Source organism: Dermacentor andersoni, chromosome 2, assembly GCF_023375885.2.
Source record: "Dermacentor andersoni chromosome 2, qqDerAnde1_hic_scaffold, whole genome shotgun sequence".
NCBI lineage: Eukaryota > Metazoa > Arthropoda > Arachnida > Ixodida > Ixodidae > Dermacentor > Dermacentor andersoni.
This window is the reverse complement of record NC_092815.1, coordinates 83,864,829-84,008,696: the sequence shown is the minus strand read 5'-3', so window position 1 is coordinate 84,008,696 and position 143,868 is coordinate 83,864,829. Positions and strand designations below refer to the sequence as shown.

At 46.8% G+C, this 143,868-nt stretch overlaps 4 protein-coding genes across 7 annotated transcripts; 3 read left to right on the top strand and 1 right to left on the bottom strand.

Annotated features, from left to right (window-relative positions):
- Positions 1 to 7,442: 7,442 nt before the first annotated feature.
- On the bottom strand, positions 7,443 to 13,827 carry LOC126541742 (perilipin-2-like). The gene is made up of 6 exons (XM_050188654.2): positions 13,743 to 13,827; positions 13,149 to 13,566; positions 11,841 to 11,978; positions 9,626 to 9,958; positions 8,152 to 8,427; positions 7,443 to 7,765 (listed from the first exon to the last, which is right to left on the bottom strand). The coding sequence occupies exons 2-6, from the start codon at positions 13,533 to 13,535 to the stop codon at positions 7,643 to 7,645; spliced, it is 1,257 nt and encodes a 418-aa protein (XP_050044611.1). The 5' UTR covers positions 13,536 to 13,566; positions 13,743 to 13,827; the 3' UTR covers positions 7,443 to 7,642.
- A 100-nt stretch (positions 13,828 to 13,927) lies between these two features.
- Positions 13,928 to 20,842, top strand: LOC126541748 (uncharacterized). 3 transcript variants are annotated; one of them, XM_050188671.3, is made up of 6 exons: positions 13,928 to 14,298; positions 14,393 to 14,491; positions 17,349 to 17,409; positions 18,659 to 18,747; positions 19,488 to 19,746; positions 20,510 to 20,842. In XM_050188671.3, exons 1-6 carry the CDS (start codon positions 14,264 to 14,266, stop codon positions 20,660 to 20,662), a joined length of 696 nt encoding a protein of 231 aa, XP_050044628.2. In that variant the 5' UTR covers positions 13,928 to 14,263; the 3' UTR covers positions 20,663 to 20,842. The 3 variants fall into 3 exon arrangements, with proteins under 3 accessions (XP_050044628.2, XP_054932860.2, XP_050044627.2); XM_055076885.2 differs by having other exon boundaries at positions 13,928 to 14,491; positions 19,488 to 19,623; XM_050188670.3 differs by having other exon boundaries at positions 13,928 to 14,491.
- A 1,185-nt stretch (positions 20,843 to 22,027) lies between these two features.
- Positions 22,028 to 46,716, top strand: Ctr9 (RNA polymerase-associated protein Ctr9). The gene is made up of 19 exons (XM_050188640.3): positions 22,028 to 22,179; positions 22,295 to 22,393; positions 22,993 to 23,232; positions 24,265 to 24,354; positions 24,460 to 24,582; positions 26,561 to 26,956; positions 27,715 to 27,930; positions 29,218 to 29,340; positions 30,268 to 30,532; positions 31,050 to 31,138; positions 34,380 to 34,647; positions 35,077 to 35,225; positions 37,136 to 37,398; positions 37,791 to 37,862; positions 38,373 to 38,640; positions 42,012 to 42,160; positions 43,751 to 43,939; positions 45,467 to 45,616; positions 45,986 to 46,716. The coding sequence occupies exons 1-19, from the start codon at positions 22,138 to 22,140 to the stop codon at positions 46,584 to 46,586; spliced, it is 3,792 nt and encodes a 1,263-aa protein (XP_050044597.1). The 5' UTR covers positions 22,028 to 22,137; the 3' UTR covers positions 46,587 to 46,716.
- A 4,303-nt stretch (positions 46,717 to 51,019) lies between these two features.
- LOC126541743 (aquaporin-9-like) lies at positions 51,020 to 138,092 on the top strand. 2 transcript variants are annotated; one of them, XM_050188655.3, is made up of 7 exons: positions 51,020 to 51,368; positions 109,146 to 109,266; positions 122,907 to 123,044; positions 125,404 to 125,522; positions 127,829 to 128,046; positions 131,282 to 131,439; positions 132,262 to 132,497. In XM_050188655.3, exons 1-7 carry the CDS (start codon positions 51,261 to 51,263, stop codon positions 132,444 to 132,446), a joined length of 1,047 nt encoding a protein of 348 aa, XP_050044612.1. In that variant the 5' UTR covers positions 51,020 to 51,260; the 3' UTR covers positions 132,447 to 132,497. The 2 variants fall into 2 exon arrangements, with proteins under 2 accessions (XP_050044612.1, XP_050044613.1); XM_050188656.3 differs by lacking the exon at positions 132,262 to 132,497 and adding an exon at positions 136,251 to 138,092 and having other exon boundaries at positions 51,027 to 51,368.
- The last annotated feature ends 5,776 nt before the right edge of the window (positions 138,093 to 143,868 follow it).

Below are 143,868 nucleotides of genomic sequence, written 5' to 3'. Positions count from 1 at the left end.
CTTGTTCTGCCTCAGTATTTGCGTAGCACTGAATTATACAGCCAGTCATGTTTCCATGTGCACAGCGCGCAAAATCGTGCGCTGCACAAACGAGACAACAGCTCGCACGCGGCACTGTTGGCGGAAGTGCGTAGAGCTGAAAAAAAAAAGCGAGAAGCAAAAAAAAAACATAAAGGCGGGGCCTGTGACATATACGTCACGTGATCCTCGAGGTCCAGTATGGGAGAACGCAGGAAAGGAATTTCGCTTGCATAGGCAAGGCGGGGCGAGTGGAGAGTGTCTTTCTTGGCAATGGAGCCCGCCTGCTAAAATTATGGGTTTGCGGCTCTGAGATATTTCTATCTCAGCTATTAAGGAGCCCATTTGACAAATTTTTGCAGCAGAATGCTCTCTAGAGGACACGTAACAACTTCCAGCATATAACCAAAATTTGCTATGGGTCCTGGTGAGGGGCCCTTTAAAGGCGAAGCTTAAACGCCCTTTAAATTTTATTTATTTATTTATTTATGATACCCTCAGGGTCAACAGACTGTTTTTATGCAATCCTTATCTGTTCATTCCCATTTTTTTTACATCTTTCTTTACATATCTATATTTCATCATTTTGTGCCAATATTTGAATCCCTTTATGCATCAATATCTTTTTACCGATTGTGTCTTGTGATAAACTGTGTCATATGCCCCCTTCACGCTATGCCTCTTCGTAGGCCTGTGAGGTGTTTCTAAATAAATGAATAAATAAATAAATAAATATATATATATATATATATATATATATATATATATATATATATATATATATATATATATATATATATATATATATATATATATATATATATATTACAACTGGATGTCTAGCTCCCAGTGGTGCAATACATTGTGTCCCCATCCTTAAGATTGGGCTCCTTATGCTTAGATGAGGTTCGAGGTCAGACAGACAGGAGGAGGAGGAGGAGAAACATTTATTTTTAAAAAAAAGAAAGGACAAGCAGGTGTCTTTCTGCTTGTGCGGGAGGCGCCCTTAGTCCAGGGCTCCTGCGGCTCTTGCTGTCTCCCGGGCCCGCCGCACCAGTTGCTGCTGGTTACGAGGGTCCGAACTAGTCAGCACGGCCTCCCACTGCTCGGGTGTGGGGTTGGGTACTTGCGGGGCCGCCTTCACGTTGGGGCACGCCCATGTGGTGTGATACAGGGAGGCGTAATCATTACAAAGGGGACATCTGTATGAATATAGTGTAGGGTGGATTGCGTGTAGTCTGCTTAAATGGGGGTATGTATTGGTTTGTAGTTGTCTCCATGTTACGGCGTCTTCACGTGAGAAGGTCTTGTGTGGAGGTGGGTATTGTCGTCTATTCAATCTGTGGTGTTGTAGTATGGCGTTGTATTGTAAAGGTACGGGCTCCATGGATGCGTCCGTATCCCTCTCTTGTGGCGCCCGGGAGGCATGAGCTTGGGCTACAGCGTGCGCACGCTGATTTCCACGGAGGGACTCGTGTCCTGGAGTCCACACTATTTCAACGTCCGGGAATGCGGAGGCCTGTTTGAGGAGTCGGTGGGCGATTGAAGATATTCGACCTCTTGCATAGCTACGGCAAGTTGCCTGGGAGTCGGTAATAATTGTGATGTACTCGTTGGTCAGACTAGAGGTGATGGCCAAGGCGATGGCTGTCTCCTCCGCTACGAGGGCGCTGGCAGTGCGGACAGTCATCGAGACCACCTCTTGTAGGTTATAGTCGACAACGCTGGCCGTCATGGCTGCTTTTTGGGGGTACTGCGCGGCATATGTGTATAGTGTGGTGGGGAGACTGCCATATCTTGTCTGTAGAGCTTTTGCGCGAGCTTGGCGACGATCGGCATGATGTTCCGGGTGCATGCTTCTGGGGATAGGGTCTACCTTGATGTGCTCTCGGAAGTTGGGGGCCAGATGGATTGCTTGTTCATGGCCTTTGCTGTGTGTGGGGTAGCCTAGGCGCGCTAGGACTGTTCTTCCTGTTGGTGTGAGGGCTAGTCGTTCTCGTTGGCTTGTGAGGTGGGCGTCTATAATTTCTCTTATAGTATTATGGACTCCTAGGGCTTCAAGCTTGAGTGTCGCTGTTCCCGGGGGTAGGCCGAGCGCTTGCTTGTAGGCTTTCCGAAGAAGTACGTCTAATTAATCTATCTCCTTGGGAGTGAGGGGCAAGTACGGGGCAGCGTAGGCAATTCGGCTGATTATCAGGGCCTGGACGAGCTGTATTATGTCGTCTTCTTTCAGTCCGTATTGTTTGGTTGTGATACGGCTGACCATTCGCATGATCTGGAAGGTGGTCTGCTTGAGACGTTGGATGGTGTATGCGCCTCCGCCGTCCTGTTGTATGTGGAGTCCGAGAATGCGGACGCGGTTTACTGTGGGTATTTCTTTGTCGTCGAGGGTGAGTGTGATGTTTGGTAGTTCATTGAGTTTTTTTCGGGATTTCTGTCGAACGACTAATAGTTCTGACTTCTCGGGGGAGCACCGGAGACCACTTGTTTTTGCATATTGCTGGACGACGTCGGTCGCTTGTTGAAGGGCATCTTGTTTCTCTCCTTCGGAACCAGCGGTGGTCCAGATAGTGATATCATCGGCGTATATTGCATGCCTGATTCCTGGTATTGCGTTGAGTTTGTCAGGTAATTTCATCATAGCAATATTGAAAAGGGTGGGTGATAGAACAGCACCTTGTGGGGTTCCTGTGTTGCGGGTAGGTAACGTCGGGGTTCTGAGTGAGCCAATGCCTATTGTGGCCGTGCGGTTGCTTAGAAAGGTGCGTATATAATTGTAAGTATTACGACCACAGTTTGTGAGGCTTAGGTTTGTAAGGATGGTATGGTGAGCCACATTGTCGAAAGCGCCTTTGAGATCGAGTGCTAAAATCGCTCCGGTGTTGTGCGGTGAGATGTGTTCAAGGACTTGTTCCTTCAGCTGAAGAAGGATGTCGTGGGTAGAAAGGTGGGGCCGGACTCCGAACATTGTTTCGGGAAAGAGGTCGCTGGATTCTAGGTAAGGTTGAAGCCGGTTCAGAATGACATGTTCCAGAAGCTTGCCTAGGCATGAAGTCAGTGAAATTGGTCTCATATATTCTAAGCTGGAGAGCTTGCCAGACAAGATCGTCCCAGTATACAAAGGATCTGTGCTTCAGTTTGAAAGAGGAGTAGCACAGTTGAAGATACTTTCTGAATCAGCATTGCATTCCTGGCCTCCAATAATTTTGTTGGACTGTTGAATTTGGCTGATTTCATAATCAGATTGTGGTTTTGGCAAATAAAACCCCAGAATTTAATTAATGAAATTTAATTTGGCTGATTGCTCGCTGACAATGTACCCAGTAACCCATCCAACGTACCATGTATTTTCGAGTAATTAGCACCACAGCTTTGGGACTAGTTTTGTTGGCACTAATACTTGCGACATTATCCTACGCTTGTTTTATTCTATGAAATGCTTAATAGCCTTATGTGTCAGTAGTCTCAGTCACTGGCTAGCTGTCTTCATTCTGACAACCTTATGGCTGCCGCTTGCCGACATAGCTACAGAGCAAATCATACTGGCAGCTACTGTACCATTGGGTGAGGGAGGCTCCAACTACCCACCCAATGCCTTAAGACAAGAGAGTGTCTGCTTTATGCCCTCATTCTTGCTCATTAGAAGCTGTAGAAATCAATGCCTCCTGAGTTATTTGGAACCTCTTCTGGGTCTACAGTTATGTTGATTCATTTTCTGAGGTGCTGGCAATTTGAGCCCCCCCCCCCCCCACTGCCACATCAATCGACACTCGCAAGCACATCAAGATCAGCCACTTTCCTCCACTCAGGTCTGAGCAGCAAGTGCATTGTGGGTGGTAGGGGTAGAACATCTGCAAGCTTTCTGTTCAGTTCAGAGTGACTTACAGTTATTGTCTCTGCCTCTTAGTTCACAACAGCGACTATTTCGTGGTTGCTGTATGCCGTCTTCTTTATTTCAGGACAGAGAAAGTTCATATCCACTATTGACACATTAGCATGGCAAATCAGTTCTGTGAAACTCCGCAAGGTAAAGGGTAAATTGTAATACACCTGCCTATAGCACCAATTTGCAGAGAAAACACATACGGGTTTCCCTGAAAGAAAGCTTTCAGTTGACGAAAAATTTGTCCTGGTCTAGGGGACCAAACCTGGGACCAAGGCCTTTACGAGGCAGGTCACTCTGCTATCTGAGCTACAGGAGGCTAGCAGATCGCAGTGCGAGGGTGAATTAATCGACAACTCGAAGCACAGGGACACTCAATATGGCAAATGTTCTGCAGAAGCCTGCAAGGTACAAGAAGGTTTATAAAGGAGAAAACTGTCATCCGCCTGACTGTAGCACAAAGCTACAAAGGAAGCTTTGTAGCTTCATGCTACAGTCAGGTGGATGACAATTTTCTCTTTCATTAGCTCCAGTGTCAACACATGCTCTAAGTACCTTGCCTTCTGGCATGTATTCTATCACAATGGCCAGCGTGTCGTCATGAGTTTGGAAGAGGCATTGGACATTTCGTGTACATCTTCCCTGCTGTTGCACCTTCAGCTTGGAGCTGTATCATCTATCGTCTCAGGCGGTCGCCAAACAATGTCCATGTGTTGAACAGTTGATGCACTTGTGATCCCCTGAGTAGGCATTTTGTTGTGGACTTCAAGACAGGATGGTCCTTTGCATGCCAAATTATTTCAGTTGATGCTGCCCACAAAATGTGTCCACATTTGCATGTGCTTGGTCACCTTGTTGCATGTCATGTTTCTGGCTATCTGTGTTTGAGGCTTTGTCAGTAAGCCGGTGTATAAACTTGAGTTGTGAAAAGCTGTGACCAGACATTTGTGCGGTAATGTTACGCAATCTGCCTAGTAAGTGCTGCCTGTTGCAACCACCAGCGTTTTTGTGCATCTGCACTTTGCCCAGCTAAGAAGCTTTACTCTTTCAATACTTCCAATTTATGCACTAATTTTATCGGCCATTAAATGGAAGCCATTACTTTTCCATCAGCAGAATGGCTGGCTCTTGTAGTCTGAGAACATATGTGGAATGGGTCGGCATCACGAAGTAAGGATACAAAGCCAAAACCAATAGAAATACCTGGAGAATAACCAAAATGCAAATCTGTCTTCCAGCACCATATGACCACATTTGCTACAGTTTCCAGATTTGTTCTTTACACATAAGGCAAGCACGGGCCTTGCACATTCAGATGGATACAGTTTACGTTTGCACAGCCAATAAAACTAGACGACAGTGCCACACGGGGGCGCTGCGGCTGCAGTTGTGGACGCCACTTACAGCAAGCAATTTACAACAGCCGGGTGTACAGTGCACAGTCTTCCTTCCTTTCCCTGCACTGTGGAAGCACGAATTGCTGCACGTGCCAGACTGCGTGTGTAAACATTACATTGATGGTTTGCCACAATTGCTTCGTGTCAAAGGACACCACCATCTGATGTGGATCAAGCTCAAACAATTATTTTTACCATTGGGACATCGCAGAAGCACAGCTAGCCCTACATCGTTATGTCTACGGCGTGGAACAAGTCATCAAAAAGAAAAAGTTCTTGTGCAAAAGAAATACGCGTCGAAGAACACTTTAAATTTCTGGAGGGCGAAATATGTTCTCATACAGTAATTTTCCAGCTAAATAATTAATTGTTAGATCAGGTCGGTTATATTTTTTTTGCAGGTGACGGAATTTTTTATTTATTTACTTATTTATTTATTTATTTAAACATACTGTTAATCCTCATGTGAGGGTCATTACAGGGAGGGAATACATCACAAATACAAAACTGATATGGAAGGAACTTCGACCTATCATAAAGCTTCCACAAAAGATCATCGAAAAATATAAAGATCATTGAACAAGTGGCATAGAACGATTGACAGGAATGCAGAACATCAAGAAATGGTTACAATTGTGGCATAAATGAAGGCGAGCGTGGACGCTCATGCTAATTTCATGCTCCTTAATAAAATTCAAGTCAGTGGGATGTTATTTTCACTCTCGGGAGTCTGCAGAAACTGTGGGTATTTAGCGATCCCTTGTGCATTCTGTTTTACATTCTGCACTTTCAGAGTGGGAAGGCCATGATTGATTGCTGTCATTCTGCATACTGCATTTCTTTTGCAATATGTATATCTAAATAGATTATTCACACTATTTTTCTGTTATCCCGCATGTGATAAGTATGCATAATTCTGTGTTGTTCTTACAGCACACATCAGTGCGAGAAGTGTTAGGTTATGTTGAATTGCGGTGTTGAACATTCAGTAGCTGAGAAGCTGACTATGAGGGCCATCGTAGTGGAAGCCTCCATGTTTATGTCCACCATCCGATGTTTTTGAGTGTACACCCCAAGCGCAATACATGAACATTTTTTGCATCAGATCTCTTAGAATGCAGCCGACGTGGCTGGGAATTAACTCTATGGCCTTGTGCTAAGCAGCGCAATGCTATATAGCCACCAAGCATATTGAAGTAGGGCAAATGTGAAACGAAAGTTTGAATATGTGTTTGTTGATACAATTGACCTTCTGTTAACCTTTTTCTTACATGTCTTATTGCTCGTTTTTTAATTTTCCAATACAGTATATATCTACTCCCTTTTTTCATGAAAATTTAGGCCCCTGGGATTGGCAAGGTCAGCTTACATGTGAAGACCCTTGTACATTTCGTATTCTTACTACCACTTGAAAGAATCAGCTGTACCTCTCCACTTCACCCTCCTCTGCCCCCTTCCGAGGCTAACAGGTGCATTTCTATACATTTCGACTTACTGTCATCATACTCTACAAGTCTACTTAGCAATTTCGCAGCTGCGCGTTTCCCTCGAGCATCCGTGGCAATTGTTGCCTCGACGAATACAAGACCCATTGTTAAAAGGCTGGCTTGAGATACGTCACTTCTACCAATGTGGAATCTTTTCATGCGAATTGAATAAAGAAGCGGCCGCATGCAATGAGAGTAGGGTGAAGTCAACGAAGCAATCAGCAGAGGCGACGGGTGCGACCACCCATGAAAGTTCGCCTTGCTCCAGCAGGGGAATGACAAGTGCTGGCGTTGGTGGAAAAAAACTTGACATGGGCTGCTCTATAGGCATGCTAAAAATTCTGCACCATACACAAGTTATGATTAAATGATCTTACGACTGCATTTTCCAATTATGTGTGGTCACCAGACAAAGGCATTAACCTGCAATCATGGAAGGTGAAGCACACTTGCACCCACATCCCAAACTGTTCTGGCTTTGGCAGACAGAGTGCCAATCGAATAAGATATGCTTTTCCTACCTTGCTGTCTTTTCCACAACCTTGCAAAGATCTTACCTTAAATACGCGACTCGTAGAGTTTCTCAAAAGCCTGTTCTGGTAAGAGCTGCACTGAAATGCATGAATTAAGAAATCACCCAGACAAATAAACAAGCTCTTGCCATGTAAAAAACCTTTATTTATGTGGCAGTATACATGTGGGATGTCTCCGAGCTTGAATGCAGCTCGCTGACGAAATTCTGTCTCTTATGTGGTTACATATTAACTAAAATGTGCATCTAGCTCCTTCAATGCCAGAGGTGCATCCCAGTGTACAAGCTTTGCTCAATACATATATAGAACCAAATAAAAGTGGGGCTACAAGGATTCATCAGCAGAGGAGTCTTCTTCAGACGATCCAACTGTTCTCGTCGAGTCCGAGCCAAACGTTGTCATCTCTGTAGGCGTCGGCAGGAGGCGTTCCACTACAGGAAGTGTAATCTGTAAACAAGGAAGAAAAAATAACTTTGGCTTAGAACTACATTTACGCAACGAAATATTTTATATGCTGTTCTTGGAGCCTTGTAAAAAGACAAAATCTGGACAATTCTATGAATGTAGCTAAATAAAACCAGCAGACCCAAAAATGCAGTCCGCATGGCACCTTTGTAATATTCAATCTTGTATGCATTTGAGCCACTATGCGAAGACAAAGCAGGTCCCGTGAACTTTGGAGCGCGTTTCGAACCCGCAACAGCAACTGGCTTTGCAGATCTTTGTTAGAAGCATATATAAAAGTGATTAGTGCTATTGTATGTGCTTGCACCAGGCACTGTAAGGCACATACAGGCTGTTAACGGGGACAACCTTCAGGCAAGAAGCCTCACCAGCCACTCCAGTGCCTGCTGGGTGAACAGGCGAACCGAATACTCGAGCCGGATGGACTGCAGGTAAAGGTTGTTGAGAGTGGCTGTAGTCAGCTCGCTGATGTTGGCAACGCCCGTCAGGGTCTGCAGCATGTCTGACATCGAGCTGAGCAGCCGACTGTAGGACTCCTGCAACTGGGAGGACATGCCGCGAACCAGGACTGCAGGGTGCTCCAGGGCACGGCTGGTGGCACCCAGTGCACCTCGAGCAACAGCAAGCACCATGGCTTGTACATTCTGCAACCAGAAAAGCAGATTCTGCTTAGGTACACACATGCACAAACAAGGCAACACAGAAGTGCATTTCATTTTGCTTCAAATCCTACCCCACTCCACACATTCTGCTAAGAACTATTACAAAAGCTAGGCAGAGCTAGATTACCAAGTCATCATCTGCCCCTTTCCCTGCTAGTAGTGCTCTTTAAGCAAGCAAATCGCATTAAAGGGACGGTAGCAGCACATTGTCATGATAAAGCAATAGATCTGTGCTCCAAACTATTCAAAGCATCACTTTTACAAAGAACTGAGCTCAAGAGAAAGTGACAAATGTGGAACCAAATTGACACCACTACTGGTATTGTAATTTACCAACTACATCTGTAATTGTTACATTGCAGCCTACGACTCCCAATAAAAATGGCTGAACATGTTGCCCTTGGCAATTTTATTGGTAATTTTTTTCGGATCTTCACTAATCAGTGATGCTGTACCTTGACACTGCTCTTTTCGACTCATCGACAGGAGTGTGTCGCACTCTCTGCAATGACCTCCAACCCAAATTGAGCAGTAGCCCTCCCCATAGCATGACCTCCAAAACTGCCAAGTGCGGCTTACAACACCATGTAATAGACCCTGCTTGAATCAGGCAATATGAATTGTAGAAAAATTGGGCATTCCCTTCAGTCTAAAATTCCCCCTGCAACTAAGTTATCCTTTGGTGCGAAACAAATGTTGCTGCGTTTCTAGAAGGGTAATCTCCTGGACTGATTCAGCATTTGCTTTTTAGGATGTTTTCAACAGATTATAGGTCCTAATCTCAAAACCATTTTTTATAACAAAGGGTAATGCAATGCAGAATAGCATGTGGGCTGCGAAAGCCAATCTACAGTATTTCTGCTGTTGCTCCTTGCCTGTTTGGCTCATTCTGAATAAACAGCACGAGTACTATGCAGAGGGCAAAAGCAGACAACCAGTAGCAGATGCCCTGTGCGTCTCGTATTGCTGTTTCTTCAGAATGGGCCATGTATCAACCAGCAGCCCATGTGAACATAAACCTCACCACTTTGGCTCCAGTTTCACCCTTAATTAGAATTTTCAATTCATGAAGCTCATTATGGTTAGCATCCCCACCACTGCACTGGCTTCACTATGATGCAATGTGGCCTTCTCTTGCACAGCATGCTGAACCAGCAGCTCTCCTTTGTGCCACACCCACCTTCACCTGGGCCTCATCGGTAGGCTCGCTCAGGAGTCCCTGTAGCCAGGCTGAATGGAGGCTCATGCGTGCCAGGGTCTCCTGGAACGACTGGTTGGTGCTGGCAGCCAGATTCTGCTTCATGCTCTGGATTAGCTGCAGAGCCACCTGGAACCGAGAGAGGGAGTCGCCAGCATACCGCTGCAGCACACTGAGCTGCAGGGCAGCATGGCGCGAGGCGCATGTCGTTGCCTTGCGCGAGATGCTGTCCAGCCGGGCCAGAAGAGCCACATCTTCTGGAGGCATGGTCTCGTTCCCTTCTTTCTTCATGTCAATCCCAAGGGATGCAATGTGCTGAAGAGAAGATTGGGCAGTTCTTATCACACTGCTGCACTCATAACTATGGTTCAAGGTATTTTTGTGAACCTACTAAATGGAATTGTATAGGTCAGCTCTTTCAGATATAGAAGGAATATATCTAGGCCAGTTGGTGCACATTGGAGAACTAAGGGCAAGAACAGTGCAGACTGGACAGAAAGGAGCAGACAGTAAAGAGCACATTCCGATTGTGCGAGCAGTACCGCCTGTTTTGTGCACCGTAATGACTGCCCTGTCGTAGGAAAAGAATGTAGTGCTGTCCAGAGTGTTCATTCTACTTTATCAAAGTGCAAAACAAAAGAAAAAAAAACACTACAGGACATATCTCAAACTACAAAAAGATAGAGTATGAACCCTCTCTGGCAATCCATTTCCTCCACAAGCACGGCCATTACACTTTCGAATTAAGCCTACAGCACTGTAAAAACGAACATTAAGAGGATACCAATTTCACACACGATAAGGTGTTCAGCTGATAGCCCAATAACTGTCAAGAGTAACAAGTGCCATATTTAGGAATTCATCTGTATAATCAAGGAACTTGCATGTCTCAAGCGATTCACAAAAAAATAGCAGAAATCATTCTCTAAGTGCCAGCTAAAGATTGTCTGAAGTTCAACTAAACCTAAAGCAGAGAATAAGAGGAACAGCATTATGCAAGAATATAACTAAATGATTTTTTGCAGCCATCTAACCCAGATAATCATTTACATTGCCATATTTTCCAACTATGATTACCAACAAGCCATCCAACTACTGAAGTACACTTGCCACAGAGTAATGATGTGGCACCAATTAGGAAATTGTCAATCCTACAGCGAGGCCCTAGCGGTGAAAGTTGATCACATTGTTTTTTTAAACAAGTTGCCGTAATACCCCAACTATACATGCACTTATCTAAATATGCAACATGCTGGCGTGTCTATTACTGAGAAAATGCTACAAATTACTTAAATGAAAATGAAAAAGTACAACATACTGTATAATCAGCTATCCCAGAAAGCTGCTTTGCAACCAAAAACTCCCGTGTATAGTCCAACATTTACAGTTACTTTAGGAGCAAGAAAGGAATGGCATCTGGCCCGAATAAGCAAATTCCCCTTTCCACTGGCTGTAGCTATTACCAAAGAGATATTGGAGCAGGTGTTTGGGCAGGGTAAGGCTACAGTGGGAGCTTAGAGGTGATGTTCTAAAAGGCAAAAATTTGCATAACTGTGAAGAGCAGGTGCAAGAAATAATGACATCAATTTCGGGATCTTTTTCTGGGACACAGTAAAAAAAAATACAAAAGAAAGTAAGGCACAATCTAGCGCTGCCACACCCCAGTACATTTCTGTTCCATATTTTCCCCTTAGGGCTAAGCGGCTATATTTATGGTGAAAGTTTAGTCAGTGTATAACAGTTTCCTGTAGGAAAGAAAGTAGCAGGACAGCCAAATTCCAGAATTGTGCAAATTGTCTATTAGATCAGCTGCGACAAGGATGGAGTGGGCAAATCATTTTCTGGTGTCCTGGCCTATCCACACTGTGAAACATCTGCCTCGCTGAGGTTTGGATCTCTGTTATTTAAATGACTGGAACCTTCTCTTGCCGACCAGAAAGCCATGTTTGACAACTTGCCATTATACCTGCTAAGGAGCAAAGCAACAGAATTCATTTAAGCACTCCATAGGCAGCCCCATAGCCTTTCAATTATTCATTTATTTTTCTGTCTCTCCGATTAAACAAGACAAGCAACTCTAACAGAGCACAGTACAAATGCATTTTGCTCAGTTTCCTCATGCGAAATAACATTCACTATGCAGCACAGGAAATACCATGAGTGGCCTTTTCTATAGACATGCAAACATCCAGCATACCTGGTCCAATGTAGCTTCAGTAGCAACAAGAGCTTGCTTGGCATAGCCCAAGATTTGGCTCTGGCACTGCGAGATAGTCTCCACAGGATGTGCCACCATGTGAACCGTACCAGCAGACACATTTTTGATGTTGTTGATCTGCAATCGCAGAAACAATGAACTCATCAGTGCAGCAGGCATAAAGTTCAACGGTCAAGTGGTGATAACTGCGTCATTTCATCATCCTGTCTCAGCTGCACACTATCGGGTAACAACCAGGATGTGCCGAAATGATAAAAATGGCACTCCCTTGGCAACCGCTTGACGTCACGCCTTCAGTTTAACTCCATCCTATGCAGGTTTCACAGAGCTTGCTACAAAGGAATATGCACTTTTCAAATGCTGTTTCAATCCAACTTCACCACTATACGTTGCTATGATGTATCGATTGAAACATGTGCCTAATCTATGAAAAGCTCCCACTGCACAGAGCCTTGCAGAGGCTATAAAATACCACAGCTTGGCCTCCGAAACTTTTGATAACTACTTAGCAGCTTCACAAGTGCATTAAGAAATATCGAAATAGCCACTATAGCCCCTTTTACTTCAAACATATATATAGGCAATGCTGGATGACACACGTAGTATGTTTTTTGTCCACTTTCATTTTCCGTTAGCTTGTCATCTCTACACTTCAATTAAAACTACTGATAATTTCTGCTATGCTTTGCATGCCTTTATTATATGTTGGCTCATGTGGCTGCGAATAACAAAAATCGGGCTCCTCAGTTCCCCTTATCCTCGTTCACATAATACATTGTGAAACAGGAGGAAATTTGCGCCCCTTTAAGGCAAAGTTGCATGCTATCGTGGGCAGCCAATCTTGGCCGCTGCCTCGCACGAAAATAACTGGTTTGCTATGTGAGTGAGCTTGGAAAGTTATTTAGCAATAGCGCGTGACCTTTAGCACAACCGCCCTAATTTTATTTTATTTTACTAAGAAAATCTTCTACGCCTGTTCTAGTTGGCGCTGCTTTCCAATAAGCGCTTGTGGACACGGACATTTTGTAACGTTAGCAGCTTAATTGTCAGAAAATATAATGACCTCAACATGAAAACATGTGGTTGTTTACATAAATGCCATTTATAAGAAAGTTACTTTGATCCATACAGCAAACGTCACTTTAAAGGCGTCCTTAAACGACAAGGAAATAGCACCGAAGCGAGATCTCCGCCCGATTACACATCGTAATTGCGTGACGCAGAAACACGATAGCCGCGAGTCCTGGCACACGCAAGGTGACCCGCCTCTTGCCGACAAACACTTACCCGAGACATGCCGTAATCCTTGACATCGTCATACTTCTTGCGCCCGTACTCGACGGCGTCAGTCACTATCTGATCGGGTGCCTTCTTTTTGACGTCAGGGTAGACCTCTTCGAGCTTGTCGAGCCCCTTGCAGGCCAAACAGTCGACGATGCTGATCGGTGTAGCCAACTTGTCCACAACGGGCTTGCTTGTGGCGAAGGCTACTGCCGCCGATTTCTCGGCGGTGCCGATCGCATACGCCAACAGGCCCGGGTTGGCTTTCGCCCGAGCGTACGACTGTGCTGCGGTTTCCCACAGACTTGTGACGGCGGGCAGTTCGCTTATGCGAGTTACAAAGTTGGACTGCACGCCTTGAAGGGGCGGTACCTCGGCAATGGCCTCCGGCATGTTAGTTTCCTGATGCGTACGACAAGGAAAACTGCAACAGATAGAAAGCACTTATGTGAAGCCAGCCGAAACTACTATCAGATCGTGCCGTTTGTCTTAAACCGCCTAAAGTAGCAACATAGCAACACCCCGAACAGGAGAGATGATCAACTGTGAGTTGACAACAGTAGGCAAAACAAGAGAAGAGGAAATGGAAAAGTTTCTTACAAGAGAGTCGACTAGCAGCACTTCGTGCCACGCGCTGATGTAATCTGCGCGAAAGCGCGCTGAGCGGACGCTTATATGTCATACCAACGGAACTGTCGTAGGTGAGAGAACGCGCGCTTGCTACACGCAAACTTCCGGAAGAGAAACCGAAACTGACTTGTTGCTTGCTTGTACTGTCGCATAATGTCCTGCGCTTAATTTGTGCTGCCTATGCGCGAGACAAAACAATATTAGTTTTGTTATTGGTTTTTATATTTAAAACGTAGAGTTACAGGCATCTTTTGTTTAAACACTCAACATTATACATTTACTACTACTCTCAGTTTGTTTTTGTATGATTAGGAAGAATCGTCTGCCCGTTTCCCCCCCCCCCTCCCCCCGTGCATACGACTCGGTAGAAAGTTTCAAATATCATCAGAGTCTGCCGCACATTCCCAGAAAGCAATATTTGAAACTGCTGTGACTTCTTCTGCTTATATCCTGCCCTAATCGAATTAGGAGCAAATAGAGGGAATATAAACATGTATAACGGTATTGTCTCTTCCACACACGTGAGGTAAGCGAGAATTTTTCATGCCAGTGGGAATATTCGCAGCTACCAGCTGCTGCTTCCTCACAGTACTTTCTTTCTTTCTTTTTTTTTTTCAAAGGGCTTCGAACGTTATTAGTAGAGAACCGTACGACCTGTTCGCGGAGTCAGAAACAGAGCTTGATCAAACGCCGTCGGTTGCGGTATCAAGTAGCACCAGGTAAGCACTAATCAATTCATATATGTCTTATGTCAAGTAGACACGTCATTTAAAACTTTCAACCTTCTTGAATTGGCTTAATGCAGCCAAAAAAAATTAACAGAATTGTCTAGCTATGCATATGTGTGCTGTTTCGCAATTAATTTGACATAATGGTCGACGAGTTTGTCTAAATTCGGCGGCGATCGCAATTAGGCATTCGTCACGTTTATAGCCACGAACGTTAATTATTTATATACATAAATGTAAGCACACGAGTGTTTTTTGCCCCTAGAAATGCAGCCGTCGCTGACGGGAGTTGGACCCACGTCCTCGCGCTCAGCAGCACGTCATGGCGGGTCTTCACTTCTCCCGTTTGTCTTACGTATAGGACACTGGAGTGGCAGGACATATATGAATCGGCTTTAATCTTTATCATTGTTATCTCTTTTGCAGTGAAGGCAGTCTTCGATAATCATACTCATAGTAAACCCAAATATTCGACCATATATAATCCATAATATTTGGGTAAATCGAACATTCATTTTCCTTTTCTCAATTGAAACAATGGTTCGCGCTATCAAACCTCGATATAACGAAGTCACATTCGACGCAAAATCTTGTTTGCTATATCTTATATTTCTATAAAACAATCTACCTAAATCGGCGTCAGCGATCGAGTTCTCAGTCGAAGCCGTGCAGCAGAATTGCGAGCGCGAGCTACGCGACGCTTCTTAAAAAAAAAAAATACAAGAAAAATGATGATAGGAAATGGTGGCACCAACGGCCAAAATGTGAATTTTTTTTACGTCTAATATAACTTGATTAAACGCGCAGAGGAACGCACCTAAGGTTACTGCTTAGAACCGTGCTGCTGGTTTGCATAGTATCTCGAGCCACGTGAAAACAGAAATTTACTTCGCTGTAAGCGATACTGCGTTGTATCTTGCATTTTCGTTATACAAAGGTAGAATTTAATACTTACAGAAACAAATGAATGTGGTGGTGGTGGTGGTGGCGATAAACTTTATTGAAAGGGGGGGAAGGGGGGGGGTGGCTGAGGGATCGGGCTCAAGTAAAGCCCTGGGCCTGCTTGACCTTCTCCACCCAGTCCACCAGTACAAGCTGTCGATCGACGTCCCCGGACCTTAGCCAGGCGGCCCAGTCAGTCTCGCTGCTGAACGGGGGATGAATGCACAATCAAAATTTTGAATTGCTTTGGTATATCCCACAATTTGTAATGTATATTCGTGTTTGTTATATCGAGGTTCGAATGTACTCGGAAGTTCGCGTATTCGCACATCCTCTGTTGTTATTTTTGTCTTACGTGGCGCCGATCGAGCAACTATTCCTTGTGGTTATAAAAGTTAATGAGCGTGAAATAAAGACGAGGACAGGGGTAGAAAAAAAGTGTGCAGGACAACTATTGTAAGCTTATGGCGTTTTTCACTGGTCGATCTGGAGCGGCCGCCGAAATCCTCGAGCGAGCGCTCGGGTTTCACAAATCCGAATCGGCCAGCGGAGCGCAATAACGCTCCGCGGTGGATCACACACACTCTTAGAAACATTTACACCCTTTGGGGCGTATCTTGTCCCACAACAATAATCGTCATCTGTCTTGCCCGCGTTTCCTTTCTTTAACGCTGCGAGCCCGGTACTTCCCAGTCACGAACGGCATGCGCGTTATCAGTGTGACGCAGCATTCTCGACAGGAAAGTAGCGAGCGCCGAGTTTCAAGAAAGGAAACGCAAGCAAGGCAGATGACGATTATTGTTGTGGGACAAATATACACCCCAAAGGGTAAGTAAGTAAGTAAGTAAGTAAGTAAATTTATTTTCCAGGTTCAACTGGAGGGTTTTCTGGCAAAAAGCTGCATGAGCAGCTTGACTATGTCCAGAAAACCCCTACAAGCAGTAGCACACGAGTGGTACAGAAATCTGACACACATACAATAGTTACAGTCAATAAAGAGAAAGCATTCACCAGTTATACATACAGAGTGTAACAATCCATTGCAAAAAAAAAATAAAATTAAACAATAAAATCGAAAATAGAGACGCTCAAATGGTCATACAAATGTTCAGAGTAAAACAGGAATAATCAAGCAAAACATAAATGACATAAAATCACATTTCAACAAAATATTTCCGTAGTTCAGCTTTAGTATATCCTATTGTGTGTTTATATGTGTTTAGAACATGGGGCAAGTTGTAAGACAACATTTGTAATTTATAGTTAGTACGAAAACGTGGTATATTCCAAGTATTAATAGTTCTTGTGCAACCGTGCAACCGTTTTAAGAGTGCAAGAAGTCTGCATACGCGTGACACAAACCGGTTCCGGAAATCATGCCAGACTTCCGCTCTGTACGTTTCCACGACAACCAAACTCGCCGTCCCGCGTGTGTAATTTGACCGCGGCAGCCGCAGAGTCCGTCATTTCCATGTCGCGCCAGCGACGATTGTGCGTGGACAACGTGCATAGAAGGCTTCGTATAGTACCTGCGTCACCTCGTAATCGCTGTCGTCCGAGCTCTCATCGCTAAACGCGAGCTCTGCAGCAGCACCGAACGCGGCCATTTTGCGAAGCTACACAATGTTGTGCGTGCCAAAAGTACCGATTTCGCTCGAAGACGGAAGTGACGCGAGCTATTTCCACCCGAATCCGCGCCTCGGCAGCGGAGCAACCGAGAGCGATCCGGCGCTACAGTGGCTAGCCACTGTACCGGCGCGGAGCGAGTTGATCCGAAACGACCAGTGGAACGCGCGAACCCGCTCCAGATCGACCAGTGAAATTCGGATTCGTTGCCGCGGAGCAAGAAATCCTGCTCCGAATCGACCAGTGAGAAACGCCATTAGACAATCGTTTTTTTTTTCAGTTCGACACGCAACGAGAGCTCAAATGAAATCGACGATATACTTCACAACGTCATGCAACAGGTGGGCATTCCTCGTCACCTTATCCCCCTTCTTTGTATCGTATTGTCACGTGGCTGTGACAGGCATTGGCCGGCAAGCATGCAGGCGGGCGAAAACGATGATCTTGAAAGGGAAGCGAGGAAGCGGTTATTGGCCAACGCGACATGCAGCGGTGAAAGTGAAAAGCGCAGTCGGCGTTCGAGTGACGCGGCTGTCGCCTATACATAACTTGAGCCAAGAATTTAAAAATGAAAGGCGCGTCGGAAGCGAATTGAACCGAACGCATTCTATTCGCAATAGCCTATAATGACTCAGAAAATTGTTTCCCCCATAACTCACAAATAATTAAGTTTAATTACCCAACTTTTTAATTATTGGCTGAGAACGTAAGTATGATACGCAGATTTGTGAACCTTCAGAAACCACCGATCGAGTTAGTTCCTTTACGATACGTCTCACGTAGTCCACGTAGTGCGTAGTCCAGCAGCATGCATTTTTGCCGTCATCCGACGACAGCCGACCTTGTTCACCGAACGCACGCTTGTCAATGAGAGCAGCACGATACCACTGCGCAAGCGCTCCGTCACTTGGCTTTATTCATATTTCGCGGGCTTTCTTTGCAATCTGGAAAAAAGGACTACGTGAGACGTATCGTAAAGGAAACAGTTCGATCGGTGGTTTCTGAACGTGCTCTAGAAATCCGCGTATCCTACTAGGGGTAAAGTTGGGTAATTAAACTTATTTAATTAGTGAGTTATGGGGAAACAATAAAAACTGTCTGAGTTACTATAGGCTGTTGCGAATAGTATGCGTTCGGTACAATTCGCTTCCGATGCGCCTTTCATTTTTATATTCTTGGCTCAAGTTATGTGGGACACCCTGTATATGGGCATCATCGTATGTATCCTATAGATTACATCAGGATAACAGCGAAAGCTCGAGCACGCCCTACAGCAGTCGGTTCTCGCGCTTCTCACACTCTGATATAGGACGGGGCCGTCTTTCCTACACGTGGCTACAACATTCGAGATGCACACACTCTGAGATCGCAAGCACATTAATGCGTATTACGCCTAATCTGACATAACGTAGGCGGTGTCACGTTACCCGGTACGAATTTGTTTGCATGTTCCATTTTGTGGCATCCGATACCATAGTCGGTGATTTGCGAGAAATCTCGATCGATTGCCGAACGACGAGTAACACGAAATACACTTTATTTTCAAAGAAATCGTCTCGCTGCCGCGATTTCTCCTGTTATGTGTTGCAGGTGGACACTGAGATCCGGCAGTGCGTGGATCAAGGGAAGCCCCTGACAAGCATCCTCTGTTCGCCCCCCGGGCGCGCCTGGAGGCACAGGTTCGCTGCAGCTTCTACGGGTTACTGTTACATCGCACTTAACTATATGACTATTCGTGCGTATACAACCGGGCAAGCTGGGAGTTGTTGGCAGCTGTACATACGTGGCGCGGTCGCTAGGACTTTTGTGTGCGCCGTGCATGTGTGAACCAACTTCTGCGGGGCGCTGGCGTACACTTTTACTCCCTTTACAATGCGGCCCTTTTGGAGTACGTACTCTTTATAATGATTGCGCCCTTTAGGGCTTATCTTGTCGCGCAACAACAATCGTCGTCTGCCTTGAGTGCTTTTCCTTCCCACGGCGTAAGTTCCCGCTATTTCCAGGTCGGGAACGGAATGCGCAGGATCAGCCTGACATAGCATCCTTGCCAGGAAAAGATAGCGAGCGCAGAGTTTTCAAGAAAGGAAGCACAACCCAGACAGAGGAGTAGGAAGATCGACAGCGAGTTTAGGTTAGGCTAGAGTTACTGCATATGCTGCCATATACAGTAACTCTAGATTAGGCGACGCAAGGCTCACCCAAGCGTTGGGGGACGCAAGCAGCCTGGTGTACTAAAGAACCCAAAGCGAGCACACAAGAGCGCGAAGGGCACAAAACCTCTATGTCTGGGGTTACGTAACACCCTAAAGTGTGCAAACCTTTTTCTTTTCTCTCGCTCTCTCTCTATTTCTTCTTCTTTTTTTTAACGGTGCACGCCCACTGCTGCAGAGTGTACCACTTGTGCACATGCTGCATGCAGGCAGTCCTCCTCCGCCGAGCACGCAGGGTCGGCGGCCGGCGTTGGCAGGCAGCGACCGCGTCAGCTTCCTCGGGGCTGCTCCTCGCGCTGTCCTCCACCGGCGAGCGGCCTGCGCTGGCTGGACACGCCGCACGCGGTGAGCGTGACTCGGGGCATGCGCGGCACCCAGCAGCTGACGCCCTTCGACGATGCCCGCGTGCGCCAGGCCTACCACCGGGCGCGCTGGATGAACCGGGCGCTGCAGTTCCGCATTGCGCTGGTCCGCTCTGTTTCGTGCCATTTACTGCGTTGCCACACACATATGCGCATGTCTTGCGGTGATTACGAGCTTTCGTTATACTTGAGAGATGTCCGTGCGCAGGGTTATCTGCTAAAGATACACGTACGTACCACGGTCAGTCGAGAACTGGAGTGACTGACTCTATAGTGAGAACATGACACGTGGGGTACAGGGCGGTCTCTAACCCACGCGACCAAAATGAAATCGAAATGATCGCAGTAATCAATACATCCATCCGTCCATTCATGTTGATTTGACTTCCCGTGTAGTTGCATGCACAGTAAATAACCCCAGGGGGTCAAAATTAACAGAGGGGGTTCAAGATTAATCTGGAACCCTCCACCGTGGTGTCCCCCATAAATCACACACTGTGCAGCTTTGTCGCGTTAAACCGCACAATTTATTTGAAGGCTTGCCATATCACATATTGTTTTATATTCTGCGAGGTTCGTTTTATTCCGCGACATATTGCTAGCTGCGAGGCACTTGACTGAAATTGTTTTATTTCAATACCGGTTGTTTGTGACCATCACTCACGGCCTCCTCACGTTGACCTAGCTGATGACTGGCGGTTACAACTCTGTCTCTGCCTTCCCACCTGTCTTTCGTGTGCATGGCTAAGCTCGAGGGTTTGGGACGAAATCTCGGAGTCTGCCACTATATATACGCGTACCTCACAATCAGGTTGTAGTTTTGGCACGTAAAACCACGGCATATAATTTTTCGTTTGATTTCATTTCAGGACGTGAACGATCCCGAAGTGCAACAGTCTCTGCAGGCAGTACAGCCTTTTGACTTCCAGATGGGCGGCAGAGCACCTCCGGTTCACATCGCCGGCGTAGATCCCGACATCGACGAGGAAGCTGAGCTGCCTGACTTTCCTGATATGCAGTAATGAGCGACGAGCTGTCGCTTGCATCGTAAGCTAAAATATGCGCTGCTAGGTGCACGCACCGAAGAATGGCACAGTGTTTGCTAGTTATGCAGTTTGCGTTCCTCTTTTCCTGGTGTGCACCTTTTCCCCCCTCTCTTGTTGTCCTCAAAGTTAATAAAATGTGTGTTGAAGAAAACCGAACATACGCGGACCGTGTGTACTCTTTTATCCGTTTCCAAGCACAAGTAAACAGAAAAAGTTGTAATCACCGTTTACATATTGCGTTCAATTTGTTCTAATCTGATCGAATCATGAACAAGGTAGACACTCTACACTCAGAAAAATTTTCACCCTTTTGGGGCTTATCTTGTCCCACAACGATAATCGTAATTTGTCTTGCCCGCGTTTCCTTTCTTTAACGCTGCGAGCCCGGTACTTTCCAGTCACGAAGGGGATCCGCGTTATCAGTGTGACGCAGCATTCTCGACAGGAGAGTAGCGAGCGCAGACTTTTTAAGGAAACGCAAGCAAGGCAGATGACGATTATCGTTGTGGGACAAATATACACCCCAAAGGGTGCAACCGTTTTAAGAGTGTAAAAAACTTTACACGCTTTGGGTTGTATACACTCTTAGAATTATTTACACCCTTTGGGGCTTATCTTGTCCCACAACGATAATCGTCATCTGTCTTGCCCGAGTTTCCTTTCTTTACCGCTGCGAGCCCGGTACTTTCCAGTCACGAAGGGCATGCGCGTTATCAGTGGGACGCAGCATTCTCGACAGGAAAGTAGCGAGCGCTGATTCTTCAAGAAAGGAAACGCAAGCAAGGCAGATGACGATTATTGTTGTCGGACAAATATACACCCCAAAGGGTGCAACCGTTTTATGAGTGTATTTGCCCCACAGCTACACAGAGTGTATAATCGTCATTTGTATTGCTTGTGTTTCCTTTCTTGAATATGCTGCGCTCGCTACTTTCCTGTCGAGAATGCTCTGTCATGCTGTTAACTCGCATGCCGTTCGTGACTTGGTAGTGCCGGGCTCGCAGCTATAAGGAAAAGAAATGCGGGCAAGACAGACGACGATTATCGTTGTGTGGCAAGATACGACCCAAAGGGTGTAATTTTGTTTGAGTCATGAATCCATAAAGAGGAGCACTAGCGCCGGTATACAAATTGCATCAGTAAAATGTGACCACGAATATAATTTTGCGCTTTCTAACAGTTAGCAATAAAGGCATACACTGCGAATGAAATGTTTGATGGCTGTTTCTTGCATTCCGCAATTGGTTGATTAGATCAACTGCATCACTTACCCACTTGCCTGGGGCTAAATCGAAACTAAAACTCTTATGCGTGCCCCGGTAGTGCCATCGCTATCGCCAACCAAAACAACGCAGAAGTAAAGATGGAAGAACGGCGAACAGGCGGCTGAGTGTCACATGCACCGATTTCTTGCTTAACTCTCTGCTTTAATTGACTTAAGGGCTTTCGAGATGCCGGGTTCCATAGAGATCCCCCTACGTGACACCGATGAGGTGAGCTCGTTCCCATCCGTAGCTTTCCTTGCGGTCCCGGCCGCTCGGCCGCACCAACCTCGCTGCCCATTTCCGTGTCATGGTAGTAAGCTTGACCGCTACTTACGTGTTACAGGTGATCGAGCTTGATATCGATCAACTACCAGAAGGAGAAGAGGTCCTCGGCATTCTTCGGCAAGAGCAGGCTCAATTGCATCTATGGGTCAACCTTGCGGTAGGTGCCAGCTATCAGCGGTTTTCGTGTTCCACAGCTCACGCAAGCGTGCCACGCGAAGGATGTATGCGGAGCAAGCGTTTTAATCGCCGCTTCCCGATGTGCAGTTTAGAAAAAAGGAAAATCCCGTTGCCTTACTGCTGGTTCTCATGTGGCTGTGAATCTCGTCGACGAATCTGTAATTGAAATAACGTCTGAAGGAATAAAAACTAATATTTATAACGTTAGATAAAGAAGTATCGGAAGCTGTGGAGGTTGAGCGCTGTTTACACACTGTAGAGCGTTCGGTAATACACTTCACTTACCTCAGGAGTGTGTTCTGCACGGCTGCACCACATCACGATCTTGTCAGTAATTGAACAGCCCGCTAACATACGTCTTTGCTTAAAACAAATCGCCGCCTTACTGTCGTTTCACACTTTGTCAGTTCAAGGAAAAATCTCGAGCTTTTGTGCAACACCGTACGCTTTAATTTACTTTTACGCATCTACCGTATCGCATAGGAGCCATGCATGACGTATTCACACTGTGGAATCTGGTGTTGCAGTGTCCACTGGTCATTGACATAAACTTTTGGCACCTCTTGCACTCTCCCACAGCTGGAGTACTACCGGCAGGGCAAGGTGGATGACTTTGTGCGGCTATTGGAGGCCGGCCGCACAGAGGCCCGGCTTGATTACCGGGACTTTGAGCAGGACCAGATGACGTGCCTGGATACACTGGCTGCTTATTACGTGCAGAAGGCCAGTAAGGAGAAAAACAAGGACCGCAAGCATGAACTCTTCACCAAGGCCACCCTGCTCTACACCACTGCTGACAAGATTATTATGTACACACAGGTAAGCAAAGTAGCAGTGGTGGCTAAGGCATTTTTCTGCTGTCTCCGGTCTTCTAAGGTTGCCATTGCACGAACCGCCGAAGAACACTAAAGGTATGAGTTACAGGTTCCAAACAGCAATTTCCAAGGTAATGGGATGTCATCTGCAAGGCTTTAGGCCACAAATTGAGCTAGTGATATTCGTATACTATCAAGAATTGGTTCTGTGCTGCAATGAATTTACCTGCCAGGTGCGAAACAATGCACCAGCTTTGCTCTCCCTTCGTTTTGCTTAGATGTAACCTGCTGTTTCAGACTCTGCCCCCCCCCCCCCCCTCTCCATAGATTGCTGTAGTAATACAATTTTGTCTGTGGTTACTGAGCTAGCTTATATGAGCAAGAACTGTGAGCATAGATAAAGTATTTGTCCAAGTAGCACCATGAAACATTTTCTGTTTTCTGAAACATTTCTGTTTTCTGTAATATCTGTTGGCGGTAGCACGTCACCATGTTCTCTATATATGATCACATTAAACATGTGATCTGTAACCATGTCTTGGTAGCGCAACAGAGGCATCTTTGCGCCTTGCCCCTAAAAAACACATCTTATTATCTTTTTGCCCTGCATTACTTAACCCTGTAAACAAGTACTACAGGTATCACAATCTAACTAGGTGTAAAGAGAGCTTTGGTCACATGTCAGGGCAAAAGCTGCTCCATATCACTTTAGTACTTGCAATTGGCAAAAAAAATCCACCTAAAATTGTAATCTTCAATAATTCTCATTGTGCAAGCTAAATTCATTCAGTACCGGAATTTTCTTTTTCTTCCTGATCTTTTCGAAGTGTGTTTTGGAAAAATATAGACTTTTTTGTGTCCTTGAAAACGAAATGTTAATCTTCTGCTTACAGCACTACATTCTCAGCATCCCTGTTATAATACTGCTTGAGTGTTTTTCTGAATAATATTTTACATCACACTCACAGAGCAAAGTTTTACTTCTTATCAACTTGTGCATCTCATTTGTGTGTTCCTCGCATCCCATTCTCTTTAGAACCATCTGCTCGGAAGAGCCTACTTCTGTCTCCTGGAAGGTGACAAAATGGACCAGGCTGATGCGCAGTTCAACTTCGTGCTTAATCAGGTTAGCAAGCTTGTGTCTTACCTCTTTTCATGATATGCTACCTCTGGTTTAACAAACGGAAAACCGGCAGTCTCATTACACATTCTTCTAATGTTTTCTTGCTAGTCGCCAAACAACATTCCTTCACTGCTGGGCAAAGCCTGCATTGCATTCAACAAGAAGGACTACAGAGGTGCCCTGGCCTTCTACAAGAAAGCTCTTCGCACCAACCCAAACTGTCCAGCTGAGGTAGGTGCGATCAAACATAGCTGTTGCAGTTCGGCATGTGTGCACATTGCTGTTTCTCTGAGACTGCTGCCTGTGCCTGAGCTCAAAGGTGCACAGCATAGCATGGCATGAATGAGCCGAGACAGAGAGAGAGAGCATTTTTATGCACCTAGTCAGGCACATTAGAGCTCCAGTGTAGTCCTGATATGGGACACCAAGGCATTGTGGATGGTTACAAGAGGAGGCAGAACAGGGAGTGTGCCAGATTCGGGGCGATACGGTGTGAAGGCAGTGAGGTGTTCTCGACAGGGATACTATGAGCGACACTAGTGAGTGGGGTCAGTACATTTCTTCTGTACCAATGAGCCATCATTACTAGCACTTGTAGCTTTTGCTGTTTTGGATTATGATAGCTGAAAGCAATTTTATAACCTTTCATTGCAGCGTTAGTCTTCTCATCTGATATGACTTTTAACCCTCTTTCCTCATATTTAGTTTCTGCTTAGTCAGTGACCTGTCTGGCCTCGTACAAATTACAGCCCTGCAACTGCACTGTACTACATGTCGTCTTTTACCTGAGATCAGAAAAATTTCAATGTGCCGACATCAAGATTACAATTATTGCTGTATATCAATTATGGAAAGCATACTAAATAACCTTACCCTGTTCTATTTAATATCATCTGGTAATGTGTGACAGAGGTTGTGAACCAGTGAGGTGCATCGATTCATCGACAAGCTGAATATGCTGCAGGCCACCAATGCTTTGAGAGAATGTCTTGTGCCTATGTGCGGCTGATTCTGTTCTTTTCGAGTGTTGTGCTGTACTTCTAAAATGGAAGCTTTACATACACAGTTATGCACTGCCCTGGAGTTTGATTGTCTGTGTTTTCAGGTACTGTAAGCACTGAAGTTGGCACAGTTGTACTCGCAGTTTTCTCCTGTGCAGCACTATTATTCACACTGCCTGAGAATTATGTCTTCTTCGAGCTTGCTTGAGATTAAGTACTTCTTAAGACGCCGCAAAGCCATTTTATTTGGGGATGCTACAGGCCACCATAAGGTCCACACAGCCCTTCCGACCGGCCTCGGATTTAAAGAAAGCCTCCCGTTTGTTTTGCCATCCGTGAATTGGTGTTTCCCACCCTCTCGGCCATCAAAATTGCTTGTCTCTCGAAGTGGGCGTCATAGCGAATGCGCTACGTTGACGTAATGTCATGAATAAACTCAATCGAAGCGCGAAAGGCCACAGGATGCTGCAGCACCGTAACCGTAACACCAGTCACAGGCGCAGAAAAATGGTGTTGATTCCTACAAAAACCTAGTTTTTATTTCTATCAACTTGCTTATAAATTGGATCGAAACGTACAGGTTGCTAACATAACACTAAGAACCGTAAGATTTGGGATATTTCTTTTAAAAGGGTCAATTTTGCTTTTATTCAAATGTAATGCGAGGGTTGAGTTCAAGCAACAAAAATCATGAAAAAAAATAACATTGCAATCCAGTAAATACGTTATGTTACATTGAAAAAGACAAGTCCACTTGTTGAAATGTTGGCTCCCAATTTTACCTTGTTCTCGCTTGCTCATCGTTTTAATTGACTGTGGATGTGTACTGCAGGGCCACAAATTTGTGCTGTTTAGAGGCCAAGGTTTCACAAACTTTGTTTGGTCACATGCAAGGTACAAAAGAAAAAAACAGTATAGTTCCCTGTTTATAAGAACAAAGAACCTATAACCATTACGCTTATTTTCGCTAAAATCCTGCAATAGCTTTAGTGCCCTATTCTTCCAGGCTTTTTCGATGACTACAATTTGTGGCAGCCCGTTGTTTTGCAGTTTATAGTGAACATTCCTTGGGAGCAAAACTACGAGGTGTTCCTCTCACATTTTGAAAGTCTGTGTAGTTTCCCGGAGGCTGCAAAAGTTCAAAACGTGGGCTTTGTGTTTCGAGGGTTTCATTCCTCAGTATATGCACAATGTCTCTCACGATGTAGGTACGGCTGGGCATGGGCCACTGCCTTTACCGTCTGGGCAAGCAAGAGAAAGCTCGTGCAGCCTTTGAACGGGCGCTGGTCCTCGACCCACAGTGTGTTGGTGCCCTGTCAGGGCTGGCTGTGCTACAGCTGAATCAGAAGGGTACCGAGGCGACTCGCGCGGGCGTCCAGATGCTGTCGCGCGCTTACGCCGTGGACCCATCCTGCCCTGTCGTGCTGAACCAACTTGCAAACCACTTCTTCTTCAAGAAAGACTATGGGAAAGTGCAGCACCTGGCACTACATGCCTTCCACAACACCGAAAATGAGGCCATGCGTGCCGAAAGCTGCTACCAGCTGGCCCGCTCCTTTCACGTCCAAGAGGACTACGACCAGGCTTTCCAGTATTACTACCAGGTACTGCTGCTCACTGTGTTACTGGCTTCAGAACTGTTTACAGCAATTCACTTGATAGAAACAACACATCTACCCATTGTTGACAGAGCCGACACCAGTTGGCTACTTTCTCGCACGTTACAGATACACTGTTCATTCAATGCCTGTTCAGTGCTATCTACATTTATTGTTCCATATCACTGACTTTTACCGAGTGTCTATGACACTTGTTGCAGTGAAGTCAGATTAACCCAGGGTCTTTTTGTTCCCCTTTGAATTTTGAAAATTGGATATTGACTCCACTGGACATTTTGCATTATCTCCAGAAAGGGGACAACACTACTTTTGCTTGGCTACAGTGGTCACTGTACCCCAGTAGGGTAGGGTCATCAGTGAATATGCAAGCCGACTTTCATAACCAGGCACTCCTGGCATGCACCTGACTGAAATGTGGGGTTATGTCTGCCAAGCTGGTCCTCGTTACAGGAGTCTCTGAGGAAGCATTACTGGATAGCACTGACCACTGTGGCCAAGAAGATGTGCTGCTCTGCGGACTAAGAGAAGAGCTTTGAGTCGAGGTTCGTTTATGAATGCTATGGCAAATACTATGTACTTACTGTTACTGCCTCAATGTGGTAATGGTAATGCTTTCATTAACTAGTGTCAGCACATAGGCCCTACTATCAGTATAAATCTGCCTTTGCCACTTCTATTGCTGTTCATAAAGTATTTATGACAGTGGTGCCATTTGGCTGTGCAATGTCTTTCTGTGCTAACAGGCTACCCAGTTTGCACCATCGTCCTTTGTGCTGCCGCATTTTGGCCTTGGCCAAATGTACATCTTCCGTGGGGACGTTGACAACGCAGCACAGTGCTTTGAAAAAGTACTCAAAGCACAGCCAGGCAACTATGAGACTATGAAGATCCTTGGATCGTTGTATGCCAATTCGTCGAGCCAGTCTAAGCGAGACCAGGCAAAGACACACCTCAAAAAGGCAAGTCCTTTGATCTGTGCAGTCTGGTGGCAGCGTTGAGATGTCTGGCAGTTTTAGCTTGTACATCTGCTGTGAATGTTTTCTTAAATATACATGCTTTTTAATTACATAAAATTCAATAATTGTGTTGTGAGTCTCATGTCTTAAAGAAATACACTAAGCAATTGTGTAACCTCATGTTTTGTAGCTGCAGGCCTCAGAGGGAGGGCAGTGCATTGTTCCATAAAACACTTGATGTGGAAGTACACCAAATAGTGCCCCTGTATTGTTTCTTGGAGTCTCTCTATAAAGCATCTTAGGTGTCGCTGGGTTCGGTGTTACACAGTTCGTTTACAGAAAGGGCTCCAAAATTTCGGTTCACAGGCATACATTTGTGCACCTCTGCCATCGTAACACAGCTAGCATGACTAGAACTCTCTTTGTACCTGTGTGCTGTGTGTCTAGTGTACCGAACCTGTGTTCGAGGAAGCTCTAGTGGTAGAATTTTTTTTGTTAATTTCATGAGGATCCAGATCTATGCTTGAGCTGCTCAGAGTTACATGAGCACCCCTTTCCCCCACGTGTTGGTGGTGTAGTGAACATGCACGGTATATGCCTATGACTAGGCATTGGACAGTGTAAAAAGTTAAAGAACAGAAAAGCTGGAAGTAGCAGTTGACCTGAGACCTTCATTTCTGCTGATTGACTTACGGGCACATTATAATGTAAAGAAAAGCATTTGCAGCTTCGGGAATTTTGAATTTCATTGCACACTTTGTGTGCACTGTTACTATACCTACATGTTTGTCAACCTTGAATTTCTTTATTATATCTGGGTGTTTATTCAGAGAGCATGTACATCAACCCGCAGCATGTGAAGCCTAGGTTTGAAGGGCAGAATACTAATCGTCAAGATGAAGTCACTCTGTTATAAATATGTAGATAGTTCTCCTTTACTCTGTCCTTTCTGCTATCCTCTCTCCCTAATCTTTTTACTCACCTTCCCCCTCCCTTTCCACTTCTGGCCGCTGTTCAGGTGTCAGCTGACTGCACTAGACAGTTACTGTAGTCAGTAGTAACTTCCTTCTCTTTCTTTTCCTTTATTTATCTATCTATTTATATTAATAAACAACCTATTACTATAGCATAGCGAAACACAAAGGATGACCAACCTGCCCAATTATCAGCTTTGCCACCAAGTATTCTTAACTTATTGAAAGCTTGTTTTCTTTTTTGTGGAAGCCAGCATGTTTGAAAAACCTTATTTTAAGCAGTGAATTTGTGTGTGGCGCATCTTGTGGCATTCAGGTGACAGATCAGTTTCCCGAGGATGTGGAGGCCTGGATAGAATTGGCTCAGATCTTGGAGCAGAGTGATGTCCAGGGGGCGCTGTCAGCATATGGAACAGCAACCCGCCTGCTTCAGGATAAGGTGAGGTGCTCTCCTTTCTTCTCTTGTCCAAAGCACAAAGCTCTTCTTTATAAAGTTAACTTGACATAATTTAGCCGTGACCTCAGCATGTAAATTAACAACATTTCTTGTGCTAACAAACCTCCATAACAGATCAAGTTAATAATATGGTTTGTTTAATACTTGTTCTGGTTCTAGCTCTAGCTCATGATGCAGTTCCTGCTGGATAACAAACAAGAAGTGTGTGAAATATTTAATAAACAGTGTACTTCTCTTGAGAAGCACACTCGTTAATATAAAATTTGCGGCTTTTAATAAATTTCAGCTAATCAATGTTGTGGTTTCACCTATTGCAGATTTGGCTGTAAAATGTGAACTTGCACACTTCCTGTAGGGCAGGTGTTCAGTGCTTGAGGCTGCTGCTTGCAGATGCCATTATTAGCACCGTAATGTCGTGCATACTTCTCCAAGCAAAGGCATTTGGGTTGTACTGCTGCTGTTGAAGATAGGAGGGTTTGAGCTAGAAGCACAGAGAAATAAGCCGATTTGACAGTGGGAAGCAGAGGCTCAACAGGATTGAGAGTAAATGTGGCAAAGATAGGAAAAATTAGTGCAACCAAGCTTGGCCATAAGAAATGGCACTATCCAAAAGATTTGTTGGCCACAGTTCCATTCAGTTCCATGCAAATGCTATAATGCTACTGCATAGACACTTGGCATGAGAAAGAAGACTGTAAAATATTCTAGGGTGGAAGTACAGTCTAATAGTGTTAACACAAGATAGACAGCAATGTAATCGCTGTAGCACTTGTAGTGTGCGGCTTAGTTTAGTTTTGTCCGTGTATGTGTGCTGATCCAGAGGGTCAGGCAGTGTTGTGTTGCTGACGTGTTCTGCTGCTCATTTGAAATGTATTGCTGTGGCACTGATGTGCTTCATTCAAAATGCAGGTGAAAGCAGATGTGCCTCCAGAGATTCTAAACAATGTGGGTGCACTGCACTTTCGGATGGGTAACCTGAAGGAAGCACGACGTTTTTACGAGGCCTCCCTGGAGCGCAGTCGCACGGAGGCCAATAACGATGAGCACTATTACAGCTCCATCTCGGTGACCACTACATACAACCTAGCTCGACTGTATGAAGCCCTCAGTCTCTTTGACAGGGCTGAGCAGGCGTACAAGAACATTCTTCGGGAGCATCCCAACTATGTTGACTGTGAGTGGAGGTGCCTTTTGCAGACTTTCTTGATTGTTTCTTGTATATTATCTACAGCTGGGCGGTGCATATCTGTCTTAAATCAAATCGTCAATGCCTGCAGATGAATGAATCTACCTAATCTAACCTGCCCTAACCACTTTATCCAAGACATGTTTGAAGGTAATCTTTGCTTCTAGCACTGAAATTACCTGTAGATGGCTTTCAGTAAGATTTTTCACTAAAGGTATGGTCATATTTGTCTCAATTGTAGAACTGTACTGAATAACATGGTGAATTTATGGTTGACTTGCTCTGCTGTGTCAAACTCCTGCTTGTGGTAGGTTGTTTGTTATAGCAAAATACTGGGTGATAATACCTTCATCACCTTTTTACTAAGATTTACTGCAGATTTACTGCAGCATTTGTTGCATTGTTGTGCATGTTTTCAAGAATAAATAGGTTAACGCTTTCTTACAAGTGGTAATATGCTAATGTGACTGGTTGCAAGACATTATGTGTACTGTTTTCTGCTCAGGTTATCTTCGCCTTGGCTGCATGGCAAGAGACCGAGGACAAATCTATGAAGCTTCTGATTGGTTCAAGGAAGCTCTTCAAGTGAACCAGGTGAGAAGTTAGAACTCCCAGATGTTGCAATGTCTTAGTACACCAACTGCCTAAAATACAATTTTAGCTTGTACATTTTTCTTCCCCCATGCTTGTCACCATCATAGGCGGCTATGATGTTCAGCTAACCAAAGGTCATGAGTTCGATTCCCGGCTGTGATGGCAGCATTTCGATGGGTGCGAAATGCGACAGCATTAAGGGCATCGTATTGCAGAAGATCCGGCATCGGCGTCCTGTGTTGGACGTCGCTTCGGCAAAAAGAATTTGAAACCATATTCCGAACCACGCATACTCAACCACTCTTTTACCACAAAAGTTGCTCATACATAGTCTTTCATTCTTTACAAAGTTATTCCTCAGAATTTTGAGAACGGCAGCCCACAAACAAATGTAAAAAAAGAAAAAGAAACCACCGACAACACATATTTTTTGTTATCTCTTCTCAGACTGAAATATTAAAAAAAAATGCGACACAATAACAGGAGATTGACCCACGCAAGAGGCTGCATTTCTACCAGAAAGTTTGCCTTCGTCCATAGCATTCGCTGCCAGTGTTTCCTGCCAGTGTTTCCTGGTTAACGTTATGGTTACATAAGCTGCAGTTGCCGGAAAACGTGAAAAGCAGTCAAGGGTCTTTGAATGCTCTCGTGTTCCACTCTTAAAGGCGAAGCTTAAGCGTCCTCCAAATTTTTGAACTTGGATTTAGTCTTATTGTAAGGAACCCCACGCAGTTAAAGTTAATCTGGAGCCCTCCCCTAAGGCATCCTTCTTACCCATTATGGAGTTTCAGGAAGTTAATTGCACAACTTTTTTCTTTAACTGGTGCACTTAACAAGTTAACAGGTTTCCCCTTGTTGATCATATACAATCGAACCTTGTTAATACATTGTCGGCCGGGAACGTCGTTTAGGTATGCACTAAACAATGTACAAATTAACCGCCAGTGCCAGTTTAGAAGCTGCTTACTGGCTGGAAAAGAACTTCGTCACGATGCTCTTAAAGGGACACTAAAGGCAAATACTAAATAAAGCTAAACTGATAGATTAGTGCTCGAGGATCTCTAATTCTTTAATGTTATTGCGAACAGAGCCTTGATACTAATAGAGAAATCAAGGTAAATGCCGGACATGATTAAAGAGACTCCCCCGAGACATTCAAGCACTTGCCCGATGACGAAAGCACTCCTCAGTTAAATTCTGTCACTAGTACTCAACTATCCGTTGCAAAAAACATCCTCGTATTGTATTATAAGATCAAATAAAATGCTACTTGTCCGGTTTCATTTCATGTTTAGAAAAAGAAAACTAATTGAAATTACTGTTAAGAACGACGTGGGCGGTCGAAGGGTCTCATTTTCACTCGACTCGGTGCCGCCTGCGCTTTTGCGTTTCAGTGCGTTCCTGATCGCGTAGTGCTGCAGTGGTTTTGCTGGCTTGCAAAACTTGCACAAATTGCAAGTAGCAGGGAATTCAACTTCCATGTCATGTCGCGTGATGCCTGAACGGTCTACACCACTTGACCAAAAAGCAGCTGCAGTGGTGAATCCGCCGCTCTCTCTTAGCTCGGTGCCACCGTCTGTTGGGCGCCGTTTTACTCACCGACAGCAGCAAAGGGCGGTGATGGCGTATGCAACGTCGCCACTCCTGGGGTTGGGTGGTGGGAGATTTGAATTTCGGAAAAGATATTCAGTCAGCTTAGTATTTGCCTTTAGTGTCCCTTTAAACACACAGACTGAGACAGGCTTTATTTGTGGTTATGCAGCAAAAAATCGGCAATCTCCACTTGCCGCCGTGGTGGCTTTGCCATGACATCTTCGAACTCGTTAAGGCCGCGAGCAAGTTTGTCCACGAGGCCCTGCTTCTCTGCGAAAGCTCACATGACACTCAAAGCACATGCCGCGTCAGATAATGAAGGGCCGTCGTCCACTTCCACATCATCTGTGTCGGCATCACTTTCGCTTGAAGATGGGCGAGGTGCGACGATGGCAACAATGTCGCTATCCGAGAACTCCGTGGATGTAACAATGTCAACTTCTCGATAACAGAAACACGACACACCGCAGCAAAGACCGTTGAACACCATGACAAAACCACGACTGCAAACACACTGGCTGAATAAAGAAAAAAATTCACGCAGGAACTTCTCAGGGAGTTGTCTAAGTATGCGTAGGCATTGTGCCATTTGCTTATTTCCACGCAGCCCGTGTCATTATCAATGTTATGAAACTTGATCTAGCCAGTACAAACAAACGACAGCACTATGGCGACACGAACTAGTGCGCACAGTGGCGCAAGGTGCATTGATAATGCAAGCAAAGTACGGCAGGTGGCGGCGCCCGGTGCACTGATGCCAATCATTATAAGCCGTTATCACTCATTAGCACCTTATCCATCTGCATTGCACTATTATGAACCGTGATCAAACGTACACCAGCGGTGCCTGCGTATATGGCATGGCTGCGTGGACTGTATCTTGAAAACAATATGCGATGCTGACTGCTAATAGCTCCGCGCGCTGCGTTTTTGCCGCTGCATGCTGAGGAGAGAGGTGCAGGCCCACATTTTGAAAGCGATCTCCGAAAGGGGCAGGGCTTGGGCAGGGCTTGTGCAGAGAACTTCGTGAGCTCTGTGTTCTCCCCGCCTCATTCGCGTTGAAGCGACAGGCAGCGTGAAGGTGCAGTCGCTCGCTGCTGTGGGTTTTATCTTGAAAGCGGTAGTCTTACGGGACGGATGGACATTTTTCTCTTTGGGTAGGCATAGAAATGCCTATGCATTAAAAAAAAAATTTGCTTTTGCACGGTTACTACTTGAGTTGGATCGGATTGAGTTCAACGGCAACAGCGAGTTCGCACTCCTACCAGCAGCTTCTTCGCGTTACCGGAAGTGAATCTCGGAGGCCATGCTTTTGTGCGCTGCAACTGGCAACAGCTGTATGCGCAGGATCTACGTCATGATGGCCATTTTTAAACTTCACTATCGCTGGCAGCTGTCGTCTGGTTGTCGCAACTCGAGAATCGAACGTCTGCGCTCATGAGATTTTGCCAATATTGTGCCTGTGCATGTAGAAGAAGAAAAAAAATAGTACGCACTAACCATTTGGTGGGCACTAAGCGACTATGGCTTAAGCGGTAAATGGAGGCTAGGGGGGGGGGGGAAATGTTCGTGACTACGTTTAAACCGCAATTACACCTTAAGCGGGTACATATTAATGAGGCTTGACTGCATTCGATGTCCTATGCAGGAGCACCCTGACTCTTGGTCCCTGATTGGGAACCTCCATCTGGCCAAGCAGGAGTGGGGTCCTGGTCAGAAGAAGTTTGAGCGTATTCTCAAGGGTGCGCAAGGGGATGCCTACTCCCTTGTAGCACTGGGCAATGTGTGGCTGCAGACACTGCACCAGCCTATTCGTGACCGGGACAAAGAGCGCCGGCACCAGGACCGGGCACTTGCCATGTACAAGCAGGTGCTGCGACTTGACCCGCGCAACATCTGGGCCGCCAACGGCGTGGGTGAGTGTGCCCGCCCTCCTCCCGGCTAATGGTGACAAGTTTCTGCGGACGTGGACAAACACTTAGCCCATGGTCAAGTGGTCTCCTTAAAGCAAAGCCTTTTTTGGCTCTTCATCTTGCTTTGTGTGGACAGTTGTTTGTGCCTAGTAGACAGGGCTGATCCCAGAGACAGTGTCATCAAAGGTGGTGACTTAGTGGGTAGGACCTGATACCCACACACAATGGATGTTGTCGCAAGGGTTTTAATGTTGTGTTTAATGCCTGCTTATCTGAACAATGCCACAGCCCTTACACGCCTTTTCGAAATAACCAGTAAGTGTCCCCAATGGCATATCTCAGCAGGTCTAACAGGAAGCTATCACTTGATCATCCATCGAGGGTTTCTGCCCAGTTTTTTCATTATGGTACTTTCTTCTTGTTTTTTGACAGGTGCTGTACTCGCCCACAAAGGCTACATCTCGGAGTCACGTGACATTTTTGCACAAGTGCGCGAGGCCACTGCGGACTTTTGTGATGTGTGGCTCAACATCGCACACATTTATGTTGAACAGAAGCAGTATGTTGCTGCAATCCAGATGGTATGCACAAGCTCTTACATTAACAATTTTCCGTTTTCCTTTCATTTTATGAATTCCAAGCCTAGGTTACTGCACTTTGTGGTTACTAAGCACCTGTCGTACAGGAAATAAGGGTGAAGACTCATGTACAGCAAGTAGATTATTAATGCATGCCATCATGGAGGGGCTATTAGTATTAGTACGTACTTCGTCTTATTGCACAAGCTTTGACTATGTCCAATGCTGATATGACTTTGTTTGTGAATGTTTTGCTGCCAGATCTCTCTTCAATTTATTGTTTCCTTGTAAGTTACTGGAACTGTCTCCTTCTGTAAAGTTCTATGCTTGAACTGCAAAGAGCTTTTTCTTTAAGGAGGTTGTTTGTTAGCCGGCTGGGTATCGGTATCTGTGAGCACCATGTTGAAATTTTGTTGCTAGAACTTACTCTTTGTGTAGTTTGCAGCAGATGGCACCACCTCAGTTTGCCAGCTTCTTTTAATCCATCTAAATAAAAAGATGCAGTCGAACCTCGTTACATTGAAGTCGCGTCCGACATGATAATATCTTCGTTATACCCAATCTTCATTATACTAAGTTCATAGTACATTTGTTACAGGCTGATATCAGCCAGAAAAATGTTTATGTTTATTTTGTTATCTCTAATATAATTGAAACCTGCGATCACGAAGTGTGCGAATACGAAATTCTTGCGACAATGAAATATTTTCGTATTCCTGGTGAATGCCCGCAGGATTCAATGCATTTCGTCCCTCTCGAAAACGAAATGTCGCTGTGCTACAATCCCGCATCAGCGAAATTTGCCGGAATGTAACCAGCAAATTTGGAGCCTGCTAGACTTGCTGGCGCAAGTCTAGCAGGCTCCAAAATGTGCTCAAATGCGATTGCTTTGCACTAAAATTGCGTAAAATACGACCGCATTACACTTCCGTGGATGCCGCCACATTTGTTTACAAAAATAACCAAGCGCTGGAAACACGTCATGGCCACCATCTTGTTTGTTAATCACCCGTTTGAAGCAGCAGCATTTTGCTACCGACCTGTGACGAGGGTTTGCGCACACCTAGTGCAGTGCATAATGTGCGCCTTGGCAAGAAAAATGCTGCAAAAACATGGAATTCCACTTCCATGTGGAATTGGAACTGACGTGGAATTGTTTATGGCGATTGAGATGGCGGTCGCAGCATGGAGTGCTACGCATCGGGCCGTGATTGAACGATCGTCCGGGAATACGCATTCCTTGCTTCAAGAACGCTGGTTTTGGTGCCATCCGACAGGTGTCCTGTGTGTATTCGGCGCCGGACGTAGATTTGTGCGAAGGGGCTGTAATCTCGATCGACTGCCTTCATTTATGCGAGATACGATCACTTTTGTGCTTAGCACCGGTCATGTCGGTGCCTATGGGCGACAGCGTGTGCTGGAGAAATGCTGCTGCATGCGTGGAGCGCTGTTGCCCTGCATCCGGTGCCGAGTTATGCAAAATCTCGCAAAAGTGATCGTACCTCTGAAAGTAATTGACCGAGAATACTGCTTCACGGCAGTGCTGCAACTGCTGATTGACGCATGCGGCACACATTGTAAAGTCGGCAATGTGGTTCTGTATCGCCGCAAAATTGCCAAGGTAGGCTAACAGAATTTCGACAGTAAAGTTTCATTCTGCAACGCATTACCTATCTGTGCTGGCTAAATTCTTGCGAAAGCAAATTTTTTCACCTTCCCCAACGATTTCGTTATTGCGAGGTTCAGCTGTAGTTTATACTGAGGTTCGACTACTTATATTGTGTCGGCGATTTCGTAAGTGACCTTCAGTCAATTGTACTTGCAAATGATCAGCCTTTGCAGCTTTAACTTGCCTCCTCACACAAAAGAGAAACCAGACTTTTTTTTTTTCTGTGCTTTGCCGTTGCTTGCAGTACGAGAACTGCCTGCGTAAGTTCTACCGCCACCACCACGTAGACATCCTGGTGTACCTGGCTCGAGCATTGTTTCGCTGCAACCGACTACGCGAGTGCAAGCGTGTCCTACTCAGGGCACGGCGTGTGGCACCCCAGGACACCCTGCTGCTCTACAACATTGCCCTGGTGCTGCAGAAGCTGGCTGCTCAGTGCCTGCGCGATGATAAGTCCTCCCTGGCCATTGTGCTTTCAGCCGTCCACGAACTCGGCCTGGCGCACAGGTATGTGCAGTTGTGAATGCAGCTAGTATTCCCAGGTGCATAATAAAGTGATAGCCTTCTTCAGCTACTTCCCAGATTTTTTATGGTTGGCTGACTGCAGTCTAACACGGTGGGGGTAACAACAGTGATAAGAACGAAAGTAAAGAATGGAGAGGGAAGTTCATGGGAAGGGTAGGCACATGATTGGTTGGCATGGACGATGGTGTCATGCACGTAAGAGCAGGAGAGAGATAAGGAGGGCGAGCGTCAAGCCGCATGCTGTCCACATGAGTGAGGCAGCATGAGGAAGCGAACAGGGTAACCAGAAAGCTATTGCTGACTTGATGATTGTCTTCAATGGTTACTGCTGGAGTGTTCTAACTGGAGCTCTTGCTGTATCTGCCTTTGCCTAGGTATTTTCAGTACCTCAGTGTCCACGGGGATCGAATGAAATATGACCTTGCCCAGGCTGCTGCTGAGTCCAGGTGAGAACACTTGTCAGTTACTAGTATAAGTGTGGGTGCTGCTAACCGTCAAGAAGTCCTTGCGTACATGTACCATATTTTCACAAACATAACACAGCCAGAAGCGTAATGCTGCATGGAAAAATAGTTATCTGAGGATGCTGCACAGTCTGCTACAGGGACGCATGCCTGTATGGTGCCTTTTTCACATGTGCCAATACCCATGTGGGCTGCGTATTGTGGTGACAGATTGCCCGTCGTGTTGGTCTGAAATGTTCTAAGTGTTTCCTTAGTGAGGATGTTCCACTAAAAGCCACATGCGTATGTGCAGATGTGTGTTTCAAATCTGACATAGGTCCAGCTTACGTATGACCAGACATCAGATTGTTTGATCAGATCAGATGACTGCGTTTGCTCTATTTTAATATTTTAGCTCTTTGGTCTAAGTTTTTCTCCATGGAATATGCGTAGGGAAGTTTAATTTAGTCATTGTGTCAGATTGTCCACTACACGCTTTCTTCGTGCATGCAGGCAGTGCCAAGACTTGCTGAGTCAGGCACAGTACCATGTGGCACGCGCCCGTCGCATGGACGAGGAAGAGAGGGAGATCCGCCGCAAGCAGGAAGAGGAACGCGAGGCCCTCCGGCGCAAGATTTCTGAGGAGCAGAGGCTTCTTGAGGAACAGAAGCTAGAGCAGGAGAGGGCCATGATCATGAAGCGGCAGGAGTTTGTCGAGAAAAGCAAGAGCAAGATGCAGTTTGTCGACACAGGTGACGACAAGCCATCCAAAAAATCGAAGGTATGTCCATTCCTAAGATATCATCATTTCCTTGTAGGCAATAACTGATGGGGTGCGTTAGTAGGCTGTGCCATTATATAGGGGTGTGTGATTAGCAATTTTCAAGATTGAATACACAATACTTTTCGAATAGTTTTTGAATTATGTGCAGCTGTTTTTGCATACTAAAACGACCTTCACATACTAGTATATTCATGTTAGCAAGTTTCTGCCATTAGTGGGCACATTGTGAAGTGCTGTTTAATAAAAACGCAAATGGAGCATTAGGAGTAAATAAGTTTATTCATTTACTCGAGACTCTTTGGTGTGCGCATAATGCCAGTTTAGCCACGAAAGTCTAACTCTGTGAGCAATGTAGATATATCATGCTCCACTACATACCGTAAGTCTTGTTTTATGTCTACTGTGGCTGTCAGGATTAAATTGGTTGCACTTTTGCTCCAAATTTATGCTTGATGACACGTATTTGCCGATTTTACTTATTTGAAAAATATTGGTACTTATGAATTGACTGAATCGAATAGAGCTACATTTGATTTTTTATTCAAAATGTTTTAATACAGTCGCCGACCGATAAATCATACACTGATATTCTGGACATGCTTGGTAATTCTGACAGCTTCATGGCACGCACCGCTAGACTTGAAGCGCCCCTCACCAGGCCCCATAGTAAATTTTGGCTATAGGCTGGAAGTTGTTACGTGTCCTCTAGGGAGTGTTCTGTTGTAAAATGTTTTCAAATCGGTTCATTAATAGCCAAGATCGAAATATTTCAGTGCCGTGAACCCATGATTTCAGGAGGCGAGTTCCACTGCCAAGCGAGACACTCTCGCCACTTGCCCGTCTAGCCTCCGCAAGCGAAATTCCTTCCCTGTATTCTCCCATACCAGACCTCGAGGATCTCATGACGCATACGCCATGGGCCCCGCCTCCATTTTCTTTTTCTCCTCGCCTTTTTGTGCCGCGGTGCACTTCCGCTGGCGCCGTCACGCGCAAGCGGTTGTAATTGTCTTGTTTTGCACGGCGCATGACTTTGTGCGCTGTGCACGAGGACACCTGACTAGCGGTATAAGTCAGTGCTACATGAATACAGAGGCAGACACAAGCGGATCACAGAGCATCATCCTGTGCTGGAACACGGTAGAAAATGACATAGTTTTGGTGTCTGCGAGCGTGACTGCACGACGTGGGAACAAGCAGACGAAACAGAAATACATCTCTCTTGCTGCGGTGTGAAGTAAAACAAGAACACGCAGACATCCGGTTTGTGCGTTTCATTATTTCTCTAAGCTTTAATCCGTCTATTCAAGCAACATATTACACAAATAACATACATTGCCTTGAATAATTCTCGAAGTCACTTGTCACCACGAGCGACGTCACAGCACAAACATATGTATGTCATCATCCGGCTTGGAGCGGAACGGCCACTAGGAGAAGGGAAAACGGTGTTCAGTTTGAAATTTCAGATCTTCCCGCGGCTCGTAGCGATGTAATACTTTGCAGACACTATAATTAGTATCGTGCATTGTATGCTCTGCGCTTGTCAGCTCAAAATGGTTAGACCTGATGAGGGGCCCTTTAATATGTAAGGACAACCGATATTTTGGACAGCCGCCAGCTCTAAATTCAATTATCCGCACTCCATCCATGGCTGTAGCGTACCCTGACTCTGCCGCCATTATCTCCTCTGGCAAACTCGACGAGACATCAAGTATGGCCTCAGACATGCGAGACATCAAGTATGGTATTACAGATTACATGCTAGGTGGTAATCCCTGAGGCCTTGTCATGGTCGCAGCACTGCACCTTAAAGATTTAACTGCAAATACCAATTTTGGAGGCTTTGCATGAATTGTGAGGCCGCATCGACATTGCAATCATCGCATCATATTCCTGCACCACTGTGGATGGTTCGCTCTTGTTTCTTGAATTTGCCTTCTAGACAGCATTCTGCTATTCTGTGTTTGTTTGTATAGTTTGTGTTCCAGACAGCGCTCTTCTGAATCCAAGAAATCTTTCTCGTGAAGTTATCGACAGTCCGCGTCAAACGGCACTAACTGTGCCCTTGCAGTCCGAATGAGCCTGACTCCGCTACAGAAGAGCCGGAACTGTCGCCTACCGCAACAAGCTTAAATGCAGACATCATTAATGACCTGCTAGGCTGCGGTGTGCCGATTCCTTCCGCCATTAAATTTGGAGATATTGCAGATGTCGACAGCGTGGTGTCCTCGTGTGCTGAACTGAACAATGACGAAACAATGGAGCAAGTTCTCCCACCGTCAAATAGCAACTCTAACATGGATGATGATGATGTGCCGTGGGCACTGCAGCGTTCACATGTGGATCTGACTTGAGCCTTTGTAGTCCTTGCACCGGCGTACAGAGACAGCACAAAACTGCAGAAATACAGGTGGACTTGATTGCACGTAAGCGGAAGTGCGTGCAGTAGTGAACCAACTGCTTTTTTTTTTTTGGATACATTTGTTTTTTCGCACATTCAATAGCTCAGACTTATTTACGTTCCCTGTGGAGTACGAATTATCCGTCGCCGACTATATTTGAACACTCGAAAAAATTTGAATAGTCGAAAGCTGTGGGCTGTGAAGGGCACTACGGTGGGTGGATGCATCTTGGTCAATTTTGACCAACTGTGTTTTTAACCTCTTTTGCAAACCTAAATTTGCCTAAGTGCAAGAATGTTTTGCATTCTTCTACCATCGGAATGTGGCCACCATGGCTAGGAATCCAACCTGTAAGTTGATGGGAGCAGTGAAGTGGTGAAATGTCATTTCATGCGATAAGCTTCCCATGAATGAAGGTGGCAGCTTCAAACAAGTTGATGCAACTGCACATAAAAAATTTACATTGTCTGGCAAATGCAAAAGTTCAGGTCACAAGACAAATCGCAGAAGGCTATGTGCCTGCAAGAAAGAGAGAGAGAAAGAAAGAAGAAATCTGTGTTTGTCCACAAACCTCGTAAATGTTGAAAAAGTGCAGAGTTCTAAAAGTAGTTGAGGCAACATGCTGTGAGAGAATATAACATATCTGTGGTATGTGCTCGTCAGTAATTGAAGGACGTTACCCGAGCTGAGGCATTAGGTTGGTGCATTTGTCCCTCCAGTTACTCCTCCCAACGAGATGGCCTTTGTCAAACTTTCGTTTTTAAACAGCAGGTTGTCTATTGTATGACAGTGTGCAAAAGCTTTTTGTTTTTCAATTGTGGTGTGATGGGTGATGCTGACAACAACATCTAGCAACATAGTCTACTTTGACCAGAATGACACGCATGCGTTTTAAGGTTGACAAACTTGTTGGTTGACATGTTATGCTTTCGCGAATGATAACCTTCTGGTGTGGCCATCTTGCAGGGACGTAAGACACAGGACTATGTCAGTGACAGCAGTGACGAAGGAGGTGAGGTTGAAAATGGTGAGGTCAAGGAGAAGAAGAAGCGCAAGAAGCATCCTGCTGGCTCTGACGGAGAGGACAAGCCTGCTCGCAAGAAGAAGAAGAAGGAGTAAGTATCTCCATGCCTTTTTTCCCTAAAAGTATTTGCCAGACCTTAGTTTGAATGAACAAATAACAGGAATCTGGTTGTACCAATTGAAGCCATATTCTAACGTAAACGGTCAGGGTACTTAACAGTGCAGCTACTGTTACCACTTAGCACTAATGGTCTGTAGTCATCTGCACAATTATCTGCATATATCACAAATGTGAAACTGCCATTCAAGAAAGTTAAAAATGCTTGGAGATGCTACTCTTTAAAAACAGCACCTTACTGTGCTACTGTTTATAGCTACCCACATCACCATTTGCAAAACTGAATTGAAATTAATTGTTTTTCTTGGCACCTGTCTCTCTTGCATGCAAATGTTGCGACTCCAAAATATTGTTACTACACTCACTTCTTCCTCATTTTTTGATGCTCTACAGTATAATTGGGTATGGGAGCTTTTCAGCTCAGCCAGCGGTAGTAGTAGTTCTGAATATTTTAGTACCTGGCGGGCTCTCTAAAATTGGAATTTCCTATCAAATGGGTTTAGTCCAATCTTGGGAAAAAAATCACTCTCAAGCCTTAGATTTTATGCGTAAATGCTTGCAAATGCTTGCAAAAAAAGCAGCGGAAAGCACGCATGGCGGCATCCTTCCTATGCGCACTCCTGTGAGCACTAAATGAGCGAGAAACAAGCGGTTGCCCTTTGAGTGATTAGTAATGAGATAGCCATCAGTTGTGCAAGCGCAAGAAGCCGAAACCGCCCGCAGAACAAAACCCAAACCGCCGCACGCCTGCGCTAATGCCAATGCGCGAGCGGTAGTATATAGACATGTAGGAGCAAACTAGCTCTGAAACAAACCATGCAACAAAAACCGAGAGAGGGAGGCGCGCAAAAAAAATTCCCTATATGTTCCCATATCGTGGCAGCACATGACAGAAAAGAAAAAGTTAAGAAATTGGCGCGCTTTTTAAATGTACAGAGGGCGCCATAATTATACGGCATTGACCATATTGAACTTGTTCGCAGCGCTGTATATTTACGTCATTGACCCTGAAAGGGTTAAAACAACACATAATAGGAAAACAAAACGCATCTCGAGCCGCTGGAGCACCACCAGCTCGACGCGCATCGGCATCTCGTGCCACAATGATCCGCGCGAGCCTTCACATTACGTAGATATAAACAATATAGTTGAGTCTGTCAATTTTTTTAGTTCGGATCGTACGTTTTCCTGGTTAGTACGTTCTTCTCACGTTTTTTTCCAAAACGCGTGAACGATGTTCTACTGTGTATGGCACCACTATGCTGCAGGGCAATCAAAATCCTTTTTAGTGCTATTGCTCACATGATGCGCACTTCAAATTTATTGCAGACAAAACAGGCTAGTACAGTAGTCCCCACAAATGTGGTAATAAACTAAATGTACTGCAAGATGTTAGCTCTGTGTGAAATTAGCGTGAACAGGCCAGCTCTTTAACAGAAACAATGATGTACACGACAGGTCAAGGGACCAAAGACCAGGTGGTGTGAAGCTTCACAAGCACCAACCTTTAGTTTGTCGCAGTGATCCTAATTGATGGTAACTGTGCAAGCATTGGTCTACACAGGCGCATGAGTCGCAGAGATGGTGGGGAGAAGGAGAACCGTGGCCGCAAGGGAGGCAAGGCAAGCAAGAAGTCCTCCGCATCTGTGGTCAAGGATTCGGGCATGTCAGCAAAGCAGCGACTGCGCATCGTCTCCAAGGAAACCATCTCCTCCAGTGAGGATTCGGACTCTGACAAAGGTGACAAATCTAGGTGAGGATCTTTCACTGGGCTGCACGTATACAGCATGAACCGCTCATAACTAAGTCACTGGAGCCGCAAATTTCTGCTCTGCACGCAGTACTGTGCTATAACCAAAACAACATTTTTCAAAGGCTGCGCACGTGCGAAACACGTAGACCAAGCAGTCGCATGTGTCTGGGAATACGACAAGGATGTGCCTTCAGTGTTAATGAGGTAGTTCCTCCGCTTTCCAAATGCTGTACAGCCACTGCGAAGCATTTTGTTGACTCTGCACCACAGCGCAACTTTGGCTGCCAACTTCTGACGAGACGGCGCCGGTCAGGCCTAGCAGAAGGGGACGGGGGGGGGGCATGCCGTCACGGGAAGCTCTCCCTTGATATCTGTTCGTACCCATAGAGGAATACACGGTGATCTGGTATGGCATCGCGTGCACAAGCCAAACTGACGGTAGCGTGTGTGAAGTGGGGCTCACGGTTAATCAGCCGGCAACTACAGGAAACATGCATAGCAAAAGTATTTATGCATGCGCACTGGTTGGAATGGTGAAAGCTCGCGTGTGTAGAACGTTCTGAACTGATGAACACACTTTGAACTGATAGCGTCATGGAGTCGAGGTTGCATGCATGATATCTGCACTTCATGAAGAAGCACATTAGGGAGGGCGGATGCGAAACGCATTTGTGTCCTGCCCGATGATTCAGACATTCTTGAGACCCTTCCCATGTCCGAAAATATCAGTCAGTGACTGCATTTAGTTTCCGTGCAAACTGAAGAGCCAAAGATTTATAATGTGCACGTGTTTGGTGCGCATTGTGCGCCGTTAACAAGCTGTTGGAGCGAAAGGCTTCTCCATCGCCTAAGCAATGCCTGTGCACCTGCTTGACGAGCACGTTGCTGCCACTTTTTTTGTTGTTGTTGTCTACCGTTCCTCGTTTGTTTGCTTGCTCTGCGTCTCCTCCGCCACATTGCCCTTGTCGCTCACCACTCAGCCGGTGCACCTTATTGAGAAGTGCGCCCGCTGCCTCACTTGTCTGCAGGATTTTCCAGCAACTGAATTTTAACCGGTATTTTGTCTTGCGCGGCATCACTATAAGCAGTATGCACATATATTGAGTTCTATGGGAAGATAAATGGGAGTCAGGCAAAACTGCATTATATCCGGTCCTGCACTATGTGCAGTTAAGTAATAAGTGGTCTGAACTCTGCTACCACCTAAATGCTATTTTGTTTAAGTTTCAGCTGCTTTCGTTCCTTCGTTTTTTGTCAAGCGGCTGTTGACTCGTTTGCACTTGATTACACTTAAAGATGTGTCAACTGAGCCATCATCTGTGATGTGTGAAATGTTTGTCTCGTACTTGTCGGACAAGTGTGCATATTTAGGTCTATCTATGTTGCAGTCTTTTGATGCCCTGGATTCTCATCATAAGTCGAAGCATAATATAGTGCACTCACAGTCATCAACATCAGTGGCATCGACACTTGTTGTGGCACAATCAGGTGTGCATAGGTTGGACTGTGCTTCCTTCTGCTGTGCAGTGACAGTGAGGATGGTGGTTCCAAAAGCAAGAAGCGCAAACGCATCTCATCTGGCAGTGAGGCTGGAGACTCTGACGTTGGCAAAGGGAAGAAGCGCCAGATTCTCTCGTCGGATTCAGAGAATGAGAAGGAGGAACCTTCAAACAAAGGGTGAGAGAACTTGCTTTTTTTTAAGGAAAAGTAATAAATGTTACCAGAGCTGCATCGCTTTGGTGTCAACCAGCATACTCGAGAATCATACAGTAAAACATCACACACACGGCTGTTTAGTTGAGTTAGCAGTGATCCGTGCTGTTGTAAACAATAGCAAGAAGCAGATGCAGACATAGAAAAAGATATGTAGTACACATACACAGTGCTACTTGCGGCTGCTTTGTTTGGGACATTGTTACTATTGTGTGGCCACATGCATAGTGAACAAACTGAACATTGCATGAATGACAGGTTAAGGTAATGGTAAAATATTGCATACAAAAACTGTTTGGAGTTTATGTACATAATTTTTTTCTATCCTTACAGGTCTCCTGCAAGCAGTACAAGGCGTTCAAGGTCCAGGTCGGCATCTGGATCCCGATCTGGGTCCAATAAGTCACGATCTGCATCAAGATCGAAGTCACGTTCTCGTTCACGGTCAAAGTCTGGATCTCCTGCCAACTCCCGGTCTCGTTCTCGTTCAAAGTCCCGTTCCAGGTCCAAATCGGGCTCACGGTCCAAATCAGGTTCAAGGTCCAAGTCCCGGTCAAGGTCTAGGTCAGCTTCAAGGTCACGCTCACGGTCCAAGTCTGCATCTAGGTCTCGTTCTGGTTCAAGGTCTCGATCAGGCTCGAGATCAAAATCAGGTTCACGGTCAAGATCAGGATCCAGGTCAAAATCGGGGTCCCCAGCTCGCTCGGCATCCAAGTCACCATCACGTTCACGGTCCAGGTCAAAGTCTGGATCAAGATCGCGGTCCAGGTCAAAGTCTGGTTCAAGGTCACCATCAAGATCACGTTCCAGGTCACGTTCGAAATCTGGTTCCAGGTCTCGGTCTGGTTCGCGTTCACAATCTGGAAGCCCTGCTGGGTCAAAGCAGGGCAGTCCACCTGGCTCCCCTGCTCAGTCCGGCTCAGAAAGTGAGTGAGCAGTCTGGCAAAAGAAAAGACCAGCTGGCATCTGGCTTTTGTTTTATTTTATTTTCACCACTGGACATCATATCTGTCACATCGTCAGCCGTCTCAGTGATAATAAAATATTGTCAGTTGGATTTGCTATATTTTTGTGTATTATTTTTCTTCTCACAGGAACTCACAAGAAGTTGTTTGTTTACAGGAAAGCATTACGTTATTCTCAAGTTACACATTTTCACAAGAGCAAAACATGGAGGTCCATGTTTTATGTTGTCCATGGCCATATTTTTCATCAGCATATGAGAATATCTCGGCTTGAAAATGTTCTTTTTTAAAACATGTAAAAAGAATTTAATTCTGTGGTTTTACATGTTGAAATCACAATCTGATTATATTGCCGTGGCAACTTGGTCACATTCAAGTAGCGTGCCCATCGCCCTTCTTATTAGGCACTGTGTGCGCCGTACTGTGGTGCAGTTTAGTGACAACAGGCAGCGATCATCGTGGCACGAGTAGCCGATTGGGCTCGGCTCCCATCCGTCTATTATCAACCGCGAATGTGACGTAATCTTCTTTGTTACAGCACCTGTTTACTGGAATTATTTTGTCATTGCACTGGAACCGTGTTGGAAGATCTTTGTAACTGTGGTTATCACTGGCCTCACCTCGACAGGTCGTTTGCTTCAGTTTTCCTAATGTGGGCTTGGTGAACGACTCCCAGGCGATCTTGGAGATGTGTGTGGGCTGGGTGATCGCATGGGCGACGGTGACCATGGTTGATGTTGGCGAGGAGTAATGGAGCTTTGAGGTGCTGGCAACTATTCTTAATCTCTGTTGGTCGTTCACCTTTTCGGGGGCTTGGTGCACTTAAGGGAAAACCCCTTAACCCAGCTTGACGGTACGGGCAGAGCTTTTACAGGTGACCCGCTTCTCCGCAGTGAAAGCACAGAGGCCTGCGCTCATGGTCACACCAGATGTCACTTTTCCGGGGCCTTTGCTCCACAAAACCAAGGTGCACAGTATGCCGGAGGCAGATAGGCAGCCATTGGTCCCATCAGACGAGGTGCGCTGTGTGCTGTTGGCAGGTAGGGAATGGTCGTCTCAACTGCTACACTACTGTGCACCGCGGGTGGCCTGAGCACATCGGCGTACGTTAGGATGCGCTGCATTGGCTGTGGCTCACGCTCTGGAGCCTGTATGACCTGCCTCAGTTCGTCCCGGACCTCAGTTCGTCCCGGAGTTCTAGTGTCTTTTCGATGCTCATTGCTTCGAATCTGAACCCGGCGACCGTGCGCAATGGGTTGCAGACAAGAACTGTGAAGAACTCTTGCTTTACTCCACGCGTGAGATGGCGCACGTTCTTATCTTCACTCATGTTGGGATCAGCACGCTTGAACAAACAGGGCATGTCCTCGATGTGCATTGCCATGTTCTCGTTTGTGAGCTGGTCCCTTGAAGTGCAACTTCTGCTTTTTCTTTACGATCCGTGCTGGCATATGTAACTAGCAGTTGTCGAAATTCCTCCCAAAAGGTCAAAGAGGGTTCGTGGTTTTCATACCATGTTCTTGCGAAGTCCTCCAAAGCAAAATATACATTGCGGAGCTTCTGTCTCTCGTCCCATTTATTAAAGCTCGCCACCCTCTCGAACAGTTCCAACCAGTCTTCGACATCTTCGAACGAGTCGCCATGGAATGTTGGTGGCTTGCGAGGTTGGCTTACGACCATTTGTGCCGGTGTTACCTGGATAGTCATACTCATAGAGGGCCGAATTCAGGCGAGTCACCTCGAGGACGGTGGCTGACCCACTGGTGCACAGGTGTCAGTTCCACGGGATCGACTCACTGGTGGTCGAAGCTATGCTAACTTGCGTTCGTGGTGCTTCGACTCATACCCCACACCTCTGCCAGAAATATAGCGATGTTGAGGAGCGCAGGGTAATAAAATAACAATATTTATTAAGGCCGAACCTGCGCCCAAAACTTGAAGTCCCTACTGTCGTGAAAACGCCCGTCAGTCACGTTCCAAACTGGCCTTGAACTGCCTTCTACTTTCTCCTTGCATGATCCCTTGTGTGCGTGGTGCATGCGAGCCGAGCCCAACCGGCTACTCGTGCCACGATGACTGCTGCCTGTTGTCACTGAACTACATCACAGTATGGCGCGCACAGTGTCCAATATGAAGCTAATGGGTGCACTACTTGAATGTGGCCAAGTTGTCGCAGCAGTCTCGGACATTGTAGTAGGAGCCTCTGAAATAATTTTTACCACCTGGGGTTCTTTAATGTGCAATCCGAGTACACAAGCGATATTGCATTTCAGCCTCATTGAAACGCGGCCACCACAACTGAGATCCTAACCGCGACCTTGAGCTCAGCAGTGCAATGCCATACCCGCTAAGGCACTGCATGCAAGCAATAACATTCTGTAAACTTGGCACTGCTTTTTGAATCTCTGGTGGTCTGGTTTCCTGGTAATGCAATACTTTGTAATCATTCATGCTAGCCTACACAAAGGAGTGGCACAAATCACCTTAGACACAAAAATAACTAATGCTTAAGTCAAGGACAGCTGTCATTTGCTTCTACGTTGTTCAAGCAACCTCGTCTTAATTATTTCGAAAATAGGCATTGGCAGCCTAACTGGAGTTTCTTGTCACAGTTTGGAAAGTTCGGAATGCAGGCATACAGCCCGGTAAATAAATGGATCTGTATCCGCCAATTGTGTACACTGCACCCATTATGCTGGCAATTTTTTTCAGGTCATCGGTCTTGCCAATTTACTTCGCAACCATTAACAAACTTGCATGCTGAAGTCCACATGAAAGCTTCAAAACTGTCTTTGAAAAGGACCCCTATATCATTCTATTCACCAATAGCCTTGTTGGCTTGTAAATTGTCATGTTACACATTATGACACAGCATGAAGCTTTATTTAAAGGAATGATGACTGGGTCACGGTACCATTATGCTGCAGCGGCAGTTAATTACATCGTCAATCCTTGTTCCTCTCTTGCGCTTTCTTTCACTTATGTGTAACGTTACCGAGTCCCTCTGAAGATGCAGTTTCTCATTGCTCGTGCATGTTGTATAGGCAGTGCACAGTTGGCGTTGAAAGTTCCAGAGTGAGGGACCTAAGGAAACATGCAATTTCTGAGCAGTCTGTGACTCTAGCCAGTAAAACACTACAATGTTATGCTGTTGCCATATGTTAGGAGAGGTTGGAAATGCAAATACCAGACTGCGTGGTCAAGTTGCAAAGAATTGAGCTTTTCCTTGGTCTCCCTGTGTGTGAACTTTTCTGACGCCAAATTATTTTAACCCGCCGTGGTTGCTCAGTGGCTATGATGTTAGGAGGTTGCGGGATCGAATCCCGGCCACGGCGGCCGCATTTCGATGGGGGCGAAATGCGAAAACACCCGTGTACTTAGATTTAGGTGCACGTTAAAGAACCCCAGGTGGTCAAAATTTCCGGAATCCCCCACTACGGCGTGCCTCATAATCAGAAAGGGGTTTTGGCACGTAAAACCCCATAATTTAATTTCTTTAAATTTATTTTATGTTTCCTGATTAGGGGGGCCTCACAAAAATGTTTTCTTTACTTCTAATCTACAAAATGCACTTAAAAGAAAAGTGACACATTCATTTGTCTGAACCATTTTGCATTAAGGTTTTGGGGCAGTGTCAAAACTTGATCGTAGCAACTTCTTGATCTGAGATACAAATTACAATTCCCCCTCTTGACATTCTTGGGGCTCAGTGCTTCTATAATTTCTAATGGACAAAATATACGCAATTTTCGTCTGGTTCGCAGTTAGCTTATTTGAAAATATTGGGGAAGAATTAAAATGCCCACTTACTGCAAGCAACCCAACTCAACTAGGCAAGTGACGCTGTCAAAAAGAAGAAAAAAAAAGAAAGGCTAGCTCCTAGAGTATTTCTGTAATACTAGTTGTGGTCACTCGCAATGATGTCGAACTACGTACGAGCCATGGATGGTACTGTCGTCTGTCTTTAGCGCTCGTCTATACCAACGGTTTCCGAGCTTGGAATTTCGCGCCACTTCGCTGGTCGAAGCTTCTGCTTATCAGTTAGAGGTGTCGCCACAATCGAAATACGAACTGTTCGCGGCCGCTTCTGGATACAGAGCGTGCGCGGCGGTGTTGCACGCGTTAGTCGTGAACGATATGACCACCGTGAATATGGCACAAAGGATCAAAATCGGGTCACTCTTTGTAACATGCTTTGTGCCGACAACAAAAAATAAAGTGCTAGCAGTAACATGTCAAGTGCTTTAATTACTTTTGTTATTTGTTTATAGGTGGCGCGGCAATCTCTATACCGCAAATAATGAAGTTAATATGTGGTCATTTTCTGAGCACGCTGCGCGTGGGGGAGTGCAACCTGTGCGACGAAACCGCTCTCATGCAGACGACGCTGGTTGCGGTTGCGGCCTTCTTTCCTATCGCAAGAACCCATCGCCTGCTCCAGGCGATCGCGAAGAAAAACGCTTCTCAGTTACGCTGCTGGCGTCGGTGCAGCTCGCCCGAGCTCACGTGCTGTGATCGTGTCGTCTGCACCCGCGCGTCTGTGTGTGTATGTGTGCGTGTCTGACTCTTTGCTGGTGTGCTCCGTCTAGTCGATTCGTAGTATTTATAAATTGTAGGTTTTAAAGAACGGAAAGAAGAGGACCATGGCAAGCGCTGGAAATCCACCTTTCCCTTTCCTGAGGAAATTTGTGACCAAGAATGAAGCCGTCAAGGAGTTCCTCGCCGAGTTTTTCGGCACGTTCATCCTATATGTAAGTGTGCAAATTTTCCGTTACAATTCGTTTCTCCCAGCAATTTCGTCTCGTAATATTTTTTCTCATCAACCACGAAGATTATAAACATGTTGCACGTGATGATGAGCTAAGAAATATCAGCTCCGTGGAAAAGCCGCAAAATAAAAAAGTATTTGAATATAAAATTCACAAGTGGCTAAAACGGAGGAAATAAATTATGCCGAGCGCCCGGTAATTTATATCCGTAACGGTTAGATCTTTATTTGCGTTACAAAATATTTCTGATGTTCTATGTTTCATACTGTTATGTCCACAAAAATAGAAATGAAAATGATGTATAAAAGAAAACACTGATAATTGATATCTTATTGTTACATGTACGGGAATTTAACAGTAATAGTGCTACTATTCTTCGAAGTAGGGAATACGAAGGCATAGCAATAAGTTTCGTTTATACCCGCAATAAGAAACGCAAATGTTATTCCCCAACAGTATGTAATATATACAGACGTTTGGAAGGTGATCTTTTTCTTTTTGCAAAATTATGAGCTTATGTCACTTGCGAAGGCTTGCACTTTGGCACTAACTTGCTACCAGTGCCACATATGCGCCTGTGTGTATATGTCTTTTTTCCAATGTGCGTGAACGTGTCTGTTCTAAGTGCGCTGCTTCGTCGATGCCACATATGAACTTTGGCTCTTTGATCGATCTTGTTTTGAAATGGTTGGAACTATCTCACCTGTAGGTGTGCGACCTCGGCTACCGCATTAAAACATCGCGATTTCCTAGATATTTATTGTTAAACAAGTTTCGCTGCAGCAGTGCTGCGGCAAATTCTGACTTCGTTCAACTTCTCTAGAAACGATTGTTCGCTCTGTACAAGTTGCCGGTCTCGTATTTTCCCCAGTTCCATTTTTATCCATACAGATATTACCCGTCACATTTTCGTTTTTCTGTAGCTTTCTGTATGATCCCACCAGAGTGGTGCATCTAACATATCAGTCCAGCACACACTTTCCCTGATTGCTCATGTTTATTATTTATTTTTTCGGCGGTGTGCGTCGGCGTCCCTGTTCGGGGATCGGTTTTGATCAAAAGCCGTTACGTTTATGCGAACCATGAGATTATCTCATTTGGGGCGTTGGTCTCCAACATTCCACCAAATAATATTTGCCTGTACATTTCTCTGGTACATTTCGTTGAAAAGTCTAAGCATCTGAATTAATGCCGTCTACTTCAAAACAACTTGTAATTAACAAAGTAAAAAAAAAAAGAAAGAAAGAGAAAAAAAAAGAAACTGCTTCATCGGTCGTTGTGTGCATGCGTCGTTTTATTGGGAAAAAAGAAACAGAGGAATATTTCATTTATTTTTTGTTGGTAAATATTTCTGTCAGGACGTTCGAATACAGTCGCTGACTACAGGGCCCGGCCCCTTCTGCGTATTCTACCTAAATAGTCATTTAATATTGAACTAATATTAAAAACTCGTCATGATTTTTTTTTAGGAGAAAGGAGAAGGAAGTCCGAGGACTACTGCCACATTACCACATATAGAAATTACCGCGGCAGCCATATAGTGTCAAGCGTAAACCGAGCAATTTAGTTGACATTACCACTATACTACATATGCGACGAAGGTATATTAAATTGTACTTTAGGTGATACGAAATGCAAAGTGATTCAACGAACGTGCTAGCCGGCAAGGGTGACTCGTGAGTGAGCTCGTGTGTGATATATCGAAAAAAAAAAGAAAGAATACGTTCCTGGGTTGGTCAAACCAAGGAACGCAGTGTGCTCGGTATCGACATGTGAACGTTACCGAGTTGATGAAACCAAGCAACGCTGTGTTCAGTAGAAATGTGTGAAACGTTGCTCACGGCAGTATGTGTGCTATGGGGCTGCGATCAAATGCACCGTACTTACCGTTCGAGTTGAACGGCCATACGCGCCGCTATCGACGTTTGAAGCGTCGTTGTCCTCGAGGTTTCGTCATGACAATGCGTCACGAATGCCAGAAAGCGGAGCTTCACTCGCACAGTTTGATTTATGGGACGCGACGCGGTGACCTTACCGGACATCACATTTACGGTTAATTAAGATTATACCGCGATAATACACCTTAACTACCAATACCTCACAGCGAAGACTTACGCGCATTAATAAAAATCATATTAATTTGAGTTTCAGCAGTTGGATAATCTGTGGTAGCATTTGCCGATGTTGTTGTATTTGTCGGAATTTCAGGATATAAGCGTTTCCATTGCACCTGGACACGGAGGCCAATTCTCCCTGAAGAACTTGAGCTGTACACTACTACCACCACCACCACCACCACCACCACCACTACTACTACTACTACTACTACTACTACTACTACTACTACTACTACTACTACTACTACTACTACTACTACTACTAATAATAATAATAATAATAATAATAATAATAACAACACCAACAAGTAGTAGAAGTAAGAAAAAAGAAAGGAATCAGCAAACACGTACGCGATATAGTGCACATGGCGTAAGCGACGCAGTTATCAGCGGAGTATATCTGAGCTGAAACTAAAAACGCGAGTGCTGATTTCCTGAGATTGTGGTCGTCTTGCGTTTCTGAGCATCTCGAAATGTGAAAGCAAAAAAGAGATGCGTACAGGCGGCTTTGAATTGTGCGCTCAAAAAAGAACAAAACGTTAGCAGGAACTTCTGAAAGGCATATTAACGTGACAGCGTTAAGGGCCCCGTGTCGCCGAAAGTCTGGTGCCGGCGTTGCGCGTCCAGCGTCGTCCGTCGTTTCGGCAAAAATCATTACGAACCATGCAAACCCAACCACGCAGACCCTCTGTGTAGCGCAAAAATGTTGCTGAACTATTTGAATTTCTCAAAACAAAATACGTCAGGAAAATCGTAAAGTACGGCTTACACACAACCTACAGACATGGTAGCGTCGGATTGTAATTTGAATATACGAGAAAACATAATTCTGTTACGCGGAAACTCAAACACAAACCCCTTTTCCAGCGTTTCTACTATTCATAGATCGGCCACGGCGTGCGAGTTTTGCGCGCGCATATCTCGGAGGCCACGGTGCGGCGCGCCTGGTTTCTTGCAACACCTCCAAATGGCGTTCACCGCCGCATCGTGGCCCACGCAAGCGGCCGCGTTTCTACCAGAAAGTACGCCTTCGTGCAAAGCGTTCGCCGCCTGCGTTTCCCGGTAAACATTACGGTTACATAAGCTGCAGATGCCGGGAAGCGTGAGAAGCAGTCAGGGATCTTTTTTTATTAGGATGAATTTTTATTACGCTTCTTCTTTCGAAAGAAAACTCCGACAGCAAATACTAGGGTAGCAAAAGATAATATTTATTGAAGGAACACATGATTTCTTTAAATCCTTAGGCAGAAACGTAGGGGTGTGTGAAAATTCCGAACTTTCAAATAACGCATCGAATAGTGTCATATTCATTCAGTCTTCGAATCAAATAGTCACTATTCATATGTGCGTTTGTCTTTCGATTACTTTTCGAATATTTCAAAACGTCAGCTGCACCCAAATAAACATACAGTTGGAGCAAAAGAATATGGTAAATTTTCACGCCCATGGGCATAAAACATGAGAACTTGCGTAGTGGATTAGGCTGCCTCACTTAGGTAGCCGTACTTCACACGCTGTACAGCGATCATTCGCACACTCTGAAGAGCCATATGCATGCGAAGAAACTGCTTGTTTGCTGCTAATGCTCCATTTGTGTTTCTTAATAAACAACGCTTCGTAACGTACTGTCTAATGACAGAAACTTGCTAACTTTAAGAATACTGGGATGTGAACATTGTTTTATATTAACTGTGACAACTGCTATTTATTACTCGATAACTATTCGAAAATATGCGACATTCGACTCGATTCGTATTCGGCCTCAAAAATCACTATTCGCACACCCCTACGGAAAGGTGCACAGGCACTGTGTATACAAAATATCCTCCTCCTCCTCCTCCTCCTCCTCCTCATCATCATCATCATCATAATAATAATAATAATCATCATCATCATCCGTAGCAGCGCATGGGGCTATGAGAGACGCCGTATAGCTGAGAGCTTTTGATTTATCTTGGCCATCTATATGGGGGATCTGTAACGGGCATTTAAATCTAATGACGAATTCGGCAAGTTCGGCGCCCCAGTGCGCCGTTTCGTCCATTCATCGTCGCCTCAGGGTTGCCCCGGTGCGCGCCGGTGCGACTTGCCGAATTCACCACAAGTACGCACGCGTTTTCGCATTCAGCCCCCCACTGAACGCCGCTGCAACGGCACGGAGATAAGCACGCGACCTGAACGCAGCAAGGTCTGAAGAAAGACCGCAGTCAAATGTAGCACCTAAAAAATCGGCAGTATATTTCGTGCTGGGCAAGGAAGGAAGGAAGGAAAAAGAGAAGGAAGGCAGGGAGGTTAAACAGTTTAGCCTCACCGGTTTGCTACCCTACACATGGGAGCGGGATGGGGGGGATGAAAGATGGGGAGAAGAGATAGAGAGCACATAACACGGCACACACATCGTTGCTGGGCAAAGAAATGCTTCGGGTAACCGATCTACTGAGACAGGATTGACAGGGTGACTCTGTCGTACTGCTTACTCCCAAGCTGCGCCGGCGCAATTATTGCGAATGTTTCCGAACGATCATTATTTCTTTCCGTTGGCGGGTACTTTTTTAGGCGTAGGCTCTGTGGATTGAAATATAGCAGATACGCAAGCATCTTGCGCTCTGACAGATTTTTAGGTGGTTGACTGACATTCTATAGGGTATTTTTTTTAGATGGACCACTGCTTTAAAAATTGACTATGGCAAATATCGCAATTCTAACACTTGAGCTAGATTCTATGATGACGCGGCCATTACTTTTACGAGAGATCGAATGCTTAATTGAATAATTAACATAATTACACGAATTAATTTTATATTAAATTACTTTACGGAACGAGTTCTGAGGATGGCACCAGTTTCGAGATGTGCGCCGTCAAAATTGCTGTAAAAAACGGTGTTCCACTAATTTTCTTTAAGAAAACACCGTTTTATGCATAAAAGTAACTGGAACGCCAATGCATATGGTCAGACGCTTCGAGAATTAATATATGGAAACTGGTGCAGTCCTGAGAATTTGTTCCAAGTGGATACGTCTTGCGAGCTCACCGTCTACAATTCGTAAATTGCAGTGTTTGCCGTAAAATAAAAGTTAATTTTTGTGATTACGTTAATTATTCAGTTAAGCCTTCTGGTTTCTCGTAGACGTAATGGCCGCCTCATCGAGTAATTTAGCTCAAGAGTCAGAACTGTGCTATCTCCCACAGGCAATTTTCAAAACTTGGGTGTAGCTAAAAAAAAAAAAAAGTAGAGATTCCTGCTATAATGAATGTCTTTTTATGCGTTTAGAGAGTGTGAATACGTGCGCAGACAGTCTATATACTCATCATCAAGGCAAATATTAGGAGGAAGCTTTCTGTATACTGTGCATTGAAGATGCTGAATAGAATGGAGGCAAAAGGGCACGCAAACGTCGTTAAGCCTCCACCCGTCGGTAATGCGTCACTGTCTTCGTATAGAACAAGGACAGCGCAAGCTAACCTTACGAAACACGGAAAACTGCAGGCATATACATTCATTAACAGCCTGCTACAGGAAGGCGGGTGGCGCCACGCCAAATGGGACTTTCTTCCTCCTGCGCTCCTCTTGGTCCTCGGAAAGCGCTGATCCTAAAAGCGAGGCAAAAGATTACGAATTATAGATAAGCGGTGCGCGCCGACAGCCACACATGCGCGTGCACGCACGAAAAGATAAAAAAAAATAATAATAAGAGAGGTGGTTTGGGAAGAGAAGCCCCGTTTGTGATGCAATGTTAAACAGTTGGATGGCAGTACAGAGTAGTCTCAAGAAAGAATGCCCTCTTTCATTTTTGTTTTGTTTCGTTTTTGGTTAACCATTTTTTATCGCCTAATCTATGGACAACTGTACGCACTCGTGAGTTCCCCGAAAGAAATTTCCACCAACCTTGAGCACAGAGAAGAAAAACATAAGTTTCTGGGGTCACGTGCGCAGAATCCACTGTTGGCATCAACGAGCTTCAGTTGTTCCTTAAGCGTCTGCAACATTAATAATCTCCCACTAAATAAAGGAACTTTACAAAGAAGAGCGCTTGCAACTTTACGAATATCCTAGGAAACAGATTAAAATCATGGTTTGCTGTTTAGTTCGTTATGAACGCGCGCATTGCCCTGGAACTAAAGCGCGAATTGTCAGTTTCGCCCTAAAGCGAAACACTGAAAGTGATAAGATTGTGCGTTGCTCTGAAAGCGGCTCGGAAGGCTGGCGTGATGAGTAGCTTGCCAGCCGCGTCGCGTGTCGATGGTGCACGAGATGAGACCGAAGGAAAGCCGTCGGAGTTGGTCAGCGTCGAAAGAAAGGATCACATAAGTTCCGCTTGGCGTTCACCACCCCATGTACGGTGTAATGTGGCCACAACCATAGAGTTTCTCACTATAGCAGAGGGAAATCTGGCGCCACCGTATATGGGAGTTTCTTAAGGGGCGCTGTAACGTCATGGAAATGACGGTAAATGTGTCTGTGAGGCTTGTGTTGGCTGGTGTTGTAAGAGGCTTGGGTCTAAAATGTGCATATGGCTACAAAATAATGCGTTCTTAAGGTAAAATCTTATAAAAGGTATTTTTTTCGCCCGTATTAGATTTTCCCGTTTTCTCACAATGAATGACCAAGCGAAGAAAAGCAAGAACAGACGACAAACTGTTCCAGAGCGAGCGCGAATCTTGTCTGTCCTCCAACTTTAGCAGCCCGCTCATACTTTTTACGTTTCATATAATTGTACATCCCATAACAAGTCCCAATAATAAAACAAAACATGTTGGGTAATAATAAAGCCAAAACAGCTTTTTACGTGCTTTTTCACTTGGAAATTAATCACTGTGACAGACGGAACGGTGCTTGCCAGGTGCGTCTTCAAAGTGTCCTGGCCCTCTGAGAACGATGCCAATCCGAAGTCACACTATATCAGCATTCTCATGCTGATGCATTCCCGTGCAGCGCAGCAGCGCCAGATTTCTCTCTAGGTAATATAGTGAGAAATTCTATGCTCACAGCCGATGCTCAGCAGGAACGCTGATGTGCGCGCGCGCAAAGGTTGTTACTATACCCTCCGATGACTGCTGCAAAGTATTAAACAATGTATCTGTGTCATTCTTTCCTGTCGTATCACCCCATGCTTATCCTGACATCCAGTTTGCTGATTACATTTCTTGGAACCCAGTTTCTTTTGATGCTCTTAGCATTGTTAGTGTGATTACAAAGCTAAAAAATATCTTCTTGTGCAGGAATTGATCGTATCAATTGCAAATTTCTTAAAAAAGCATGATGACGTATTCGTCTTTAATACTGTCACACATTTTTGCTCAGTCACTAGAATCATCCATCTTGCCTAATGATTGGAAAGGAGGGAAAGTGGTTCCACTGCATAAATCAGGTCCCACTGACTCTCCATTTAATTATAGGTCCATATTATCAACCGGCGTACCCTCTAAGCTCATGGACCATGTAATTTACTCGCATCTTATTACTTTTCTGGAATCAAACTCGTTTTTCACTAGCTGTCAGCATGGTTTTAAGAATGTTTTTTCATGTGGCACTCTGATCTTCTTAATGACTTATATATAATGACTTATGAGTATGACTTATCAGTATGACTTATGAGTATAATGACTTATTTGGTGCTACAGACAAAGGACTAACAATAGACTGTATATTCTTGGATTTCGCAAAGGCTTTCGGCTCTGTGTCTCACGGGTTGCTTTTCCTTAAGTTGCGTAAACTTAATATCGATTCTAATATCTTGCGCTGTGGACTGAATGCTTTCTTTCTAACCGCTTCCAATATGTATACCTGCTCACGGACATGACTCTTCGATCGCTTTCGTGCAGTCTGGTGTATCTCAGGGGCCTGTTTTGGGTCCACTGCTCTTTCTAATTTTTATTAATGACCTCCCCGAGTTCATTACTTCTTATATAAAACTTTTCGCCGATGACTGCATAGTTTACTGCGTCGTCACTAACACCTCTGATCATGCTGCCCTGAAATCCGACCTTGCCGCCATATATTCTTGGTGCTGCGATTCTTAAATGACCCTTAATATTTATAAATGTAAAAGCATGCCTGTCTCACGGACTTCCTCTTGTCCTGTTTCTTTCAACTACACCCTCAATAACACACCATTAGCCTCTCGCAGCATCTTGCAAATATATTGGTACGTATATCGCTAGTAATCTCTCGTGGAACGTATACATCTCCAATACATATTTATAACGCCCACCGCACGCTCGGCTTCATACGTCGCAATTTTTCCATTGCGAATGTTCACGTTGAGTCACAACTTTATAAAACATCGGTACGTCCAAAGCTCGAATATGCCTGCTCTATTTGGGACCCTAGTCAAGCTAATCTAACAAATCTTCTAGAAACACTCAAGAAAAGGGCCGCCCGTTTCATTTTATCAAATTATGCACGTCACGCAAGCGAATCATCAATGAAACTGACGATCGGTTTGCCAGAACTTGCAGCACGTCGTAAGTTCAGGCGCTTGTGCCTCTTTCATAAGATTTACTACACTAATCCCTTTCCTAAAGATGAGTTCTTTCTTCGCCCACTCTACATTTCACCTCGCATCGATCACCAAATGATAGTACAGGTACCACCATGCAACTCCAACTCTTACTTTCAATCATTTATACCACGCACTGTCGACGACTGGAACCACCTTCCCGCCTCCATTGCTGCCATCTGTGCCGCCACTAACTTCAAGAGGATTGCCAACGACTGCATATTTACTCGCCACTCCTCTCTGCCATGCTCCCGGGCCTTGAGAGTATGTTAATAAATAAATAAATAAGTAAGTAAATAAATAAATAAATAAATAAATAAATAAATATGTATATTCCACGTCTTGTTATATGACACATGCGGTATATGCGGGTTATATTGCCACACCATTCTATCAATAAAGTTGCTCCTACCTTCTTTCACATTCTTGGAAAAGTTATTCCTCGGAATATTGAGAATGAGGGCCTACAAACAAATGTCATGAAACAAAACACCACAGCGTATGCGTTTTATCTTAAATCGTCTCAGACTTAAATATTGTAAGTGCGAAAAATAACAGACACCTGAAAATTATATTCTCTTTTTCTTTCTTGGCGCGGTTGCGCACTGCCTCCGGGATCGGCCCACGCAAGAGGCCGCGTTTCTACCAGAAAGCTCGCCTTCGTGCATAACGCTCGCCGCCAGCGTTTCCCGGCCAACATTACGGTTACATAGGCTTCAGTTGCCGGGAACTGTGAGAAGCAGTCGAGCACTGCGCACGCCCGCACGCGCGTCACCGAACATGCTGGAATTCAAAGAGATTCGTATTCAGGAGAAGCTGTCCAATTGCTCCAGGATGGCCAATTCGTGTTCTGGCGAGCGGGTGTCTTCGCTTCGGGGGTCTTTCCCATCGTGTGCTTGCTCGGAGACTACACCGTCAGTGACAGGTCACTGACATGCCGAATGCAGAGGCAAATGCTCCCGCCGAGTTGAAATATTGTGCACACGTGCAGGAGAATTGCTTCAATTGATTCTCTCTCTCATTCCGCGTCCTTTCCTTTGCTCTCGCGCTATGTCGTGTCGTGAACCTTTTCACCACGGCGCAAAAGAAGCGAGTGGGAAGAGGGGGGGGGGGGAGGCGGTATAGGTGTAGGGATGTATCACATGCAATTGCGATATAGCTCACCTCTGTGGGAGGAAATAGCTCATGTCACTCGCTGTTTTCTGAACTGCGTCTTCTCGGCTGACTGGCTGCGGTGGCTTAGCGGGCTTATAGTCGTCGTCTTTATCGTGCGCGCCCGCTTTTTCTTCTCGTTTTTTTTTTCGCGCTGCGACCTCTTTCATAATGAAGCCTTCGGGGTTCGTTGTCCTAAACTGCAATGAACGCGGATGCCCGTCCGAGGTGAGCTCTGTGAAATCCTCGGTTGTTCCATGAGCACGTGTACGTGGGCGTTGGCTCTCGTCTATCAGTGAGCAGCAGCGGCAGCATCGGTGCCGTCAGCAAGCGTTCTTCTACTGTGCCCTCTAACGCCTTCGGGAATGAGTCTCGCACCGAAGTCTCATGAATAATTCTGCGTGACGTCCGAGGTGCTGCGGCATGCGCGACTATAGAAGATCGGCATGATGAAATGGGTAGTTCCAACGCTCCGCGGAGCACACACGCTTGCGACATTATGACACTGGCAAAAAAAAAAAAAAAAAAAAAAAAAACCGGCTATAGCTTCCGAGCAACGAGTTGCTAGATGCCGGTTAGCGCGCGCTTGTGTGTATTTAGCGACCGCGGTTCCGCGAGCGTATAGCAACGTGAAACATTATCACCGCGGTGCTGCCGGATGCTTCGCGAAGCTTCATGCTTTGCGAAGCTGCTCCGCACGCAATGACGAGTCGAACAGTCGAGGAGAGTGAAAGAAGGAAAGGTGCAAAATTAATTGCCACTGTAGAACATTAGTAGAATGAACTAACACAGGGCCCCTTAACAATATCCTGCGACATTCTTCTCCGACGCAGCAATTTTAACTCGGCCTAAACGAGGGGAAGCTTCATTACTCACAGCGGTGACGTCACGCTCGGGATTGAGACTCGTGCAGTGGAGCCGGGGCCACGTCGGCGAGCCCAACAACGGCTCCTTTCGCGTTTGCTCTGCTGTTGTGTTCGTCGTGTAAATGTCGGCCTAAAAACCTATCTTCATTGGTATAGGAGCACACCTGCCTTCTTTGCATTCATTTACGTTCCCTCGGCATGTTCTCATCGCAAGTTCATCAAATAAAGTACCGTCAACGCCGTGCGAACGGGACTCAGTTCGCACTTAGCGCTCAGTGCAGTGAAGTCACGCTTTCGGGTCGACATTTCAGTAGCGAGTAACGTGATAAACTATGGAACGTGCTAACTGTTGCGCCGATTTGTAGCAACGATTCATAGAATACCGAGCCGCGCCTTGAAGGTGTTACTTCCAGGCGACCCCTAGGTATTAATTGTCAGGGCGCGTTTTGGGCTCTCGGCCTCCTACTCGGGGATCTAAAGCCCTGCATCGTGAATGGGTTGTTGGGGGCATCCGCGAAACTGGAAATGTGTGAAAGGGTCCGGTGTTCTTATTATTTATTTATTTGTTTATTTATTTATTTTTTGTTTATTCTTTGTTTTATTTATTTATTTGTTTGTTAGTACGCCGGCGAACGTGTTCTGTTCTCCCGCGCTTACCAGAACCTAGTGTTGGTGATCTCGAGTTACGCAATTCCGGGAGTTTTGGCGTAAATGTATGTGCAAGTGCTTCCGAAGGCCTGAGTCACGAGTTTTCTGCAGAAATAACTTGAAGGAAGCTCTGGTGCTATAGTGCATGCCGAAGCTGGGACAGTTCGGTCGGCATGAGAATTGTATGGGTATGGCAAAATGGTCTGTACTTCGTCCTTCTGTCTTCAAGCGGCCTTGCGACTTTGCAAATTGACCATTTGCAACGAAATGTTCCGCCATATAATTGCGGCAATCCGCAGTGCTTACGCGTGGGCGCAGAGTCTATTTGCGCTGCTGTGTGTACAAAATTGGGTGGTTGGAAATTTAAAAAAGATAAAGCGTGGCCAAAAAAAAAAAAAAGGAACGCCACAAGAGCATTTGAAGCCACAAGCACGAAGATTAAACAAATCCATGTGTACTAACGATCTTTCCCAATTGCAGCTAAACGTTCACAGTGCCAGAGTAGTCTGTAGTACAATGTTTTGCAGGGACGGCCACGGCGGCCGCATTTCGAAGGGGGCGAAATGCGAAAACACCCGTGTATACTTAGATTTAGGTGCACGTTAAAGAAGCCCAGGTGGTCCAAATTTCCGGAGTCCCCCACTACGGCGGGCCTCATAATCAGGTCGTGGTTTTGGCACGTAAAACCCCATATATATATTTTTGATATAGTTGTAGGGAACTCTATGCGTTGCAGGGCCCTTTCAGAAGCGGCTTTGCACAAACCGCGGTGAAAGAACGCGTAACGCGGGAGAATGCGTGAGAGAGGTTAAACGCGCAACTTCTCGTGCAGCAGCTGGCCGCTCTGTTCACGCAAAGTCTTCACAACGAAACGAACGCGTGCGCTCGTATATATAATAGTACTCGCCACACAGCTGGGTGCGAGTTAGCTGAAGTCCGCCGTATGCATTCGATCTACTGCGGACAGTTTTATGCACTGCCGTAGCGTTTACGGCCATGCACAAAGGGCTGCAGAAAAAAAAAAAGAAGAAAGAAAACGAACGCATAGCTGTCGCCGTCAGCTACACGTATGTTATCTCTGAGGCTGTGTACAGCATGCATTGAGCAATGCAGCCAGAGTTGGTCTGTCTCTTTCTCGCGGCCAGTGCAAGAGATTTATTGAAGTTGTGGGAGCTGGAGGCGCATTCTAAGGGAGAATGTTGAACTGGTATAATAACTGGGATTGTCGCGCGGTCCCGTGACCGTGACCATTCTTACCGAGCGAAACATAGGTTGTGTACCTATAGCGCGGACTCGTGGGCGATTCGATTTGCCGGTACTGCATTAGCTGTAACCGTATGAGCGAGAACACAGAACGACAATTTCACGCAACGGAACCCACCGCGGTGCATTATGGTGTCCCGCTCTGTCAGTTTGCCGTTGCGAGTTTGCGCTTTACCGTTATAGCCAATGCAACTATTATATACTGCTCCACTCATCGACGTGCTATGCCGCTAACTCGAACGCGGCAAAACGCTTGTTGTACTAGGCGAGCAGTTTGCGCGATGCGTCTTCGTCTGCCACCCGAGAGCCAAGGTGTCACGTGACGTCGTCGCCTCGCGCGATTACGAGCGGGCACGGCGAGCCTCGAACAATGACCACTCGAGGAGGGGGACGGGCGCCGCGTATCGCGAAATGTTCCTCAGCGCGGCCGCCGCTCGATTACGCCGACGATGCGGCGACAATTCGCGGCCGAGAAGTAGCGTGCAGCCAAGTTTTTATTACGTGAGAGGTTTTACAACATTCTCCCACATCGAGAGCGTACACGGGCAGAATGATAATTACAGCGAAGATGTCAGCCTCTCACTCGGTAGTCGGCATTTTTCGCGTCCGTCCGTTATCATCATCGATTATCATCATTAGCAACGCTCTTACCCCTCTAAGCAAGCAAAAAATCGGATGGCTCATGCACCTCGTGATGCAGAGGCCACAAGCACTCCGGCAAACTGAAGTGAACCGTACGTACGTTCGTTGGAATAACGCATCCAACGCGCAGAACAACGTACGTTTCAATGAAGGGAAACCTCAAAACAAGCAACTGTCATCATCAGCAATGGCTCATACCCATGCATGTAAGAAAGACTGTGAGCATGATCACCGCGTGCTCACCGTCATTCATGGTGCGGACGGTGATGCGACGTCCACTGCGAAGCTCCGTTTCCAGCCGTGGTACCCCGCACCTCCCACCAATATGTTACGGGGATGTTACGAGTATAGAAAGACTATAGCTACAATATATATAGAGGGTGAGTCAGAGTGGTTAAGATGGCTGACCACCAACAACAGGCAGCAGCCAGCGTCTCCGATCTTCTTCGTCCTCTCTCTTCTTTCATCCTTCCGTAACAAAATCATAATCATCACCGAGCATCTGGAGTAGTATGTCAGGCGAACAGCCAGGCTATCTCCAGTATATCATTAAAGCTTGTTCATGCATTAATTGAAATCACCCTAGAACAATACACAGAACAGCACACGTTTCAATATAGAACAAACTAAAACCAAACATCCGAACCATCAATATAGCATTGCATAACCCCTCCAGCAATTGTGGTGAAGCTTTTGTAACAGCTACTTTGGGCATCAACTTTCGCGAGACAGAAATGACGAGTGCCTTTTTTTTTCAACGTGGTCTCGGATCTGTGACAGTTTTATGGGCGTCGCTTATATAGAAGAGGCCGGACATTTTTGCTCTAACATGCTGAAGTTTCTTATACGTTCCTGTAGATGTGTTCCTTACGGTTTCGTTATAAATTGCTTGCTATGGAGAGATTGTCGTGCTGCATACCTGGGCTGCTTCGTCTTTTATTAAAGATATTTCGTAAACACTTCTCACCGAAGTGTGCAAGCTTCGAGAGGTGATCAAGATGAGATGAGTGTACGCAATTGAATTTTTCACCACACGGTGTTATTGATTGAGCACTGAGTGTTCAAGGTGGAGCTTGTGTTCTGTACGCGTGCGTTAAATTTCGATTTTCTGTTTTAACACGAATAAAATGCTGTCAATTTGGAATCGGAGTAGACCAGATTCTAGCTTTCAATCGTAGAATGTCTCCGATGTACGAATTCATGGGCGACTACGGGTTTTCTGCGTATTTTTTGACAACGCGCTCAACAGGCTCGCGTGGCGGCTGTCTGTACCAATGGCTTCAAACGTCCTTCGTTGTTAAAGTAGTGTCTGTTCCTGATAAAAGATTATTTACTGCTACAGAAGGCGGCGTTGTTGTGTGGAGAAGGTAAATGCGCAAACTTGTAATAAAAACGCACACTATGCAGTCTATAATGAAAGTGAGCCCCCGACGTACGCAAGTGATCAGTCGATTCTCTGAACGCATTACTCTGGACCTATATCTTGTTCACATGACGTGCAACTAGAAATGGCCACAATATCATCTTTGATTGGATAACTGCACACTGTGGCGTGATAGGGAATGAACAGGCAGACGCTAAAACGAAAACTGCTTTAAATAATGCTTCTGGAGTACGCATTGCGTTCTGACGAACAGACACAAATGGCCTAATCTGTTGTGTAATACGCAACTCTACGTCGGAGAACTGGACTCTACCAGATCCACGACACAAGCGAGCGCATAAATGGGAACCAGAAATGAAATTACGTATGCCTCACAAGCTCAAAAGAAGGCAAACAAGCATGGAGCACCGGATTCGCTTAGGTGTCGCATTCACCAAGACAAGTGCCAGAAACACTTGATCGCATATGTGGCGTTTGTCCCGCGTACGCACAAGAACGACAGCAACTGGTGTCTTCTATCGCAAGCGTCGATAAGAGGCCACTATCAGACGAGTTTCTTTTGGCTCCTTGGCCTGATGCAAACATTGCAGTCTTGATTACAAGCGCCGCTATAGTCTTTCTACAAGCCACTGGGCTAGACGCATCGCTTTAGAGATGCCACAACGTTGTGAACATGTATATACGCACCTCCTACTTATAGCGATCATCATCATCATCATTCATCAGCCCTTTTTCTCCCCGTCGCTTTTCCCAAGTGTAGAGCAGCAGGCCAGAGCAAGCTATATATAGCTCAGGCCGACCTCTCTGCCTTTCTGTAAATAAATTGCTAGCTCTTTATATCTATCTTGTTCACATGGTGTACTATACATTCTTCCATCCCTCATCCTCATCCCTTTCCATCATCTTAACTCACCTGAATTAATTCAAACTCATATTATTAGTATTTCCTAACTAACATTGCTCTTTCGTGCTATATTGTCTCATTTCCTGAATTTCATATTTTTGCAGTTCTGCCTTTTATACGTGTACTTTTATTTGTTACCATGCCGCTGCTGCTTGGGCCACACGTCCTGCAGTATGATGTAAATAAAATAAAAAATCTCGCGGCACTGGCTTGGGCAGAGCAAGTTTCGGCCCTCGGACACGAGGAACATGACTGCTCCCCGCTGTGTCAGACTGCACAGCGCATCCCCATGCGGAGATTGCACGTTTCGCTCTGGGAACAAGCGCGCGGGCGCATGTCGTGCACACAGGAACACCCGCAGTCCCGAATGAACATAGGCACGGAAACGCTTGCGCCACTTAGAACACTGACGTTGCGTAACCGATCGGCGGGAGGCATTCTGTCCCTTTGATTGTTCTCTTTCTTCTTCTTTCTTTTCTTTGAAGGAGGGGGAACACCGGGCAGAAAACAATAGGTTAAGTCGTTGAGCGAGGCTTCGCAGCATATACGAAGCATGGGGCAAAAAAAAAATGCGCGCTCGCGGCTTGAGTTGCACATGGGACAATGCACGCATAAGTGTCGCAGATGCGAAGCCTGTTGCGTGGCCGTTGCAAGCATGGAATACTTGTATACACCGTATACCCAGCGGCACTTCCGTCCTGCGGGGCGCCGTGCGGGCGTCAATGCGTGCATCACATATCTGCGACCACCGCCCGCGCGAGGTTCCCTCTATCGCAGACGGTGTTGCGCGACGTGCGAACGGCGAACGCCTGTGCGTTATTGGCAAGCATCACCTGAGAGGCGCCCGCTGCCGGTCGCCGTTGCGCTGAGAATTCGTGCTGGCACCCCGTCCTCGCCTCTCTGCGTACTTGCTCGTCGCAATGAATAACTCGTATATCGCTCAATAGGCGGAGTGTGTATATATAGATGTATATATACATAACCCGCCGTGGTTGCTCGGTGGCTATGGTGTTGGGCTGCTGAGCACGAGGTCGCGGGATCGAATCCCGGCCACGGCGGCCGCATTTCGATGGGGGCGAAATGCGAAAACACCCGTGTACTTAGATTTAGGTGCACGTTAAAGAACCCCAGGTGGTCAACATTCCCCGAGTCCTCCACAACGGCGTGCCTCATAAACAGAAAGTGGTTTTGGCACGTAAAACCCCATAATTAATTATATATATATATATATATATATATACGCCCGTACGCATACAGCGCTGACTGACAACTGTACCTTTATTCGAAGAAGCCCCTTGTATGCAACAAGTAATCGACTATCCCGGTATCATGAACCAAATAAACCGACCTTTTCCTTGTGACCTTTTTTTTTTTTTGTTCAGGGCCGGCTTGTTATGTAACGTTTAGTATACTTGTTGTATGAGAAAAAGAATAGGTGTCTACGCCTTAAACCGTCAAAATTTCCTAAATATCACGTATCAAAAAAAAAAAGAAAAAAGAAGAAAGCTCGACAATCCATTTTTTGGGAACTGCATATCACATATGGGTCATTCCACGCCAAATCAGCCGACGTTTTTTCGACAGTCACAAACATAGTTGAAAAGAATTTCCAAATGCTTGTTAAGTTGGAAACGCATTCCTAACGTTTATATCTCTTATCAAACATTTTATAGCATTTTGGACAATATTTATTGTTCTTGCCCAGCTAAGCTACAAGGCACCAATCAAATTTTTTTTTCAGAGGCATGTTGTATGATAAAGACATTCAGATTGTGCGTATGGCAAGGAAATGAAATGGTGTGACTGCCAAAACTGTCAATTTTTCAAATATTTGAATACTTCGAGTGCTTTCGACATAGGAAAATTCGAGTAAAATTGCAAAGTTTAAATTTTTCGCTGGGAACGCAGAAAAATTCAGAAGGCACAAATCAAATACGGAATGGCAGCCCGGTTGACACATAGTGTAGCGGTAAAATATTTGAAGGTTTTAAGGTTTGGTGTCTCCTGAAATATAATTGTAAAAGATTTTTTGAAATGGTTCGTACGTGGATCGCGCAGACAGCACATATATATGAAGCCCTGCTATCTAGCAAGAAGAAAATGTTGATAAATTAAGCCAGAGAAGCTATTCAACAATGGTCTTTTTCTTTTATCGATACGAAGACAAGTGACATCAACCGTCGCAGCCTCGACTCATTCTTTTTTTTTTCCATGAATGCGAAAACGGGAAGTCAACCACATCTGAGTACATCGGCCTGAACAGGGCACATATGAATTTTGTAGCCAAGCATATTTTTTCACGCTCGTGCAGGCTTTCAGTTGTAATTATGAAGGCAATCGGCTAAACCTTCAAAGCTTCAGACATATTTGGGTTGTACTATATCAACCGGACTACCATGCTGTATTTCTTTTGTGCCTCCTGGTTCTTTCTGCGTTCTGATCAAAAAGGAAAGAAAATCTAAGATTTGCAATTTTTCTTGCTTTTGCTGCTGCCAAAAGCACTCGAAGTATTCAAATATTTGAAACATTTACTGTTTCGGCAGCCACACCAGTTCATTGCCTTGCCGTATACACACCACCAGAACGACTGGATCATACAATGTACATTTGAAAAAAAAATTGTTGATTGATATCTTATAGCTCAGCTGGGAAGAAAAATAAATTGTCGCCAAAATGCTGGAATTGTCTTTTATTTTTTGGCAAGAAGAATTTGGCATTTGGAATTTTTTTTGGCAGGAAGAAGAGAACGAGTTTCTAACTTAAAAATATATGTGGAAATATTTTTCAGCTATATCTGCGATGTTCAAAAAAAAAACTCTTGTTAATTTAGCAGTAAGGTAGAAAGATGTGCAGGTGGGAAAGGATGCATACTTATTAATCAGCGCGAAAACAACGGAAGACACATAGTTACAAGGACTGGTTGATTTAGCGTGGAGTGACCACTATGCCTTGTTATGGAAACAACGTGAACGTCGATCTCTCTCTCTCTCCCCTTATTAACCGTACTTAAGTGGATCCTAGTACACATATGTGGCGCCAGCTGTTCGTCTTCTCTGGCATAATAGTTGTGCTCAGAATGGTACTCACCGAAACAATAAAAAAATAGAGCGGGGGGGGGGGGGGGGCAAATCACTTGTAAAGTTCACGTACACGGAACATTAATGTTCGCAAAAGATAAACGTTCTTGCACAGTTGAAAATGAGGTCTAGCGTACACGGGCAAGAGTCACAAAAACACCGAGAGCACAAGGAAATACGTCGGAACCAGCCGAACGAATAAGAATGGGATTTCGAGCGTGCCAGGAATTCCGCCAAAAGATAGCGAAAGTAGACATCTGCGCTTTCTTTTCTGTTAATTTCTTAAACTTGCGTGGGCACGCATTCAATTAACGAAGCATCCATATTAAGTACACGCGTACGCCAGGGTTGGATTTAGGTAGAGATGCTGTAGATGGCTTCCGAAGTTATGATACATACAGTAACTCTATAGCTTTGGTGGGCAGCGAGCGCCACCTTTGAACACCAGTCCGTGGTTTACGGCGACGCTTCGTTACGTGGTAACGATCGCAGCGCCAGGCATGTCGACAAGGAGTCGACAGCACACAACACGCGCGAAGGGAGGTTCCGAAGCGCGTTCAGCCTGTGCGTATGCGAGCGAGGCGTTGACGCATGTGCCGTGTATGTGTGAGGGCATTGACAAGCGATGAGCATAGCTTCGGGGCTGGCTGAAACTCGAAAGGAACAGCTTGCTGACGCCCGCTGAGCGGTGGGCGTGCGTTTTTTCACCTGCAGCGCGAAAGGACGAACGTTCTCCTTCCCGCCGTTTTTGCATGATCCCAGAACGTCAGACGCTCTGTGGGTGTGCCGCTTATGACGTATGTTGGAATGCCTGTAACTTAACGCCGAGCTCGTTAGCATTCGTTAGCGCGAGACCAGTCTGTGCAGCTACATGCGGTGCAAATGCTTGCAAAAATTGGCAGTGGCTTAGCTCGGCTATGCCAGGATATACGTAGCGAAAGCTAAGGCATAGCATGGTTAGCCTTGGTTAATCTTGATTGCAAGTCCAGGTTAGTCTGGTTGTCTAGCTATGTTGCGGCGTTTAGCCAGTCGTTCGGCGCGCTGTTCGTCTGTTTCCTGGGCGATTCGTTTCCCCTTCATCTCGTTCCGATGTCGATTCCAGGCCTCCTCCTGCTTATCAGAATTGTCGCCGTCCATACTGTCGCCTCAACTGTGGTTGCGGCGCACGCGAGCTCTACTTTTCAGTCCTCCGACATGTTATCAGGCATGCGACGCAGCTGGCGAAGCGAGCGGAGGCGAACGCAACGACGAGGAACGCGGTGTGACGAGGAACGCGGTGTGCCGTCATGTGCCTCCTCGGAGCACGGCAACGGCGAAATGGCAAGTTCGCGGCCAGTAAAGCTTGCGCAAAAAAAAAAAAAAAATAAAAGCGGAAACACGCGGGTTCAACTCCTGGACGCGGTGGCCGCATTCTGACGGGGCCGGTGCTCAAACGCGCTCCCATACCATGCTTTGAGCGCACATCAAAGAACTCCAGGTGGTGATAATTAACTCAGAGCCCTCCACTGTACGGGCGTCCTTCGTAACACAAGGCAGTTTTGCGGAACCTTTAAACGCGGAATTCTACAAAAGGTTTAAATAATTGACCGTTTTTGAGAAGTGGTTCAGGGATGCATTTGGTTGACATGCCCACGTTCAGCACCAGATGGTGTCTTTCGGGCATGTCTGCCTATATCTAGTCCCGCTTCTTTTATTGCGATAGCAACAATATGGACACTCCAGCCGCATTTCTGCCGTCGCCGTCGCCGTGAGGTTCCGTGTGAGTGAAAACGTGTGAGGGTGAGCCGGCGAACCCGGTTCAATCTCGCGTACGCGAGCGAGGAACGCGGCTAGGATGCGTGCCCTAGGGGGTGTGAGGCGAGGGAGGAGGGGCGTTTTTCTCTGGCGGCTGCTACGGTGTCCTCCTCGCCCGCCGCTCCGTACAGATCGAGTGAAGGCAATCGCGGCGTCTACTACGGCGTTGGCCACGCGAATCACGGACGCCGTAGTAGACGCCTTTGGCGGGCGCCGTAGGGACTCGTTGCCGGCGCTCGCGTGTTTGAAAGCGGTCTGCGAAGTGGCCAAAGTGCGCGCCCGCGCGGGCCTGATCTTCAAAGCTATCTACGACGTTTGCAGAGTGCGCGTAGTGCCGGTAGCTTCGTATGCATGTGCTTTCTACGTTTCGTACTCGTTGAAGCGACAGATGCACGGAGGTCAATTGGCTCGCGGCTGCTGCCGCGATTCCTAACTCCAGCGCTTCCACAGATAGTTTCCGCTGTCATCGAACGATGTGTGTTCGTGTTTACGTGTGCGCACGTGACTCCGTGCTGGTTAATTTAGTTAAAACACGTTGACGGGCTAGTTAGTTTGATTCCATATAGAATGCGTAAGCGCGACTCAACAAGGACGTAGAAAGAAGTGGACACACCAAGACAGCGCTGTCTCCGTGGATCTGTTTCTGTCTACGTCCTCGTTGAGTCACGCTTACATATTCTATCACTGTTAATTCAATTAGTAAGCGAATGTTTCCAAGCTTATACAGCCGATAAAACTACTATCCTTACTTGGTACAGCTAGCTACTAATGTGCTATCACAGTCGGTGCTTCGCCTTTCCGGCGGAACTGCGATTTTTTTTTCCGCGACGCACCGTAACGTGTGACGTCGTTTTCATAAGGTGGTTGTGGCCGATGTGATGTTCGGTCGATTATTGTGCATATATATGGCTGACTACAGAGACCACAGTGGACGAGGGGGAGCCTGATAAAGTAGGCAATCGCTTGCAGTATAGCTTGCAGTGCAATAAATAGCGGCAACAAATATAGCATTGGGACAACAATGAAGGCAAGGGCAGGGACTAAGATAACGTGCTATATATATATATATATATATATATATATATATATATATATATATATATATATATATATATATATATATATATATATATATATATATATATATATATATATATATATATATATCTGGGAAGGAGAAACATGAGTACAAGCCCGCGCACCACGAAACATTCCGCCTGTACACAGTTAAGAAGCTTCCGCTTTTGTCTGGAAGGACAATCTTTAATGAATGTCCAACAGCATCAATTTATTTGAATAATATTGGATATTGGGCTTTGCACATAAGTAACATGGAATAGGAAGTCAGTCTGATAGTGAACGCACTTCGCAGGATTGCTGGTGCGCAATGGGACGGATATATGTTATCCTCGTTCAAAGTCCACAATGCTATAGTTCGGCAAAATATAGCCCACGCTGTCCCTGTCTTACACACGCATTCGCGCACCTCGGAAGAGCTACTCCAACTACTTTCGTGCACAAAAATGTCCTTCTTGTCAAAAGAAGAGAAAGGAAGAAAGAGGGAAAAAACGAAAGGAAGAGAGAAAGAAGCCCGCGATGAATCAAGATCGCGCGCGCTCAACAGGCAGCTTACGTGGACACGATCTGGCTCAGTATGGCGGAAGTTTGTGTCACCCATTTGTCAGGACAGATGTCCTCATTGCTTAAATACTAATAGCAGCGTTGAACCTATGTAGCTTATACCGTTTCGAATGCTGAAATAACGCTCAAGTATAGAGTCTCAAACGAATGGATTCTTTCTAATTGTGCTATACACTTGCAAAGGGCAATTCCGCGTATATGTTCAATTTTTTATTAGACTTGGCTCTCACTTGCTCTTTAAAAAGATAATTCGTAAAATAAGAGATCTTCATAAAAGACCTTCATAAAATAAAGGGTGCCAGCATCTACGGCTTGGGTTGTTGAGGTGAATCGTCAAACACCAAAGTTGTCATGCAGACTGGTTGGGCGCTGAACAAGCTTGTTAAGCTGTAGCTTCACTGCTCACAGCAGTGCGAGAATGGGAGACATTGAGTTGGTATTGCAGCGTCGCAAATATTAAAGGCCCCCAATAAACAAAACCGAATTGGTCGGCACCCCGTGTACAACACTGTGCCCTAGAAATCTTACTGTGTTGCTTCAAGATTAGACCTTTAATCGTCATGAAACGACTTCTTCAAGTTTCGCATGTGTCGTCCTTTCACTCTTGCGTTTAGGCACCCGAGACAAGTATTTTTGTTTAATCACTGTCCGCTAACAAGGAGGCGTATTTCTATGAACTTAAACGTCGAAGTATTAGTCTCGGTGTTCAAGTAACGTTCAATGAATGTTAAGAAAAACTTTGAAAGCATTAGTCTCAATAAGAGTATCTGCGCGGCGAAACACTATATTTTTCACCAAGACCCCATGGAGAATCACCAGTAAATCTCAGCGCAAGTGAGTTCTACGCACGTCGACATTGATATGTCGGGGCAAAAGCGCGCGGCTGGTTTTGAACGGTCAACAAAACGCGCAGAACTGCGGCGTGAGGAAACTGCGACGTAACGCTCAAAACCTAAAGCCCAATCGTCCGGGCTGCCTGCTGTGCGGCAGTGCATCATCCGTACGTGCGCATACAACCCGCGATCCTCCTGCTACTGCCGCCGCTGCTGCCGCTGTCGTCGTACGAGTGCCACGAGGCGAGGCCGTCGCGGTTGAAAACAATGCTGATTCGCCTCGGTGTTCTTGCCCTCGCCGAGTGCAATGTTTACGACGACACCGGCAGGCGGGTTCGTTCACAGCACGTGTATAGCTGCTGCTGCGGCGGGGGCTTCTTAATCACGAGCTTTGCAAAGCACACCGCCTGAACTCTATACAACATTCCTCGAAAGGCATATTGCACGACTTCCGCGTCCTTTTTTATTATTTTTTTATGACCTTCAATCTGAACGGAGGCATTGTGTTAACGTTTCAGATCGCTGGCCTCTCATTTTCTCAAAGAACCTTTGTCTGTGGCTAGCTTCAAGAGCGGCAGGAAAAGAACGCTCTCGCACGCACTTGCGCGATTTTTTTCTTCTTTTTAATCATCTTGTTTCACCTCTTCACTTGCGTTCCACACTTTAGAGTCAAATTGTAAAATATCTCTGTCAAATGTGTTTTACAGACTCTCGTAAAGACTCGCGTGCGGTATTTCACTTGCCACAGCAGCTAGAAGCTTGAAACTGCTTTCGCTGTGTCTGTCGCTTTCCTTTACGCCATCGTCGTCGTTGTTATCGCACATCGTCAGGCCACCTCGTCATCCTCAGCCACACCCTCGCCATAAGGCAAAAGAAGGAACACTTCGTTGACCTCCGCTGGGGGTCAAACTCGATCATGACCGTGCGGCAAAGTTGTCGCGGAGTTTATTTATGACAATTTGCGTACATCGTTTTGTGGGGACACGGCCTAAGTGCACAGCATATGCCTGAGCGGCCAAGCCAACTGATAATCGGATGCACGAACCATTGCGCCATCACGCAGCCATTTTTTTCTTTATTACGCGACAGCAAAATATTATAGCAAAAAACACAAAACATAGAAAGAAATACACAGCACTGTGAAGAACGAAGGTAGCGCTTAAACACATATATACTCAAAAGGTAGGAATGCAAATTGCAAGCCTACAATATAGACATCCAGTCCGTCGGTGATCTTTGAACTGCACACAAACTGAGAACGTAAGCTGCACATTACCTACCGCTTTAGCTGAGTGGCTATGGCGCTGTGCTGCTGAGTTCCAGGCACAAGGTTCGATCGCAGCCGCGAAGGCGGCATTCTCCTGGGTTCGTTGTGCAAATACGCTCGTCGGCTGCCAAGTGTCGCTCGCGGCGAATCAAGGAGAATAAAGTACGGGTGCAGAATTCCACACGCGTGGTAACAGCGCTTTGCCTGGCTTATGTCCAGGACCTCGAGAACACGTAAAAGTCAGGCACCTGACGTATAGGCGAGAAGTACGCCAGCACATTGTCAAGAGTACGATATATTCTCCGCAATTTCGCGCTATAAAATAAAGGGCCACATAAACACTCTGCGTTTATTATTATTCAAAAAATATATCTCTACATATATCTGTTAAGTTGCTTGCGTCAAGTAGCACGACGATTCCGCCTCTGCAAGTGGGTCACGTGACGATGCAGATATCACTTGCGCGACCAATCGCAGTGTTTAGTTATTACCAATGTTTCACTAATTGAATTCCAATTACTCAATTTCGGAAACATGCTTGTAATTGCAGTTGGAGCCGCCTGGTAACGAAGTCTGATGCATTTAGGAGAAATCGTAACACTATATAGAACAAGCTTAAAACAATTCATGCACCACATTGCCAAAAGCGCTAAGTCCATCCGAGCCATATATACAGAGCCTTATTGTGCTGGTTGTGGCATACTCGGAACAATCGGTTGCCTCTCACCTATTCAGGCGGGCTGTTACCCTTGGTTCCGAATATACACCAAGTGGTTTGACTATGCTCTACGCAATGGCTAACTTTCGGGTCCTTGGAGTTATAATAAAGGACGCACCCAGCCGGAACGAATAGCAGAACATTAATGTGCTCTAATTGTTTCTCTATAAGACAACTGCTTGAAAGTAACGTCCGGGTGAACATCAGCTGGTGCTAACTAGCTCTAGAACACAATGACATGCTCTTCAGTCAGCCCTACAGCCCTTCAGTAGTGATCACTCCTCGGACGTACTCTGCAAAAATAATTTACGCCCTTAGAAGTGAGAATGAGTATAAATGTGTCTATAACTCACACCCTTAGGGTGTGATTTATGTAACTCAGACCCTAAGGGTGGGAAGTTTACACCCTTTTCACTTTTAAGGGTGTAAGTTCCTTTACAGTGTACCTGCACAATTTCGCATGGAATAGAAGAAAATATTGTAATAATTTGCGACCAGTGATACCATTTCGTCTCACAAATTTTTTTGTGGCGCCTTTTTTGAGCATGGCTGTTCTCCCCAACTACTGAAATTTATTTGAATTTTGTCGATACTTGATACATTCACCTGTGTTCGTCGCGACCTTCCTTTTATTTTTTCGTTGTTCCAAATTTTTTATTGTTGCACAGTTCTGCTTTGGACAGATGTGTTGAAATGAACACCATGATATGGGCCACTAACATGAATAATGGTAATAGTAATAATAAAAAAAATCTTACATGCAATGGACAACATCCTTGGCTTCAAGCTTTCTTTTTTTCCAAAGGCGTTAGAAAAATGTGAAAGCTTCTGACGAAGTGCACAATTTTATCACTCCAAAAATATGTTCCGCGTGTACCGTAAAGAAAGTTATTCGGGTTTTGATAAAGGATATATTAATTTTATGGCGTATATTACACAAAAGGACTTTCAGATTGGTGCGCCGATGGTAGACCGAACAAACCTTAAAAAATTTCCACCGCCCCTTCCTATATAGGCTGTTCCATAAATACATGTCCGGTTATAAAAGAGATTAGATGACGCACATTGTTGTTCACTGTTTAAACGGAACAATCGAACGTTTGACTCTCACCTTGCTCGCGCCCTAGCTACAGGGGCCGGCTGACGCTATGCCGAAGCACTGTACAGGTGCGCAGAAAAGCGACAGCGCCACCAATACACAAGTCATCTGCAGCTGCAAAGCCTGGCGATTGTACACTTGCCAGAGGTGAAAGCTCTCGTGTGTGCCTCTACAGCGGACCGCATTTTGTATGCGTGTCTTTGTTTACACCTCAAGGCAGTAAATAATTGAAGGGAACCACGTGGGAGGGGGGGGGGGGGGGGAAAGCAATGTGTCTGACATAGCGTGATGGCGGTTTGGGAGCACAGCGGGGAACTTTGCAGAGGCGAGCATCCGTCGACGAATACTGCCAAGATTGACTCATATATATGCTCAATGGAAAGGAAATAATCAAATAATGCGCACGCAAAAGAAAGAGGGGGAGGGGCCGTTTTCCTCACCAGTGCCGTGCTGAGTCGGCTGCCAAATGACGTTGGCGATGAAACAACGAGAATGAAGTGCGGATGCGGAATTCCACACGCGTGGAAACAGCGCTTTAGCTGGCTCATGTCCAGGGCCTCGAGAACACGTAAAGGGCAGGCACCTACGGTTAGACGAGCAGTACGCCTGCACCATTGTGAAGTGCACGATATATTCTCCGCAATTTCGCACTAAAATGAAAGGGCCACATAAACAACCCGCATTTATGATTATTAAGAAAAATATTCTTTACGCATTTCTATTAAGTTGCTTGTGTCTCGTAGGATGGCGATTCCGTTTCTGCGAGTGGGTTACCCGACGATGCAGACGTCTCTTGCGCGACCAATCGCAGTGTTTAGTTATTACCAATGTTTCATTGATTGTAATTCCAATTACTCGACTTCGGACACGCGTTGCAATTGCAATTGGAGCCGGCTCGTAACGAAGTCTCATGGATTCAGCAGAAACATATTTTGCTGTAGCGCAAGCTGAACAAGGTCAACAGAAAGGCACATCTGACACACACAGCGCTAATTTTCAACATATTTATTTCCCGTTCTCGTCGCTATATATACACCCTCGAAACGTCATACAACACGTGTAAAATTTCGGTAAAAACGAACAAGAAATAAACTGGGAACCACACGTAAGCAGTTTTTTTACTCATGTATTCACAGACATGTACACGTTCAGCGCGAACAAAGGTAATTGAGCTCTTTTGAGGGTAATGAAATGGAAGTAAACCTTGAACGCTATGCAATATGACTTATGCGCTGACGAAGATGACGCCATCGAATGAATTTTGTATAGAGATATCGCTGCTCGGCACTTGTATAGATCCTCAGGGTGTCAAACCTTAATTAGAAGGGGAAACCCTCAGCCTTTAGACGGAAATTCCACATTTATTTATTTATTTATTTATTTATTTATTTATTTATTTATACAGAAATGCCTTACAGGCCTCAGGGCAGGCATTGATTATGGGGGGGGGGGGGGGGGTGCACTGCGTACACGAAGTGTTGGTCCAACAAACTAGAGTCTGACATATATTGAACACAAACAACAACAATAAATATAAAGAAAAGTAATACAAAAAAAGAACATGCAGCAGTCGCAAAGATAGTACACTTATATATGTAGCAATTATAATAATAGCACTGAATACATTTTATTAGTATTAGAACAACGAAAACCAGAATAACATACGATAAACGAACGTATCTGAATCAAAATAAAATGCCCTTTCTCTTTGGGCCCGCAAGATAACATATAAACAGGATACAACAGCAGCGAACGAGTTGCGTTATAATTACAATGGAAATGCACGCAAAATACAACGCGTCACAACGCCATCACTACAAGCAGAAATGGCCAATGAAGTTTACTGCGAACTACGGCCAAGTTGGCGGTAGCGGGGTACATTAAACTCGAAGAAAAAGACTGACATGCAGTAGACTGCATGTCTGAGCGAACTATTTACCAAGAAACGAAGGATACTTGATGGGGTTGCGTGACAGAAAACGACACCTAAGACACGACAGCTGCACATTCTGAGCTGCTTGGAATGTGAAGAACTTGAAAAGGCTTATATAGTCATCCTGTATCCATACCAGAGCTGAGCTCCCGCACGCTGAAACGCGTCCTCCACTGCACCGTGAGTTTCATGGCTCACGCGTAGCCTTTTTGTTGCGAAATCCCATCAATTAATTATTCGGTTCGTGGAAAATATTTCCCTCAGACATGCACTGTACTGCCTTCAGTATAATTTTCCTCGTGTTTATAGCGTTACCTGCTACCACTAAATTGCCACTCGATCGTTCCCAGTGAACTTAACTGGGCCTTTCTGCAAACGGCGATGACGTTATGACGCGAATTGCTTCACGTTTCTTTGCATTCTAATTTTTTACGTAAGTTGTCCGCTGCTCTTCTAATCTTTTTATCTGTTCTCTCGCGGGCTCGAAGGGAAGAGACGGAGGAAGTTCCCGATGTCGGGAATTTCCACCGAAAGACTGCAGCTATATAAGGTTTCCCCCACTAATCAAGCTTGCGCAGCGTGAAGAACTAGATGAGCCGAGCATCTGTAAATGTGCGCGCAGTGACGTCATCCTCGTTGTTATGCGACGAGGAACCGCATTCGACCATCTCTCCCTCAACATCCTGTTTGTGCGTCACATTGCGTAGTGTGCGCACGCATGGATCGCTTACGAAACGCGCCAGCTAGTCGGTGCCTACGCACACACAAGGCCCCGTCCAATCTCTCTGTCTTCCTAACTACATACTTCCGCGTCTTCGGTCCACCACATAAATGGAGTGGCTTGGGGTCCCACGAATCGCCAGCGCGCGCCGGCCGTGTGCACGGTTGCCACATTGCTGGGCTGCACAGTCATCAGTCGACCCCTCCTCCTCCGACACATTCTCCGACACCGTCCCGCCGTGCGCCCACTCGACACGCTGAACACCCCGTTAAGGAACTTGCAACTCTTGACCGCCTTGGGCGACTAACGCGAATGCAGCCGCGAGGGCTTCAAAGAATCAAATACGTGGGTGAGGTTACGAAATTCACAGCTACAACTCTTACTTGCGTTACGGGACCTCGCATCTCGATATAATCGATGCAGTGTGCAGAACATCCCTTTTGCATTTTGCTGTGATTACGTGGAAGATGTTAGTCTACTACTACTACTACTACTACTACTACTACTACTACTACTACTACTACTACTACTACTACTACTACTACTACTACTACTACTATGCTAGTACGTTCAGCTTGCGCCGATTTCATGCTTCCCGTGCGTTTTATTTGGCTTACTCAATAGAATTCATTAGTAAGTTCACTTTCACGTCATGGCCAGTCGCAGAGCGCGTTGATAAGGTGGCCCGTAGAGTTAGTTAGTGCGATTGCCCGTAACCAGAAGGAAATCCGCCATAGAAAGTCTGAATAGCCCCGCCTCCTCAAGTGGGTAATGTTATAGCCATGCCTTTTACAAGCTCTCTGAAAAAGCTTACCGCCGTATTCATAAATGCATCTTCACTTGAAGAGCCCTCTTGATGATTTAAATGACGCCTGTCATGAACGCACCAAAGAAATCGCACTGAGCGTTTTGGGCGCGTTCGCACCAGGCGTTGTTTACATCAAGTCAAGCACGGGCTTCAACTTAAGGTACATTTCGTAATACGGGGGTTAGTCTTTCACACGCCGGGGCGACACTTTAAATCAACACGCACTACTACCTGACTATCTGCACATTGTGACACCAGCGAATCACCATCGACCCCGTCGCTATATACAGTGATCCGTCGCTCTACGTATTACGACAGGTGAAAGTGTAACTTCAAGGCTGGGAGGTGGCGGGTTCAAACGCCTTGTGGTACATATTGCGAATCGACCCCCGGTGAAACCGTGATTACGTGCAGGCGTACTTCGCGTCTCTGCGCGGAGCGCATAATTAGCCGCATGGCGAACTGCAGCCCTGGACGTCGAAAGCGCGACACCAACACACGAGGTCTGCATGCGTCTGCAGGCCTGGCTTTGTCGGCACTTTTCCCAGTCGTCGGCTAAGATCACTCGAGCGCGCTCTGGTTTCCCGACGTCTAGTTCTCACGCCGCGGTGATGAAGGCGCCTCGGGATCTGAGACCGGCCGGATATCGCGTCTCGCCGTCTACCCCCTTTCCCACCACAGCCATACCGTCGAGCTATGATCGTTGTTTTTTTTGGCCGTGGCATGGCGACTTTCGTCAGGGCTATCCTCGTTAGGGCGTTCGAAAATCCGCCGTATAGCGTGTACTACAAGTGTGAAATCACACTTGCCTGCAGAGCGCACAGATGGCCACTTTGGTTGCCATCTCTTGCGAAAAAAAATTCACCGGCAACCACTGCAATACGACCACGCATGGTCATGCTGCATATTCAGTGCGTGCTTACAGAACAAACAGATCTGGAACCTAGCGAAATAGCGGCTCTGGACGCTCCCACAGTCCGCAGCCGGCTACTTGACCCCTCTGGGCAAGTGTGATTCACATTGTACCGTAAACGAAGAAGCCCAACACTAGTTTTAGGTCGGAGAAGTAATGGAAATGAAAAGAAACACCGGTCAGCAGGAAATAAACTCCTAAAGTGGCAATCACAGTGCATTTTCGATGTATTTTCGGCGCCTTGTATCTAACATATGTATATTTTAGTACCAACGCATGCATTTCTTGCTTTAACAAAATTCACGTTGTTATTGGGGTTTAAGCACGTGTCACGGGGTTACTCGATATACCTCGTTTATTTACTCGGTCAGACAGCCGTTCGCGCCAACTGGAATGGGGGAATAGAATGGGGGACTGGAATGGGGGAAGAGAGAGGGGGAATAGCCTGTCTATGTAGCATAGGCTCTTCAATGCGCGACCATGTCCAAGGCTCAAGCTAGCTGCTTTCTTTGAGCGCGACCTTCAGAAAAAGTAATCCGTGGAACGTGGTATCTCTATCTCTCTCCCCCCAAACCTTCTCTTTTCAGAGGATCGAGCAGCCCGCATCGTATATCTGGGGCAAAGTAGGCCGCCGTCGGATAGTGACTGTAGAAACCATTCTTCTCTTGTCCTGTACAGGGAGCCAACTCTGAGGATCGGCTTGTTTGCCACTGTCTGTGCGTGCCAGTTCCCTGCCGACTGTTCCGGGGGCCGATTGACGATGTCGTCGCGGTGTGACGTAAGGGGCGTGGCTAATAATTACTTTCACTTCACGCTCGCTGCGTATACTCGAGAACGCTGGGTATACTCTTTCTGTTATGCACGATCGCGTCGCCATAAGGAGCCACAAAAGTAAATAAACGTTTGAATCGGTGTTGGCTACAATTGTGTACGCGGAATACCAGACACAACCTTTGACGAGCGCTGAGGGCTTGTGTGCCGGAAGACGACGTAAATGGGAAAGGTGCGTGGTGACGTCGCCTTCAAATTTCGGCACTATAGCTATCTGTGAGGTCACATATTTTACGGAAGTTTTGCAGTGACTATAGTAATCATTTACTGTTAAGAGAGAGAGAGGGGAGAGAGCGAGAGATGTAATTGTATTCTTAAGCAAACAAAAGCTCAACATGTCAACTTTGGTATGTTTTTCCTGCCCAAAGCAGTAAAAAACATTAATTTAACGTTAAACGTTAACATCATACAATTAATTCCCACTTGGGTGGGAATTAATGCCTCTGAATCTGCAATGTAACACGAATGTCATTCATGCGACGTTGGGACGCTGCTAAAAGGACGTTCTACCGTAGAGTTACGTCTTACATTTACCGTTATCTTTAGCACCGCAGATACGCGCATGCTTCCCAGTCAGCTCCGCGAATGCCATCGTGGTACTCGGTCTGGGCGTAACGCTCACAGCAGCGCGTTACAGAATTGCCGGAATGTTCTATTATTCCAACACTTTTTTTCTTTGCCGAGAAAATGAAAAGAGTTCTCATATATCTAACCCCTCTAATTTATCTTGATTTATTGAACTGGTGTATTTTCCTCCTGTGCACTGCTGGATTGTCAATCACGCCTGTATATTTCGCCGTATGTAGGCTGACGCACGCCGTGGTTGTTTAGTGGGTGTGGTGTTGGGCTGCTAAGGACGAGGTCGCGGTACTCAATCCCGGTCACGGCGCCCGCATTTCAATGGGGGAGACATGCGGAATACACCCGTGTACTTAAATTTAGGTGCACGTTAAAGAACCCCAGGTGGTCCAAATTATTCCGGAGTCCCCCACTACGGCGTGTCTCATAATCAGATCGTGGTTTTGGCACGTGAAACCCCATAATTCTTTTTTTTTTAAGACGTAAACTGTGCACACATATTTCCCATTGGCGGGCCATGTAGAGTGACACTGCGCGCACATTAACAACACGAACTGGCGTAGTTTCTTCGCTGCAGATGAAATCGTCTTTGAGACAGCTAGTATTCCTGCAAGCAGTCGATAGCTGTCACTCCTGATTAGTCAAGACAGCGGCACGCATGATGGTTTCATCTCTTGATTCATATCATGAGTGAACAGTGCACGTACACGACTCAGCGTACAGGCAGCGAGTACTTCATACTATACGTGTTGTACAGTCGGCGTCACCCTTGCGTAGAGCGCGGCATTGAAGGCCTCCGGGGCGCTCCAGAGGCAGCCAGCGACGGGTAACGCTAGCTGCTGGCCACGTTTGGGCCCAGAAACTACTGTTAGATGTCGCTGGCTGGCTCCTGAGCGCCCCGGAAGGCACCGTTCCCGCGCTCTACGCAAGGGTGACGCCGACTGTACGCCCAGTAGATGTAGGTAGACTTAAGGTCTCCGTAAAGGACTCCTAAGGGGACAGCAATGAAATTGTTGGCGTTTTAGCACGCGCTTTTCGGAACTACAAAACCTTACAAGGAAAAGTAGGAATCGTCCGTTGCAAAATATTATGCATAGTAATCTATTGTTTCTCAATGGAAAGTCTGCCGAAGGCAGCAAAAGAGTCGACAGAAAGGCTGAATAAGTACGAATTTTGTAAGAGGCACACGCAAACCGCGCTTTTCTTTGCGGAGTTTTGTATTTTAAGACAGCGCACATAAAGATCAAGATCATGCTGAAACTTCAGTGCAAGAAGTAGAGAAGGACGGAACAAATATTTACGACACGACGTACAATACGGCCCATTGTTAAAGGGAACACCAAGTCAGCATTCCGGGGCTGATTAAAACTCAGTCTGACACGAAAGCCCTGACAATAATGTTTTCCCCCAGTATACATCTAACGCGTCACGCTAAGCACTTTTCCCTGTAAAGTTCTTGATGCGTTCAAGTTATGTTCGTTTCAATACTAATTAGCAATTAGGTGTTCTCTTTAATTGTGAACCGTTCTGTACAACGTACAACCAAGTAGCCTCAGTTGCCGCTTGTTTCTCTATCGCCGCATCATCACTTCAGCCATGCGTGTTTTTATCAAAACCGGGCGCCAACTTGCGTAGCTGCACTAACTAACTGCACCAGCGCTTTTGTTTACGGACACCGTGCGGGGACTGGGCTTCGCGATATTTTTTAATTCATCATTCGATGCCGGGGAAATGGCTGGCGCAATAATGATTACAAACACAATAATATATTTTTTTTCTCCGGGTGTAAATCCCGCTGAGACAGCCTCGTGACCGAAAATGCCTCCCTGTTTGAGACGATGCGATAAGCCAAATGAAAATTCAGCTTGCTGCAGCATTGGTGACACACGACAGTTTGAACAAAATGGTAGCATTAAAAAACACCGTGTTCTCTTTCATTGCCTCTAATCGGATTGCTCATGAGCCAACCAACCGAACCAGAAAGCAAAAAGATAAATTAAATTGGGATGGGTGTTCGAGGGGAGGGGGGGAGTGTGGTTAGTGAAGCAAGAGAGCAGAGCCCGCGGGACGACGTAGTCGTTCGTCAACAATTAACTCGCGGCAACGAGGATGTGGGCGCTCGGAGATCGGAAGGCGGAAAGAAACGACAGCCAATAAAAGAACAGAGAAGACACCCTCCGTATAATACGCCACTGCGTGAAGGGCAACGACGCGCTCTGTTCGAAAGTCTCGCCGCCGCCGCGCGCGAAGCGAGAGCTCCGGCCGTCATCTCTCTTGGATTGTTTGGCTTCGTCCCGCTTGGCAAACGAGCCAAGGACGTCGTGGCTGCCGTATCTCATCTTTCTCTTGCTTTCCATGTTTCAGCCGTGGTTTTCAGCGGACCCGCTTTTCTCCCATGTATACCAGACCAAACATGTACGTAACTCGCCTAACGCGTAGCTAACCAACGTTCGGTCATCGTGAAAGCAGAGAGTACATGGGCTGCCAGGCTCTGGAAGTTGTTGCGCGTGCAGGCTTGAACCCTTATGTTGTCGGCGAGCAACCCTATTGCTCAACCCGTGGTTTAGAAGCCACAGGTCGGGGCCACCGTGGCTCGCTGGTGTTCTGCTGGTATGAACGATAGTTTTGCTCTTTCGGCCGTTTTAGTGGTTGGTCGGTGCCTGTTGGAATCGTACCGCTGGCACGAGTTGTTGGGGTCTCGGTGCTGACGCCCGTTATTGCCAATGGGTCGCAAGCCCCAAGGGTAGCGTTGGCCTGGCGGCCTGGGGCACTGGAAGCATCCGAAGGTCCCGGCAAAGCATGAGAAGACTGGTAACAGAACAACTTGTTTATTCTAACATAGCAAAAGAGCGGCCGGTCAGGTCGACCGAAGTGGAGAGACGGGAGAGCACGTAACTCAACAGTACAAATCGGAGCCTCTCTCCTGGCGTCCGGGGGCAGCTGCTCTTATACTCCCGGCGTCGCGGTCCAAAAGGGAAGGAGGGAAGGTCACGGGATGAAGGACACGGGACGGCGCAGCAGGAGCCCACGACGGCGCGAACTGTCGGGCCGAGAGACCTGCTGAACCGAGTGTAGTGACGCATTGCCAACCCTCACCCACACGACGGCGCGAACAGTTGAGCCGAGAGACCTCCAGGCTCCTCATTCGGGGAACTCCGCTCCCCGGCTGCCGCGCTTTGACAAGCGAGGGCACACACACACACACGCACACACGAAGACACGTGGCACTGAAACACGCCTGGACACGCTTGGCGGGTAGGCGTTGCGGCGGCGTCGGACGGGCCAAAATGTCCGCCGCTTTGAACAAAGCCCCGGCGTCCGTTGCATCCGCGCCGGCATTACCGCGCGTTGTAGGCGAAACGTAACAGACCGCCCCGCCGGGGGAAGGAGATCCCGATGGTCAGGGGACTGCATCCGCTGTCCTGAGGGATGTCGCTCGATGATGCTCATAACCGAAGTTGGGCGTCCTTGGGCGTTTCTTGAGCGCAGCGCACAGAGAAGGCCTCGTTCTCACGTTCAGGTGCACACAGGACACTGCAAAGTGACTTCGGGAGAGTTGACATTTTTGTTCTCGTTTCCGGCAAGCGTTAGAACCACGCCAAAAGTCAACCGCTCAGTCAGCAAGCACGGCACAACCCTCACTAAGCCCTGCCAGGCTCTTTCCCCTTTTATACTGCTGCCTAGTTCTTTACAGTAGTTTAGCAGCACTCAGAACGCGTCCACAAATCGGAAAAATTGCACTAAAAAGCACATCATCACTTTAAAACATTACACAAAAGCAATAGGTTAAAAATCCTGCCTCAGGAAGAAAAACATCAGTAACAAGCAATTTTGAGGCCGATTCCCACGTTAGGGGCTTCGACTTAAGCCATCGGCGTTACCGTTGAGACTCCCCTTTTTGTAACGCACCTCAAAGGAATATTGTTGCAAAGCGAGGCTCCAGCGCAGGAGGCGGCCATTTTTGGGAGAGATGGTCTGCAGCCATTGGAGAGGGCAGTGATCCGTCTCAATGATAAACCTCGAGCCAGCTAGGTAACATGACAATTTCTGAACGGCCCACACGATACACGCACACTCTTTCTCGGTGGCGCTATACGCCTGCTCACGACTGGTCAGCTTACGAGTAGCATACAGGACGGGGTGTTCTACTTCTCCATTTTCCCGTTGGCACAGTACAACGCCCATGCCTCGCTCACTAGCATCACACTGAACAACGAACCCTTTTGTGTAGTCGGGCGATCGTAGCACAGGCTGGCTTGTTAGGGCGCTCTTTAGGGCGCTAAAAGCTCTTTCCTTCGTCTCATCCCAGACGACTGTTTGCGGCTCTGTCTTTCTTAGAGCATCCGTCAAGGGAGCCGCGATATCAGAGTACCTGGGAATGTACCTCTGATAGTAGCCGGCGACACCTAAGAACGACCGAATATCGGTCTTCGTGCGCGGTTGCGGGAAGTCTCGCACAGCGGCCACCTTTATTTCAGAGGGGCGGCGACGACCCCGACCAATCACGTGTCCGAGGTAGACAACCTCGGCCTGTGCTAACTGGCACTTGGGAGCCTTGACTGTCAAGCCCGCATCGCGCAGGCGGGTTAGCACTGCCCGCAAGTGCGCCATATGTTCAGGCCAGGATGCGGAGAATATCGCTACGTCGTCTAGATACGGTAAAGCGAATTCTTGCTGTCCCCGCAACACTTTATCCATGAGGCTTGAAAAGCAGTATGGCGCGTTCTTCAAACCAAAACTCAAAACTTTAGGACGGAATGTCCCCATTGGTGAAATGAACGCCGCATACCTACTAGCCTCTTCTGTAAGTGGAACCTGCCAATAACCCCTGACAAGATCTAGGGTGGAAATAAACTGAGCGCTACTCACTCTCTCAAGGCGCTCCTCGATGTTAGGGATCGGATAAATTTGATCCTTAGTGATGGAATTAAGCCTGCGGTAGTCGACGCAAGGACGAGGTTCCTTGCCCGGTACCTCAACTAAACTCAAAGGGGAGGTATAATCACTCTCACCCGCTTCAATAACACCGAGCTGTAGCATTTTCTTTACCTCAGCCTCCATAATATCGCTCTGGCGGGGTGACACCCGGTACGCCTTGGATCGTACTGGCTCTGGGGAGGTAAGTTCTATGTCATGAGTAAGGACAGAAGTCCTACCAGGCCTCTCAGAGAACAGACCTTGAAACTCTTGTAAGAGCTGGTGTAGTTCGGTTTTCTGCTCAGGCGACAGCGATGCTTTACTTATTAAGTCACTAATGGCTTGATCGGTGTCTTTCCTGTTCGTCACTGAGCCTAGTCCCGGAAGCTCGACCGGAAGCTCTTCTAACTTTCCCGCATCGGGAATTTCCTCTCCAGTATCTGGTGCCTTTAACGCTACAGGCTCAATTTTATCCCGTTCGGGCGTGCTCTGAATACTAGCTTGCTGCGCCTCTGACCCTTTCTCATCGTTCAACAACGTCGGTCCCGCAACTACCGCCTTTGCAGCGAGCTCCCGAACCTTCGATCTGGTTAAGGCCTGAACGCTAGCCTCACCAAACAAAAGCCCCTTCTCGCGCAGGAGGTGATCGGACCTGTTCGAAAATAGGTACGGGTACTGGGGGGGCAGCATAGATGACACTGCGGCCTCCGTCTCAAGTGCTCCGAAAGGTCCTTCAATAAGCACTTTTGCTACCGGCAGACACACGCTATGAGCTTCCACTGCTTGCTTGATCCATGCGCACTCGCCCGTGAACATATCGGGTTCTACGTAAGAGGGGTGAACTACATCCATTGTAGCTGCGGAATCGCGAAGCACTCGGCACTCTTTCCCGTTCACGAGGAGGTCTCGCATGTAAGGTTCGAGAAGCTTCATGTTCTCGTCAGTGCTGCATAAAGACAAAAACACGACTTGTGTTTTTGTTTCTGGACACTGCGCCGAAAAGTGACCCGGCTTCTGGCACGTATAACAAACGCGCGCTTGCCTCGTCTCGAACCGCTTTCTGCGTTCGGCTTCGGTTGCCGCCGTCTCCTTACGTTCGGTCGGACTGCTTTCACTCGCATCCGCACTACGTGTATCCCCCTTTGCCCTCATGGGTGTGAACTTCGGCCTCTCAAACTTGGAGCCAAATTCACCCTTGACCGTCCTTAGCTCCACGAGCCCGACGCGTCACAAACTCCTCGGCTAACTCAGCGGCTCTAGCCACCGTACTAACGTCTGGCCTATCCAAGACCCAGTACCGCACGTCCTCAGGTAACCGACTATAAAACTGTTCTAGCCCGAAACACTGCAGAACTTTCTCGTGGTCACCAAACGCTTTCTCTTCTTTGAGCCACTCCTGCATGTTTGACATAAGCCTGTACGCAAACTCTGTATATGACTCACTTCTGCCTTTCTCGTTTTCCCGAAACTTCCGACGGAACGCCTCCGCTGACAGCCTGTACTTTTTTAGCAGACTCGATTTCACTTTGTCGAAATCCTCTGCCTCCTCTCTCTCCAAGCGAGCGACTACGTCGGCCGCCTCGCCGGGTAGCAAAGTGAGCAAGCGCTGTGGCCACGTTTCCCGAGAGAACCCCTGCTTCTCGCACGTTCGCTCAAAGTTAACCAGGAACAAACCAATGTCCTCTCCAAGCTTAAACGGCCGCATCAGGTCAGTCATTTTGAACAATACTCGTTCTCCTGCACCGTGTGCCTGACTTCCATTACGAGCGCGTTCCATCTCTAACTCGAGACGCTTCATTTCCAACGCGTGTTGACGGTCGCGCTCTTCTTTTTCTTTCTCTTTTTGTTCTTTAAGTTCGCGCTCCTGTCTTTTTGCCCGCTCCTCAAAGGTCTCAAGGCAATCCGACAGCTCGTCATCCTCAGCTTCTAACTCAAGAATAGCCCTTAGCAGTTCTGGTTTTCTGAGTTTGTCTGAGACATCCAGACCCAACTCTCTTGCAAGCTCCAGCAATATCGGTTTGCGCAACGACTTCAAATCCATGGCTGCTCTGAATGCTGCTTTCTCTACTGCCTACTATTGTCTTGCCGCAAACTAACCCGGCAGCAACGACAACCACAATTACCAGCTCTGTTTCTAACACTAACAAAAGCCTGGCAAAACTCAGAAGAAGAAAGTCCCGCACTCACCAAACCTCGCAGCCAAGACTTCAGCGCAGTCGTTCCGCTGCAGGCAACCAGTCATCACACAGGGCTCGTTGCACTGCTCCCGGATGGTCGTTGTGCTGCTCAGCATACAGTCAACCGCATCTCTTCGCTGCTGGCCTCCGTTGTCGCGATCCCACCGCTGCCCCCAGATGTTGGAATCGTACCGCTGGCACGAGTTGTTGGGGTCTCGGTGCTGACGCCCGTTATTGCCAATGGGTCGCAAGCCCCAAGGGTAGCGTTGGCCTGGCGGCCTGGGGCACTGGAAGCATCCGAAGGTCCCGGCAAAGCATGAGAAGACTGGTAACAGAACAACTTGTTTATTCTAACATAGCAAAAGAGCGGCCGGTCAGGTCGACCGAAGTGGAGAGACGGGAGAGCACGTAACTCAACAGTACAAATCGGAGCCTCTCTCCTGGCGTCCGGGGGCAGCTGCTCTTATACTCCCGGCGTCGCGGTCCAAAAGGGAAGGAGGGAAGGTCACGGGATGAAGGTCACGGGACGGCGCAGCAGGAGCCCACGACGGCGCGAACTGTCGGGCCGAGAGACCTGCTGAACCGAGTGTAGTGACGCATTGCCAACCCTCACCCACACGACGGCGCGAACAGTTGAGCCGAGAGACCTCCAGGCTCCTCATTCGGGGAACTCCGCTCCCCGGCTGCCGCGCTTTGACAAGCGAGGGCACACACACACACACGCACACACGAAGACACGTGGCACTGAAACACGCCTGGACACGTTTGGCGGGTAGGCGTTGCGGCGGCGTCGGACGGGCCAAAATGTCCGCCGCTTTGAACAAAGCCCCGGCGTCCGTTGCATCCGCGCCGGCATTACCGCGCGTTGTAGGCGAAACGTAACATGCCCGATAGTCGGTGGTCAATGGTCGGTGGTCGGACTTGCCAAGAAATAAAGTTCGTTCGTTCGTTCGTTCGTTCGTTCGTTCGTTCGTTCGTTCGTTCGTTCGTTCGTTCGTTCGTTCGTTCGTTCGTTCGTTCGCTCGCTCGTTCGTTCGTTCGCTCGCTCGCTCGCTCGCTCGCTCGTTCGTTCGTTCGTTCGTTCGTTCGTTCGTTCGTTCGTTCGTTCGTTCGCTCGTTCGCTCGCTCGCTCGCTCGCTTACATTGGCAATAATCGTCGATTGTTTCTGCACATTTTTTTTAATGTCTTGGCCCGGTGCGTTTATTTTTCAAATAACTTTTCTTTTCCTCGCAGTGCCATTTCTATCAGCCCATCTGAAGTAGTAAGCCCCGCATGGTGGCACGTCTGACTTCTCCAGCTTTCTTTAACCTCTCTCTTCGACGTACTACATATGGCCGAGCCTGAGCGATAGCGTCCGGCTTCGCATCTTATTGCCATATTAAGAACAACAAACAAACTTGGCCACCGAGCGCTCGCACGTCGCACGGACGACTAAATTAAGACAAAGATAAACAAAATAATTGCCCAACCACATCGGGCATCTATAGAAACCTAATGAAAAGGAGGGCGGCGGTGTGCGTCCCCGACGACCTCGATCGCACACGGGGGGTGTTCACGCTAGTCAGGCTGAAATGATGCAACAGTCAGCGCGCGCGCGTTTTCCTATGGAGAGAGACGTACGTTGAAGTCGATGCGAGCACTATCGGCGTTAAACTGGGGCGGCTTGCGAGCGGGTTTCGTATGAGGCACGCACAAAGTGCTAAGCGAAATCGCGCCGCTTCCAGCCGTCAAGAAATAAAAGAAGGAAAGCCAGATAAACTTTTATCAGTGTGCGTGCCTTTCGGTCGTTTTATTACTAGCGTAGGTCTGCCTTTTCGTCCAGTCTTCGTCGTCGTTTTTTTTTCTCTTTCTCATTTACCCTCGCACAATTCATTTTCGAGTACGCAATCGGCAAGCATTCCTGTGAACGCATTCTTGGTTCAAGAAGGCACTGCAACAGAACGCATGCGTCAGACGCGTTAGGCCATGAAGTCGTTAAACTGCACGAGACAAATATTACACAAATGTTGCTGCAGACCTCTATTAGGCCTTTTATCCAAAGAAAAGCTTAGAATTCCTATAAAGCAGGAGTGCTGGCGCATTTGTTTTACTTTCTGCCATTTGGCTTCTATTACTGGGACACATTACAAACAACACTAGACAAAGACTAACCACTCACTCCTCCTGATATCCGATGTCTTCCGTCGTTTTTTGTAACGCGCCAATAAGGCGTCGCTTCGGATCGCTTTGCACTTGTCGCACGAGAGGCCGGACGCGGCAGGGCCGTAAAGGTATAGCGCATGCATATCGGCACAACATAATAGACAAAAAAAGAAAGAATGTAATGAGGACGAAACGTAATCGTTACATTATTGGTTTTTTTTTCTTTCTCCCTTAGTTTGCGTAGTGCGCAGACCGACGTCATGACTGGACTGTTCCAACTCGCCCAAATCGCCACTCTGTTAAGCCACGGGCGAGTGGTTTAACGAACGGCGGCCCCTATAGTCATGGATCATGAGTACTCGGCTTTCTACGTCCACCATTTCATCCAGATGTTCTTAGCCTTTTTTTTTTCTTCTTAACTACAGATAACCTTCAGTGTTCGGTACGACTTCTCATGAACCGGTGCTAACCTGCAAAACAAAGAGAAAATGGAAGTCATGATCACCATAATAATAATAATAATAATAATAATAATAATAATAATAATAATAATAATAATAATAATAATAATAATTTCAGTGAAATCCTCTCTCACACATATTCAATATCCACTCCCTGCTGACAACAGAACCCCCTACATTCGCAAACTTATTCCCACAGTCTCATAAATCGAGCTATCGCTGTGGGGGCATCGATTGTACGTTTCCTATATGCTCGGCACTCATTCAGATAAACCGTAGGCTATGCGAATCATGTTGCTCACCGAATTTCCATACCTCTGAATATCAATTAGCGTTACCTTATAATCACGTTTTGGCCTCTTTCATTAATAAATATTTGTGTGTTTTTTTAAACCTCCTATCTACAGAACAAGATACCCAACCGGTTCTTACACCCTGGCTAACCTTTCCTCCTTGCTTAACTAAGTCTTCAGCCTCTTCGCATATGTCAACTTAATTTTTCCTGTTTATTGGTCGATTCACGCACCTTGGTGGCTTCCCAAAGCAACAAAGTTAGAACACTCCCTAGCGGTGCGTTCCAGATTAACTGACCCGCCTTGGCGCTCTTTAACGTGCAATCGAGGCCCATTACTTTGAGCGTTTTTCCATACCGCCACCGGCGGAACGCGACTGCCGCAGCAGACAGTCGAACCCGCGACCTCCAGGATTGGAGCAAGCAGCATCTCTGTCCTATAAGGCTGGGGCTATACACTGGTATGACATCGTTCTGTTTACTGCACTGCACTTTTCACACAAAGGGCAACATGAATGAGACGGACGAACGTGTGGTCGAACTTTCACATGTTTATTGTTCGCACGATATTGTAGTATCAGGCGTAGACATGCGACGGAAATAGTCACCGGAGAATTTAGCGGCACACTACGCAAGACGTTGCTGCAAGCATAATTTCGAAAAAGAAAACGAAAAACACAAGGCTCTATATAGTTGGCTAGCTGCAGCTTTAAAGAAACGCGTGAAATAAAGCTTATTTCGTGTTTAAAAAAATGAATCGGGAAACCACGTGAGCACACCTTCTGTGGCGCTGGGAAAGGCATCCTTTAAATTCATGGACGCATATATGATCAAGCCGTACTTGCGAAATCAGATGTGCTTATATGACTTCCATTTCCCCCCTTTCATTTCGTGCTTGGTATACTTACCTTCTGTCACTCTATCGTGTCCTATATATTTGACGTGAGCCCGCGAATAATAACCAGCCGAAATTTTGCGCACATGTTTTTCGGTTTCATTTATTTTTCGCTTTACAGTGCGAAAAGTGCAGCGCAGTCAACAGAACGACAATCTCCCGCCGTCCCGTTAGCGTATCTCTTGTCCCGTCCTCGGCGTTGTTCTCGCCGCGTTGAACGAAACCCAAGCAGCCCAGCTTTGAACTCTCACGCAGTCTCAAGTGTTTCTACTACACTGCGTCCAAGGAGAGGGGTGCTGTGTATAGTAGTAGGTCGACACACAGATGCGGCTGTGGTTGGTCGCGTATCTTGTACGAGTGTTTGCCCTTCCTGCGGCATAGCTACTGAGGGGTCATCGCGTATTTTCTCCGAACGGGCTGTGTGCGGCATGCTTTCCTTTGAGCCCGTATGGATGCTCTCCGGGCGGAGGTTTTTAAATGATGCGACTGTTGGAGGACCCTGATAAGCGTCGCTAAGCGCTTGAACTTGCGAAGGGAGCGTCACGCTGGAGCCTCTCGCGCGGTTATCACTTGGCCTGCAGCCCATGCGAGGACGCGTCAGGCGGAGGAGTAACGATCGCTTGACGTCAGTGAAAGTTAAGGGCGAGGATGTATGTGCATTAACTCGCGAAGCTGAGCACATTTTTTTTTTGTTGCATACGTCAGGCAGCAAAGTGGAACACTGCAAAGTAGGCGAATACATCGGCGGCAGCTCTTCGCTTTTCTTTTTTTTTAGCGACATCATAAATGTTTTACTGGCGATACTTTCGCCGTAGGAATGGAGTTGAAGGCTTGTAATTGAGAGTTTCGCGGCAGTGATTCTGGAAAAGGCATGTGAAACTAGCTGCTAGGGAGAGAATGAAGGCAAGACACTTGCGCTGACCGAAACTGCTTGCTTGGTAAGGTCGAGCTTTGCGAAATTAGTAGCATTCAACGAACAAAACGATAAATTAGAAGAACATCCGAGTTTCTCGTTTTAATTGCACTTATTGGGCTTGGTTAATTGCACTATCTAGCAACAGTTGTTTTTCTGCCCGCTTTGCAAGCAACGTCGTTAGTTAAGTAGTATTCGCTTGACTGGTTCGTGTTTTTTTTATTATTTGTTTGGATGTAACTGGAAAGGTCAGCAGCCATATATTCACAGGCTCCCCCACAAACGATACGTTGATGACTTATAACAAGATGGGCAATGAGCCAATTTCACAAATAAATAAATAAAATAATAATAATAAATAATAAAAACGCGACAAAGAAACTGCACGTTCCAATGTGCCTGTAGATTGTACAAACCTTTCGTATACATGATGCATATGTTTTCTTTTTCGCGTTTTCTTAGCATTGCGTCAAACAGCGCTAATTAGGGGCGATGCTTCAGAATACGTAGGACAAAGGCGCGCAGTCCGTTAGTCAACAATTGTTAAACGAAGTTAGAGTGTAAGTAATCGCACAGCAAATACGTACAAGCGTTTATTTTATTTCTGTCTTATAAACACCGCGTGGGACGACCAACTTCTGCAGTGTTCTAGACTGCTTCTCCACTGGACACTCCAGATTGACTCGATCAAGTCGATGATAGTGCCACTCGTCGTCTGAAGAGGTCATAACACATGATTGACGCTCGACGGTGATTCCTAGGAAAGTATTTTCTATACCCGGGAACCACTTTCTGTGGCAGCGCAGCCAAGATTACGGAGCTGAAGCACAGATTTTTTCTTTTATTTTGCTGCGCATCCGCGAATGCAAGCAACTAGAAGCTACATAGTCTAAAACAAATCGTAAGGACTATTATTTAAAATTTTTTTGTTCATCTTTATTCGTCAAACCAATGTAAGTTTTGTGAGGCCAGGGCAACCCTAGAACACGTTATGGGAGTGAGAACAAGGGGGGGGGGGGGGGGGAGGTTCCAGATGGGGACGCAACCTCGAACCGAACGCGCTGTGGGACTGCGCTGCTCAGCTCTGCCTTCGAAAACCAATTCTGCGCCGTCCAGCGGGCCGAAGAGGCTGCCAGAGCTCAAGGGCTCATGGCCGACGCCTAGGCGGGGATATTCGCCCAATCCCCGATAACTCGCCGGACCTTTCAATAAAGTTCTTCTTTTTTTCAAGGTTATTTCATAACAATAAAAACAAATAAAGAAGCTTGCGAATGATAAGGATTTCCGTTACTTGCTGTTCCTAGTTTAGATTTCCTGGTGTCCGTATCTGGTTTTGCTGGTCCTGTAACCGCCAGCAAAACGTCGTCACTACTTGGCGTAGTAGCACAAGAGCAGAAGCTCCGCAGGGGCGAGCACGTGCGCATAAATTTGGCTGTGCTGCTACAGAAAGTTGTCGTCGGGTGTATAGGCGCATGTACTCTCAGATTTTCCATCTGATAGCTCGTGAGCGAATGTCAGTGAACGAATAGGAGTTGCTTACGTCGTAATCGTGGGCCTCAGTACGTGTCTCGTAACCGTATCGTGGTTTTGGCTCGTAATACCCCAGAATTCCACTTAAGAACAAACAGGGGCCGGAGGAGGTATGACTATCTTACGGTAGCGTTTAGGGGCCGCCATCTTGATCTGTTAACACTGCTGTTTTCCGTCTTTAACGACGAAGTGTACGTTACTACAGTCGATTCGCAAGCATGAAAATAGTTGTATAAATGCGTTCAGCGTTTCATGACCGTGTTGCGTCACTTTACTTCTAATAAAGCACAGAAAGTGTTTGTGCAACAGCCCAACATGGCAGCGCCCTTGAAGCGAATATCAAATTGCCTATAGAATGCCGCCCTTGCTGTTCCACCGAGGCGATTTTAGCGTAACGTTGACGGTGCCTCTACTTCGCTTCGTCGTTTTCGCAGCTAAACGCAGTTCACGTCTGTGTAGACCCTCCGCGCGAGAGCCGCACATGCGCCGTCAGCGGGACAGCAGAACAACGGCGGCGCCGACGGCGCGTATGCGCCTCGAGAGTCCGTGTAATTGTATCGCAATGATAAAGCCTGAAAGTCGCTTGAAATAACTGATAGCGCTTTATTTCAACAACCCGTGGCGCCACCCGTGCCAAAAGCAGTGTCCGCAGCCGAGAGATTCCCCAGGACAGATGTCCAGCTCATCACGGTTCAAGGTGACCCTTCACCTCCCTCGGGAATGTCCGGCAGGTTTTTGGCGAACTTGCTGGGGGCGCCGCCAAGCCCGGCATACAGAGCGGCGTGGAGCGTGCCGATGGCCACGGTGACCCCAACGGACCACGTGACGGCGGACCACAAGTCAGCGGCGTACAGAAGGGGCAACGCCACCAACGCCGCCGCGGCTAGCCTCTGGTTCTTGCCGAGCGCCAGCCTCGTGCCCCACACGGCCGCAGTCTCGTCGTCCCGATGCAGCTTGAGCGCGGCGCACGCTGCAGCCAACGCCGCAAAGCTCGCCACGAGCTCCGCGCTGGACGCGACGCTGCACGCCAGGACGACGACTAAAAGAACGCCGTAGTTGCGGCGGAAGCGGTCCACGTTCGATTGGATCCGGTTGGAGACGTCCCGGAGCGACTTGGGCACCGAAAATTTCGCAGTGTCCGCGAAACGCGTCCACGGCTCTGCGCGGTTGAGCTGCTCACTCGACCAGGAGATCACGGCACGGCGGACGTCAAAAGTCTCCTTGGGAGACGGGGGGAAGAGGCGCTTCCGCAGTAGCGCGGGGGTCGGCGTTTGGGTACACGCTGGAGCATCACCCGAAGACTTCGGGCTGGAGTTCAGAGACTCGCCGATGTCGCCCTGCTCACGGTTCATTGCTTCGAGGCTCCGTTGTCCGCTTTTGTGCTGGCGAATGGAGGCTGGCTGGAAGCGACGTAGCTTGGCAGAAGCGCTAGAAGGTTCGGTACTCGCGGATGCAGCGCTAGGATAAGCTGCTGGCGAATCCTGTCCAGCCAGCTCCAACGAACGAGCTCCAAGTTCACGCGCTTCTTTATCCTTTCTCTTTCTCGAAGTGCGCGTTTGGCGCGAGGATGCGTAAAATGCCACCTTCTCTTCTTTTCCGCAATTCGTGTCTCTGTTCTACAATGCTCCCAGTGTCTTTGTTCGCTGCGTTTTGTTTCAGTACTTTCATCCAGCTTTCACTCATTTGCATATCCCATTATTTCACTTGACTACAGAAAAATACAAACCACGAAGGGCGCTCTCTTTGCGATGCAGGTGACGACAACGACGACAGGTGCCACACGAGAACACATGCGAACGTTTCACAATTTCGCAATATTTTCTCATCAAGTAGGATCATTTCTTGATTTTTGCTAAATTTTGTAATTTATAAATTCATTTGTGCGGCAATTCCTCTCGTTCATGGGTGTGTGCTATGTTGAAAAGGAATCAAAATCAACATGCAACACAAAGATGCTTAAGGTATCCGCGAATTTACATCGCCGCATTATCCCCGTTGAACTCTTACTTACACAGGCCAAGTTTGGTGCCCTCCCTTCTGTGCTCTTCTTGTAATAAAGAATGAACTACTTAGCACTTTAACTTCTATCTTGCCGTCGCCGTACTGTTGTTAAGAAAGTCGCACTTTGGCACGGAAGGTGAACCATTGATAGCGATAGCAGAGTATTAGACAACTACGCGAAATAAGGTTCGTGGTTTAATCGGCCGCATAGCTTGCAATAAACATTCGCTTACTAATTCAATTAACAAGCGTGGATGTTTCGAAACAGAAAGATATAACAAACCAAAACGTAAAACAAGCCGTGCAGGTCATCTGCACGGCTTTGGTGCAGTTACCAGTATTTCAGTTGGTTGCCCGCCGTAGTTGCTCAGTGGCTATGGTGTTGGGCTGCTGAGCACGAGGTTGCGGGATCGAACCCCGGCCACGGCGGCCGCATTTCGATGGGGGCGAAAACACCCGTGTACTTAGATTTAGGTGCACGTTAAAAAACCCCAGGTGGTCGAAATTTCCGGAGTCTTCCACTACGGCGTGCCTCATAATCAGAAAGTTGTTTTGGCACGTAAAACCCCATAATTTAATTTCAGTTGCTTGAGAAAGAAAAACGTTTCTTTTTTTTTCAGCAAATTTTTTTCATCGACATCGTCACCCACCACCGCGACCGGGTATCAAACTCCTGTCCCAGCGAAATTTACAGTTGGGTTATAGGGTATGGACGCGCTAACCAATGAGCTTACGGATAACATTAATTTCCTTTATTTACATACACCCTTTGACATTGTAATAAATACGGCGTAAAATTCGCGCTATAGGTAGCCCCTTTAGCCACGAATTCTATAGAATGCACTGTCGATAAATGCGTAAATGTTACACAATTTTTGTCCAAAACGGCGCAGACTCCGTTGAAAGGAAGTAAAGGTGACAGGACGATGTCCTGTGCGTTTTCTAGAGACTCCTCATAGCTGCAGAGTAATTAAATATCGACTTTGTGCGCAGTGAATCATATCTAGCTTTTAAAAAAAATAAATCGGTATAAAGGGGAAAAAATCAAAGGAATGAAAAAAATATATAAAATCACCGAGTCAGAGCATATGCGCTATGGGTTAATTATTTGTGGCACATTTTAAAATAATAATAGCGTTACGTTGTCGTGACGCTAAAGGAAAAGACACTGCCAAAGGCCTGAGTGATGAACGTAATAATTTATTGGGCGAACTTTAACCCAGGAAAACAAGTACCATTCAAAGACAAACGATAGCGATGAGCACGATCGTCGGCCTTTGAAATATGACCTACGGGTCAAGTGCGCCTGCGGTTCATACAGGAATCATAGTAAATTCGAAGCGTAATCGCTGGTGAGCGTTCCAGAATGTACTACGCCACTATTCGACTGGCGCGCGTAATCTGATTAGACGAATGTCTTTCTTTCTTTTTTTTTTTAGTATCGGCGACAACATTCCAGAACGTTCTGATATGCGTGAAGGCGCGTCTTGCGCCGCCGAGCGATAACTTTGCAACAGTGGTTATCCGGGGAGAAAAGACCACCGGAAGAAGATAAATAATGTACTTACGCGCGTAAATATACCGTTGCTTCCCCTGACGGAACATGGCGCGTCTAACATTCGGTAAAACGTGGTAACGTTGTCGTTTTAAGTGATTTTATTGAGCCAAACAATTGCTTGGGACTTCGGTCCTCGTGCTTTGCCCTTTGGAGGGGTTGTTAGGGCTAAATGGAATACTGGAAGTTGTTCAGCACTTAACCTCGTTTCGTGGGATGAATCCACCCACGGAAGAAATTTGCTCGATAAGGAGTACTTCGAGTCGCCGGCGCCGATTAACCACCAAGGCCCGAGTACTGCCGTATGAGATGCTTGCTTTCAACAAAGTGGCCGTGTGTAGCGATACCCTGGAGACTGCACTGAAGTGAAGTCTCAATAGGCAAGCAGAGGGTTCAAGTTACCCGAAGTTCAGCGTCCGTGGTCTTTATTTTTTTCCCTGTTACCACTAGGAAAAACTGGCAAAAATAAGTGGCGCACGCAAATGTGTACGCCGGGACCGAAACGAGTAATTTGTGCGGGGTTTCGCGCGCTGCGGTATAGCTCCAAGAGCGGTGGCGTCTGCGCACGCATTTCGGAGGCCATATCAGGCTGCTGTACTTTATCCAACGGAGAAAACGCCGCGCGCCTTGCGAAGGCGTTGGTCTTGAAAACACGGCGGCATCCGCTGTGAAAAGAGTTCATGCCGTACGTGGCAGCCGCGACAGTCTACTGACTTTATTTTATAGCGTTCGCAACGGGCCGAATCGCTCACTTCTGATTTCGTGCGCCCATGCGCGGGTTCGGCGCCTCTTAGAGAATCATATAAGGCAGATCTTGATTTCGCTGCATCCGTCCACTCGGGTCTCAGAATGAATATCGGGGCCAGTGGAACGACGAAAGAAAAACCCGATCGACGTCCACGTGCGCGAAAACGACCGCCTGCATATCGAGGCGACGAGCGCTTTTGCTTCTCGAAAGATACTGAAAACCTGTTTCCAGGCCTGCTCGGCAGTTGAGCAAGCTTTCAGGCGGGCTTCGCGTCGCTGGGCAAAGCAATGCACGCGTTTATCTACAGTGAGCGTGGCTGCATGTTTGCGAGCGTGAGAAAAGTAGAAGACGCGCTTTTCTTTTAAACTGGAGCACAACTCCTGTTACGCGGCACCGTTGTATACTTGTTCTCAGGTCCATGCACCGGTTTACGGACGGGAAACCGAGGTTGTTTACGTTCGCGTGCTTTATTGAAACGCCGTGTGAATAGCCCTCTCAGGCACCGCGTCTATAGAATTGCGTGAATCAATGTTAGACGACAATTTTTTAGGGGTTGCTATCGAAAAAAAAAAGAAATGAGGCTGTACAAATAATAATAAAGAATTGAAGTAATGAAGTTCTTATAGCTTACGCCTATATGCGGCTACGTGCTCTGAGCGTCTGCATGCGCGGCGGCTTTCGACGCCTTGCTTAATCGCGAGCGTAATCTCGCAGCCAGATGGGATGTTGCTTTCTTCGGCCTTGCAGAAGGACCTCGGCGACACTCTCGGTTTATTTTTGCACGGTACTGCAAGGCCGCAGAAAAACAGTTCAAGCCCAGGAACGGGACTTCATGTCTCGCGCCAGCTGCGCGGGTGGCGCAGAGCTGCCCACGCCGTCTTCTTAAAAAAATTATGGGGTTTTACGTGCCAAAACCACTTTCTGATTATGAGGCACGCCGTAGTGGGGGACTCCGGAAATTTCGACCACCTGGGGTTCTTCAACGTGCACCTAAATCTAAGTACACGGGTGTTTTCGCATTTCGCCCCCATCGAAATGCGGCCGCCGTGGCCGGGATTCGATCCCGCGACCTCGTGCTCAGCAGCCTAACACCATAGCCACTGAGCAACCACGGCGGGTACGCCGTCTTCTTCAGAGCGCATCGAATGTTGTCTATGTTCCTCACTACGACATGTTGAATGCAGACAATTAGGTACAGTTTCTTCCCTAGGTCACGTTTTCGCTTGTCATTAGTGTGGTACCTGCAGGATTGCGCGTATATTTTTCCCGCAAGCAAGTGAACTGCGCGCATTAGCGTAAAGTCCGAGCAATCAGAGAGAAATAAGCACGTTCTTGAGAGGTGAAACAGCGTTCTAGTTTATCTGTCATCCACCGCCTGAAATACTCTATAATGTGAGAGGTTAGTATGCCGAGACTGAGAACAAGTTGCCGTTTGTTATCATTTTAGGTTGCCGACGTCGAGGTAACGCGAAGCCGTTTCATGCTGTTTTGCTGTTCTATCTGACCACGTTGATAACTTGTAGCATTTTGAGCGTGGCTGACTGAATGTTATCTTCCCCATTGTGCATATGTGATTTTGTGCGCCCTAGTTTCCCGTATACCAAGGGCACGTTTCATGAGGATGGAATTGTAACTTGTAGCTTATCAGCCCGGCCGAAGGCAACATTCTGAAAACACACGAAAGGTGCTCTTGCGCGCTTTTTATCGCCTTGTTTTTCTTGTGTAGGTTGCGTTCTTTCGCGCTTAAACACTCCAACTATAGCCCGGGTGTTACTTCTTCGGCTGGCTTTCCTGCTTTACACCTATGGCGTTCCATTTGTTGCGTCCTCTTGTATTCATAGTCTGTAGATTTGGTACCTGCCTCAATTATCTTGCGTTCGCGTCACTGCCACCAAACGTGCGCTTGTCGAAGAAAAAAGAAGAAGCAGTTGATCTGGGCCAACTGAGCACAGTGCTAGGACAGCGAAAAACAAAGATAGAGTACTTTGTTTGATGGTTGAGTGGGGGCGGCTTTTGTCGAGACAGGTCTTCAGACCTGAGCGCACGTGTCAAAGTGCAGGCGTAACGTTCGCTTAATTCAATGGGACGGGGCCGGACGTCAAGTACCCCATTGACAACGGCGTCGATAAGAGTATGCGTATGTCAAAATCTGCGAGTGTCTCTCTAATAGCGTGAACTCTCTAGGGTATTGCGTGTTTCGCTAAGTGACGATGGGTTCCGGCAGGCGGGGCGAACCTGTTGAGCCCTCCTGTGGAATGCACGAGTTTCAAGGACGTTTGCGTTCGCTAGCAAGGCGCCGAGCACTGTTAGTGGCGCCACGGGGGCTCTGAAAAAGCACGAGCCCCCTGCAAGCTTCACGACACGGTTAAGATCATCTATAGTTGCCGTCAGAAAAGACCTTGTACTATCACCGCGGTGAACAGTCTGTTGTTATTGATACGTAATTTACAAGCAATAAATATACGACATTTGATGAATGAAGGCCCACTAGTCGAATTGCAAAGCTGAGTTCGCTATGGAATGCGTTCAAAGTTTCGACTGTACGGCACGCAGTCTATAGCGCAATAATGTGTTCTGTCGCGTATCTTGTTGCACTTTGTGATATTTTGTCCCGTTGTTTTTAATGTTTACAGCGATAAGATTTATGTGCTCACTTCCCTAGTCGCCTTGATGTCCGCCGGTGACCGTCGCAGGAATCCCTCACAACAGAACCCCTCTCACGATGAATGTCGACGTTGACGTGAGACAGAATTTACCTTTGAATGAAGGCAGAGGTCGGCTTGAGCTAGCGTGCTCTGATCTGCTGCGTTGATGTTATTGGCATTGAAGCAACGTAGCGACACACCGCAGTGCCACCGCCGAAACGCGTCATGTACGAGGCGTGCGCTGCAGCCGGGCTCCTCTCTCGCGCGCCTCTCTGGACATGCTGCGCCATCTGGCAGCGCCGCCGCGAAGTCTGCGCTTGTCGCGTTTGTGAAAATTTACTCGGACAAGAGACAGAGAGAAATAAACTTTAATCCTAGGCCAGGCTTCTTGAGAGTGTTTTAATATATGTGACTCGATTTTGATTCCACTCAGCACCGGATAAATTTTAAGGGATTTCTTTTTGGTCATTGAAAAGGGACACATACACAGTGATCCAAGTTGGCGTGAAAGGTGTTTGGTTCATTAAAGATCGGCACGTACCCAGTGCCACATATTTGGTGACGCAAGTCGGTCCAAAGGTTGGTTTCGAACACGGTTCCCTCAGAACAGCAGCCCGATGCTCTCTCTGCCCATTAGACCGTGAACTATCCAGTGACCCAAGTAGGAGTGAAATAGGTTAGGCGCGGACAGACGTACGTATAGTGCAAACTGTGTGTATTTCTCAAAGAATGCTAACCACATTAATGAACAGTAAAATGCGTAGTAGCCCGTGTGAATGCGAACCCCGATCCCACATTGGTGACAGTCAGCGGTTCTACGTCTATCGTCGCCTCACTTTTAGGGACAATATATGCCTGTTTCCATTATACAAATCGCGATTTTGGTGCCCTTTTAAAGCCATTGGCGTGGGATGCATTGCCCTTTGCGTGTGTAATACTGTCAGCCATCCCGCCTATGCTTCAGCAGACTGAATGAATCAAAACGTTATTAATATCCAAAGGCGCCGCTAGTTTAGGGAGCCCTCAGTCCAGGGCCCCGCTGGTGAACATCTCCAGGCACGTAGTCCGCCAGGCATAGCGTTCGTCGCGCCGTATGTTGGCGCAAACGATTCAGTGCGTGGTATGGGGGGGGGGGGGGGCGTGCGGAATATACCGCGCCTGGAGAGCGGGGGCGCTCCACTAGCTGCTATGTTTGGTTGATGCCACGTCCTGCAGCTGGCATATATAAAGCAGCACCGACGTGGAGAGATAGAGAGTGAGAAATTTATTTACAGCAATGCAGACAGGTCGACCTGACGTATATCTTGCTTTGCGTTGGTGAAGAAGGACGGTGAGGAAAAGAAATGATGGTGATCACGGAAGGAGGGTGCATATATAACTATAGACCACTACGTTGTGGCAACTCTGAAGCCACGCCTCTGGACTGTCGGCTCGTGGAAAGGCTATAGCTGCTCTTGTAATTGTGGCTGCCCTGTTTGTACCAGGCCAAGGATCCAAAACTAACGGATAGCGGTCTCTTACCGACGTGTACAATCGAAAAGACCAGTTTCTGCGGTTCTCGAGCGTACGCAGAACAATATGAAACACACGTGTGCAAGTGTTTCCCGACCCGATTCCCGACCACGCCACAGTGCGCAGGTATCCATTCAAAGGTGATAGTGCGGCCATTTCTTCGCGCAAGGTCGAGAAGTTCTGCGACGTGAAATATTTAAACGAAGCCGTGCGCCTCTCCACTCCGCCACCGGGGAGCACCACTTCCGCAATGAACGAATCTTTAGTCACGACCGGAGATCTCCACCGCACGAAAGAGTGCAAAACTTGCGGCTCGTAATCTCAACTGTGACGGGAAACGTGGCAGCGTCCATTCTATAGTGTGGCGATGTATTTTGGTCAGAGCTGTATTCAGGAAGCCTTTAGCTAGAAAGAGCTCTTTTTCGCCGACCGACAGATTACGTATCACCTTTCTTTGCTTTCTCCCGTGACATCCATTTGTATAAACAAACCGATGTTGTTTACAAACGCATTTGAGAAAACAAACGACGGCTGATTTTCTTTTCCTTTCTTCTTTTTTTTTTTTTGACGAAAAGGCAGTGCTCTTTCAAATCTGCAAGTTGCATCGCGTGGTAGGTTGGAAGGTTGACGCTCCAGCCTGGATTTTCACGTGAATTCGCCGTATTCGAAGCGCGCCACAAGGATACTTTTCTCGTCTCTGACGACGCAACGTTGATCAAATCCTTGCCAACTTGCACAAAAGTTGACGGCGACAGTGTGCTTCACTTGTTTTCACACAGTTCCGCATCCATCTCACTTTATTATATTTGTGACAAATAGTTTGCGTAATCGGCGCTGTTCGGAAGGTATGAACCACGCCTTGGTGAAGCTTTCAAATGGCATTTATCTTACCGTGCGAATGAACAGCTCGGGCCCCTTTGAAGATCCAGGCTGTCTATCTATGGCAGCGACGCGACGCGCTGCTCAGTTGAAACCACCTGTATCTTCAAAGGGGCCCGTGGTCCAAGTTCTTGGGTCGCATAGTCAAAAAAAGAAAAAAAAAGATGTGCTGATTTAGCGGTAAATGGGAGAGGAATGCGTTAGCATTATACGTAGCACCTCTTTGAGGTTTCGGTGGTTCACACCGCGTTCACCACATCGCAAAACGTTGTTTAGAAACTCACTCGGCACACGTCCTGCCTCTTCGAGGAGCGAAGTGCAACCTATGGTGGAGCGGAGCACAGACCGCCGCAAGTAGCAATATGTATACTCCTACTGCTAACACATTAATAAAGACCCTTTGAGACGTTCACTGAGTTCACGGCCCATACCTTCGCAACAGCGCACGCAAGCGCAAGTGCCAGAGTTGCCTATAGTATTGTTTACTTATTTATGTAAACGTGTCCGTGCGGAATAGTGGCAACACGGGGTATGCCGGCTGCTCCTTTATCGATTAGTCAAACACTACGTCACAAACATAGGTCGGCTCGAAGCACAAAACATCAAATAAAATGTGAATAAAAGTTGAGTGCTCTGCTTAGTTATAACATGACACAAATCAAGAAACACGATCAAGCACGCAGGATGGCGTTTACCATTTCTTTATTTTGTTGAAGCTGCACAGTGCAACTTCACGTCTATGGCCAAGAACCAACTGCAGCCCCACGCGCAACCTTTCCAAAAATCTTACGCGTAGTGCATGGGAAGTTCAAACAAACTCATTTTGTACATCGCGTCCCGCGCGTGTACAATATGCAGCAAGTTCTACGCGTTACTAGAAAGCTATGCGGTCCAGAGTGCGCGCAACTTGCGATGGGGCTCATTAAAGGTCAACCCGACTAAACGCGTCGAAGTAAGGCCGCTTTGCTCGCCTTGGCGTGTAATATCGCCACTGCAACAGCTGTGGCAACACAGCTTCTGTGTAGCAGAATCAGCGGCAGCTGCTGCGCCTGGCTGCAGCTGGGCGAATGCCGACGTACGCGTGCGCATGTGTCAGCATAGCGCCGCTCGACACGCGCTGCCGCCATCTGGAGACATGAAAAAAAAAGTCGGCAAAAAAAACGGCAACGAAAGAAATGAACGGTGGTAGTAGTTCTGTTTTCACCTAACGCGCCCCTCCGTGGGGCTTAACCTGAGACGCTCGCACATGTCTGCCCGCGATGTAGCGCCCAGAGACAAGTGCTGTGCAGAGTACTGGATCAGTTGGACAATCGTCCCCTATCAGAATTCAAAGCTTTAGGTCAGTACTCCCTCAGAACATCCACGCTAAAGGCCTTACTCGCGTTAATAAGGGTCCTGCGTCCTACGGGGCTTCACGATAGACTGTAAGAACGCCGCTCTATAGTGTACGCGCCTTGTTCGTGCTCGTCTCTCTTTCTCTCTCCCCTTTCCACTCTCTTTCTCTTTTTATCCCCCTTAACCCTTCCCCGTGCAGGGTAGCCAACCGGAACTACCTCTGGTTAACCTCCCTGCCTTTCCCTGCATTCTTTTCTCTCTCTTTAACCTGCGCATTCACTTCTGGCAAATCAGTTCTGTGGAATCCCGCAAAGTGGAGGAAGTATCATGAAAGGCAAAAGTTGTCATCTACCCGAATGTAGCACGAAGCTACAAATGAAACCCATACGGGTTTACAGAAAGAACGCTTCGCAGTTGACGAAAAATTCGTCCTGGTCCGGCAGCAGTGTTCGTCTCGGACCAGGACCAATTTTTCGTCAACTGCGAAGCGTCGGTACTGATAAACCCGTATGGGTTTTCTTTGTAGCTTCGTGCTACATTCGGGTGGGTGACAACGTTTCTCTTTAACATTCACTTCTGTCCTGTTCAAAGTGATGATGGGTGGTGTTTATTTATGCAAGGGCCAGAGAGTGACAAAGAGCGCGAAGCAACGGTCATGAGTTCTCATTCAACTCTCTCCAACGCAGTGTGGTCGTTCCTTATGTTTGCACCAGCCGGACAAAACTGTCGCCTATAGGATGCCCCGATGGCAAAAGGTGCCTCGAGGCAGCGCCTTACTATCGCCCTCTGATTCTTCAGCGTACGTTCTCGAGTCGAGATGATTTATGGAGGCACTTTTAGACGTGTTTCCAAGCTGGCGTTTCATCGCATCGAAGCGTTATGGCCGCCACAAGCGAGGAGTTATTAAGCTGAAAATTAAGCGTGCATTCAAAGCCTATAGGCTTGTCGTGTAAATGGCTAGAGCATCGGGGTGTTGTACGTGGGAGCACTGGGTTAGGTCCACCATCGGACGCGTAATTTATTTTATTGAGCGACGGCCTGTATTCCCCAGGATGTGGAAACACGACTTTGCCGCGAAAGCGCTCTAAGGCTATAACAAAGAGCGCACCGGGTGTCTCTCGTACTCCGATTCGATGGAAATTGGGTTGTAATTCAGGCACATTGCTTCCTACAAATTACTAAATTCCAGTGACGTCAACAGTTGGGGCGATTTGGTGGCTAATCATCATACCGTGTGGATGAAGCGGCGCGCTGACCAGGACAAAGCGGAGTGTCGTGTATTTTTGTCTCTCCCCTTTGTCCCGGTGAGTGCGCTGATTCACCCGCGCGGTATATGACACTTTCTACAAAGTTTGCCACGCGGAACTTCGACGCTGCAGTTGTGTAGGTTCTATACGGTATACGATGGTTAGTGTACATGGATTTGACTTAATCTTCATGGTCGTGGGTACGGGAGTCTCTGGGACGTTACTTATTGCGCGTTCATTTCTCAAGTGGTCACAGTTTTCTAAACATGGCGAATTGATAAATCATCGCGCACACGCGAATACATTGCGAATTGTTACGTCTGGAAGGAAACATTTTGTTGAAAATGCACCCCCCCCCCTCCCCGAAGTCGTAAACCCGTTCGTTAATACACATTGCGTATTCAAGGTCCATGCAGGGCGAGCATCATAATGGAAAAGATAACGCAATGTAAGTTAAGAAATAGGGAACAGCAATTTTAGGAACATGTTCGCGGTGTAGGCTATTCGAGTTGTGCATTCGACTTGGGAAGAAGATACACCGTAATAGTTGTATAGGTTATAGATGAAGAGAATCTATCTGCACAGGTTCGAGGAAGCGACAGACTACTACAACTTTTCGTTCAGTCCCGATATTTCTTTTTCTTTTTCGTGAAGGAGGAAACTAAGTAGATGTAGCGAGGTATTAAAAGTCTGTCGTTGTTTATAAAGCTTTTTCTTCACACGTTTGCTCTTCGATTGTCGCGTTCGCGTCTGATGTGCCCCTAAATGTTCCCACTTCTTTCACATACGTCATCTGTTTATGTCCTTCTCCTGCGCAGATGTTCGGCGGCGCGTCATTCGCGCACTACCTGTTCACCGACTCGAAGGACGTGTTCGCGGTGACCTTCTGCTGGGGCATCGGCGTCATGCTGGGCATCCAGACCGGGGCTGGCGTCTCTGGTCAGTACACACTTCTCGGCGTTGTTCCCCTGGTCCAATGTTTTATGAACGGAAAGATAATCTACTCCATTCTGTAAAGTCTAATTTATACCTAGTGAGGAATAAAATTACAGGGGTTTAACTTGCCAAATGAACGTGCGGGTACACGAGAAAACAAAACGGACGACGCTGCGAGCGAATTGAACGTAGGGAGGAAAAAAAAAAAACTTCGGGATTCCCGTCTCCAGCTAAACATCCGATTAAGGCTGTGTTGCGATACTCGCCTTAGACGGCTAAGAGGACAGTTACCCGGACAGCGGCCATCTTCAAAGGGCTCTGCAACGCTTTTTTGAACACGGTAAGACAACGTTTACGACATCTATACAATGCTGCCATGGAGGTGCAAGCCAAATATAATTATCCTCCATGCAGCAGTGGACTCGCGACCGGCACCTAAGGATCGCTAACTCTCGCTAGAGGTTTTCAAGGTCTCGCCCGTGGTGACTAGCGCGCGACGGCCTACAGATGCCGACCATTGGGCGATTAAAGCTCGTAACCACGCGCGCACCCGTAAAATCGTCTACAGCAAACGGGGAATCGGCGTTTGCTAACGCGCCCCACCCGTCATATAGCCATCACCGCTACGTTGTCTCTCTACGACACACATATATGTCGGAGGCTGAACTTAAAGGGTTAACATGAGCGAACCGCACAAAGAAGAAAATGCAGAACGGAGGGAAACGTTGTGTGAGGACGCACTGCGAAAATTAGCATCACGCTCTATACGCGTATCCTCGTTATTATTAGGTTCTATTCAAAATTTATTGCGGACAGTTGGGCATTGCAAGGCATCGCGCTCACTCCAGTGTGCTCGCACTTTTGAGGAGAATGTACTGAAGGGTCCCTTTAAGTTTCGTTGCAATTGTCAAGAAGCCGGTAAACGAGACAGCATCAAAGTCAGTAACGATGCCGCGGCTACTTTGCGGCCCAAACAAAATTGCGGCTGAGCAGAATGCTTGGAAACTTGACGAGAGAAAGTCGCGCCTGCACAGAAAAAGACAAAAATAAAAAAAAAAAATAAGAGAAAACAGAATAAAAGAAAAGGAAGAACAACATAGGCTTTTTATGCGCCTTATGTAAGCTATGTTGTGTTTTTCATAGGTTCGCGCGAACAAAGTGTTAAAATACAGCGATAATATGTGTTCTTTCTTAATCTTTTTGTGTCTCACGCGAGGTGGCGTCAAGTCGCAGGGACGACTTCCGAACGCGTCCCTTTATTTGGGCTCAGAGCTTTATTCGTATCAGTCAAAGTATAGACTGTCAAAGTATAAAGTGCATAGGCCCGTAGTCTCTGTGTCACCGAGGTTTGTGCTCAAGCTAAAAGAGCGGCAGGCTCTTAACGAACGCGGGAAGCTTTAGGAAAAACGTGTGCGGTGGGTCGCTGGACAGCTTGAGATGCATGTTCACAGAAAGATAGAAAAAAAGCATGAAAAAGTACAGGCGTCCAGTGGAGGCCTATAGAGGCGATGCCTCGAGACGAAGCGTGCACGGTCGAAGTTTGAAAAAAAAAAAAGACCGCTCAGTGTAGACGAAACGTAAACAAGGAAGCATTGGAGGAACGATTTGATATATCGGCGCCGCACACATCTATCGCCGAAAGAGTTGTACGGAAAGTCGCGGGACGGCAGCCAATTACCGCTTTATGGTTTCTGTGATTTCTGAAAACTTTTGCGCATGACTGGGCAGCTTTTGCGTTAGATATATTGTGGCTGTCCATGGGCACGAAACAAGGAACATTTCTTATACTGCACGGAGTTTCTGCGATAGAGTGAGTGCAACAGCGTTAGAAACCCCGTGGTTCGCCAAGGAGAAAATTGCACGACCCCATTCGCCATTCCGCTTTCCCGTGACGACATTCGCAGTGACTTCCACAGTAGGTGTCGTGACAAGACCGGGCCAAATTAACGTTACACAAGTTATGATCGCTCCCTTGGCCCCTCGCACCTCCTTCTTTGTAGAGCACACATGCTACGCATATACAATGACACATGTTCCCGAACAGGTGAGATTATAGATCGTGTAGTCTACTACTCGTAACCTGAGAAGAAAAAAAAAAGCTAGGTACATGGACGCAGGCTTATTCAGCATTGCGCAAAGCAAGCAGTGCAACGAAGTCGAATGCGCGTCCTGCGACTTCTACGTTATCTTCGCTCTTTAAGATTTCTCCCAATTCCTTTAAGAACCCACTCAATATAAGTGCGTTGCGCCTGATACTTTCCCGCTCCGCACAAAAGCACCGTGTCGTCAGGATGACTCGGAAATGTGGGGCTATATATTCAGAAAGTCTCATGCACTTGCACTATCTTAAACAATGACCATCAGTTGGAAAAGTCCATTGCGTACACTTCCAAATAAAGAGCCTTAATTCCTGGCGGCACGGTTTGGAACCTTAGCGACTCAGGTTAACGTCGACTCTGTTGGTGTTCCGTTGTCACAGTTGGCTTGAGCATCAGTTTTTCGAAACTGTGGTATCCCAAGTTCAATATCGGATGAGGGGCCATATTTTTCAACTTTCTGTGTTGCAGTTGGTGCAAATGACAATGATTATTATTGTCGTACTGCTAGAAGAGTGAGGATCCAAGCCGACGCCGTCTGCGCACCTGGAAAGCTGTGAGAAACAAGAATATATAAGAAAAGCTATACGACCGCGGCTACTGGCACAGTTACAGGAACGTGAAGCGGCACTCCTGTAACTGCCTCCCTGACAGTGATGCGTGAAGCTCGAAGTACCGCATGCCAACACTTCCCGATTAACAACGGCTCCTTTTCTGCCTGGCGTGACAGCCGCCGCACTCAGCAATATATTGGTAATGCCACCATTAAAACCAGAAGCCTCCCGTCTTCCGTTTTCCCACCAGCCCCTCCGACTCCCATTTTAGCTGTCTTTGACACGCACGAAACGGGTCTGGAAAAGACGCTTCATTCCAGGAAACCCAAGATTGTACACTCTTAAAAAAATTTACACCCTTTGGGGCTTATCATGTCCCACAACGGTAACCGCCGTATGTCTTGACCGCATCATCCTCCCAAAGTCAAGGCTCCAAAGAGTAATCACGTGCGAAAATCTGACATTCGAAATCACTTTGCGTCGCTTTGGGTTCCACCGCATATGCCCTGCGTAACCAAAAGATTGCACCGAGGCGAAGCCTCACTTCTATATCGAATAAGGACAGGATCTGCTAAGACACCGGCCTGGTTATTTAAGACGGGGCGAATAAATTCTCCGAACTGTACGGCATGCAACGAGACAGGAGACATTGAGCACTTTTTGTGGTCCTGCCAGAAATTCCAAGATGAAAGGGACGCTCTCCTGAAGAATCTGCAAAAAAAAAAAGGACCTTCCTCATGCGTGCCTGCAACACCTTGTATTTACCGAGGGATTAGTTATAGCCCGCAAAGAAACTTCACGTCTCCTTATCGAATTCCTAAGAGAGACTGTTTTGATGGACATATGGTGAAACCCTTCAGCGGTATTGTAAGAGACGCTCGGGGGGAGCAATTGCCGGCCTTGATCGCCAAGCTAAACCCGCCGGTTGCTACAATTCACCACCACCACCACCACCCTTCCTTTAACGCGGCGAGCCCGGTGCTTCCAAGTCACGAACGGCTTGCGCGTTATCAGCGTGACACAGCATTCTCGACAGGAAAGTAGCGAGCGCCGAGTTTTTCAAGAAAGGAAACGCAAGCAAGGCAGATGGCGATTATTGTTTGGGACAAATGAACACCACGAAGGGTTCGACCGTTTTAAGAGTGCATAGCCGCCGTGCAAGGTGGCGTACAACGCTGTGCCTGTGCGTGTACATGATTGCGCACAATGTCATCCTTACGTCACAGTGTCTACCTAAACGCGGCTGTGATCTAAACAGTGTGTGATATTATTCTTGTAAGGCGACTACCGTGTTCATGCTATACCCGCCTTCTTCGGCCTTTCATTATAAAAGCGCTCGTCTGCCGAAGTTGCCTGGCGCCCGCTCGGCGCCCAGCCTGCTCTCGAAATTTTCTTCTTTCCTCTTGGCACCGTTCTTGGAGGTGAAGGGCGCGGCAGCGCGGCACGCGTAGAGCGACGGCGCTTTCGTTGCTGTCGCCTCGGGCGGCTGTTTCTTCTCACCACCGCTCCTTCATCTCTTGCGTATGCTTGACGCGGTTCCACCGGCTGCGAATAAACCTACCTCTCCGGACCCGTCGGCGTCTTCTACTCCGATGCTTTCGTTATGTGTTGCTTGGTAGACTTCCTTCTGACTCCCAAACTGAAAAAAAAAAAAAAAAAAAAACTTGGTCAGCTTGAGAGCGTGCAAGAAACGGGAGTGATATAGAACTTTAAAGCGGAGGCGGGGGATCGAGAAGATGCTGGACGAGCAATTACTTTTTACTAAGAAGAGAGAGAACAAGCATGAAAAAAAAAAGCAGTTGCACACTTGCGCGTTTATCAAGGATGTGACGCTAGAAAAGCATTCGCATGCATGAAGTGAGAGTTGACGTGCCATTTCTCTCTCTTGTTCTTGTGCCTCGCCATATGCGTAGGCGAGACAGTATGCCCAACGCGATGGAGATCCCCAATTAAAGAGCGCAGAGTAGATTTATTATGCGTCAACAAGTAACTTCTGTGTTCTGCTCACACGGTCGCGAAATGCCACGGGAGATTTTGCGTTGTTACTCTACACGTCGGTGCTGCGAACATGCGTGTTGGTTGTGTTGGGCGTTTGCAACGCTCGCGATGTAGACTGTAGATATTTTAGATCACAAGACGCCATATACGCCGAAAACAGTGATGCCACACGAGATGGCATCAGCGTTGGTCACCGTCAGAACTGCGCGTCACTGGACGTAAAGAGTAAAAATGCTTCATTGAACACAACCATACAACCACTACCTATATCATTGTCAAAAATACGTGTTGGTTGGTTGAGACAAACAAAGAAGCAAGCAAAGAAAGCCACTTCTCTCTCTCTCTCTCTCTCTCTCTCTCTCTCTCACACACACACACACACACACACACACACACACACACACACACACACACACACACACACACACACACACACACACACTTTTGTAACTTATGGATTTCTTGAGTAGTTCCGTTCAGAACAGTCTGTACTTAAGGTCGCTGATATGGCCTTGCGATAAGAAAAGTGAGCTCATACAACAGGAAATTGAAAATGCGGGACAGGTCACAGCGCTTATCGTGTGCCTCTCTTTTGTGTGCTTCCTTGTGCATTTCCTTTTTTCTATGACGGTGTTTAGGGCAGTGCTCCCGTGAGCGCCTGTTGCGCAGTTATTTAGGTGCGATTGTCAGGGGAGGAAATCACACGCGACACGATGCCTTGCACCTGGAACACAGATTTCAGAACATTCATGAAACTGTGGATAGTACTGCGGAGCTTAAAACATCAAAAGAAAAACTCAGCCTCGAGAGTGGCTACCGCAGAAAGAGTGCTGAATCCGCTGGGCCAAGATCCCGCAGCGTCGCTCCATGAAGGACGAGGGGGGGGGGGGGGAGGGGCTAGTTGGCTCGAACTTATACACTGTTCCGGTGTCTGCCTCTTCGCATCGCGTGAACGCCAGGCCAGGGAGAACGCGCCTCCATCCTCCGCGTGTTATTTCAGGCGCACTGTGTCGGCCATGTTTGCGACAACGCAGTGCGACGAAGAGTGAACGTCACGCGGCGGAATTTCGAGCGACGTAAGAGGGAGCACGGGCTGGACCGATTGAGGCCTCTGAGAGAGATAGGGGGAGTAGATGGGGGAGAGAGGGCACTCCTAGGCCTGGCACCAGGCGTCGGACTCAACCCCGCGGCAACTAATTCTGGCAGGCCGACCTATAGTGCACGGTTGGAGGAAAGAGGAAAGGGTTCACGAAGGGCGAGCGCCGAGCACCATTTGTCATGGCGACCAGAAGGCGCCCGTTTTGTTTTGAAGCCTCCGCTGAGCGAAGAGCGTGCGAAGGACTGCCTGTTCTTTCTGGGGTGGTGCTTCTCGAACTGCTTACGTAACGGTTATGGAAGAGCTCTGCGTTTGTAAACAAAGAGAAGGCGTAGCGTAGAAAAGTTCCTCGTTGAAGGTGCAGAACATCGCCACTGACGTTCCGCTTCTTACTGTTATTCTCAGCCCGCCGCTCTGCACAGTGGCATTTTCAAAACTTGTCGCCAAGTGCTCTTCTTGCTAGATTAGAAAACGCGCGCCAACTGAGTTTCTGGTGATAGCGTCAGAGGCGCCAACAAATTTGTGAGTGCCCGTCGCCTCCATTGTTACGCCCGGCCACGCAACTACGAGGGAGCATTGCGCAACATGATTGAAGCCAAATGTATCGGCCCAATGCGTGACCGTCACGTGAAAGCGCGCGGTAAGTTTCCGGTGTTCGACCTGTCCGTGCTCTGCACGCTTTGCAATCAGAGCAGCCGAACAGGTGCGCATCAATTGAATAACTGACGGGAACAACAACATTTTGTCACGTCTTGGGCTGACTTTTCGCGTGAAAGAGCGCAGAGAGTGGCTTCACGAGGAGTTGGCTTACCAAGGCTGGCTGTGTGACGCAGTGTTCCCTCCGAATCTATTTCCTTCCTCCACGCTCTCTGCAGACAAGCTAGCGAGCGTAACCTCACGAAGATGCGGCGGCACTGCCATCGCGTTCAGTGCAGGCAAAACAGAAAAGAAAGAGGACCGACTCTCCTGACGCGAGTTTCTTCGGAAAGAAAGGTTAATTGACGTGCCCAAATTTCCGTGTTATTTTCCAAAGCGTGTTAATCAGAGTGGCGAACAGCGAAAAAGTCAAGGAGTGGCAACATTTTTCGCCTGCCCTTCTAACCTGCGCTGTGCCAGTTTGTTTACAAACACGCCGGTAAGGATTTTTGTTTAGCATTAAAAGAAGCTTTCTCTCTCTCTCTCTCTCTCTCTCTCTCTCGTATGCAGTTGTTTACACACCGCTGACACGCATGTAAATAGAGTGGGTGCGGCGGCTCTCGCGAATAACAGAGCAGTACGCACGCCACAGGCATTAGCGGGGTCCATTGAATCCCCGTTAATTTTTTTTTTTAATTCCGCAGTTTGAATGATATTACAAAACAATGGCCTAACCGTATTAGTATCTGCGGGTATTTCCTTTGAACAAAACGTACCAGCTGTATTTGTCGCAGTAACGCGAGTTACGCTCACCAGCTAACTTATAATACACCGTCATGTATACCGTCAACGGTATATGAGCCTTGCAGTCACTATGGCTGATCGGGGATGGCTAATCAAATGATTGAAGCACGAGCAACAAAGTCTACTGAATAGTCGCCCTGCGCCAGTGTAGTTAATAACAAATTCATACAAAATAAAAGAAGGACAGGCAATAAAAGCACTATGGGCGTCTTGCGCTGGAGTTTGATGTATAGTAGCGGCGCCTGGTGGCGGCGCGGGAAACGACATCTGGGTCGTACCAGCTTGGGTCGTATTGAGCCCTGGCTGTGGCGAAGCACGTTTCTAAGCAGAGTTTTGCGTCGATTCGCACTTTTTTCTGCCCTGTTGCGAGTGCGAAAAGGCTCGTCACTTCTCACAGACTACGTCGACCACGCTGCGAGCTGCTCGCAGCCTATAGTTTAACGAAAACGGACTCTCCGTGTGCCGTGGGACGTAATGCTGGAAGCAGAAGGAATCGGCGACGCCGATCCGGAGGGACCTAGCTCAGCATCGAAAAAGCGTCACCGTCGATACTGCTGCGTCGTGGGCTGCCATGAACAAGAAGGCCTGAATCCCAACATCCGATTCTATCGTTTCCCTTCAAGACCTCACGAAGCGGAGCGTCGGGCGCGCTGTATAACTGCAGTTCGTCGCGCTGGGTAAGCGAAACTTCGCGCCATGCTGACTGCTTCACCTGTCTTGAAGCTTGCTTGATTATAGATCTGCGTTCTAAAATTTGGTCTTTTGCACCTACAGTCCCGACGGCAGACCGACATAGCAGCAGGCATGGCTGGTGATTCACGATTCGAAACCCGGCCACAGCGCGACAATTAACAATTCGACCGGTGTGAAGTGGTGAAGTGCCCAGGTGTGTGCAAATGACCACAGATGGCCGGGCTGATTCGGTGACAATTCACTACCCCACTACGAGCAGCACAGGTTAGAGAGTTAAATGTGCTCATACTTGACCTCAAGCCAGCATGTTGAGGCAGCGCAGCCAGATAGTATTGATTACAGCAGATCGATATTCGAGCGTTGTAATTAAAAGCTACATCAAGCGAGCAGCGCACGAGCTCGCGCTGCAGCGCGATTCGCACGTACGTGCGAGCTCATATGCATTGCATCAGTTATTACTGCAGTTACTAAAAGGGACAGATGGCCGCTACTACAACGCAGGCATAACTACTTGTTTAGCGGCATGCAGTCAACAAAGATTGCAGGAGACCCGCCGTTTCGCGGCATGTCGAAAGACCGCTGCCGTCGCGGCGCGTACGATCGTGCGCTCGAGCAGTTCGTACATCGCGGTATGCCGAAAGACTGCTGCCGTTGCGGCGCGTACCGCCGTGTGCTCAAGCAGTTCCGTACACATGATGACTGCTTATCGCTGCTGTGGATTCATTTATAGCAAGCATTCCCTCGCGTTTCTGCGCCTGAATCTAGCAGCGTGCAAACCTTACCTGAAGTTCCACTTCGTACGCGACTCGCTTCACTTGCGATTGACACCGCGCTAAAACTTCGCCGCTTAATTCTTGAACGGCATACACGTAGTCGGCACTGCATAATTTCTTGCTTTTACGCAGCGTGCCACTCCTGAAAAAATCTTCGGCGGCCGATATTCGCTGCAGGCCGTGATACAACAGAACCGAAAGTGGCGGGTCTATATTGTAAACGTGCTTTCCGAAGCAGACGACCGAGCTTGGTACGACCCATTTTAGGACAGAGGGCGCTTTTTAGCACCTTTTTCGCAGCGCCCCCTGGGCAATGCAAGAGCCCCATAGTATATGAATACGGCTTCACGCACTCTTTCCTTTATTCGCCTGTGTTGCCACGTGGTATATGTCGGAATGAAATTAAATATAGGCACGGAGGCCCGTCTTGTTTAGATACTGGGAAAGATGTCTATAAAACGCATTGTCCGTGAGTCATTGTGCATGACCTTCAGGTTGGTTACTTATCAACTTCGCATTTATTCATATGCTCAAAGTGTGCATCGCGTTAGTAGTTCGCGGACATTAAGGCGACACCGTGTTATAGCCTGCGATCTCGGACAAGGAACAGGAGCACCCAACACAGGTGAATTTTACGATTCATGAGCGAGAACCACACGAAAGATTGAACACCTGAGCGAGGCGCAGGCGATCAATGCGCCAATAGCGGCCACCAGTACCAACACGAATGTTAGATGAAAAGAGAGGAAAAAAAAGGCGACTGTAACGCGCTAATTCGAATGAACAAGCAGAAGACATGCACAAGGCACAAGACCCGCACAAGACATCTTAAGTGAAGATGTGACAACACTAAAATTGGTTGGTTATTGTGGCAAGGGATGGGTGGAGTACGGGGTGCATTGAGTGCGTATAGCAAGCGTCGACCTAGTGATGCTGCGACGGGGGTCGTTCGTGAAACACCGAGAGGCGACAAGCTGACAGACAAGACTATAAGCGCGACACAGCCGACATGCGCTATAACCTGCGTCGCGTTTCCGAGATTTCTGAGAAAAGCGCGTCGTTCGACGCCCACTTGAGGCTATACGAGGAAGAAAAGAGACGCGACGTTGGAGGCGTGCTTGGGTGCTCGGATGCGTGACGCTGTCGCGTCTCGTCGGCTGTAACACCTCTTCCCGGCGGGGTGGAGAAAGCGAATGTTGCGTCGTCGTTTCAGCTTAGGGAAGAGTCGAAGCTGAAATTCTGCGGGGGCAGCTCTTTGTTGGTGTCATTCTTCTTCCGCGTGTGATCGGTGAACGAGGCGATTGCGAGTACGATCGGCATCAGAAGTTTGCGCGCCGCGTGATTTGAAAGAAAAAGCTGACTACATCCGCGGACTGGGCACGCAGCCTGGAATGCCCTGCTAAATTCCTTTCTTTTTATTTTTACTTTTAAATTAATTATTACTCATTCAATATGACCTTCCTGATCTTATTTACCAGGTAATTCTGCACTATTCAATGCTATTTCAATAGCTATTAGGAAATTTATGCTCCATAATAATTTCGAATAATCCACCCATTTCTTGGCCAATCCCCCATCGTGGGTAGGAGCCACACGCATCACAGGCTACAACAACAACAACAACAACAACAACAACAACAACAACAACAACAACAACAACAACAACAACAACAACAACAACAACAACAACAGCCTGGTATACGGTTACCAGCCCTTTGCCAGTGTGTTCTTATAACACAGTGTTGTGAGGTTCTTGCTGGCTGCCGTCTCCAACTGCCTAAAAATTTAAACTTTTAATCGGATTCCGCAGTCCGCAGAGTATAAATGATTCTACATTACTCAATAAAAGATTAAAAAAAGAATGAAACGAAAAAAGAAAACCACACCTCCACAATATCTATACGCAATAATACCATAGTTAATTTTCAATCATATGCGTCCATTGTAAGAAGGCCCTTTGCACAGTGAGCTCATTGCCGGCTAATAAATACCTTGAAGTGGGCGAGCGACATCTACTACATTCTTACTATGTTTATACAAATAATTTATCACTTCAACTTCTGCAAAACTCACGTTAACACGGTAACGATAGCAGTTATGTTTTGAAGTAGTACACAAAGGTTTGTCCACATTTACGTTCAATTGGATGCAGTGTGCAGAAATAACAAACCTTTATTTGAAGTGTTACATAATCGTAGTTTTGGTCCAGCAACGTTTCTGTTTAAATGAACTATATTTAATTGTACCAGTAATAATTTATGCTTTTCTTTTTCCACGCAATGAATTTTATTCACATCGCTTCAACTGGTGCAAGCATTTCCTTGTATCGCATTTACTTTGAAAGAAAAAATGAAGTTGTTTTGCAGCTATCGCTTCCTCTTCTATCTACTAAAAGAAAAGCACTTCACTGCGTGTGATACACGGCGTTGTAGGATACGCAAGTGTTACAGCACTATATTCTTAGCACTCTTGCTTTCTTAGGTTTGTTTTCATTGGCTGTAGTTCCTTTTGCAGATTCGAGAAATGCGACTGTTATTTGAGTACACGCCACAGGCTAGCTACATGCTCCAGGCTTTCCGATTCATTAAAGAGAGAAAAGGCGAAATCTATGCGACATCTCTGCGAGCGTAATTTTTATGCCTTCAGCCTGCCGCTCCGACCTAACGCTCGACATCACTTTTGCATAACGATAAGAAAGCCTAAACGCTTGGCACGACGTCTGGCATTGTCTCCGAAACGGGAACTCCGGCGTTTTACCTTGCGGGCAAACTACCATTCGCGTCAGCGGTTTCCCAATCACTCTTTCCAAGGACGGCCGTATATGAAGATTGCTTCACACGAAGGAAGCTCGTTCTATAAGAGGTCATTTTTTCTACGCCCATCCTAACAATGAGAAAAAGTTACGCCGTGCTCGAGTGACCACGTGAGAGAGAGAGAGAGAGAGAGAGAGAGAGAGAGGCGGAGTCGACGGGTTTTTCATCGTGCTCATATAGGCGTCCGCAATTAACTGACTTTGCATAATGGGTGGCATTCGTGCGGGCTGCGACAATGGCCGGCGGTTCTTGTTCGTATTCTCGTATAATTTGTTAGGCTGAAGTCATTACTCAAAACTTTTGAACAAACAAAAAAATATCGCTAGTCCCGTGCAAGCCTCAAGTACAGTCACGGCGCCAACTGCAATCTTAATTGTCCGATTTGTACTTGCGCGTTTTACCTGATCGCATTTATTTGCCTCGTGTAAGGGAAGAGAGCTTGGCGTTTGGGAGTGGCTGAGAATTGCACACGGCTTGTCGAGGACAAGCACACGCAGATCTCGGATGGGCAAGGCGTAGCGCGATAGTCAGAGAAACTGCACGCCGACATCGTCTTTTTTTGTTTCTCGGTACACGTGTTTCCGACATTCCGTGCAGTATAGAGGGCGTACGCGATACCGACAATGACAACAGGCGTAGGCCACTGTACAATATAGCGCTAGAAGATTTAATGAAGAGCGATAAGATGACGGATTGATAGGCAGTATGTTAGATTGCAATAGATGTAGTTTAACTTGATTAGCTCAAGCAGGCTGGGTGACTATTTCTCGCCGCCCCGTTTCAGAGGGGATGTCAAAATTAACCACCACCACCATCATCATCATTGTCGTCATCATCTTCATCGCGCTGCGCGTTCCCCGGCCATGGTCCAAAACATGGAAGCGCAGCTGTGCTAGCCGGTTTTATGCAACGCTTTCAAAGCTGCTCGCGCATGAGTTCCGTGGTTGCGCATTTGGTGGTGTACAGGATTGAATCCTGGACCGGCGATTTTTCTTTTTTTTTCTGGCTGCAGCTGCGATTGATTTACGTTCGAAGCAGTACGTCAATATGAGCAAAGCAGAGGTCATATAACAGCGATCGCTTTAAGATGCACGAGTTTTACTAAAAGCAACAGCTGTTTAATTGCTGCTAAGGAAAAATGCTAAAGCATGGGTGGTAATTATGCTGGCGCGGTCACAGAGCCTTGCATATCATGTTTTGCGAGAGCGCTTACAAACGCGAGCATTTGCTCAGCCACAAATATTTTTACGCCAAATTTAGGAAATAAGTATTTTTAAGACCATATAAAACGAAAGCCCTGTGAAGTTAATGGCCGTTTCTCAAGGCGCGTTTAGTTGCCCAATACTTCGGCGGGGCATATGGCAACTGACTTTCATCTGAACTTTCGTGGTAATTTTATGGAACTTAGTGTGTGAACGTGACCAAGTAATCTTTATGTGAATGTAATAACCATCTCTCGATGCCATTAATATTGGCACGCGTACAAGGGTTATCTTTTTTCTGTTGTCAATATTGCACCGGCCGGCTACTGTTACAAAGTTATCGCTCGGCGCAAGACGTGCCTTCGTGTACCGGAACTTGCCCGAACGTTGTCGCCGATTTTATAATGAAAGAAACTTGTGTAATGAAATAGCGCGCGCGACTCGAACAGAGGTGTACATTCTGGAACGTGCACGAGCAAAAGATCGTCACGCCGGAATGCATAATGATAGGGTCGTGTAAATAAAGCCGACGCACTCAACTCGTAGATCAGATTTAGACGCCTGTGTACTCGCCGCTATCGTTGTGCATCGAAGGTTGTACTTTTATTTTCCTAGGCACGCGCTTACCCTGTAAATAGTTAGATTTGTGACTCACTATTGTAACAATATGACGCAACCATTTTTCGCCGCTGCTGCGCCAATGGGGCGCGAAATAGACGTACGAACTGCAGCACCTCCATGCCGTGTAAGCTGTGACAGCGATGTGTGCTGCCTCAGGTTTTTGTGCGCCGATTTCCGTTTCCTTGCACAACATTATTTCTTCGTTTCTAACTCTTCAAATTTCTTTTCACATTCCCCCTGTGACGGTGGCAAATCGGAATTTTCTGCCTGGTATTAACCTCCCAGCCTTTCCTCTTGTTTTTCTTTCTCTCGCTCTCTGTCTCTCTGGACCTTCTGCAACAGAACTCCTTTTTGCAGGTGGCCACGTGAACCCGATTGTGACGACATCGTTCGCCAGCATTGGCAAGCTGCCATGGCGCAAGGTACCGCACTACATACTTGGACAGCACCTGGGCGCCTTCCTCGCCTCGGCCATCCTCTACTTCAACTACATTGGTACGGAAGAGGCACACCTGCCTGCAATGGGTTCCTATTTACCGAACATCGAGAAAAAAAAAAAAAACTGTAGCAAGTTCCCTTCATCGTTCGCAGTGACTCGGGATATGTTGTACGCTTAGAAAAAAAAAAATGCCGCAATATTTCTTATGGTAACATAGCCAGGACTTTCATACACCTTTCATATATATATATATATATATATATATATATATATATATATATATATATATATATATATATTCTTTTTCACGAGGGTGTTTTCATGGGCTTACTATAATAATAACACTTTTTTCTTTGCGAGCGGGAGGATATTCTTTGACTACAACGCCACAACTGGCTACATCGCCGTCTTGCCACTACAGACATTCTGCGCTGATGAGTGACGAGTGTACTAACTTGGCAAGCTAGAAAGTACCATTTCTTCCATCGTCTTAAACGCCAGTGTCATAGTCTGCCAGGTAATTTCTAAATCTAGTTAGGGAAAACCTGGGAAAACCAGGGAGTTTGATGAAACTGTCAACGTAGTAGATACCCTGACACCGTCAGTTCTCGAATTGTGTGCGCTCTCTCGGTATCGTTCACATTCGAAGTAAAGAGCGAGAGAAGTATAAAGTTACCGAGGCTGTTAATTTGTTTCTTCTAATTGAGCGAACCACTTAGACAACATGTAAAGGAAAAAAAAAAAGAACGAATGATTGCTAAGCTGCCTTTAGTGATAAACTTTCGTTACCGGTACATATGGTGGAATTAAGAAGATAAAAGATGGCAATGAACGTCTATACATGTATCTATAGGTACTCTTTGTCAATAGTGCAGCAAACGGCAGGTTTTGTTTACCAGAGTGGTTGACGTTGGGAAGGATGCGTGGCGTTATCTCACATAAGTTTTTTTTTTACGTACCTCCTGCATTATATATATCAAACGTAAGAGTGAACATGCAGCTTTATCAAAAATGGATTTGAAGCTACATAAGCGTAGCAGGTGTCGTGCTATATATATGTATATTCGAGAGCAAGCGTGAGATGTTGCTGCGTCTGCTGCTAATAATCCCACTGCATTAGCAGGCCTCCGTTAGCTTCCTTGCGCAAAAATATGTACGCAACCTTTTAAGAAAAAACAAAAATATAAACTCGACTTCGTACGCCTCAAATGTGTTCTAGACGTTCAATATTTCTTTGCTTTCAATATTTCAATGTGCCACGCGTTTCTCGAACTATGTCGTTTGAGAAACGCACGGCATGCACAAGTAAAAGAGAGAAGTATGAAATATCCATAAGGCGAATGAGGCTGCTAGCGCCAGAAAATATGGACTGCCTTCCCCGCCGCCCGTCTATTAAAGAAAAAATAATAAAAAAATTACTGTCTCATTGAGGCAATTGTCGCACGAAGGCACAAAACAAAATAGAACGAATTAAGATAGAGGAGCGTGGTGTATAGCAGAGTCAAAGGTGCCCGTGAACTTGAAGAAGAAGGATTACCGGGCGTGTAGAAGCCCATGGAAGGGCGCGGGAGGCGATGAGCCGCGTCATCGTTCATTCCGGCCGCGTATACTCTGCGGCGTCGGACGTTCATTACGAGGGCCCGCATCTTCAGCAGCCTGCTGGACACGTGTGTAGCCTTCTGTATGTTCAGGAATTCTGTCTATTTCGCGTCGTGTCCGGGCACTCATTTAGTACAAGGAGGTGATGCAACGTTTCATGCCGTGCAAGAGATTAAAACAAGCCGAGTCGAGGGGGATGGAGCGAAATGTGTAACGTGGACCACGCCACTTGCTCACTATAACGTGCCCACTTCGTCACTTTGTCTCATTACTTCACTTTTGTGAGAAATAGCGTTACCAATTCTTCCGCGAAGAAAGTCGGGACGAAGGGGGACAGGGATTGGTAGTAAAGGGTGGCGGCAACAAAAACCACAAGTCCAACGGGGGAATGTGTATATTTTTTTATTTCCGTATATATCCTCTGGAATAAACTATTTAGGCTTTCAGTGTTTAAACACAAGACTCCTCTAGGCTGGGTGCTTCTTCAGGTTCAGTTCTACAGAACGGACATAAAGTAAAAGAAAATTATTCCCATTGGGTTAGCTAGCTATTGAACCCTCCATTCCACGTCCAAACCGTGGTTTCACCTCAAATCTGCTTTCCTTCACCTTTTTCCTTCCCTAGACCAAGGTTGCTAACCGGGCTCAGTGACTGTTTAACCTCTCTGCCTTCATTTATCCTTTTCAGCACCCCCCCCCCCCCCCCTTATATTTTTTTGAGCGAAAATTCTTCCAAATAAACACGATTTCAATAGGAAAATATGCGATGATGTGCAACAGGGTGTTCTGACAGCGTGTGAACTCATCTTGCGTGCAGACCTGCTGGACAGCGTCGACGGCGGCGAGCGCCAAATCTTCGGGAAGAACGGCACGGGAATCTTGCTCACCACTTACCCCAACGACAACGTGCACCTTTCCGTCTGCGTCTTCGACACGGTGAGCGAGATAGTGCTTGCGTCACCGCCTGTTTTGCTGTCAGTAGAGTGAAATGCAGCACTATACTTGAGCGAACAGCTGAACGACCTGGTATTTTTTTTCGCTCTAGCGAAAATTCGTTCAATTGAGAGATGCATGCAGGAGTTTTCTGCGACCTAGAAGAGTAGGAAAATGTTTATTATAGAAAACAAATACGTTTTCTATTTCACTAGTTGGCAGATCATCTTCGCAAGAGTCTTCTGTAGCATTAATTCTTGAGCAGCTACGTTAGACGTTGTACTTGTACTACATCTAGTTGACGTGTCATGGTACTTGGACACGATAGAGTGTTAGTTATAAATGAACAACTCCACTGAGCATATTTTGTTTCTGGCTGTAGTGTTCTGATGCAAATCAAAAGAGGTGTTGGTTACTGCCTTCTGCAGGCACAACTACTTGCCTCATCTGATTAACTCCATGTCTAAGAGAAAGAAAGAGAACGAGGCTATTTACTGAAAAGAAATAGGTTTTCATGGTGGCACACCTAGAGTGCTACTCCTTGTTAATGCGGTGATAAATTGAGCGATACCTGCAGAATACGTGTTTGACAGCACACAGTAACTATGCTTGGGAAAAAAAAAAGCAGCCTTAGCTTTCTTCATCCATGAAGTGAGCGTACACCATTGAGGAGCCCGAGAACTTTCGAGATTCTGTTTACGTATGGAGAGGGCTTTTGCATTCCGTTTACATCAAAATACGCCACCGGGGAAGGGAGTCGAACACGTGACCTCGTGCTCAGCGCATTGGGTCAAAGTAACTATCAGTAATAGATTGTTTTTTTCTAGGGTCCGTGTAAACACAACTGCAACCGGCGCCTCGCTTGGCCGTGCTTACGGTCTCACGTCTCAGTCGTGTTGTCATCCACTGGAGGCCGCTATCAATTGAATCTCCGGCAAAACTGAGGAGAGCGAAAACGCCGGCGAGTGCGACAACCTTTGGGGTCACTGCTTCGTACTTCAAAAATAAATGCAGTTTCATCTCGTTTAAGTACGCACTTTCTAGCTGTAACAGCGACAGAGCGATGGAAGAGCGCCAAGCTCGAGTTGACGCGCCCTACTTGTCCGAGAAGAATGCGTCCGGAGAGCTGCGTGGCTACCGCTTTTAGCCGCCCGCCATTCGGGCGCATCCTGCGCGCGGTGCGGCCCACTTGACCTCGCAGCCCCCTTACGTACCGCGCCCTTGCCCTTCGTCCCTCGCGGGGGCCCCCGGCCTTGCGCAGGCGAGAGAAAAACAGGCCGTCCAGCCTGGGTTCGTTGAGGCCAGCCGTTGTTTGGGAACTGCGATAGAATCAACGCGCTGCAGTTCGCGCCAGTATAATCGAGAAAGCAATGTCGCACCCGTTCGCAGGCAGCCCTTGAATGGAAACCTTTCCAGCACGGCGAATGCCTTCTTGTCTTCGATTCCTGCGTGTACGCTATAAGCTGATCCGCTTATTACTAAAACACAAACATGGCTCTCGCATCTGGCGAACGCGCGCGCCCCGCTTAATTTTTTAGTTCTGCGCAGTTGCACTCAGTTTGATCTCGCCAAAGAAAACACAGTTGCGCGAAGCTTCGTTCAGACTCCTTCCAAGGTATCGAGTCCGGCGCGACCTTGTGGGCTAGAACCACAAGAATAGAACCACTAGAATTAGGATAGGACATTTCCTAATGTCCTGACCTGTAGTAGTACAACGCAAACATCGCAGTTCGTGTCAAATCTCCAATCGTCACCGCGGTGAAATTACTTTCGGTCAAGACACTGACTAACTTACCGTATATTTTTCTTTACTGAACAAGGGAGTTAGTTCTGCTTCGTTGTCATCAGCCTCTGGATAACCGCGTCTTAATATTTACATGTCCTCACCTGTTCGCAGACAGGGCATATTACTATGGTGTATGAAATAAGTTCGTTTGTTGCGACGCTTTCAAGGACATCGCTTCAGGAACATCTTAAAGCAGAAAATTTCCAGTCCGTTTAAAATAATCTTTACTTTTCCTTTACTTTGGATTTAAGAAACGTTTTGCTACAAACGTAACCGATTTATTGTTTTGGCGTCGTTTCTTATAGCGCACTTTTAACTCGCCGCGGTGACTAAATGGATATGAATATGGCGTTCGCGTACGTTAAAGGACCGCAGACGGCCTAAATTAGTCTGAGGTCCTCCACTATGGCCACCATTTTGTATGAACGGGAAATGAAATGGTAATTTTCACTTTTAGAGGGAAAAAAAGCGACAATGACTGGTGTAGGCGCAGTGCGTGTGAAGGCGACCGTGGTCTTCGCAGATCATCTGCTCGGCCCTGCTCATGTTCACCATCATGGTGATCCTGGACGACCGCAACGCAAACACGACCAAGGGCATGCACGCCTTCCTCATCGGCATCATGGTGGTGGCGCTGTGCTGGGCCTACGGCGCCAACTGCATGGCCGCCGTCAATCCCGCCAGGGACTTTCCGGCACGCGTGCTCAGCGCGCTCGTCGGATACGGTGCCGAGACGTTCACGTAAGTATTTCTGAAGCGTTGCGTGTACCTTCCCGTAGCAGATATGTGCGAGGGTGAATCAGAAAGTCATTGCCCCTATTTTTTATTAGCCAAAATAAGGTAAATACAGGTGATTACAAATATAACGTACTATTTTACGTACCTTATACACTATTTGCCCACATAGCCCCCACACCGGTTCAGACGTTTGTCCCATCGCAGCTCTAAATTTGAGATGCCCCTGTGTGAATTTGTCCGGTTGACTGTGGAACTATACCGTCGGAGAGCTGTCTTGGCTTCATCATTGCACGTGAATCGCAAAGCCAAGATCCCACACTTCTCAAAGCGAGACACCTTACCCCATACGTGGGTTGCAGTTTCCCGTGGATTTCGACGGGCGTTCGTCCCTTGCTTCATAGAAGACGAATCACACTTCGTTGCTCGTACGCCGTGGATGTGTGAAGCACAGTCGCCATCTTCAACAGCTGACAGCAGCACCGTGCCGCGGAGCCACCGGCAGATAAGGTCGTGTCGGTCCAAGAAAGGCCCCCCGCTGGGAATAGGATGTGCTGACTTCGCATAGTCGTAATTTGGCTGAAAAAATAGGGGCAAAAACTTTCTGATTCGCCCTCGTATATCGAAGGCCTCACATATGGTGTACCCAAGGCGGCGTATCTTCTCTGAAACAAGTGGAACGCATTCTTGGATTGCAGCTCCAAGTGACACACACAAAGACTAGAAGACAGGACGAATGCTTTCTTCTAGTCTGTGTGTGTGTGTCACTTCGCGCTACAATCCAAGAATATTTTACTGTACCAACTCGCCCAACTTTCTATCCTTTTGCAATGGTGGTGGAACGCTTTCAAAGAGGCGGGCTCTTGTTGGCTAATTGTTTTGTTTACATTCAACGCTCATATTGGCATCTATGTGAAGAGGCTATATATGCTAATGCATATATAATGCAATATGCATATATATATACTAATGCTATATACAAATGTTCATCTTCTGCGCAGTGTTTTGCAGCATATAGCGATTATCTGCCTGCCAGGCAAGACGGCATCACGCATCTCACCACGTTACCCATGCGGCCGCGCATTGCGCTGTCTCCGGGATCGGCCCACTTTGTCGGCCTCTACTGCGTCGGCGCACTTTATGCGTCGAGAAACCGACCAGCAGATGCGCCAAACCCCGCGAAAGAAGCCACAGAAAAGCTTCGCTTTAACAAAGGACTCGTGCGGCGCATATTTGTTGCAGTTCGGCTATTTAGTGGCCATTTGTTAGTATATCACTGCACAACTTCATAGAGAACAGAGCTTTCCCACAGAATTGCCTCTATCACCTGCCCGTCACCCTTTTTGCGGAACGTAACAGACTCCTGTCACGTTAATAACACGTGATTAATGTAGCTAATTATTTCTGTATATGCGCCCCTTATGTAATAACCCTTAGAGGGGTCCTTAAGGTAATTATGTGAAGTGGAGTGAAGCCGGCGACCGGCACATCTGGAGGAGTAGTACACATGGGGCTGAAAATACGCCACCTTACTATACAAGTGCTGCCCTGTCTGTGAGCTGCACGACGGCGCTCGCCGCCACGGTCAGCAAAGTCCGGCAGGGCTCGCTAAGACAGCTTCGCTTTAAAAGAGATTTCGAAAGCGCATTTATTCTTGACCCCAGTCATCATCTGTCGGCACGTCCCAAACAGGGACTGCGAATTGACGATGGTGCGATCAACGAAAAAGCGAACACCGGCGCGAATAATGCGGGATATCACATTGAGCGCTACAAGAGCTGATCTTATTTATTGCCTTTATTTTTAGAGCGCAGCTTTTGCGCCCGTTCCTGCGAAGAGCGTCGGCATCGGCGGCGGCGTAACCGAGCGAACGAGCACAGCGAAAGATGAAAGAGCGCACGCGGAGCGGGAGAAAGACGCGAGCCGCGAACGGCGGAGAACAATGAGAGCGGCTCCTTCAGTGACATGCCCTTCCGCTCGATGCGTGCTCGTATCTGGTCTCAGCGGGACCACTCGTTTCGTACTATATCGTCTGCTAGCGTCAGCTCTCGCTCGCGCTCGTTTGGTTTGCTTGGTTTGGTCTCATTTGCGCTCGTTTCGATTGTCATAGTTTGAGATTGTTTTGTAATCTGATGGTATGCGCGACGCAAATTGTGTAGTACTTTCTGGACGCCACGCGGCACCAGCGATTACATTGGAACCTTCGACGAGTCATGTATAAAAGCCGACGCGCCTGACGCGCAGATCAGATTTTCGACGATTGCCGACTCCTGCTATACATGTCTCTCCCAAATTCCTTGCCCCAATTTATCGCGAAATGAAATCGCGAATAGAGCTGCGCTGAAATATCGCATTAGGGAGTATCGTAGTCGTCGGTGAATTTTTAAAATTCTATTTATATATTCTATGGCGCACTTTAACACCTAAGATACGCTGCTTGTGGGGACACTATAATGATTTGGAAGTTACCAAAAGAACACACGGCACGAAGAAAGAGACAACACTACGCGGTTTTTCTGCGTCCGGTGTGTCCTTCGCGGTAACTTTTCAAATCATGATTCACCGACTGGTTTACACCCACACTCTTCTAAGACACTACAATCCAGCTCAGTTAAGCGTAATTGATCTACCTTCCTTCTGATTTCGACCTGTGCCCGCTGTTCTTTACCAGCTGTAGCCGAAGTTCTGTGCGGCGCCCGTATGCATCAATAAACTGCTGCCGCGAATCGTGTGCCGGAAGTAAATGAGTGGCTCGCTTTGTTAGATGTCTGTGGAGGCATCTCGTTGTTGATGAAGAAGTGGCTGTCCATGGAACAGCATAAACCAGATGGCTTGGTTGGCGACGTATACAACTCCTGGAGGCCGTAGAGGCGCGAGAACTCTGCTGGCATACGGATGCTGCCGTCACGTTCGCCGCGTTCGAGTCGTGCTGATGCTGGCATGGCTGGCTTGGGCGTCCGGAGTCACTATTTATATTGGAGGCGGCTCAGGGGAGGAAGCCGTCGCGACCACTCCGCGGCCACCAGCCATGCATGGCCCCAGATGGCCCCAGAGAGCGCGACGTGAATGCGACCGCTCGAGTCGTGTGCGCTAGCTTGACATATTCGCGTGCATATATACGTGCATGCGGCGTTCTTCTTTCTCGGCGGCCCTGTGACCGATTGTCGCGCCGCTACGCGTCTCTTGTAGCACCGAGGAAAAACAAGGGTCGGGTGCTAATACAGTGTTGCGACAAACGCAGGTTCCGCAACTTCTGGTGGATCCCGATGTTCGTGCCTCACCTGGGCGGCCTGATCGGCACCTGGCTGTACGTATTGGGCGTCGGCATGCACATCTCGAAGCCGCAGCCCAAGGACGGACCCGAGGGGGTCAATCTGCTGCCGCTGGCGCCCAGGGCCGGTCAGTATGGCACGCGTTACGACCGCATGTGCGCATGCTGCATCCTTTCCGTCGCTTACTGCACTCGCATTGCCTCTCGCAAGTGGTAGGCTTCTCCACGAAAGACAGAATTACTTATTACAAACGAACACTATCATCAACCGTATTTCAGAACGTTCCTTCACTCGACACTGCACTTAGACTCATGAAAGTGGATATCAACGTCACCTCTATACTGCAGTAATCATTTCGCTTCGGTGACAGTCCACGGCGATTCCCGAGTGAAAATTTTCTAACAAGAGTTAACGCACTTATAGCATTTGGTCTAGAATGCACTGGAGGGAAGGTGTATTTCTCAAGCAACGCCTGGTACTAAATATTCCTAAGAGAGGTTCGTGCTTCGTGTGTCGACCGACCTCGAAGGCTATAATATTATTATAATAAAGCTTTATAATAATAATAATAATAATAATAATAATAATAATAATAATAATAATAATAATAATAATGATGACCTTGAAGTGCACTGTCTTCTGTCGAGAGGCGACAATCGGTGGACTTAAGGACTCTTTTGATTCGAGGCCCGTTCGCCCAATATGGGAAGTAAACCTCACATACCTACACTCTGCACAAGAGCGAAAGTGCAGAAGGGGGAAAACCGCACGCACGCGCATTCGTCGCATGAATGCGAGCGTTTTCCAGCTGACGTACCAGCTGGTGTTGTTTAGTACGTCGCGTGAAAATACACCTGATTCGCACAGTTATTACCTGTGTTTCTCTCTACCATTAGTTCATGTTGCAGCTTTCCATTTGTTTCTGCATTGGTTCCTTCTTTCTTACTAGGTGAGATCACCGGTTACACGGGCGTGTACACAGTTGGTCTTCACTCGGCAACTTATCACATTACGGACAACAGTGGAACAACACACGCTCACATAAAGGCGCCGGAACTGACTGCGGCGAGCGCTGTCGAAGAAAAAAATCAAATAATTCTAGATCTCGTGCCAAACGAATCAGCCTCTTTATAGCCATGTGACGCTCCCCATTCAATAAAGCTATCATTTCATCAGTCACTCTAATTCACTTTGTGCTTCAACATAGACTAACGTGTTCCACATAGGAACAAACATACGTGCGCACAAGAATCAAGGAAGAAAAACTCAAACAAGCAAAATGTAGATATTTTTATTGAGACATTTGTTATGTATCTTTTTTCCCCTGTTTCATTGCTAATAGATCGTGTACAAAGTTAGTTCACGATTTTATGTCTTTAGTAATATAACAAGTGTTTCTCTACAATACTTACGTGCTCACGACTGTTTGTTTTTCTTGCTTGTCTTCTTTTCTTGCAACGCTCACTATGCAGCTTTCTAATGCTGTATGAATGTTCGAAGCTCACGTGTCTCATCAAGTCTGTTTCCCAGACATATTTTTTTCGCATTTAAATTCATCTTTCGCTGCCTCTTTGAGTGCTCTTCTTTGTCACGGGAAAAGTTGTTCCTGAAAGAAAAGTTGTGGAAGAAACACCTTGAGGCATATGTAGCCTGCGCCAAAATGCGGACCGACACACCATGTAATTTCAACGGCTACTATCTGTCGCATATCACGTCGCCAGGCGACACCAATGAAGTGGACCTCTACATTACAAAGGTTCTTTGTGTAAGGAAGCTTCATTGAAGGAGGGTGCTGAATACCAAGTTTGGGATAAAGATGAGAGAGAGAGAGAGAGAGAGAGAGAGAAAGCAAACGCAACCAGTGTAACGTTAGACTAGCTACCTTGCACTAAGGGGGATTGAAAGAGAAGAGAAGGAAAGATAAAAAAAGAAGAGAAAATGGGCGCATAAATGCGAGCAAGGCTCTTGTTCTATAGCTGTACGGTGACGATCCACCGAAAGCCACAAAGTCCGCTGCTGCGGCAACTGTTAAGTAATGCCTCCTTCAGCAGTGGGTCATATAAAACTTCCGTGTGCAACTAAAATAGCGTGTCATACATGTAACGGAAACGGCGTTTTAATGAGCGATCTCGGTGGATGCGCTATTGCGGCACTTATTCAAATGCGACATCGACGGATTCACAATCTCTTCTTTTCTTTCCTCGTTCGCACGTGGCTATGAGTTTAGCACGAGAGCATATCGCCGCTTTGTTTCCGGCGTCCCGATCCATTGTTCACAAGGAAGACAATACTTTCTTCAATGTCAAGTCGCATACGTTTGCCGGCAGTTGTTTTTCAGCACTTCCTGTAGCGTTCGCCTCAATGCCCCGGAATGTGCGTAACCGGACAGCCACTCTGTCACGCACAACCCGTAAGCAAGAAAGCGTGTAACAGCCACGGCACATTTTGTACTGACACGCAACTAAAGAACGCTGATGCGGACGGAAAGGGCACGACACTGGCGTTCTTGCTGTGTCTTTCTTGTCGCATCCTTGTTATATTTTTCTGCACATATTGTGCTAATTATATTCGAACCTGCGTCGACGAGACCGAACTTCAATGCTTAATTATCTTGTTTACCGCTTAATGTGCACGCAGAACTGACGAGGAAGAAACGAGACAAGACACGCACTTTCCTAGAATGTTCTGCTCGCAAACTGGAACACTGTTTCTAACCGTATGCAGTTTAGTACGGTATTTCTCAGCTGGAAGCACTCTTTGAAACCGCCCGGTAAAACAGGACACGGGAAACGGACAATGTCATAAGCAGTGTGAACATCCCTTTTCGAAATGCCCAGGGCGTTCATCACGGGACTAGAGCTGGTTTCACGTCGCGGAGTGGGGCATCTATTCTACTTCCAAACCTTTGTTGCTCTGGGGGACCACGTCCTCAAGACAAACATATATATAGAGCACGGAAACACCACAGGACATTCGCCATATAGCGTAGCGTCTCTTGATCAGACGCTGGTGACATGCAAACTTTAGAAAGATGACTGCGTATTACTTGTCTTAAAGGAAATAAAGGAGGGGACTCTCCCTGCGAATAAAAATGATGCATTCCCAGCATCAGGATTGGCTGGAATATTCTCTTACAAAGGAATTTAGCGTAAGAACTTATTCCGATAAGCGCCCCGGTTTCTTTCACACAGAATTAATAGCACGTGCCCACACGCTTTATTTTTATTTTTTCACTTTTCTGGAACGTGTTCTTAACGTGCGCACATGTGACTAATTTCACTGTAGTCAGACATTCATGTAAGATAACTTGTGGTAGACTGAATTGTCGGCTTAGATACAGAGTGCGTAACAACCTCGTAAACCGTGAGTAGGAATATTACGAATGAAAGTGCGAGAAACGGGGAAACAAGGCACAGACAGAAATATTTGGCGTGTGTGCAGACGTTGTGGGAGGCAGGTTGTAAAAGTAGTTCACTGCTTGCCTCTCCACGCTAAGCTGGCTCGCGTTGCTAGGAACGCTTGTCTACACATAAATAGCTCCAGGGTGTTTGGGTGGCGGGCTAAATCGAGGCAGTTGCGGGACATATTGCAGACTACGCGGCATTGGAGCGACGCGTGGAGAGAGACGGCGCCAAATAAATCTCTCACTCACCTCTCTCTCGGTCTCACGGACTTGTAACTATCGCGTCATGTTCTTTAGCCGCCGGGATTTCTTACTTAGCCGTTATTTTTTATCACTTCCAGCTCTTAGTGGGTCTTTGGAACCTGCTTAACCTGTTTAATAGACTCAGACTTCAGAGAAATTTGCTGTCTTCTTCTACGCGATATCATCTTCATCAAAGCCTAATCAAGCTTACCGCAGAAGAAACGCACTCCCCAACACTGTACAACAAATCCCGACCTGTGCCCACTGCGCCAATCCATTGTACTGCACAAATTTCGTCGCATCGCATCAGCCGATCTCCGGCAACCTTTAATTACGATGCGCGTTTTTGCCACGACCACTCGATGAAAACGTTTTCGTCAAGCGACTGTGTTTACTCATTGAGAGGGAGCGCCCAGTTTCTGTTATTTTTCGGACTTATAATACCTAAGTCTGAGAAGATTTAATATAAGAGGAAAAGGCATGCGCTGTCGGTGTTATGTTTCATGACATTTGTTTCTGGGCTGTCATTCTCAAAATTCCGAGGAATAACTTTGTCAACAATGTAAGAGAAGGTATTAGCAACTTTAATGACACAGTGGTGTGGCAATATAACCCGCGTGTACCTAAATATATACGGCGATTCTCATTCACGGACAACTCCGCCGACGCCGACACCGATACAGAATTTTCTGCGACACGGGATCCTTATTGCTATCGCGTTAAAATGACTGGGAAATGGGGTGCCGCCGCAATGAACCACTGACTCCCATGTGTTGCAAAGCGGTTGGAAAGGCATTATAAAAATTACAGGGGGCTATGCTTGTGTCCTTTCTACCCTCAGGCGTTGTTTTTCTTGCACTGGTCTTCCCACGAAATAGCACCTATATAGATGTACGTTGAAGTGTGAAAACGTAAAAATGCGCGCCTGTGTAAAGGTTGCCGTCACAAGAAGAGTGCCGCTCGTCACATTTCCGCTTGCTTTGCACCCAATTCTGTACTTTCCTTTGCTCTCTCGTACGGGCTAACCTCCAGCGCAATCATGATCACTCAACTCCACTTGTAAAGTTCATTCCGGTTAACCTTTAGTTGTCGCTTTTGCTTGCTCTCTCACCTGATAACTGCAGCTCTGCTAATCTCGCTTTTGCTGCTGGAATGATCTCTGTGAGCTCAACCTTCGGCTGCTGCCACCGGCTGGCCCGCTTTGTTATATTTTAGTTTGCGTCTGCGGCGATGGCGACAGGCTCGCTAGCTCTACACTTTTGTGTCGTTTTTTCTTGTTTTGTTTCTTGCAGACAAAACAGTGGCCTAGCAGAACAACCGAACGTCGTCTTCCAGAAATCACCCGCACAGCTCGGAACGGACGACGGTCGCATCTTCGTTACCATGGCTCGATCACACCGACACTGCAACTGGCAGATGTCAGTGACAGTCACGCATTACGTCACAAACCACGTACCCGTGAACCCTTCATTCACACAACGAGATGAGCTTGAAGCAGTCGTAGCTATATATACGTGTACACCATATCCCAAACCACGTTGCATGTTGAAATTATTACTCTCCTTCTCATCTTGCTGTGCAGCTAGCTACCTCTCTAGACACGGCTGAAAGAAGGCAGAAAAATTACATCGAAAGTTCTTCTACAGAATGTGTGCATTCTTTTCTTTCTTCAAGAAACATGGCGAGCTTTAAACTAGCCCCCGCCCCCCTATATATTTTTCACAGTTTAAAATTTTATAACGGTGCGCTACAGTCATTGCTTTGTGTCTGTGACACCCCCCCCCCCCCCTCCCCCCTTTTTTTTCTTCCTTAAATATGGCAAAAGAAAACAATCGGACAACAGTGCGAACTTATCACTGCAAATCCGCTTTGCTATGCCAGCAGGTGGCATCATGCACGCACCATTTGGAGCTCTGAAACTGTTTTCGCTCATTTGTATATTTATGGATGACTTATGGCTCCATATGTTTCGGAATTGCGCATTATAAAGTTTACAAGTGAGTCGCACACTAAGTGTCCGGAGTGGCTTCTGGCTTACCATGGCTCACCGGACCGAAGGGTTTAATGAAGACCTTGTTCAGCACAGGTTTCAGTGACAGGGCAGGGCGTCGCATGTCTCGGGATGTCCAGGGAGGTCCACTGTAAAAGAAAACACACAATCTTTATCAAAAGACCTACTAGAACCTCAGTTTTTGATTCCGGGGAGAGACGTTGTCATCCCCTAAGTGAGCTTGCTATACTGAAGAGTAAACCGAAAGAGTTTACGAGAATGGATTATTTATCGCAGTTATTTCGCTGCTCGTCTACCTTTCACAACCGTGGCTTAGTCGAGAACTACCTATAGGATCTTCACTTCCAAGAAGCCAGGTGTCGTGGCCTCACAAAAAAATTGACGTGGAGTGAGGACGTCTCTGGTTTGCAGTTTTATAGTGGAGCGTTTAGAACCTCGCTGGGTCTCTCATTGCGTCCGCAGCTTCGCCGAGCTGGGGGAGAGAGAGCTGAGAGAGAGTGAAAACCGAGTATAAAAATTTTGCACCAGCGCTCTCGCCGGACTCAGGCGAAGTGAGGCTGCTGTCGCGCGCGCGTTGATGGAGCGGCGCGAGTGCAAGTATACGAATGAACAAGGGTGACTCGAGAGTACAAAGCGAGCCGTAGGACTGCACGCGCTGTGAATTTATGCTCAGTGCCACAGTAATGTGGTATTGAAGTGGAACCTGCAGCTGACGTCATCCAATCTGCAGAGTGAGGTGTCAATGCACATGTCGCTGAGCATCCGTACATCATGGCCTCATCTCGGGCGCATGCTCGAGCACCTGAGTAAGCCTCGTGACTTTCACTTCACTGCCATATTATCGTGAAACGGAGCGTAAATACGGCGATGAAATAGAATGTTATCTAGCGGAGTAGAAAGCGTTCGTCGCGCGTACTGCACGCGCGATGTGTTGCCGTCGGTGCTTGTAGGATCAAACAGTGTCTTCACTGCCTTAACGCTTTGGTACGTTTATATATACTGCCGTATGGGAATACGCGAGAGCTCGTGAACGGTCAAGTGTTGGAACTACGATATTGGTGCATTTTCTGAGCTTCTGGCGTAGTGACGGGAACTGAAATAAAGAATGATTTGCCTTTTGTCACCCTGTGATGCTGTCTCGTGTTCTGAATTTGGTCGAGATTTCCAGGAGGGTTGAAGAGAACCCCCACATTAAGCGGCCACAATATCAGTGGCAGGATTTGTAAGGTGAAGTATTAGGTTGCGCGGCCAAGTTGCACGACATACCACGAAGAATGGAACGCAGCGATCAAGACGAAAACATGGACAGAAGAACGCGAACTAATGCCAAAATTTTGGCAACAATGTTTGCATGGGAATTCTCTTGGCACAAACGTGCTCGAATAATTAACCACAGTGCAGTGTGATTCTGTGTTCTGCACAACCAACGTGTTGCCTGCCCGAGGAACAGAAGTTTGCGAGCCATCGATGCGGCAAAAAAGGTAAAACATAACGACCTCCATTCATATTCATTGCTTGACCTAATAAAGTAATTAACAACCAACCAAACAAGCACTTCACGAAATGAAAAAAATAAACGTTTTCTCCCTCCCGTTATAAGCGTGAAGCCCGTTATCGAAAATCGTAGACATAAAAATTTAAGTTATAGGGTTTTACGTGCCAAAACTACGACCTGATAATGAGGCACACCGTAGAGGGGGACTCCGGAAATTTGGACAACCTGGGATTCTTTAACGCGCACCTAAATCTCAGTACACGGGTGTTTCCGCATTTAGCCCACATGGAAATGCGGCCGCCGTGGCTGGGATGCGATCAAAACCGTAGACTGAAGCTGGGTTGGCAAACACCGCATGCTACGCACGTCCCTTTCAGAACATTCGCGGTAATTGCAGTGTGGTTCAGAAACTTTTGTATCCGGGCGCATCTGCAGATCACAACAAAAGCTACATATTTTCAGCGCCATCTAGCAATGGCACGCCAGAAATTGGTCTGGCTTAGCGCTTCCTAACTGCTGAATGATATTTTCTCCTGCGCTGATCAAATCAAGGTCAAGGAATACTGCTTACAATGCGGGGTGCTCCTGCACCTCAGAGGATCCGCTTTCCCGCTGTTGGTCGGGTCATGCGGGTAAGAGGACCACTGCAGTGGTGTGAGGCTACTCTAACCTTCAGGGCGGCAAGCTAAAAGCTATCTAGCCATGGCACCAAACGGGCGATCTAAGACGTAGTGCCTCGAGTTTTCTTAGCCCTCATGTGGTAACAATGACGCAGCGAGGCGAAGTCTTGGGTAGTAATGCTACAGTACAAGAAGTCCGGGGGCTGATGTCACCGCTTCTGAAATGACTGCGTGTTTAAGTAAACTCTGTACCTTGGACCATGAGATGTTAGGTAATGGTCACCGCCTACTGCGAGGTACATTTATCGTTGTCTTGAGCGCCAAGGATTTGAGACTCTGGAGCATCACAAATCGCTACTTCTATAAGTCGCCAATGCAATACAACATTTCAGCTCAAGCAAATACAGCCCGTATTCACTGGATCAAGCCGCAGGTGGCATGCAAGTAACGAACGCTGTGTAAGCAGCATTCCAAGAGAAATGCTCGTTACAAAATCGTGATCACACTGCGAAAGTTGTTACGGTGACTTGTCACTTTAATATTGCAAAGCAAGTCTAGAATGCTGAAAAGAATTTAGCTTCCTTCTTGCTGTGACTGTGGCATCTTCGCTCATCGTCGAACGGACGACAATTGTCAAACTTGTAAGTTAAAAGTATTTTAAATAGTCAAGGGCCTTCATATTGCTGCGAGAACTTTGAGGTATCCATCGATTTTGAGTATGCACGAGTGAAGGACATTCGGTTGGCCGGGAACTGGCCACTGTGCAAACTGACTGCAAGCCGACGTTGGCGAGTTCTTGGCGCACATTAGCCTGAACAAGGGGAACCATAGAAGCGTAAGTATCGCCCCCCGTGTTTTTTAAACAACCAGAACACTAGGTCTGCTGAAGGTACAATGTATGTGCTCGATACACATGAGTGCAGTGCTGGCATCCGTTGATTATGGAAACTATGTACAATCTATAACATCATTCCCAGCACAGAAAATCCAAAAGCAGCCATGCCTATTGTCAGCACAAAAATGATAGTGTGCTTCCTTCGGAATAATGCGTGTGCAAACCGACTGATAAACACTTCAGAGTGGTTTTTTTTAATCATAATTTCGCGCTTTTCCCCATCCGCCAGCGCAAGGTAGCTAACCACATATTGCGATCTGCGTGGCATTCCTGCCTTCCTTTTTATTCCACCTTCTCTCTGCAGAACTAGCGATTGTCATCTAATCATCGGTGTTCTGTCCGCTCTCCCAAAGCACACGTGCGCTATATAAGTGTGAATCGTGTGCAAATTTACCAAGAAGGAAATAAAGAAAAGCCACTTTCATCAGACACTTCCATCATCTCTTCGTCATCGTATGCAGCCAAAGCATGCAGTCGAAGCGGTGGTGCAATGGCAACATTGCGTATGCGCAGCTTGCCATGAATAGGTTTCCCGTCCGCACTGATTAATGCACCAGAATGAAGCCATGCAAGGCCGGACGTGTTGCATGTGTTTCATTATGTAATGATATCACACTCCGCTGCTATATTTATGCGGCAACTTCTAAAATTTGGGTTCGTTCCAGGCTCTTGCAAGAGTGCCAAGCTGTACCTATCCAGGGAACGTTCCCCCTAGATAAAGTTTCGATGAGATACCAACAGGCGCTTGCTGAAATCTAGAAGCCACTGAAGTGCCTTGGAAATGAAGCGGCGACTCCAGACTCGGCCACGCAGTATTTATGTGCACTGGCTTTTGCTCTACGACCTCATTTCCCATAACGTTAACCCTTTGGCCGGCTTTGGGATGTACTTATTGTGTATTTTAGCACATGTGGCTAGTGTTTCATTGCTTCTGAGTTTCAGTAACCGTTAAATGGTCATTTAGAGAACTTGGCAAAGTTCACTCTTAGGAGATGGCTTTTGGGAAGACGACCTGATGTCCGCCAGCTCTGGGGTACCACTAATAGCTTGTCCTGGGGAACCACTAATAGCTGTTAATAGTCACGGGACCAAAGATCAGGTGTTCTGTCCACTCAGTTAAGATGTCCTGTCTCCTGCTTTCTTTCTTTGTAAGAAACTATAAGGTTTTTTGCAGCAAATTTGGAAGAAGGGAAGGCAAGTGCCCGTCCTTGAAAAGTTCAAGCAGTGACCTGCAGAATTTGTTGTGTAGAAGTGATGATCGTCACGTTCTGACTGCCAGACAAATTCAAACTTCGGTCAAGCTTGTGACTTGGGTTTGTTGGTATGTCATCACGGTTTATCAGTATTGCATATCATGCAGCTTCTGTTTAAACTTGCAAGACTGAAACACGACACGCGGTATACTCAGAAATTACTCAAATGCAATAATGCCAGACCTTTCCTTTTTTTCTTCTTCTTTTCGTTTCCTACCTCGACCACAACGATTCGGCGAACTGTACCGCCAGGCGAACGAGCTCTGCAAGAAGCCAACCTCTTAGTGCACTCGGTGAAAAGCAGGAGCGCTTGCGCAAAGTAGTGAATGCCAGCGCTCCGTCATGCGTGCAAGCGCGACTGCCACGAAGTGCACGCATCCGTAACCGGCCTCCATGCCTCGCTCTATGCTGAGGCGTGTTGGTCTCCACATTACTGAGCTAAATCGTGCTTTTGTAAGACCACCCTATAGGGAAAAAAAAAAAACATGCGCGTCATAACCCTCATATCCAATAACGCCACACGAGCGTACGAGGATCCAATATAAAAAACCCGTGTGTTCTCGGTGTGCAAGGGATAGCACGAACTGTACACGGGACTCGGGACCACGAGAGAGGGCTTTCTCGCGCTTTACCGCTGTTCTCACGAAAATGCGAGTATAGATCTGCCATGCGTGCGGCCCCACTACTTCCACAGTGTAAATAAATGCTTTGGGATTATTGGATGTTGTAATTGTGGTGTATATGCAGTTCTTATTTATGACGCGGCTACAGTGTTTATGGAGAGAGAGAGAGAGAGAGGCTGTATCGTAATTTAATTTCATCCATCTCCCATCTCCCCTCCAAGCTCCCATCTCTCAAAAAGGACCGTCATGCCGTGGCATGCAGACGGATAGTTTACTCGACAACCACATCACAAACCATACTTTCAGCTCGATTTAGAATAGAAACAGACTAAAATCTAAAGTAAACACGAAATAAAGAAAAAAAATTATTGTTCTTTCACTCTCACGCATTTAGAACCAAAGTTGCAACACGAGTCTTAATTTACATTTATAATCACAGCGGCAAACTTATTTTCTGAATCATCGAAATTCCTCATATTTGCGGTCGATATACGGTAATGTTCGGAGTCATAATTTTTTTCCCTCTCTATTTATACGTTTGTTCTTGTCGATTTGTTCACCACCATAAGACCTACAGATCCCACAAGATATCTGACAACTGTCTCCGAGCCTATTTCAACGGATCTGTGAACGGCGGGTGTTTCGGAACGAAACGTATTCAACCAGCAGATGCGTAGACTCATCTTTTGACGAAAAAAATGTGTGTGCTCTTCACCCACAAAACACTGACGGTTTTGAAGTTGGCCATCACGCGCGTGGTCTGTTTTACATGGCGGTGTGTTCTTTTTTTTTTTCATTTAGTGATATCTGAAAATAAATCGTTTTAAACGCCGCAAAGCGTGCCAATACGTCGATGTACACTTCTACTCAAGAACTTATTTCATACGGTCAAAAGCGTGGCAGTTTGGGCGAGTTGGTATGTCATGACTGTTTTAGGCTTGTAGCGCAGCTCAGGACGAGCAAAAAAGGAGGGAGGTAGGGGTAATCAAAGGGAGCGGAAAAGCGCTCACCCTGTTTTCCGCTCCCTTTGATTACCCCTACCTCCCTCCTTTTTTGCTCGTCCTGAGCTGCGCTACAAGCCTAAAACAATTATTTCATACGCTTTCTCACAATCGACAACGGAACACGTACACCAACACCCAACACCACAGTGCCTCTTAAGGAGTTCACAATTTAACTTTTCACCATTGTCTGTCGAGTTCTTTTTTTGCGGGCTATTGCAAGAGACGTTGCATATTATTATCTCCAGTGTACTTCTAGGAAGTTTTATAATCGATCTTTCTCTTATTTATGGACTGATTGATTGATTTACTCAGTCAGTCAGTCAGTCAGTCAGTCAGTCAGTCAGTCAGTCAGTCAGTCAGTCAGTTAGTTAGTTAGTTAGTTAGTTAGTTAGTTAGTTAGTTAGTTAGTTAGTTTCACGTGTGGCGCAGTATCATATATTTATATGCGCCTTCTCCTTTCTTTTGGTCACTGAGCGGTTGTAAATGCGGATTTATTTGTCGCGCGATCGCGAATGCTTATTGTGTTCCTCCTTACCTGTTTAAATTGACTGAACAGCTAAGACAAAGTATGGATCGACAGAACGCACTTCCTTCACTAGTCAGACACTACACCATTCAATATCGTGCTGACTAGTTCGGACCCTCGTGACCAGCAGCAACTGGTGCGGCGGGCACGGGAGACAGCAAGAGCCGCAGGAGCCCTGGACTCAGGGCGCCTCCCTGCCCAAGCGGAAAGACTTGTTCTTTCTTTCTCAATAAATGCTTTTCCTCCACCTCCTCCTCCTCCTCCTCCTTTACCAAGTTTTACCTCCCGGAGCCTTTTTTGCACGCGTTTCGATGCTACGCCAGCTTGAGCGAATCTTTGTATTGTTGCGGCACCTGCAAGCAATAAAGCACCGAGTGCCCGTACCTGCGGGCTGGCGAGACAGGTGCGCTAGCCAGGAAGGTCGCGCCACCTAACGAAAGCCGATCGCACGAAAGTATCGCGCGAAGCTTCAATGCTCTGCAG

Bases quoted from the DNA above. Each gene is read 5' to 3' on its own strand.
- LOC126541743 (XM_050188655.3), top strand. From the start codon at position 51,261: ATGGCAAGCGCTGGAAATCCACCTTTCCCTTTCCTGAGGAAATTTGTG. The intron at 123,045-125,403 runs GTACGGAAGAGG...TCTTGCGTGCAG, and splicing joins CCTCTACTTCAACTACATTG to ACCTGCTGGACAGCGTCGAC. The intron at 131,440-132,261 runs GTCAGTATGGCA...CTTTCTTACTAG, and splicing joins GCCGCTGGCGCCCAGGGCCG to GTGAGATCACCGGTTACACG.
- LOC126541742 (XM_050188654.2), bottom strand. From the start codon at position 13,535: ATGCCGGAGGCCATTGCCGAGGTACCGCCCCTTCAAGGCGTGCAGTCC. The intron at 11,979-13,148 runs GTAAGTGTTTGT...CTGCGATTGCAG, and splicing joins AGGATTACGGCATGTCTCGG to ATCAACAACATCAAAAATGT. The intron at 9,959-11,840 runs GTATGCTGGATG...TCTTCTCTTCAG, and splicing joins CTGAAGCTACATTGGACCAG to CACATTGCATCCCTTGGGAT.
- Ctr9 (XM_050188640.3), top strand. From the start codon at position 22,138: ATGCCGGGTTCCATAGAGATCCCCCTACGTGACACCGATGAG. The intron at 24,355-24,459 runs GTTAGCAAGCTT...TTTTCTTGCTAG, and splicing joins TCAACTTCGTGCTTAATCAG to TCGCCAAACAACATTCCTTC. The intron at 29,341-30,267 runs GTGAGGTGCTCT...TTCAAAATGCAG, and splicing joins CCCGCCTGCTTCAGGATAAG to GTGAAAGCAGATGTGCCTCC.
- LOC126541748 (XM_050188670.3), top strand. From the start codon at position 14,316: ATGCCAGTGGGAATATTCGCAGCTACCAGCTGCTGCTTCCTCACAGTA. The intron at 14,492-17,348 runs GTAAGCACTAAT...TTTTTTTTTCAG, and splicing joins GCGGTATCAAGTAGCACCAG to TTCGACACGCAACGAGAGCT. The intron at 18,748-19,487 runs GTTCGCTGCAGC...TGCTGCATGCAG, and splicing joins GGGCGCGCCTGGAGGCACAG to GCAGTCCTCCTCCGCCGAGC.